General features: G+C 39.4%; 1 protein-coding gene and 1 pseudogene across 2 annotated transcripts; both read left to right on the forward strand.

Annotated features, from left to right (window-relative positions):
- The first annotated feature begins 43,330 nt into the window (after positions 1-43,330).
- Positions 43,331-55,243, forward strand: LOC129555163 (rab GTPase-activating protein 1-like; annotated as a pseudogene).
- A 1,534-nt stretch (positions 55,244-56,777) lies between these two features.
- On the forward strand, positions 56,778-98,271 carry MINPP1 (multiple inositol-polyphosphate phosphatase 1). Of its 2 annotated transcripts, XM_055425161.2 has the most exons (5): positions 56,805-57,591; positions 60,719-60,916; positions 64,902-64,999; positions 69,700-69,833; positions 95,102-98,271. In XM_055425161.2, the coding sequence occupies exons 1-5, from the start codon at positions 56,955-56,957 to the stop codon at positions 95,493-95,495; spliced, it is 1,461 nt and encodes a 486-aa protein (XP_055281136.1). In that variant the 5' UTR covers positions 56,805-56,954; the 3' UTR covers positions 95,496-98,271. The 2 variants fall into 2 exon arrangements, with proteins under 2 accessions (XP_088698248.1, XP_055281136.1); XM_088842122.1 differs by lacking the exons at positions 64,902-64,999; positions 69,700-69,833 and having other exon boundaries at positions 56,778-57,591; positions 95,102-95,345.
- The last annotated feature ends 45,908 nt before the right edge of the window (positions 98,272-144,179 follow it).

Raw genomic sequence — 144,179 nt, forward strand, 5'->3', positions numbered from 1 at the left:
TGTGGGGAATTCCCTGATAGTCCAGCAGTTAGGACTTGATGCTTTCATTGACAGGGCCCAAGTACGATCCCTGGCTGGGGAACTAAGATTCTGTAAGCCCCTCAGTGCAGCCAGGGGAAAAAAAAGTATCTCTTGTTTTCCAACAGGGTACTTTAGCTTGGAAGCAGTAGATACCTACTTAAATTATATTATGTAACCAAAAAAATTCATTATAAAGAAACAGATGCTAAAAAGAAATGAAAAAGATATGGAGGACGTTTAAATGCATACTACTAAGTGAAAGCAGGCAATCTGAAAAGGCTACATACTGCGTGACTCCAACTGTATGACACTGTGGAAAAGTGTGCAGAAGGTAAAACTATGCAGACAGTAAAAAGATCAGGGGTTTCTGGGGAAGGATGAATAGGTGGAAAATAAGGGCTTTTAGGGCAGTGAAAATATTTTGTATGATACCATAATGATGGCTACGTGTCGTTATACATACATCCAAATCCATAGAATGTACAACACGAAGAGTGAACCATACTGTAGGTAATTATGATTTGTCAGTATAGATTCATCAATTGTAACAAAACGGACCACTCTGGTAAGTGATGATGAAAATGGAGGAGGCTATGCATGGGTGGGGACAGGGGGTATATGGAAAATCTCTGTACTTTGCTTTCAATTTTTCTGTGAACCTAAAACTAATCTAAAAAAATTAAACACAAAAAAATGCAGGGGTGTTTCTTGGACATCAAGAATAGAGGTACATTTCCATCTCATGGAGGATTAAAATCTGGAACTCTAAAGCAAATTCAAATAACTGCATCTCAGTTTCTACATCTCTCCCTCAAGGACTTCAGTCTCATGTGTGTGACTTTCTTTGTGGATGGGCATCACTCTAGCTCAGGTAAGCAGGCTCATTTTTTCCTACAGTATAAGATAGCCTTGCTTTGGTACAGCAAGCCACAGAGCCTGAGCATCACCTCTGAATATGGAGCCGCTTTCTCACTCAAAATTTTTCTTAGCCTGGGTCCATGTAGGGGATCCTCGAATTTGATGGCATTAAGAAATTACATATTTATTTTTACCAACCTGTAAGTCAAATTCATTTTCTTCAAATATGAGTGTAAGCAACAAAGCACAGTAGAAATTGCAGCAGCTGTAGCTTTGTCACTGCAATGGATGTTAGGATGTGCCACTCAAATTCCCTTTCAGGAACGAGGACTTATCCCCCAGCTGCTGGGAAAGCTTTTGGCAGAGTGTCCTCAGCTGTCAGACCCTTCATGGATGGCTTCAGCTGCAGAGTCACCTCACCCTGGGTCATCACCTTGCTGGGCTTGTTTATAGCCAGCAATTGACCAGTGCTGGGAAGAGGGACTGTGGTTGAGAGGAATCTCTATAAACCTTATAAACTAACCCTCATCTTCCTAGTCACTTCTCTACTATTACCAACCTTCGCTCAAGCCCCCTCAGCATTATCACATTTTCATAATTCACTACTCAATCCAGCTCAGTATACACGTGTTCAGCTCTACTTCTTTGGATCTTCATTTCCTTATGAGGGCTTCAGTGACACATAAATATATATATATGACTCATAATGAATATTTTTGCATTTATTTGCATGTTTGTCTGTCTCTGCCACTAAGCTGTTAAGAGACTTGTCAGTCTTGTTCAATAATCTATACTTTGTCTCAACAGAGTGCCTGGTACATAGTAAGCACTCACTAAAGTGTACATATAATATATATTTTTCAGAGTTAAAAGTTTAAATGTAGAAAAAGATGCTGCTGCTGCTAAGTCGCTTCAGTTGTGTCCGACTCTGTGCGACCCCATAGGCAGCAGCCCACCAGGCTCCTCTGTCCCTGGGATTCTCCAGGCAAGAATACTGGAGTGGGTTGCCATTTCCTTCTCCAATGCATGCATGCTAAGTCGCTTCAGTCGTGTCCGACTGTGCGACCCCATGGATAGCAGCCCACCAGGCTCCTCTGTCCACGAGATTCTCCAGGCAAGAATACTGGAGTGGGTTGCCTTTTCCTTCTCTAGTAGAAAGAACAGTTATATTAAATTTTGAAAAGGATGACCTGTCTTATTTAAACATTTAATGTTCCTGACTATAATAACAGATGTGACTGTTCATCAGCACTAACTGATGAAAGGCTGATAAGTTATTTCAGATTATCCATTTAAAAAAAGACATCTTCTTTCCAGCACATAAAATTTCTCCCCAATATCCACAAGAGCTAGAACTTTATAACATACCTTTTTTGGTTATACATGTATTTTTTTTTCAAAAATTCTCTGGAAATAATTGAAATCATCAATAAGAATTCAGAAAAATAGATATGCAGCAAGCAACAAAGCTTTACTATATAGCACAATGAACTATAGACAATATCTTATAATAACCTATAGTGGAAAATAATCTGAAAAATAATACATATGCATATGTATAACTGAATGACCTTGCTGTGCACCTGAAACATTGTAAGTCAACTATACTTCAACAACAACAAAATATATATATATATTAAAAAAATAAGAAATTTAGATGGCTTTTTTGGAAATGTTATGAGTGGGGTCCTAGAAACATATCTCTAAGACAGTCAATATAAAACAATTGTTTCCCATTACCATGTCGTGTGGACAGTCTAGCATCTATTTTATCTGAACCAGTTGCCTGCCTCAGACTGCTATTCTGAAATATCACTCTAGGCTGAATCTCTACTGCAATGTGTATAAAATGGAATTACAGTTCATTGCTACATTTGCTACAGTTACTGACATGATGGATTATAGGTACTCAACCAGAGTGCATTCAGCATTATGATTTAGTAAAGTGGCCAAAAGAGGAACATTTGTTCTCTTTTTGTTATATAATACTGTTTTTATTAGAAACATAATATATGTATAATGTGGAAAATAGGAAAATACTGAAAAGTATAAGGAAGAGAATGAAAATTTCTGATCATCTTAACACCAAAGAATAATAACCAGTAATATTTTAGATTATTTTATTTCAAATATTTTTTCCATCAAGAAATTACTGCTGCACGATCCTTTGACCTACAGAAATGCTAATTTCATGTGGTTTGCTCTAAATAATATATACATATTATTTTACATAAAAGCATACTAAAAAGATTACTTTGTAGTTTGCTTTTCTCACTTAACCTGATAATTTAAGTGTTTGTTCATAATACAAAAACTTTCTGAAAACATTATTCTGAGTGACTATTATATTCTAATGTATGAAAGTGCCATAACTTTGCCTAATGATTCCCCCTCTATTGGACATATCAGTTATTTCCACTTGTAACTATTACAAATAGTGTTCTGATAAACATCTTTATGTAAACTTATTTGTATCTATTTGAGATTATTTTCATTTTTGGAAATGGAATTCTTGGTTACAGGTTATATATACATCTTTTAAAGTCTATTGATCCTGACTGCAGGAATTTGATTTTAAGAAGAAATATGTTTTGTGAGTGCAAGGGCCATTTTTGTTTGCTCACTATTTATTCAGTGGTTAGAGTATTACCTGTTATATTGATGATATACAATAAAACATTTGTTCAGTGGATTAAATTTCAGAAGATAGCACCTACAAGCCTTCTGCATGTATTAGAGATATTTTACAGTGGTTGAAAATCTGAATTCTCAAATTAGATAAATTGTAGTTTAAATTTAGAACCCTCAACTTACTAGCTGTGTAAGTAAGTATACTGCGGAGTAAAGTTTCTGGGCCCCAGTTTTCTCCTCTGTAAAACAGGAAGATTGACAGCATCAAACTCACTGAGATGTTGTGAGGGTTAAATGAGATAATTTTGTACCGAGATGTATTATGGTGCCAAGCACACAGTAATTGCTCAATAATTTTTTTCTGTTACTATTCTACATACCTGAAAGATTCTGACAGTATTTTTTACCCAACAGTAAGTACATAAGAAGAAGAGATGATTCTCTGCAAACATCTCAAAAAGGTCAAGAAATATAGATGAGAAACACAGGTTTGAAAATTTTATCTTTCAAAACCTTTTAAAGTACTTGTTGGCTTTTTATTTTCCCAAGTCTGTTTCCCTCTAATGCCTGGCAGAAAAATCTTCACAGGATAAAGAGCTCCTCTTGCAGAGGAGCATAGAAGGGGCAGCAGGGGAGACTGGATCCTGTCCTGTAGCCGGTCTTCCCTGGGGAGAGTTGCCAACTGAAAGACAGGAGGACATCTGCAGTGATGTGGACAGGAGCAAGGAGAGGGAGCAGACATAGACTGTGAAAAGACTTTGAGACTTGAAGAGTTTCAGACCCAGACAAGTTGCTGACATTGTATGTCTGGGTTAGGTCATGGGCAGCGGTGGTGGCATTGAAATTGAGCAGTCCCCAGACGGGTTTTCTTCATAACAGATCCCTTTGTGTTCCCCACCTCTTGCTTAAAGAAAAAAAAAATCAGTCTTCTGACCCTTCCCTGAATTTCAAAAAGTCTGACTCAAGGGTTAATATTCAGAAGAGTGAGAATATGCAGAGACAAATAGCAGTTGGGCAGAGAATTGACAACAATTTAAACAATAAAACAGCCATACAGCAGAGTCTGGGGCCTTTAGTTTCTCCCTGAAGGACATGGATAATAATGTCTGATGCACATTCCTAAGTTATTTTTATGGAGACCAGACTTTCACCAGATGAAAACTGCTCATCACAAGCAGGTAGACCTTAGACTAGTTAGTATCAGAAGGTTGATGATTGAGATTCCTGAAATATTACCCTCTTACCTCACTATCAACTAATCAGAGAATTGTACAGAGGAACTTGTGGGCCACCCTGGGGAAATAAGTAGGAGGTGAAGCTGATGCCTGGATAGACCCTCCCTGAGCATTTGCTTTAGAGATTTCAAATATGTTATAAGACTTTGGCTGCTAGGTCCAACTCTCACGCTCCAAAACCTTCTACCCCTTCAAGAGTATAACTGGGGACCCCTCAACTTTGAAGAGAATATGACTTTCCCTCCAATATGAAAAAAACTGGAAAGAACCTGCTGAAGTAGGAAGGTCTAATTCTCCAAAAGGAAACTGAATCTACAGGAGCATTTCCACTAAAAGGATCTTTGTAGTGATTAACAAAGACACTCACCATGATGAAGAGGAGGTAGTACAATTAAGGGCTATGATTATTCAAGATCTTTATAAGCAAATGTATCACTTCAAAATTCTTCAAACATAGAAAATTCTCTAGCTTGGGAGTTAAGAGCTAAAGCATTATTTACATTTTAAGATTTGGGGGGCTGAAAAAATGCTTTTAAGAGCTGTTTACAATTTTGTCATTTTTATTCATTTCAGACTTCTTATTTTCAAACATGTCTGCCTTCTCTATGGAAATGTAAACCTTCACTTATTTAACTTTCGGGGATATTGAAATATTAAAATAAGTATTTGGAATTCACGTTATATATGTGATTTCAATTCATGTGAATATATATAAGATACAACTCTAAATAGCTTTAAAAAAATCAGAAAGCTCTGCCAAGAGGTGGGAGTCAAATGAGTAATAGCCACCTAGTTGGAATTAAGCCACTTTGAGGAGCTACTCTTTCTGGAAGTTTATTTATTGATCACCTTAGGAAACACTTCTCTGTTGGTGCGACAGGTTGCTGACCTGATATATCCCCTTTTGGATAAAACTTCAGTCAGATCAGATTACTCAGAAGAATGCTTGCCAGTCTGAGCATACCCTTCCAACCAGCAGCTGTAGAGGGACAGGCCTGAAGTCACCCAAAGGCTTAGCTAGTAGGCTCGCCCACATGTTCAACACCAAATTTTCCCTCTGGAACATGCCCTCATCAATCTTCTCATCTCAGGAAATGGAACTAACACCCTGTTACTTGTTTAAACTAAAAATCTAGGAGTAGTCCTTTGACTCACCACCTCTCCCCATACCCCACCATATATCTAATAAATCAATTAATCCTAGCAACTCCATCCCTGAAAGATTTAGTGACTCTTTACTCTTCCTTTACTGATACACTCTTGCTCTAAACCTTAATCACCTCTAGCCTTAGTTATGTGAGAGCTGCTTAAGTAATCCCCATGCTCCTATTCTCAACATAATAAAAGCTATCTATAACAAACCCACAGCCAACATAATACTCAACAGTGAAAAGCTGAAGGCCTTCTCACTAAAATCTGGAACAAGACAAGGAGGGCCACTCTCACCACTTCTACTAAACATAATATTAGAAGTCCTGGTTACAGCAAGAAAAAGAAATAAAAGGGATCCAAATTGAAACGGAAGAGATTAAACTATCATTATATGCAGATGGAATGATACTATATATAGAAAACCCTAAAGACTCCACACAAAAACTACTAGAACTAGTCAACAACTTCTGCAAGGTAGCAGAATACAAGATGAACATACAGAAATCTGTTGCATTTCTTCACATTAATAATGAAATATCAAAAAGGGAAAGTAAAAAAATAAGGCCCTTTTAAAATTGCATAAAAAAAATTAAGTATTTAGGAATAAACCTGACCAGGAAGGTGAAAACATATGCTGAGAACTATAAAACATCATAAAGGAAATTGAAGATGATTCAAAGAAATTGAAAGATATCTCATGCTCTTGGATTGGAAGAATTAATATTGAATTAATATTATTAAAATAGTTATACTACCCAAAGCAACCTATAGATTTAATGCAATCCTAATCAAATTACTCATGACATTTTTTACAGAACTAGAACAAATAATCCTGAAATTTATGTAGACCTATAGAAGACCCAGAATTGCCAAAGCAATCCTGAGGAAAAAGAACAAAGCTGGAGGTATCACCATCCCAAACTTCAGAGACTACCACAAAGTTATGGTAATCAAAACAGCATGGTATTGGCACAAAAATAGACATATGGATCAAGGGAACAGAATACAGAGCTCATAAATAAACTTACATACTGAAGGTCAATTAATCTTTGACAAAGGAGGCAAGAATATACAATAGAGAAAAGATAATCTCTTCAGCAAGTTGTGTTGGGAAAACTGGACAGCCACATGTAAATCAATGAAGTTAGAACACTCCCTCACACCATACACAAAAATAAACTCAAAATGACTTAGAGACTTAATTAGAAGACATGACACCATGAAACTTGTAGAAGAAAACACAAGCAAAACATTCTCTGACATAAATCATAGCAGTGTTTTCTTAGGTCAGTCTCCCAAGGAAATAGATATAAAAGCACAAACAAATAGGACCTAATCTGACTTATAAGCTTTTTCACAGCAAAGGAAAGTATAAACAAAATGAAAAGAAAATTGACGGACTGGGAGATCGTGGATCACAGCCTTGTCATGGTGAAGGGGATTGCATCACTCAATGAAGCTATGAGCCATGCTATCCAGGGTCACCCAAGATAGACAGGTCATAGTGGAGAGTTCTGACAAAACGTAGTCCACTGGAGGAGGGAATGACAAACCACTCCAGTACACTTGCCTTGAGAACCTCATGAACAGTATGAAAAGGCAAAAAGATATGACACCAGAAGATAAGCCTCCTAGGTCAGAAGGTGTCCAATACACTACTTGGGAAGAGCAGAGAAATAGCTCCAGAAAGAATGAAAAAGCTGTATATTGTCATCTGCTTATTTAACACATATAATGTACATCATGTGAAATGTTGGGCTAGATGAATCTCAAGCTGGAAACAAGATTTCTAGGTGAAATATCAACAGCCTTAGATACACAGATGATACCACCATAATGGCAGAAAGCAAAGAGTAACTAAAAGAGCCTCTTGATGAAGGTAACAGAGGACAGTGAAAAAGCTGGCTTAAACTCAACGTTCAAAAAACTAACATCATGACAGCTGTTCCATCACTTTATGGCAAACAGTTGAAGAAACAATGGAAACAGTGACAGACTTTATTTTCTTGGGCTCCAAAATCACTGTGGATGGTGACTGTAGCCATGAAATTAAAAGACACTTGCTCCTTGGAACCAGGAAAGCTATGAAAAATCTAGACAGTGTATTAAAAGGCAAAGACATCACTTTGCCACCAAAGGGCCATATAGTCAAAGCTACGGTTTTTCCAGCAGTTACATACAGATGTGAGAGTTGGACCATAAAGAAGGTTGAGCACTGAAGAACTGATGTTTTTGAACTGTGGTGCTGGGAAAGGCTCTTCAGTCCCTTGGACGGGAAAGAGATCAAACCAGTCAATCCTAAAGGAAATCGGTCCTGAATATTCACTGGAAGGACTGATGCTGAAGCTGAAACTCCAATACTTTGGCCACCTGATGCGAAGAGTCAATTCATTGAAAAAGACCCTGATGGTGGGAAAGATTGAGGGCAGAAGGAGAAAGGGGCAACAGAGGATAAGATGGTTAGATAGCATCATCAACTTAATGGACAGGAGTTTGAGCAAACTCCAGGAAATAGTGAAGGACAGGGAAGCCTGGCGTCTACAGTCAATGGGGAAGCAAAGTGTCAGACACTCCTTGGCAATGAATAGCAGCAGCAAAATGAACCAGGAGAAAATATTTGCAAATGACGCAACTGACAAGGGCTTAATTTCCAAAATATACAAAGAGTTCATACAGCTCAGTAACAAAGCATCCCAAATAACCCAGTCAAAAAATGGGTGCATGTTGATGTTTGACAGAAAACAACAAAATTCTGTAAAGCAATTATCCTTCAATTAAAAAATAAATTTTTAAGAAATGGGTGGAGGACCTAAATAGACATTTCTCCAAGCATGACATACAGATGACCAACAGAGCCATTAAAAGATGCTCAACCCTGCTAATTATTAGGGAAATGCAAATCAAAATTACAATGAGGTTCCTACTCACACTGGTCAGGATGGCCATCATTAGAGTCTACAGATAACAAATGCTAGAGAGGAAAGAGAGAGAAATGAATCTTCCTACACTATTGGAAATGTAAATTTGTATAGTCACTATGGCAAATAGCAGGAAGCTTCCTTAAAAAACTAAAAATAGAGTTACCATATGATCTAGCAATCCCAGCCCTGGGCATATACCTGGAGGAAACTCTAATTTAAAAAACTACATGCACCCCAATATTCACTGCAGCACTATTTACAATAGCCAAGACATGGAAGCAACTGCAGTGTCCATCAAGATGAATGTACAAAGGAGGTGTGAGATATATATATAATGGAATACTACTCAGCCATAAAATAGAATGAAATAATGTCACTTGCAGCAACATAACATAGGATAAACCTAGAGACTAACATACTAAGTGAAGTAAGCCAGACAAAGAAAGAAAAATAGCACACATTGCTTATATGTGGAATATTAAAAAATGATACAAATGAACTTATATACAAGATGGAAACAGACTTGAAGACATAGAAAACTTAGGGTTACCAAAGGTAAAAGAGGACGAGGGAAAAATTAGGAGTTTGGATTAACATGGATATACTATTATATATGAAATAGATAACCAACAAGGACTGATTACAAAGCACAGGGAACTATACTTAATATTTTGTAATAACCTTCAAAGGAAAATAATCTGAAAAAGAATATAAATATATATATATATATATAAAACACCAAATCACTTTGTTTTACACCTGAAACTAATACAACATTGTAAATCAACTATACTTCAATAAAAAAAAAATTTAAAAAAAGAGAGAAATACCATATGATACCACTTTTATGTGATACCTAAAATAAGATACAAATGAACATATATACTGGAAGTTCATGGTTCACGTATTGTTGAAGCCCAGATTTGGAGAATCCAAAATCACTGCAGATGGTGACTGCAGCCATGAAACCATGAAATTAAAAGACGCTTACTCATTGGCAGGAAAGTTATGACCAACCTAGATATCATATTAAGAAGCAGAGACATTACTTTGCCAACAAAGGTCTATCTAGTCAAGGCTATGGTTTTCCCAGTAGTCATGTATGGATGTGAGAGTTGGACTATAAAGAAAGCTGAGCGCTGAAGAATTGATGTTTTGGTTTGTTTGTTTTTTGACAGACTGTTTTCCCCTAATATTTTATTGTAAAAATTTTAGAGCACATTGTAAAGTTTAAAAATTATACAGTGAACACCCACATACCTATCATCTAGACTTTACCATTATATTTGGTCTTTATATAAATGGGGTCCTTCAATAGTTAGTCCTCTTTGACTTGTTTATTTCACTATTATGTTTCTATGATTCTCATATTAGTGTCTGCAGCTATTGCTCATTTATTTTTTTTAAGGTTGTATAGCACTGCAGGCTATTAATACACCAAAGTTTATCATTTCTTTCCTGTTTCAAGGTATTTTGCTTCTTCAAGGTATTTTGCTTCTGTGGACACTGTTGTATATACTTCTTAGTGCATACATGCAAGAACTTCTTTATGATTGTTAATTAGAAATAGAGTTTGTGCATCTTCAGATTTAAAGGATAAATTCAAATTGTTTCCCAAAGGACTTATGCCACTTTCGGGTCTTAGCAGTTGTGTATAAGATTTTTAAAAATTCTATATTCTCATTAACACTTGCTGTTATCTCATTTCTTTATTTAGACCAATACAGTGTGAAATGGTGTCTCAACTATGATTTTAATTTGCATTTGGTAGATCACAAATAAGGCTGAACTTCCTTTCACTGGCCATTTGTGTTTCCTCTTTTTTTTTTCTATTTTTTTTCAATTGGAGGCTAATTACTTTACAATATTATATTGGTTGGTTTTGCCATACATTGACATGAATCTGCCCCGGATGTGCACGTGTTCCCCTTCTTGAAGCCCCCTCCTACCTCCCTCCTCTCCTTATCCTCTCTCCAGGTCATCCTGTATCATGCGTCGAACCTGGACTGGTGATTCGTTTCACACATGATAATACACATGTTTCAATGCCATTTTCCCAAAACATCCCACCCTCGCCCTCTCCCACAGAGTCCCAAAGACTGTTCTATACACATGTGTCTCTTTTGCTGTCTCGTATACAGGGTTATCATTACCATCTTTCTAAATTCCATATATATGCGTTAGTATACTGAACTGGTGTTTTTCTTTCTGGCTTACTTCACTCTGTATAATAGGCTCCAGTTTCATCCACCTCATTAGAACTGATTCAAATGTATTCTTTTTAATGGCCGAGTAATACTCCATTGTGTATATGTACCAAAGCTTTCTTATCCATTCATCTGCAGATGGACATCTAGATTGCTTCCATGTCCTCGCTATTATAAACAGTGCTGCAATGAACATTGGAGTACATGTGTTTCTTTCAATTCTGGTTTCCTCAGTGTATATGCCCAGGAGTGCGATTGCTGGATCATACGGCAGTTCTATTTCCAGTTTTTTAAGGAATCTCCACACTGTTCTCCATAGTGGCTGTACTAGTTTGCATTCCCACCAACAGTGTAAGAGGGTTCTCTTCTCTCCACACCCTCTCCAGCATTTATTGCATGTAGACTTTTGGATAGCAGCCATTCTGACTGGTGTGAAATGGTCCCTCATTGTGGTTTTGATTTGCATGTCTCTGATTATGAGGGATGCTGAGCATTTTTTCATGTGTTTGTTAGCCATCTGTATGTCTTCTTTGGAGAAACGTCTGTTCAGTTCTTTGGCCCATTTTTTGATTGGGTCATTTATTTTTCTGGAATTGAGCTGCAGGAGCTGCTTGGATATTTTGGAGATTAATTCTTTGTCAGTTATTAAAATTAAAAGCTTTAGCACAGCAAAGGAAACTATAAGCAAGGTGAAAAGACAGCCTTCAGAATGGGAGAAAATAATAGCAAATGAAGCAACTGACAAAGAGTTGATGCTTTTGAACTGTGGTGTTAGAGAAACCTCTTGTGAGTCCCTTAGACTGCAAGGAGATCCAACCAGTCCATCCTAAAGGAGATCAGTCCTGAATATTTTTTGGAAGGACTGATGTGGAAGCTGAACCTCCAATACATTGGCTACCTGATGCAAAGAACTGACTCATTTGAAAAGACCCTTATGCTGGGAAAGATTGAAGGCAGGAGGAAAAGGGGACAACAGAGAATGAGATGGTTGGATGGCATTACCGACTCAATGGACATGAGTTTGGGTAAACTCTGGGAGTTGGTAATGGACAGGGAGGCCTGGCATACTGTAGTCCATGGGGTCGCAAAGAGTTGGACATGACTGAGCGACTGAACTGAACTGAACTGAACATATATACAAAACAGAAACATACTCACAAACATAGAAAACAGACTCATGATTGCCAAAGTGGAGAGGGTGGAGGAGAGAAGGACTGGGAGTCTGGTGTTAGTAGATGCAAACTATTATATATAGAATGGATAAACAACAAGGTCCTACTGTGTAGCACAGAGAATTATGTTCAATATCCTGTAATAAACCACAACAGAAAAAATATGAAAAAAGAATAGAATATATATATACATATATACGTATGTATATAGAATAGAGAATATATATATATAGAATAGAATATATATATATACGTACGTATAACCGAATCATTTTTTGAAAACCAGAAAGTAACACAACATTGTAAATCACTATATTTTAATTAAAATGATAATAATAATCTCCATGTTCCCCAGCTTGCCCTCCTAATGGTAGTAAGAGTGAATTTAAAAACCTACGTGAGACCATTTCATTCCTCTGTGTGAAATTCCCCACATCTCTTGATGGACTAAAATAAAATTCAAATTCCTTTCCTTGGCCCACAAGACTTAGTTGAGTAGACTCTCGCCTACCTTTCTGATTTCATCCTCTTCCGTGGGTGCTCTACTCTAGCCACTCTTGCCTACTTCTGTTTCTTAGATCCATTCAATATGCTCCAGCCTTTGTATCAGGTGTTTCCTTTCCCTGGAACACTCCCTCAAACCTGTTATGTGCAACACTAGCTCCTTATCACTCAGATTTCAACTAAAATACTACTCCTCAAAGAGGCCTTCCCTGAACCCCCAATACAAAGTAGTTCCCACAAGTCAGTTTCTTTCCTATTTTAATTCTCAAAGAAATACTCTTATTTATTTTTCTTTTGTTGCTATCTCCTACCCATGCCCAGAGCGTGAACTATGTGTGAGCAGGAATTTTTTCTATGTAATTTTCCACTATATCCCAGCACCCGGAAGAGTACTCGGCAAGTAGAGGGCTTTCTGTAAATATCTGGTGAATGAATAAAAGTGTTATTCTGATGGCTTGGTTTTTGAATCTGACTTTATGTCAGATCTACATATTTTTATATATTTATATCATGTTATCTTTATGCTGCTAAGTCGCTTCAGTCATGTCCAACTCTGTGCGACCCCATACACGGAAGCCCACCAGGCTCCTCCGTCCCTGGGATTCTCCAGGCAAGAACACTGGAGTGGGTTGCCATTTCCTTCTCCAATGTTATCTTTATAGTAAACCCATAGCTCTGTACAGCCTATTTCTCCCGGGCCATACAACTGATAAATTGGCATGTTCCCTTCACCACTAGCAACAGGGAAAGAAGGAGTGTGGTCACAGGAAGGAGGTGGGTGAACTCACTTAAATTGAACAGCTCAATGCAAAAGACTCAAAACTAATGCTCTTACGTGGACAAATTGTTAGCATTATCTTTTCACTTATCAGAATATTTTACATTTCATTTAGATGAAAGAGAAAGACAAATACTGTATGATGTCACTTATATGTGAAATCTAAAAAGTAAAACTAGTGAATATAAGAAAAAATAAGCAGACTCACAGATATAGAGAACAAATTAGGATGAGGGGAGGGACAATGTAAGGGTGGGGGATTGAAAGGCACAAACTATTAGCTACAAAATAAGTTACGAAGGTATATTGTACAACACAATATTTCATAATTTTACAATAACTATAAATGGAGCATAACCATTAAAAAATGCAAATCACTATATTGTACACCTATAACATACCATATAACAGCTATACTTCAATAATATTTTTAAAAGTTTATTTTGCATTTTTACACAGATGTTCTTGTAAGAACTAATATCTATCTCTTTAGTTCTCTGCTATTTCTGTACAACAGAAAGGGGAAAAGAATTACTCTCCATTTCCCCAAAAAGCTTAGAGGATACTACTGAAATTATTTTAGAAGTTTTAAAAATAGGTGGTCAGGAACTTCCCCAGTGGTCCAGTGGTTAAGAACCTGCCTTGCAATGCAAAGGACAGTTTCAATCCCTGCCCCAGGAGCTTAAGACCCTACATGCTGCAGGGCAAGTAAACTCGCACACCACAACCAAAGAGCCCAGGAGCAGCAGTGAAAGAGCCCGCATGATGCAACGAAGACCCAGCACATATAAGTTGTGCATGCCACAACTAAGACCCAACACAGGCAAATAAATAAATATACATTTAAAAAACTAGGTGGTCAATGCTATTTTAATATAGAAAATTTAAAACAAGAGTCCTATAATCTAGCAACTTAACTTTGGGCTTTGAATCATGAGAAAAGTTAAAGTGATAGTCTAGACAGTAGGCTAAAAATGGAAGTTAATTTTACACTTCAGGTAATGCCTTCTATGAGTATTTTTGCTTTCATGTTTAAATAACTGTGATTTATTCAGATTATTATTAATTTTTTCTGATTTATAAAAGTAGTGTTTCCTCATTAAGTAATTTGGAAAATTCTGGTGCAGTGATCATTTGGCTGGGTGAGAGCGAGAGCCAGTTGCACTGCAGAGATAAGTATGTGATGTGAGACAATATTGCCCCCTAGAGGTCTGTGGTGTGCTGCCAGAGACTGCCCAGCAGCTTCTTCCTGGGCTTAGGGATGCTCCATGGGAGGGAGTCCTGTGTGAGGGAACTCCACCTGTGATCCACTGTGGATTTCACTCATGCACCAACCTACCTGATAGTCTGATGTTCCTCCCGGAGCCTGGAATGGAGGGAGAGTCATTATGCCCTGAGAGAAAACGCTGAGTGAGGCTCAAGTCGAGTGTCAGCAAGATATGGTGGAGGGAGCAGTGTTAGGTTGTTCCCCTGCCACCTCTGCCTCACTTCACCATGCCTGACACACGCCTCACATTCACCATGAATGACAGAAGGAAAGGCGTTACCAGGAGCCACCTGAGAAGCAGCAGGCGCTCTCCTGGCGAATAAGGTGAAAGAACAACTAAAGTCAGTGGTTCTGAGGAAGCTTTCAGAAGCGCAGCCTTCAAGTTGGGGGTAGCACAGCACAATCAATGGACAACACGGAGGCAGGAAGGAGAACCCTCAGACATCACAGAGTCAAGCTTCAGAGATACAGGAAGCTGTTCTGACTTTATTGCTCTGCATCTATTAATATAAGAAAAAACTAGGGAGGAAGTTCTCTGGACAAGACTAGATATTTATAGTTAATAGAGGAACTGGGACCTCTGAGCTCTATTTTATAAAGTATATACAATTTCATTTTCTACTTTCTCATTTATAACATCAGCACTTCTCCTTATGATCAAAAATGCCTTTAACTCTAGAAAACAGATTGACAACTTCTTATGAAGTTAGTCCTTAACACATGACCCAGTAATCCCACTCCTAAGTATTTACCCTAGAGAAATAATAACTTATAGTCACACAAAATCTTGTACACGAATGTGTATAGTTGCTCTATTCACTACTGAACACAAAATGACCCAAATGTCCTTCAATGGGTAAATAAATAAACTATGCTACATTGCATTTGACTACTGCTCACCAGTAAAAAGGAAAAGAACTGTTGACATGTGCAGCAACTCTGATGAACCTCAAAGTCATACTGAGTGAAAGAAGCCAGCCCCAAAGGACTAAAGTGCAGACCACTGAATCCATTTATATGACTTTTCTGAAAAGACAAAACTATAAATACAGAAACAGTTAATGGCTGTCAGGAACTGGGGTGGGGAGGCAAACATAGGGTGTGATAACAAAGGAATAGCACAAGGAGTCTTTTGGGGTGATCAAGCTGTTTCTTATCTTGATTTTGGTGGTAGTTATATAAATCTATATAGATGCTAATATTCATAGAACTGGTCACACAAAAAATCAACTTCATTGTATCTTAATTTTAAAAATAGAATAGGTTGAAATGATTTTAAGATATAATTTAAAATAACTTATTAATAATCATTCCAGCAAGAGGTGTGTATCATAATTTCTTCACCTTTTCCTCTGGTGCAAAACTATTGGACTGTTCCCATCTCTGTGAAAATAAAGCTGTACTGAAAACTTTAAGGCACACATCTTTGTTCACAGCTAGGATATAGTCACAGAAGTGGAATTACAGAGACAACAGGTATGAATATTTTTAGAACTCTTGGTGTATACTCCCCAGTTGCTTTCCATTCAGGGTTATATCAATTTGCCCATACCAGCAGTGTCTGAGAATAAGTGTTTTGGATATCCTAAGAATGTAAAATTAGAAGACTAATTCATGGTTGTCTGGAAAACCACTGAAGGGAAGAAAGAGAATGAGGAGAAGCAGAGGTGGGTGAGGGTCTAGACCAGGAGAGGAACTAGACCTTCAGACCTGAAGGTTATCTGATTCATATTTTCGTGTTTTTCTTATAATATTCCTTACCCTTCTTTGTCCTACTAGCTTTCAGGATGGGTTTTTGTTTTCTTATTTATTCTTCCTCCTCTCTTCCAACTTTAATGCAAGAGCAAAGTTAGCAACGCCATTTTACATAGTTAACTAAACAATCTCTTTTAAATACTAATCATGTGAAAGGCACTGTGCTAACCATTGTGAGGAGTGGCAAAGAGTGATAAGAATGGTCTCTGTAACCACAGAGCTAACAATGCAACAGGAAAAGGTGAAGATAATATTTTCCTAGCCAATATCATGCTTTTCCCTTTAACACTGCTAAAAATGATTGAAAACAGTAACACCAACAGATACTGTTTAGTTGTTTGAAGAAAGAGCTATCACTCCAAGTCAGGTTCATCAGTTTCACAAAAGATGTGAAATTAAGCCATGCCTTGCAAGATAGGTGCATCCAACTAAATGCATCCTGGGTAGGGAAATGACATGTGCAGAGGTAAGGGTATGAAACTGCGCTTGTTTCCCCTTGATGTCCTTGTGAGAAAATAATCAGCACTAGAAAAATCTCCTCTCCTAAGGAGAACAGAAGCTGACTCAACAGCCCATTTCCATGCACCAGCTTGCTGGGGAGAAAAATGGAAAGGACTATTCCCCAAAGCTGTGTTCCTCTCACACAGATAGAGATATCATGTATAATAGATTGGGAAAACTTGCGAAATGAAACATCTGTTCTGCATGTTTAAGCACCGAGGCACTCTCAAGATACAAATTTCTATTCAATATTCTAGGTGCTGTGGTGATGAACTGAGAATGAATTTGGAAGGTTTGCCTCTTTCCAATAAAAAAAGTTTCATCATCTCTCTAAAATTTTTGTGATAATTATTTTGGAACAGTATACATAGGAAATTGAAAGAGACAAGAGGAAAAGAATGAGGACAGAACTGAGGAAGAATTGATAGAAGAGTCAATAAAGCTAAGAAACATTGAGAAATGAATTTTAATGATGAAGTCAACAATGCCTTCAGCTAATTTAGCCAAATCAACAAAGCCATTATGCTGTATGTATATGGTGTTTATTTTGCTTCAGATCTATGTAGACAGAAAGGTACATTGTGAAATACAAAAACCTCCTATATTTAGGATCTGAATAATTGCATAGATGTTTAAGAATATAAGATGCAGATAATCTTTTATTGTATGCTTTTAGAACAAAATGCCTTTCCCCCCCCGTAGTAAACATTTTATTCTTTTTGGACGGCCTCGATTTCCCCTACAAGGTAGAAGCTGTATATCACTTTCTAATAATGCAATGTTAATTTTTAATCTAGACCAGTTTCCAAGTTTACTCTTGACCTTATAATATGCAAAAGCAATTCATGGGTAAGCAGGTGTGATTTTTTTTTTTTGAGGCCAGTTTTGGCACAGATTATCTTTTTTCTTACCATGATGCTAAATATTATTGGTATTAATACTACATTTTATAGATTTCAAAGCCTCTTTCCAAATATTATCTCATTGAACTTGACTAGAAATTGGAGACAGGTTGTGCAAATATTTTTATCCATCATTCTAAAAAGAGGGAAACTGAGGGTCCTGGTTGACTTTCCCAAGGTCACACAGGGAACTAGGACAAGACATTAGGTCTTCTAAATCCCCACTGTTCTGCTTTTCTGTTATGCTTTTATACTTCATGTTTGAATACAACCAAGATGAGTTTTCTCTTAGGAAACTCTCAGAAGAAGTGTTTCCTAGCCCCAAACCTCTTTGCCCTTGTCTAATTTCTGCTTAAGCCCATATCCTCTCTCATTTCCCCTTCTTGGCAGACATGTGGTATCTGTAATGTGAAGAAAGCTAGTGATGCCAGTCCAAAGGACAAAAAGTTCATAGGCACTTTTAATGGTGGCCCAGAGCACTGCACTGAATTACTGGAGACACCAGTCACTAAGTGGGCAGAGGTACCTGGATAAGAATCATGATATATGGGTATAGAACCCCACATGGTGAACTAAACCAGTGAATATCATGGCCTAGCTGCAGGGTGAACTGGTCTACCTCTGAGGGCAGTATTCAGAAGGGAGCTTTGACCAGCAGTGGACTAAGGTGGGCCATATCATCATTAAGATTGGCACCATAACAAAGTGACCATTGGGACAAGGGTCAAGAGGGACAGTGATGCCTGCATTCCAGCATGAAGGGGTGGGATAGCATGCATTCTGCTTTCTGCAGTGTTGGCCATCAGTGCACATGAGGACAAAATCATTTCTTCTAACTCCTGGATTCTGGTCTCCTCCCTGACCCTTCTTAGGAAAGAGAGGAGTCATGTGAAGGATAGGTGGGAGCAGAAGGAAACACTTTAATATTAACAAATAGTGTTGGAAAAACTGGGCATCCACAAACAGAAGGATGAAATTGGATCCTTATCTCACACTACATACAAAAGTCAACTCAAAATGGATTAAATACAATGTAAAACTTGGATCCACAAAATTCTGAGAAGAAAACACAGGGAAAACATATTGACATTGGTCTGGGAAATAATTATTTTGGCTATGATACCAAAAGCAAAGGAAACAAAAGCAAAAATAGACAAATGGGACTGCATGGCAAAGGAAACAATTAACTGAGTAAAAAGGCAACCTGTAGAATGGGAGATAATATTTACAAACCATTTGTCTGATAAAGAGTTAATATCTAAAACATTTAAGAAATTCATACAGATCAATAGCAAAAAGTCAAGCAACCCAGTTAAAAAGCAGACAAAGGACCTGAAAAGACATTGTTTTTAAAGGAAACACACAAATGGCCAACAGATATATGAAAAGGTGCTCAATATCACTAATCATCAGGGAAACATAAATCAAAACCACAAAGAATTATCACCTCATACCTGTTAGAATTTCTACTAGCAAAGAGACTGAAGATAAATGTTGGTTAAGATTTGCAGAAAAGGGAACACTTGTACACTGTTGGTGGAAAAGTTAATTGATACATCCATTATGGAAAACAGTAAGAATTTTCTTCAAAAAATTAAAACTAGAGCTATCATATTGTCTAGGAATTCTCCTTCATTTTTAAGGTTGAATGATATTCCATGAATATACATACCACATTTTCTTCATCCATTCATCTGTTGATGAACATTTGGGCTGTTTTCAATTCTTAACTACTTGCAAATAATGTGGCAATGAACATGGAGATGTAAATATCTCTTTGAGATAAAAATCTTATTTCCTTTGGATATATACCCCAAAGTAGATCTTGCCACTTGTGACAACATGGAAGAATGTAGAAGAAATCATCCAAAGAAAATAAGCTAGACACAGAAAGACAGATATTGCACGATCTCACTTTTATGTGCAACCTAGAATTGTCAAACTCAGAGAAGCAGAGAGTAAAATAATGGTTTCCATAACTGGCATACTTGGTGGGAAGGGGGCCGTGGGAAGATATTGGTCAAAGAGCACAAAATTTCAGTTATACAACATAAGTGAGTTCTGGAGTTCTAATGTACCACAATGTGGCTATAGTTAACAATACTGTATTATATACTTAAAATGTGCTAAGAGGGTCTTAAGTGTTCTCACCACACAAAAAAGAAAGAAAATGGTAACTGTGACTCAGATATGCTTATTAGCTATATGATGGTGATGATTTCACATCAAAGAACTTGCCTGCCAATGCAGGAGACATTCAGTTCAGTTCAGTTGAGTCACTCAGTCGTGTCTGACTCTTTGCGACCCCATGAATCACAGCACGCCAGGCCTCCCTGTCCATCACCAATTCCTGGAGTTTACTCAAACTCATGTCCATTGAGTCGGTGATGCCATCCAACAATCTCTTTCTCTGTCGTCCCCTTCTCCTCCTGCCTTCAATCTTTCCCAGCATCAGGGTCTTTTCAAATCAGTTGGTTCTTCGCATGAGGTGGCCAAAGTATTGGAGCTTCAGCTTCAGCATCAGTCCTTCCAATGAATATTCAGGATTGATTTCCTTTAGAATGGCCTGGTTGGATCTCCCTGCAGTCCAAGGGATTCTCAAGAGTCTTCTCCAACACCACAGTTCAAAAGTATCAATTCTTCGGCGATCAGCTTTCTTCACAGTCCAACTCTCACATCCATACATGACCACTGGAAAAACCATAGCTTTGACTAGATGGACCTTTGTTGGTAAAGTAATGTCTCTGCTTTTTAATATGCTGTCTAGGTTGGTCACAACTTTTCTTCCAAGGAGCAAGCGTCTTTTAATTTCCTGGTTGCAGTCACCATTTGCAGTGATTTTGGAGTCCCCCAAAATAAAGTCTGTCACTGTTTCCACTGTTTCCCCATCTATTTGCCATGAAGTGATGGGACCAGATGCCACGATCTTAGTTTTCTGAATGTTGAGTTTTAAGCCAAATTTTCACTCTCTTTTAGTATAGATTTTTTAAAAAGTACAGATAAAAGCTACATTCATTTCCTAATAGTTGATAATAAACTAGTTGTTTTCCCAGATGGTGCTAGTGGCAAAGAAACTGCTTGTCATGAAGGAGATGTAAACAATGTGGGTTCAGTCCCTGGGTTGGGAAGATCCCCTAGAGGGAGAAATGGCAACTCACTCAAGTATTTCTTGCCTGGAGAATCCCATGGACAGAAGAGCCTGGCTCACTACAGTTCGTAGGTCGCAAAGGATTGGACACAACTGAAGTGACTTAGAATGCATGCACACAACAATTACTAGTAAGAGAAACCTAGTATTTTCTAATATTTTTGTCTTATTCTGGTCTTTCAATTTCTTAAAATAGATACATTACCAGAAGGAAGAGTTCATGGGCAAATGTCACATTTTTCTTTATTCACCTAATTATACTGGTTAAGATTAATTTTCCTATTCTGCTAATGTATAGCAAATGCCTTTAGTCTTTTACGGTAAAAAAGATGCCTTTGAAATTTTTAAGAATTGGGAAACTATTTCAGATAAGCCATCATGTGCATAAAGATTAATTTATTCATGTGAAATGTTCGATAATCAGAAAAGACTGATTTAAATAAAACAATTTCACAATTAAGTAATTATTTTTGTTATGAACATTGATTTCTTCTAAGAAATAAAGTACCTGTCTACATGAAGAAAAACTAAAATAATGATAAACAAATGTTGATTGGGTCCAGCTAAGTAAACAGCATCTTTGGTTTTACAGATATTGTTAACTGTCTTTAACTCTATTTAAGTGTCTATAATGAAACCTTGCAATTGGAATAATAGCCTTATTCCTGAGGCTAATAAATATTTTTCAGCTCCTCTGTCCTAAATTCTCTGCCTGATAATGATCCTTTTCAAGGGGAAAAAAGAACATAATGTGATAAATCTATACCAAAACATTGCTTTTATCTGAAAAGTCCACACACCATCTACTTCTAGTAAACCTGGAAACTAGAGAAAATCAAAGACATTAAAAACTTTTAATATGATAATCAATGGCAATGTATTGTTATATTTTATAAAGGATCTTATTATATTTTATAAAGATTTCTTTCATATCACAATGTCCAATTCTGTTTTCCTGATTTCTCACAACTGAGCTAAACACTTTTGGGATTTTTTAAACATCTATCTTCTCATTTAGACCATGAGCCTTCTGAGAGCAAGGACTGACTTTATTCTCAGGGCTTATCACATAATCTGCACTAAATAAATATACATTTCCAACCTGTACTACTACCTAAATAAGGAATTTTTTAACTTTACCGTCTTCATCTTAGTTACTCAAAAATGTTTTCAAACTTCTAGGGATGCCCCTTCAGCTTATCCTAGGATTTGGTGAGTAGAATATGTCTCTTTGTCTACACCTTTCACGGCTGTCTGGATTTCGATCATGCCCTTGGATCTCTACCTTTCACATCAGTGAGTCCCAATGTGCAGGATGTCCTCCAAAGCAATTTCCTACTGCCCTCATCAGTTTGCTTGCTTGAAGGATAGCGGCCACTATCATCCTTCTCAGAATGCTGAGAATATAATGGAATAAAGATGGTAGGCTTCCCAGGTGGCATAGTGGTAAAGAATCTGCCTGCCAATGCAGGAGATTCAACAGATGTGAATTCAATCCCTGGGTCAGGAAGATCCCTTGGAGTAGGAAATGGCAACTCACTCCAGTATTCTTGCCTGGGAAATTCCATGGACAGAGGAGTCTGGCCAGCTACAGTCCCTGGGGGTAGCAGAGTCGTACATAACTGAGCACCACTACCATATACAATACCAAGGATGGTGATAATAATCTCCTAATTGTATTTGCTCATGATGCTCCCATCCTTCAAGTAATTTTCTACCCACAGGGATTCTATTTTATTTTTTAATTTATTTTATTGGAGGCAAATTACCTTACATTACGGGCTTCCCTGGGGGCTCAGAGGTTAAAGCGTCTGCCTCCAATGAGGGAGACCCGGGTTCGATCCCTGGGTCGGGAAGATCCCCTGGAGTAGGAAACGGTAACCCACTCCAGTATTCCTGCCTGGAGAATCCCATGGACGGAGAAGCCTGGTAGTCTACAGTCCACGGGGTCGCATAGAGTCGGACACGACTGAGCGACGGAACGGAATATATTGGTTGGTTTTGCCATACATTGACACGAATCCGCTCCGGGTGTACATGTGTACCCTTTCTTGAACCCCCCTCCCCCCACTGGGATTTTAAAAAGTGGTGGTAATGAGATAGCACAGGACTTGGTGAAATGCTGGCTTCGAGTTCCTCCTCCAAACCTCTAGACTATAATCTTTTCTCTTTTACCTCTTCTCCAGCTTCTTCTTCTATAATAGAGCCCCTAAAGTGCAGAAGGAAAGTTACTTTGAATGTGAAAATGATTGCCCTACTGTTTTCTCAGGGTGAACATTCTCAGTGAACTCTTACTGTGGGCATGTGTTTTGCTCTCAGTGTGAATAACTCCGTGAAGCTCTGTGCTCTTAATGCCAGTACCCACTGTTTAATGTATATCCCAGCAAGCAACAAAGACCTTAAGATTTCTCATATCCCTTTTCTCCAGTCTTCTCTTCCCAGTGTTGTAAGCCTCTTAGCCTTATGGGTCCAGTCCAGGACCAACAAAGTATCATATTCCATACATACAAATATAGCGCAGATAATCATAGACATTATCCCATTTTTCACATTAGCTTAGCAAATAATAATATGTATACAGGAATTCTATAGGTATGACTCTCAGTTTTAGATTGTCTGTCTGATTCATCCTTTATTTATACATTTATTCTAACTCTAAAGTTATTCCTCCCAGGTATTTTGAAATAAAAATCAGTAGATCCCGAGTACTTCCTTTCTGTTCCATGATTAAATGATTCTCTTTAGAGCTAGATTTCTTATTCCAGATTGAGTAGCTTCCTTGTCCTGGATGGAGATACTGTCTGTCTTGGACATTTGTCATCCTGAAAGCAAGGTCATTCATTCATGTCTGTCCTCAACTTCAGTCTGTCATATTTCTCATGTTTTTAACCCCCACTGTGTCTCTAAAACAATTCATATTTCTTTTCATTATTAAACTTCTTTTTTCAGAGTTATTCTCCATAGCCTATAATCTTTCTTAAATGCAGAATATGATCTCCCTTCATAACATTTCATTACAAATTTATAATGGCAAAATATTTTACTTTTCATGTTATAGTTCTTTTATCCTTTCGAGAGGAGGCATTGTCAAGTGATCGTAGGTACCTAGAATTGCTCATAGTGTTCCTTGTAAGGGCACATGATAAATAGATTAAGATATTGCTTGGCAGTTGAATTTTACATGCTTCATGACAATGGTGGTCCAATCTTAAACATATTGGTCTAATTTAAAAAACAAAACCCAAGCCAAATCTAATTAATAATATATTCTAGATTGTTTGGAAAACATAGTTAATTTCACCAGCCAGAAAGAATTTACTTTTTTCCTTTCAATTTTTATACACATAAATTTAAACCAATCTATTAAACTGTGATCTGTAATACACATAGAGAATTTAAATAATCAAATATTTCTATAAAACATATATATAAAAATGATAATCAGGAACTATTTTCAATATTTGATTGTTTATTCTGGTGTATCTTTTCCTCATCTTTAAATAGTTGTTTGGTTTTCTAGACTGGCCAGCAAATATTTATTTAATCTATAAAGGTACTGAAATGCTCTCCATCTTTAACAATGGTGAAATATTGTATCACAATTTTAGTGATTAAACAAAAGTGAAATGTAATAAAAATTAAAATATTTATCTTAAATATTGAGAATTGACACAAAGTATATTTGATTTTCAGTTGAATGAATAGCAAGAGATAGTTGAAAAATTTTATAGATATATGGTGCTTTTACAAAACTTTTTTTGAATGGTGGCACTAGTTATTAGGTTTATTTCATCCCCAAATTCCTTTTCATCAATGGAGGCATATTATTAACACTAGTTAACACTAGTTAAGTATTGGTTGATATACTGGATATGGAAATGTTAGGTGAGGTCTTCAATACTGAAATATATATAATACTCAAGTTTTGAATACTCAGCTGGAAAAGTCTCATGCTGGTGAATGGTTCTTTAGCTTCCTTCTTCACTGAATTGCCGCCCTGGGGAGCAACCTTGCTTTGCAAGCTGATAGCACCACCTGCTGTCTAGTACCAAGGGCCCATGCAGAAGGATTTTCTTATCTTCTCTCAGGGTCATTACAGCCCTTTAGTGCTAGAGTCCTTCTTATCTTTCGCTACTGAGAATTAGTTTATTTGACTGAAAATAATTATCTACACAATCCTCTTAAACACTTAGGCCTGGCGTGCTGTGATTCATGGGGTCGCAAAGAGTCGGACACGACTGAGCAACTGAACTGAACTGAACTGAACTGATGGAGGTTGCCTAATTACTTCAGTGAGATGTCATTCTTTCACTTACTTTCTTTCTTTAATTATCATGTTTCTGCTTTGCTTATTCTATTCTCCTTTCCCGGAGATCTCCTCTTCTCAGATCGTGAACTCCTTATTGCCAAATTCACACTTAAATTGAAGAAAGTAGGGAAAACCACTAAACCATTCAGGTATGACCTAAATAAAATCCCTTATGATTATACAGTGGAAGTAACAAACAGATTCAAGGGATTAGATCTGATAGAGTGCCTGAAGAACTAGAGACGGAAGTTCGTGACATTGTCCAGGAGGCATTGATCAAGACCATCCCCAAGAAAAAGAAATGCAAAAAGTTTGTCTTAGGAGGCCTTATAAACAGCTGTGAAAAGAAGAGAAGTGAAAAGCGAAGGAGAAAAGGAAAGATATACCCATTTGAATGCAGAGTTCCAAAGAATAGCAAGGAAAGATAAGAAAGCCTTCCTCAGTGATCAATGAAAAGAAATAGAGGGAAACAATCTAATGGGAAAGGCTAGAGATCTCTTCATGAAAATTAGAGATACCAAGGGAACATTTCATGCAAAGATGGGTACAATAAAGGGTAGAAATGGTGTGGACCTAACAGAAGCAGAAGATACTAAGAACAAGTGGCAAGAAGACATGGAAGAATACCACGGTGAATACCACATGGCAAGAATACCATGATGGTGTGATCACTCGCCTAGAGCCAGACATCCTGGAATGTGGAGTCAAGTGGGCCTTAGCAAGCATCATTATGAACAAAGCTAGTGGAGGTGATGAAATTCCAGTTGAGTTATTTCAAATCCTCAAAGATGATGCTGTGAAAGTGCTGCGCTCAATATGCCAGCAAATTTGGAAAACTCAGCAGTGGCCACAGGACAGGAAAAGGTCAGTTTTCATTCCAATCCCAAAGAAAGGCAATGCCAAAGAATGCTCAAACTACCGCACAATTGCATTCATCTCACACGCTAGCAAAGGAATACTCAAAATTCTTCAAGCCAGGTTTCAACAGTACATGAACCATGAACTTACAGATGTTCAAGATGGATTTAGAAAAGGCAGTGGAACCAGAGATCAAACTGCCAACATCCATCAGATCATCAAAAAAAACAAGAGAGTTCCAAAAAACATCTACTTCTGCTTTATTATCTATGCCAAATCCTTTGACTGTGTGGATCACACCAAACTGTGGAAAATTCTTCAAGAGATGGGAATACCAGACCACCTGACCTGCCTCCTGAGAAATCTGTATGCAGGTCAAGACACAACAGTTAGAACTGGACTTGGGTTCCAAATCGGGAAAGGAGTACATCAAGGCTGTATATTTTCACACTGCTTATTTAACTTATATGCAGAGTACATCATGAGAAATGCTGGACTGGATGAGGTACAAGCTGGAATCAAGATTGCCAGGAGAAATATCAATAACCTCAGATATGTAAATGACACCACACTTAAGGCAGAAAGTGAAGAAGAACTAAAGAACCTCTTGATGAAGGTGAAAGAGGAGAGTGAAAAAGTTGGCTTAAAACTCAACATTCAGAAAACCAAGATCATGGCCCCTGGTCCCATCACTTCATGGAAAATAAATGGAGCAACAATGGAAACAGACTATTTGGTGGGGGGGGTTCCAAAATCACTGCTGATGGTGACTGCAGCCATGAAATTAAAAGACGCTTGCTCCTTGGAAGAAAAGTTATGACCAATCTAGAAAGAAAGAAAGAAAGTCAAGTCCCTCAGTCGTGTCCGACTCTTTGCGACCCCATGGACTGTAGCCTACCACGCTCCTCCATCCATGGGATTTTCCAGGAAAGAGTACTGGAGTGGGTTGCCATTTCCTACTCCAATGACCAACCTAGAAAGCATATTAGAAAGCAGAGACATTACTTTGCCAACAAAGTCCTAGTCAAGGCTATGGGTTTTCCAGTAGTCATGTATGGATGTGAGAGTTGGACTACAAAGAAAGCTGAGCACTGAAGAACTGATGCTTTTGAACTGTGGTATTGGAGAAGACTCTTGAGAGTCCCTTGGACTACAAGGAGATCCAACCAGTCCATCCTAAGGGAAATCAGTCCTGGATATTCATTGAAAGGACTAATGCTGAAGCTGAAACTCCAATACTTTGGCCACCTGATGTGAAGAACTGACTCATTGGAAAAGACCCTGATGCTATGAAAGATTGAAGGCGGGAGGAGAAGGGGATGGCAGAGGATGAGATAGATGGCAACACCAACTCGATGGACATGAGTTTGAGTATAAGCTCCGGGAGTTGTTGATGGACAGTGAAGCCTGGTCTGCTGCAGTCCATGGGGTTGCAAAGAGTCGGACACAACTCAGAGACTGAACTGAACTGAACTGAGTCTTCCTCCCTGTTTTCTAAGAGGTGGACGTGTATCTAGTATTTGCATTAGTGTTTGTCAATACAGGAGAAAGACTGACTTGAAAGACTGTGAAATTGGGAAGCTGTTGCTACGCACCACTGATGTACTGAGCAGTGTAGATGACAGGAACAGAGCTATTAAGCACCAACTGAAATCAATGTGAGTCGAAGGGTCTTGTTAGCAGCTTTTAAAGAGATCCTCAGCACTGGCAACCAGAGGGCAGATTAAGGTGAAGACCAGGCATGCACCTTAATTCACAGTGGCAGAACTTCAGAGAAGGTGGATTCTCAGCCTGGGCAAGGGCCCACAGTCAGAATCAGGGCCCTGATTAGAAAGGAGTGAGACTGTGAAACTTGGGACGCAGATACCTGTTTGTATGGTCAGTCCACTCACGATGGTTGTTTTGTTCTCTGTACATCCACTGCTTCACTTACACCCTGCTCACATGACTGACCTTCCTACGTACTTGTCCCAGGTCCCAGCTAGTGAGTGTTCTTATCAAAGGCATGGTGAGGGTCATGCCCCTCTGCTAGGACCTTGATTACTCAGTTGCCCCTGAACACACTCTGGCCCTACAGAGGTGGCCCTCCATCTTGTTGGAAGACAAGAAAAATTTCTCTTTGCTTGAAAACCTATATAGAAGCTTCAAATTAGTCAAGTATCTTACACCAGCCCTGCTCAGAATTTGTCTTATTTCTGTCTTACCAGCTAACTCTAGACTCAAATTTTAGTATGACCCAGCTGGGGAAGTGCAGGGTCTAGCAAGTGAGAAATATATTGCAAAGGATCTTCTGGATCTGGTTGACATTTACCAGCAGGAATCCAGGGAATAAACCCAAGGGTGCTGGATCAAGAGGATAGAATATGAAGCTTGAAAAAGAGAGCTTATCAATATGGTGGTAGTATGGTCCAGGGACACAGGATTTAACACACTGGCAAGAGCCCTGGAATGACTCTCGGAAGCTTGGCTATCCTACTTCCGTTACGTTAGTCACATTTTAATCTCACCTGCCTCATCTATAAAGTAGAGGACTTGACATTGTAATTCAACTGTACTTCAATAAAAAATAAATTTTAAAAAGGCAGAAACCTCCCACAACACTGAAATTCAACTATACTTCAACTAAAAAGAACATTTCTTAAAATAGGAAAATAGAGGACTTGAACAGTGCTTACTAATCAGTTGTTTCAGCAAATATTTACTAGCTTTTCAATATACACTAAACAGTGGGTCTTCAATGTTCCTCAAGATAGACATAGCCCTTCATCACCTGGAGCTTAGCGGGAGAGACAGATAGAAATCAAGTAAACAAAACAATTAAGTAATTCAGATTGCACCAACCTCTCTGAAGGAAATAAGATACTGTAATAGTGACTAGTGGAAGGGAGGGCCCAATTTAGCTAAGGGGATCAGGAAGGGCTTCTCTTAGGAGATGTTATTAAGCTTATAACTAAAAGATAAGAAATCAGCCATGTAAACAGTTTGAGTAAAAGGTTTCCAGGTCAAAGGGGAATGGAAACATAAAGGCCTTAAGGTGAGAAAGGGATTGGTACTGTGCTGTGCTCAGCTGCTTCAGTTGTGTTTGACTCTTTGCAACCCTGTGGAGTGTATGTAGCCCACCAGGCTCTTCTGTTCATGCTCTGGATTGTCTTCCAGAAACTGATAAAAGGTTAGAGATACACTATGTTCTCTTACTGTTGTTTTGCTGCTTAGGTTTTGGAACTCTACTTAACATCAGAAAAAAAGTGAAAAAAATCTAGGCAAAACTACCTTTGATGTATAGTACTAATAAAATAGAGTTTCCCAGGTGGTGCTAGGGGTAAAGAATCCACCTGCCAATGCAGGAGACATAAGAGACATGGGTTTGATCCCTAGGTTAGGAAGATCCCCTGGAGGAGGACATGGTAACCCACTCCAATATTTCTGCCTAGAGAATCCTGTGGACAGAGGATCCTACGGGGCAACAGTCCATAGAGTCCCAAAGAGTTGGACATGACTGAACCAACTTAGCACGCAAGCACGCATAGATAAAATAATTTAAATAATTAAAAGTTACTAATATGAACTTACATTTTTATTTTGGGATATAAACAATAACATTAGATTTCATTTATTTATCCTGCTAAATACCACGTACTTTATAAATACTCCTTAACTTTAATTTTCCCAACAATCCTTCAAGACGGCTAATATTATCCCATTTATAAATGAGGAAACCAAAGCCTAAAGAAGTTAAATAACTTGACTGAGGTCACTTAGTACCAGCAAGAGGATTTTTTCCTACTGTGCTGTGCTCGGTTGCTTCAGTTGTGTTTGACTCTTTGCAACCTTATGGACTGTAGCCCACCAGGCTCTTCTGTTCATGGAATTCTCCAGGCAAAAATACTGGAGTCAGTTGCCATGCCCTCCTCCAGGGAATCTTCCTGACCCAAGGATTGAACCCCTGTCTCCTGTGCCTCCTGCACTGTAGGCAAATTCTTTACCACTAAGCCACCAGGAAGCCCTTTTTTCTACTAATTGCACCAAAAGCCTACTCCAGCAGACGTGATTGTGTATTTCCAAATACAAAATCCAAAGACCTTTACTTTAAAGCTTTGACCCTGAAATATAGCATATTACTTTACGACAGAAGAAAAAAGAGCCTTTCTTTGATGGATACAATGAACACCTAGTTAACTTTTCTAGTTTGCATCTAACAATTCTCTTCTTGAGATAACAGGATACTATTTCAACAAATTAGCCCAGGTTCAATATGGATGGCAGGGTTAAAATAATTCAACGAGGTTTAAAAGCTAAATTCAGTAAATAAGGAGCAAGAACTATACAACAACAATAACAACAATAAGTAACCAACAGCCTATTAAATATTTAAATTTTTAATGATTATGTCTGAAGAAACTCCTCAGTGTTTTATAATCTAAAGGGCTGTTGCTAGCGGCTGAGGGAGCTCTGGAGCATACTAGAGAAGAATTTACAAATTAAACATATTTTAAGGGCCAATACAAAAGCTATAAATCCAGTAGCTAAAATTCAGATGTGTATAGACATATAAACAAGCGAACTTCGTACTGTTGCTGAGCTTCAGATTTTTAATTATGGAACAAAAAGTCAATATTATCTTTTCAAAATTCTTAGGAAAATTACAAAGGACTAAATGAAGGAACATTTTCTTGGCCCAGAAATATACCTGTTGAGTTAGCACAGGATCAGATTCAAAGGCTATGACCAGCATGTACTGAGGCAAGGATAATAAGCAGGTACATTTGGTCAAGTAATGCAAGGTGGTAAAAGAGATAGTGGCAGTTTCAGCTTAATAGGTCTTCCTTGGCGGCTCAGATGGTAAAGAATCTGCCTGCAGAGCAGGAGACCTAGGTTTGATCCCTGGGTTGGGAAGAACCCCTAGAGAAAGAAGTGGCTACCCACTCCAGTATTCTTGCCTGGAGAATTCCATGGTCAGAGGAACCTAGCAGGCTACAGTCCCTGGGGTCACAAAGAATCAGACACAACTGAGTGACTAACACTTTTCACTCAGCGTAATGATGCAGAGAAGACATGCTGAGAGGGGACCTGTCTAGTCTTTCTAGTCAAAATGAGAAACATAATGACATTGAAACTACTCCAGTATAAATTTCCAGTGACTCTCATTTCACCTGTAATGGAACCTGATGGAACAGAGTGACTGCAAAGTTAACGGGATAAAGAAGTGGGACCCAGGGTGAAAGAAGCAGAGGTTGGCAGTGGTCCTCAACCTAGACTGTGCATTGCCTTGATGGAAGTTTAAGGGGGAAAAAAAGATGCCCATGACCTTACCCCAGAACAAAGGAATAAGACCCTCTAGGTGTGGGGCCTCAGTTCAGTTCAGTTCAGTCGCTCAGTCGTATCCAGCTCTTTGTGACCCCATGAATCACAGCACGCCAGGCCTCCCTGTCCATCACCAACTCCCGGAGTTCACTCAAACTCATGTTCATCGAGTCGGTGATGCCATCCAGCCATCTCATTCTCTGTCGTCCCCTTCTCCTCCTGCCCCCATTCCCTCCCAGCATCAGAGTCTTTTCCAGTGAGTCAACTCGTCGCATGAGGTGGCCAAAGTATTGGAGTTTCAGCTTTAGCATCAGTCTTTACAATGAACACCCAGGACTGATCTCCTTTCAGATGGACTAGTTGGATCTCCTTGCAGTCCAAGGGACTCTCAAGAGTCTTCCCCAACACCACAGTTCAAAAGGATCAATTCTTTTGCAATCAGCTTTCTTCACAGTCCAACTCTCACATCCATACATGACCATGTGAAAAACCATAGCCTTGACTAGACGGACCTTTGTTGGCAAAGTGATGTCTCTGCTTTTTAATATTCTATTAAAATTGGTCATAACTTTCCTTCCAAGGAATAAGTGTCTTTTAATTTCATGGCTGCAATCAGCATCTGCAGTGATTTTGGAGCCCAAAAAAACAAAGTCTGACACTGTTTCCACTGTTTCTCCATCTATTTCCCATGAAGTGATGGGACCAGATGCCATGATCTTCGTTTTCTGAATGTTGAGCTTCAAGCCAACCTTTTCACTCTCCTCTTTCACTTTCATCAAGAGGGCTTTGAGTTCCTCTTCACTTTCTGCCATGAGGGTGGTGCCATCTGCATATCTGAGGTTATTGATATTTCTCCCGGTAATCTTGATTCCAGCTTGTGCCTAGGTATTAATAAATTTGAAAAACACCTTAAGGGATTCTAATGTCTAGTATGGATTGAGAATCACTGGGTTAAAGAAACTCAGGAGCTGTAAAGCAGGGTAGAGGGAGAAGGGGAAGGGTACAAAGAGAATGGATCTTGACAGACTGAAGGAATCATGCCCCTTAAAGTGCTGAGGGCAGGTTGAAGAGGATGAAGGAGCCACACCCCAACCCCTTAACCCCCTCTGAACCTTGTATGGTTTGGAAGATACAATTCAAATATACATCAGTTAAAGGACCAAGGCTTCTTCCTGACTTTTCATGTACGTCACTGGCTGAAATAAAGACTGAACTGCTCTTCCTCTTCACTTTTAAGTGCTTAGTACTGAGGTTTCATTCTTTTCCAAGGTTGTTCTTAAAATGGAAATAGGAAAGCTTCAAATGGATTCACTTTCTCTGCCATCCATCATGCATTGCTTGTCACCTGTAAATTATTTCAGTTTGAGCTGGTACCTGAAAACTGACTGAGTTTCAGTTGCTAAGTGTCTGTGGTAACAAGCCCTTCTTAGGCTTACACTGGACTGTTTACACTGCAAAGTTTACATATGAGCTACTTGACCTGTGCATGGTCGGTAAGAAAAAATTACAGAAAAGCCATCACTTCAAGTAATACCTGTAAAAAGAAATTCTGAGGAAACAGAAAGGTTCCTCTTTAGACTCTGAGCTGATACAAGTTCAGAATAAAGAGTAAGCTAGGAAGCTGAGATTTTAAGGATCTCAAGACAGCTTTTTTCCCCCCTGTATAAAATGTCTCTACTGGTCCTTATATTTCCCACATAAATCATGTATTGCACCTCAGTACAAGTGCAAATATTACTTCAGATAAATATCATCATTAGTTCAATTTATCACATTAGCCAGTTAGCTGGCAGAATCCTGGGAGAGCAGGAAGAATCACCAAGTTCTAATAAATGAAGAGAAAGATGTTAGGTTTGGGACGCTACCTTAGACTAGTAAGACTCTAAATTGGGAGACTCCAGACTTAAGCAATTTCTCTGAACTCAGTGGGTATATGTGGGTCCCAGACATATATTAGCTTCTTTAAGTCTGGGTTTGGTGACCTGGGGGCTTAGTATGAGCATATCCATTTTGAGCCTGTCGTCTTGTCTTTAATATACTTCTTAATCTGAAGAGTGCTTAAACATAATGAAGCCTGCTTAACTAAGAGGAAAACAGGGTTAGGATGAAGTCTCTTGAGTTCTGTTCCCTGAAGTTCATAGTAAATCTGAGCTTATTCCAGGAATGCTACACATTCACTTTGGATCAGTCCTGTGATCTTATATTACATTGGAGACTCTACTAATAGATAGAAAGATTTTATACTTTCTTTCCTCTTTGACAGACAAGGGAATATATTGGTTATGCCACTCAAAACATTCTAATACTTAAATAACCTCCTTATGTTAGGGATGGAAAGTATCAGTTTAAATAATATTAAGGACTAATCTTTAAGGTGTTCTAATCACGACGAAGATAATCACGATGGCGTGATCACTCACCTGGAACCAGACATCTTGGAATGTGAAGTCAAGTGGGCCTTAGAGAGCATCACGACGAACAAAGCTAGTGGAGGTGATGGAATTCCAATTGAGCTATTTCAAATCCTGAAAGATGATGCTGTGAAAGTGCTGCACTCAATATGCCAGCAAATTTGGAAAACTCAGCAATGGCCACAGGACTGGAAAAGGTCAGTTTTCATTCCAATCCCAAAGAAAGGGAATGCCAAAGAATGCTCAAACTACCGCACAATTGCACTTGTCTCACATGCTAGTAAAGTCATGCTCAAAATTCTCCAAGCTAGGCTTCAGCAATATGTGAATTGTGAACTTCCAGATGTTCAAGCAGGTTTTAGAAAAGGCAGAGGAAGCAGAGATCAAATTGTCAACATCCGCTGGATTATGAAGAAAGCAAGAGAGGTCCAGAAAAACATCTATTTCTGCTTCATTGACTATGCCAAAGATTTTGACTGTGTGGATCACAATAAACTGTGGAAAATTCTGAAAGAGATGGGAATCCCAGACCACCTGACCCGCCTCTTGAGAAACCTGTATGCAGGTCAGGAAGCAACAGTTAGAACTGGACATGGAACAACAGACTGGTTCCAAATAGGAAAAAGAGTACGTCAAGGCTGTATATTGTCACCCTGCTTATTTAACTTCTATGCAGAGTACATCATGAGGAACGCTGGGCTGGAAGAAGCACAAGCTGGAATCAAGATTGCCGGGAGAAATATCAATAACCTCAGATATGCAGATGAAACCACCCTTATGGCAGAAAGTGAAGAGGAACTCAAAGGCCTCTTGATGAAAGTGAAAGAGGAGAGTGAAAAGGTTGGCTTGAAGCTCAACATTCAGAAAACTAAGATCATGGCATCTGGTCCCATCACTTCATGGGAAATAGATGGGGAAACAGTGGAAACAGTGTCAGACTTTATTTTTTTGGGCTCCAAAATCACTGTGGATGCTGATTGAAGCCATGAAATTAAAAGACGCTTACTCCTTGGAAGGAAAGTTGTGACTAACCTAGACAGCATATTAAAAAGCAGAGACATTACTTTGCCAACCAAGGTCCGTCTAGTCAAGGCTATGGTTTTTCCAGTGGTCATGTATGGATGTGAGAGTTGGACTGTGAAGAAAGCTGATCGCCGAAGAATTGATGCTTTTGAACTGTGGTGCTGGAGAAGACTCTTGAGAGTCCCTTGGACTGCAAGAAGATCCAACCAATCCATTCTAGAGGAGATCAATCCTGGGTGTTCATTGGAAGGACTGATGCTAAAGCTGAAACTCCAATACTTTGGCCACCTGATGTGATGAGTTGACTCACTGGAAAAGACTCTGATGCTGGGAGCGATTGGGGGTGGGAGGAGACGGGGACGACAGAGAATGAGATGGCTGGATGGCATCACCGACTCGATGGACATGAGTTTGGGTGAACTCCAGGAGTTGGTGATGGACAGGGAGGCCTGGCGTGCTGTAGTTCATGGGGTCGCTAAGAGTCGGACACGACTGAGCGACTGAACTGAACTGAACTGAATGCCATGCAGAATAAACTCTGATATGGAAGCAAAATATTATATGCCCATTATCCCATTTGTTAAACATCTATCCTGATCTCTTCTTTGCCATAGTGTAAGTTTTAAGATTCTCAAGTCTCCTTTTAGTCTCTTACTAATCTAATGACTTTGAGAATGCTTCTCACAATAAGACTCTCAGGAAGAAAAGAAGAAAATATTCCCTTGAGCTTCAAAAGAGCACACATTATCCCATATTGTAAAGCCAGTTCTGATGAAGTAAAGAATTTAGGATATTCACAAAAACATCATTCCTACTTCTTATCCAATGTAAAGACCTGTGAAAATGAAAGTGTTAGTTGCTCAGTTCACTTCAGTTCAGTTGCTCAGTTGTGTCCGACTCTTTGCAACCCCATGAATCACAGTACGCCAGGCCTCCTGTCCATCACCAACTCCGGGAGTTCATTCAAACTCATGTCCATAGAGTCGGTGATGCCATCCAGCCATCTCATTCTCTGTCGTCCCCGTCTCCTCCCACGCCCAATCCCTCCTAGCATCAGAATCTTTTCCAGTGAGTCAACTCGACGCATGAGGTGGCCAAAGTATTGGAGTTTCAGCTTTAGCATCAGTCCTTCCAATAAACATCTAGGATTGATCTCCTTTAGAATGGACTGGTTGGATCTCCTTGCAGTCCAAGGGACTCTCAAGAGTCTTCTCCAGCACCACAGTTCAAAAGCATCAATTCTTCGGCGATCAGCTTTCTTCACAGTCCAACTCTCACATCCATACATGACCACTGGAAAAACCATAGCCTTGACTAGACGGACCTTGGTTGGCAAAGTAATGTCTCTGCTTTTTAATATGCTGTCTAGGTTAGTCACAACTTTCCTTCCAAGGAGTAAGCGTCTTTTAATTTCATGGCTTCAATCAGCATCCACAGTGATTTTGGAGCCCAAAAAAATAAAGTCTGACACTGTTTCCCCATCTATTTCCCATGAAGTGATGGGACCAGATGCCATGATCTTAGTTTTCTGAATGTTGAGCTTCAAGCCAAACTTTTCACTCTCCTCTTTCACTTTCATCAAGAGGCCTTTGAGTTCCCCTTCACTTTCTGCCATAAGGGTGGTTTCATCTGCATATCTGAGGTTATTGATATTTCTCCCAGCAATCTTGATTCCAGCTTGTGCTTCTTCCAGCCCAGCGTTCCTCACGATGTACTCTGCATATAAGTTAAATAAACAGGGTGACAATATACAACCTTGACGTACTCTTTTTCCTATTTGGAACCAGTCTGTTGTTCCATGTCCAGTTCTAACTGTTGCTTCCTGACCTGCATACAGGTTTCTCAAGAGGCAGGTCAGGTGGTCTGGGATTCCCATCTCTTTCAGAATTTTCCACAGTTTATTGTGATCCACACAGTCAAAATCTTTGGCATAGTCAATGAAGCAGAAATAGATGTTTTTCTGGAACTCTCTTGCTTTCTCCATGATCCAGCAGATGTTGGCAATTTGATCTCTAGTTCCTCTGCCTTTTCTGAAACCTGCTTGAACATCTGGATGTTCACGGTTCACATATTGCTGAAGCCTGGCTTGGAGAATTGTGAATATGACTTTACTAGTTCCTCAGTCATGTTCAATCTTTGCAACCCTGCAAAGCTTCTCTGTCCATGGAATTCTCTGGGCAAGAATACTACCGTGGGTAGCCATTCCCTTCTCCAGGGGATCTTCCCAAACCCATGATCAAACCTGGGTCTTCTACACTGTAGGCAGATTCTTTACCATCTGAGCCACCAGGGAAGCCCCTGTAAAAACTACATAATCGACTTTAACCTTCCTCTGTTTAAAAGAAGAGTCTTTTAAGATACCTGAATTTCTCAGTATATTGATATATCCTGTGAAAGGGACCTTATGGTTGTCAGAAATCTGTAATTATGATTGGTAGACTTATGTAATAACTTCTTGCTCAAATAATAACATTTAAATTGGCTGCTTTTTTCTGAAAAGTATAAATGCTTGCAGGATTTCTTCACTAAGCATGAAAAGCTTCATAATGTCCTTCTTGTTCCTTTATATTTAAAATAGCAATAAACCTATGATTCTGTTCCATTCCTTATTTAAGAGTTTGAGAGACTTTGTCTCATTTAAATTCACACTGCTAAGTGCTATGATGGAAGTTAAACGAAGAATCATAGCTGTCAAGAGGAAGTAACAGTTCTGTCTGAGAATGAGGACCTGAGAAAGCTTCACATAGGAGATGACATTTAAGATGCTGCGATGGAACAGTAAAATCTCTGCAAGCAAAAAAGAGGAGAAAGGACTGGGGAGAGAGCATTTCAGGCAGAAAAAGTTGAAATGCCTTGAAAACATAAAGTACCATAAGTTTAAACAATATTGCCCATTTCAATGTGCTAAGGGATGGGAACTGGTTACTAAATGAATCTGGAAGAATTGATTTGAGTCAGATCAAATGCGATATTAAATATTTTGGAGCTTTTTAAAATTTCAGTTGTGATACGCCAACAGATGTATGTGAATCGAGAAGTAATGTGATTATCTATTTACTTAGAAATGTAAATAGCAGAAGGATGGAAGATATACTGAAAAGGAAAAAACCTAGATACAGAGAAACCATTTAGAAAGCTACCTGATTAGTCTCTGTGAAAGATGACAAGAACAGTAGTAATGAAAAGATAAAGAGATTGGGAATTCTAAAGACATTTCAGAAGTGTAATCCTCTAGAAATAGAAAATGAAGAAAAAGGTTGGATACACCTAAGGGGTTGGTTACGGAAAGGGGTCACAGAATCTCTTTTTAATTTTACACTTGTAATATTTGCACTGTATACCGATGAACTGCTTCAGAGGTGAAAGAGGAGTAAATTAATTACTTGAAGTTTTCCCTAATTCTATTATCTGTGATTAAAAGCCTATAAAAGCTATAAATGTAGCCTATCTTAGTGGAAATCATCAACAATTAAAATATCCTATCCTCTCTTTCTATGAGACGATCCCAACATTTCTAGAGAACTTTAATAATATTCTTGCCCTGGAATGCTCATCTTCCACCATAGTGACTTCCAACTTTACTCATATCCCAGAATGGACCTATGTGAATAATGTAACCACTTTTGTACATAAGCAAAATGAGTTTTGGCTTTCAGTTCAGTTTGGCTTTCACTCAGTCATGTCCAACTCTTTTTGACCCCATGAACCGCAGCACACCAGGCCTCCCTGTCTATCACTAACTCCCGGAGTCTACCCAAACCCATGCCCACTGAGTCGGTGATGCCATCCAACCATCTCATCCTCTGTCGTCCTCTTCTCCTCCTGCCCTCAATCTTTCCCAGCATAAGGGTCTTTTCCAATGAGTCAGCTCTTCGCATCAGGTGGCCAAAGTATTGGAGTTTCAGCTTCAACATCAGTCCTTCCAATGAACACCCAGGACTGATCTCCTTTAGGATGGACTGGTTGGATCTCCTTGCAGTCCAAGGGACTCTCAAGAGTCTTTTCCAACCCCACACTTCAAAATCATCAATTCTTTGGCGCTCAGCTTTCTTTATAGTCCAACTCTCACATCCATACATGACCACTGGAAACCCATAGCCTTGACTAGACGGACCTTTGTTGACCTTTGTTTTGGCTTTACAGAGGGTCAATAATTGAACATTATAAGATGTTTCTATAATCCCCTCATTCACTCTTTATCTATCAATGGTTCCCATCCTCTGAATCATTTCTCTTTAATTCAAATTTTATTATTTTTGTCTTTAAGTTTCACTCACTTTTATGGTAAATACTTTTGGTAATATTTTTCATGAAGGATAAATGATGAAAATAAATGATACAAAGTAAGCCATTGATGTGTTACATCATTGGGATAAATGATGCTAGGTAATTTTAGAGCTCTAGTTGGATAAAAGTCGCTAACTCAAGCAAAAAGGCTTAGGATTAAGGTGTTTTAAATTGTTATACATTCAGATTTAATTTTAGAAAAGTTATGATCATGGAATATGCATCAACAAAATAAACTGATAAATTATCTTTATCTCCAGCCAACCACATTATATAATTTTCCAAGAGATTAATTTTAATGTAATGCAGGGATGCTTTATTCTCTGAGCTATCTTTAATACTTGTTATCAGAGACAGACCGTGTCAGCATTTTGATTTTTATTATAAATTCCAAACTATTAATAAAAACAAAAAAGTCAACACCAATTTATAAAAGAAGTAGGAGAAGAAGAAAACATGTATATTTCTACATATTTTGGAGTCATTCAAGACAGAAAATAATTTTCTCTGCAAGGGCAAGACAGAAGTGGGTGTTTTGAATGCATATTGTTGAGATAAGCAAACCATTTGGTTCTAGAAGATGGGGGCTATATTGAATGGTTGTGTGCATATGTGTGTGCTCAGTCTCTCAGTCATATCTGACTCACTGTGGCCCCAAGAGCCCCCTGGCCCACCAGGCTGCTCTGTCCATGGAATTTTTCAGGCAAGAAGACTGGAGTGGGTTGCCATTTCCTACTCCAAGGGATCTTCCCAGCCCAGGGATTTATTGACAGATATTTATTGAAGTTCTATCTCTGTGTCAGGCACTGGGACTACAGCAATGTACAAAACTGATAAAAATTCCTGCCCTCATAGAGCTTAAGTTCAAAGTGTGGTAAATGTTATAGAGGTAAATGCAGACTATTATAAGAACCCATTCAAGATAAACCCAATAGTTGTCTAACCATTTGCTCAAATATCTCTTGGAAAGCCTAGGAAACTGACTTCTGCTATGTTTCGTCAGGAATGAGTTCAGGCGGTAGTAGACTAGAGAGCCTGAGAATGATGGAGTAGGGTTTTGTTTATGCCTGCAGATCCTGTACCTTGCAATTATATTTTTTGCAATGTGTAACCACCACATTGATGAGGTGCACTTAAGTTAAGGATGTCTCTTGCACAAAACTAGACTGGAATACATACAGGAATGTGCCAGCATTGCCTATATGGATGTATGTATGCTTCAAAATGGAAAAAAAGACAGAAACTTCTTTAGCATAATGATGTATAGAAAATATATAAGACAACAAGGGAGTTGATCATTGAGAAAACTGGGACAGTTTACTGATATGTTTTATTGTAGTGAGGGATAATTATTAGTAAATATTTAATGAGCACTTATTCTATGTAGGCACTATTTTAAGCCCTCTACATGTTCTAGTATAGGTGTGGGATATCTATGTGTGAATGTGAATACTAGGTATAAATAATCTAACCTCATGTATTCATTTAATAAATGTTTAAAAAACCACAGAGATACAGATATTGAATAACAAAATGGAAAAAGATGACTTGTAAATGAAAGAGATGAGAAGAATCTTATAGAGGATATGACTGAAGCTGAAACAACTGAAAGCAACATAGCTTAAAAAAGCTAGGAACTGTTTTCATTAACACGACTGTATTCTAGGAAATTCTTGCCCCAGAAAATAAAATTACAAATAATTTTTTTGTTTAAGAATGTCCTGAAAATCTATAGATCTGAACAAAAGACTACTCACACAGCCTTCATCAGTGTAAATAGCTCTCTTTCCAGAACAAGAGATCACTCAAATGACTGTTCAAATGGCTTGACCATTCAAGTATGGCTTCCTAATCCCTGCCTCACCTTATCAACAATCCTACCATTTACCTATTCTGAAGTTTGCCCTATCCAATCAGACCCACCACCTCACATTGAAAGACATAATCTAAAATTAGTTAAGAGGATCAAAAATATCCACTCTGGCAGATACTTTGAACTGAAGTCACTTACATAGCAAAGGACACTTGCAGATGTAATTAAGGTTACAGACCTGGGGAAATTACCCTGGATTATCTTGGTGGACCCAATCTAATTACAGGTGTCCTCTGTCTATGGTCAGAGGGAGATGTAAAAATTGAAGGGTCAAGAGAAATGAAACTTTGCTGGCTTTAAAGACAGAGGAGGGATTTCCCTGGTGGCTCAGTGGTTAAGATTTTATCTTCCAATGCAAGGGGTGTGGGTTCAATCTCTGGTCAGGGAGCTAAGATTCCACATGCCTCGGGGCCAAAAAACCAAAACATAAAGTAGAAGCTATATTGCAACAAATTCAATAAAGACTTTAAAAATACTCCAAAATTATTTTAAAATCTTAAAAAAAAAAGAGACAGAGGAAAGAGACCACAAGCCAAGAAATGTGGGCAATGTCTAGAAGCTAGAAACACTGGGGAAACAGATTCTTCCTTAAATCCCCCAGAAAGAAACACAACTCTGCCAACACCTTGCTTTTAGTTCAGTGAGGACCATGTTTGACCTCTGACCTATAAAACTATAAAATAATAAATTTGTGGATTTTTTTAGCTACTAAATTTGTGGTGATTTGTTATGGAAGCATAGAAAACTAATACATGGTACGATGTAAAAGTTTGTCATTTTTGTGTATGGATATCCAATAGAACCAGTAGCACCATTTGTTAAGAAGACTATGCCTTCCCTATTGATTTACATATTTGTTGAACATCAATCGATTTCATATATATGCCTATTTCTGGACTCTTCTTTACATTTCATTAATCTACATATGTATAGTGTTATTATAATATTAGCATTGTAATATATAATAAGGATTTTCCTACTTATTAGAATTAACAGAAGCTAGGCATAATCTATTCTATTCATCTTTTTATATTACAACTATCACTTTTATACTTTGTATAAATTTTCCTTTGGGGTATCATTAGAAACTCATGGTCTTTAAAAATTCAGTGAGTTCTAATTTAACATGATTATTATAATTTTTTATTATCAAATTGACTCACCTTGGTTAAGGGACCATCTTTAAACTGGCCTGTTTTGCTTGTTTAGAGTTCCCTTTAATGATCCCAAGAACATCCTTTCTTTTTTAAAAAAAAGAATTTCTGGATGCTTCCCATTTTTTTCCTGCTGCAGGACATGATATTAACTATCCTCAAAAACCTCAGTTTCCTCTAGAGGAGAATGACATTAGAGATCAAAGTATGGGCCCAGAGGTGGATTTTATAAGCATGGCGGTAAGCAAAAGTGCTGCTTCTGCGGCTGCACTGGACTGCCACAGTAAAGACTGCTTTTTATGGCTCGCATTGGTAGTTTCAGTTTAACACATTCTGTCACTGTACTTTACTTATTGTTGTATGGTTCCATAAATCACTAAGACTTTCCTCACATCGGCATTTCTAACAAAACAAAACAAAATAAAAGCCAGAAGTAGGATATCATTTTTCATCTTATACACTGGAGATTAAGAAGATTGATGATGCTCAGTGTAGGCCAAAGGGAAGGGAAACAAGACATTCCCATCAACTGTTGGTGGTAGTATAAACTGGTATTACATTTTTAAAGAACGAGTTGGTAACATCTACTGATAGCGAAACACTATCAGTGACTTAGAAATTCCATTTTCAGAAATTTTTCTTACATATAAACTCATATACAAGTATGTATGATTACTGCAACATAGCTTAACAGCAATATAACAGGAAACCATCTAATGTCATCATGAGAGGACTCATTAAATAATTATGGTACAGCCATAAGATAAAATGCTATGGAACCACTAAAAATAAAAAAATGCCTAAGATACATTTTTGGGTGAAAAAGTAAGCTAAAGGAAAGTTAGCTTAGTTTGATCCTCTGTGTGTGAATGTGTACATATACACATACGGATCATATAGATATACATGTTTGCATTCTAATAGCAAATGTCGGGATATATAAGAAACAATCGTTTTACCTTTGGAAATTTGAGTAGGGAAGATCAGAGAGAGGAAAACTTTTGCTCCCTATTTTATAATCTTTTATACTAATATTACACTTTAAAAAATACTGTCAAATTAAAACAGGGAATAGAAAAGAAGGTTGTGATTACAGTGTAGCAACTTTCTAACAAAGAATTAGCTATTGAAAGATGCTTTGGAATCTTATTAAGCCTAAGGTGAAACATGAAGAACTACGACATTTATTTACTGGAGATGTAATCCATGGGAAAGAGCTATGATGGGAGAGCTTATATTATCACTGGCATGTGGAATAGCAATGCACCAATATTTTGGCACTTAATGAAGAAACGCCAAAAGATAAACGAGTATATATGACTGTGACAAAGGATATGGTAGTCATGGAGGCAGTGGAGGCTATCTATTTTCAGCTGGAGACAGCTGTACATGTATACCCTGCAAAAGAGTGTTTGTGGCATTTTAGGAGAAACCCTGGAGAAGGCAATGGCAAGCCACTCCAGTACTCTTGCCTAGAAAATGCCATGGATGGAGGAGCCTGGTAGGTTGTAGTCCGTGGGGTCGCTAAGGGTCGGACACGACTGAGTGACTTCACTTTCACTTTTCACTTTCACACATTGGAGAAGGAAATGGCAACCCACTCCAGTGTTCTTGCCTGGAGAATCCCAGGGATGGGGGACCCTAGTGGGCTTCTGTCTATGGGGTCACACAGAGTCGGACATGACTGAAGTGATGCAGCAGCAGCAGCAGCAGGAGAAATCCTTTAACTTCTTCACAAGGTTGAAACAACCTGAGGGCAAAAGCCGTACCAATGCAGGAAATACATAAGGTGGTAAGTTGACAGTGCAAGTCTGAGAAGGTGGGACAATCACTCCTGTTGGTGGATGGGGTCCAGTGTCACCGTAGGAGGATGAAGCAGAAGAGGAGAGTGATAATGAACTCTCAAGTGTAACAGGTGGTGTGTCTAAGGACTGTCCTGAGACGATCCTATATTCTTGGGGAGAATTGTTAGGAAGATGGTACAGTAACCTTGGTGCACAACAGAAAGGGCTATCTGCTGTGGGAAAGAGTGGTGTTCCTGAAGCACTGAAGGAAGAGGTAATGATTAGCAGGATGCCATGACAACCGGGCAATGCTGGATAGATATCAATTTCTTATCACAATGAACTAAGCCCAGGAGAGTGATATTCATCATACATTTCCTGTATATAATTAAAGATACCAGAGGACATGGCCAGGAATTGCTCTACAAGATCTGCAAGGCCTACTCTATGATGAAGACATTCATCAAGAACCGTTTTTTCTTGCTGCTGTATTGCTGCTGCATATGCCAGAGGAACAGTATTCTGTGTTGGTGAAAATCAGGAATGACTATTTATAAGACTTCTACAAAAACAGCTTTGAAGACCATCACTGCAAATTCTACCAGTTAGAGAGACTGTCGAGGGAAGTCACTGGACCTGCACAGTCACTTTTCTGATCTGAACCTGGAAGCTCGTATGTATGAACCCCAGTGGTTTCTCACTCCTTTCACTGTCAAGTTCCCACTCTGCACGGTCTTCCATATCATTGGCTTACTGCTTTGTGAAGGATTGAACATAATCTTTCATTTAGCCTTGGCTCTCCTGAAGACCTCAAAGGGAGATTTTCTATAAGCTGAATTTGAAGGTACTTAAAAGTTCTTCAGAGCTCAACTTTCTAGAGTTAATCAGAGATGGCAGAGTAGGAGGGAGGCTCAAGAAGGAGGGAATATATGTACACATGTAGTTGAGTCACATTGTTGTACAGCAGAAACTAATACAACATTGTAAAGCAATAATTCAACTATTAAAAATTAAATTATTCAGAGATACAAGGCAGAGGAAAATGTAAGAAGGTTAATGGAGCGGGCTTGCAATATTAAGGTATCAACTAAGAAACTGAGGAAAAAAGAGAAAGAATATCAGACAATGTGAGTGTAATCTGCAACAGGAAGACTCAGCGGATCTATAGTTTGTATATTTGCAGTAACTCTCCTCTTGGGTTTATACTAGGAATCTTCATAAGCTGAGAAAAAAAGCAGGAAAAGGAAAGAGAGAAAGTGGCTATCAATCACCTTCAAAAATGAGAAAAAAGGAAAATCACAAAGTACTGTTTTAGCTGTGCATGGTCACATGCTAATCCACTTTATTCTTTTCCTTCATAGTATATTATATCCTTCAAGATCCCAAAGAAAAGCAATGATGTAGTCAAACATTTGGTTAAACATAGTAACTAGTTATATTTGTTCAACTCTATCACTAATAGTGTCAAGTTGCTGCTGCTACTGCTGCTAAGTCACTTCAGTCGTGTCCGACTCTGTGTGACCCCATAGACGGAAGCCCACCAGGCTCCCCCGTCCCTGGGATTCTCCAGGCAAGAACACTGGAGTGGGTTGCCATTTCCTTCTCCAATGTGTGGAAGTGGAAAGTGAAAAGTGAAAGTGAAGTCGCTCAGTCGTGTCCGACCCTTAGCGACCCCACGGACTGCAGCCTACCAGGCTCCTCCATCCATGGGATTTTCTAGGCAATAGAGAGCACTCTAAATGTCCAATACTTAAATTTTAAAGCAACTTAAAATGTTCATTGCCTCATACCAAGCTTCACATTTACATGATGTGCAAAAGTTATACATGTCTGTAGTACTTGGAAACATTTAGTGTTGATCAATTTGCAAACATTTTTATTTTTAAACAATTTAAAGAACATTGCCAAAAAAGCAAAGTGTGCCTGATGGACTAAAAATGAATTAGAAAGAAAAAAACTGAAATGGTAGAAAAAAATTTTAACACATTTTTTGTCGTTACTTTCCTTATATGTACTTTTTCCCATATATTATGAAAGCAAGGCATAACATTACAATAGAAAGCAAAAAGAATATAATGTGCCCCCTAATTCTGTCTATCCACAGATATTAATAGTAGAGTTTAACAACATGGTAGAGCTTTGTTCCTAAACACACACTTTTCTTTCCTCTGAACACAACCATCTTTCATCCTAAGGAGCCCTGTCATTCCTGTCACCAGCGTCTTAATGTTATTAGTTTTTAAACCTGAAGGAGGAAAAGGAAGGCTGAAGAATCCAAAAGGAGAATAATATAAAGAGGCAAATTGACTGAAATTAAACTTCATACTTCACAATTTTGTTCTGGATTAATTCTGAGGACTAAAAACTACCACATGCTACTCAATAACTGTTTGTCAAACAAACAAATGTGTCAACAAGCAAAATTGATTTAATACGTATCTATTAATATTTAATGTTCAATTTCTCATAAGAATGTTATTTCTATCTTCAGGATAAAAATTCAAAACAGTTTTCAGCCCCTGACATATTTATCTTGGGCCTGACACTGTCCCTTTCTGTTTTGACTCTGTTATATCATTGTATCTGAACCAACCACTCTGAGGTAACTAGCACGTTATCACATTACACTTTCCTCACTTTCTTAATCCTGTAACAGACATGAATATTTTGTTTAATCCTATGTACTTCAGTTGTTGCTCATGTGAAGAATAGATATCTTATCATTGGGATTTGTTTTGAGGGCAGAAATTCTATCACAGTAATTGGCCCAAATATTAAGAATCTAGAAATGCCTTAAAAAAACAAAGCAGCCATTCCTTATCTATATCCCAAATCATCAAATGTTTTCATATATTCTCCTTAAAATTTTTAAACTTCTTTAAAAATGTTTTATTGTATTCACATGTAAAAAGGAAGATAATAAGTAACCCCAAATTAAGCACCACTGCTTCTTACTTCAAAGAATGTCCTCTAGAATTCCTATTGTTTGCAAACTGTATATATATAAAATACTCATAGGAACAATAACAATTATTTAAGAACTTCAATAAATAATACTTTTGCCTAATGTACAATGTAGCAAAGTTCATTATAAAGAAGTTTCTCCCTTTTAAAAAAATTTTTCATTTATTTATTTTTGGTTGTACTGGGTCTTTGCTGCTGCGCACCGGCTTTCTCTAGTTATGGAGAGTAGGGACTCCTCTCTAGTTTCAGTGAGCAGTCTTCTCATTGTGCTGGCTTCTCGTGTTGTAGAGCACAGGCTCTAAAGAGTAGTTGTGGCACACAGGCTCAGCTGCCCCACAGTATGTGAAGTCTTCCCAGAGCAGGGATTGAATCCTGTGTCACCTGCATTAGCAGATGGATTCTTAACCACTGGATCACCAGGGAAATCCATGAAGAAGTTTTAATACAGAGGAGAACATTTTCCGTCCCCAGAAACTTTAAGAAAATATATTCTTCTTCAAGAACATTTAAGGTTTCCCAGAAACTTCCCAGTAGACTGACCTTCATATATTAGTGGCTGGAACTGAATCATACGTTCATCTTAAACTAAAACCGTTAAGAAAAACAGAGTTACCAGGATTAGTTTAAACCAGTCAGGATGTTTTTCCTGAGGTGGGACTAGTTTAACCTTCCTGAGAGGCAACTACCTGCACACTGACTCCAAGAAAATAAGGGGACTAAATGTTGCATGGTTAGCCAATAATAACTGCTCTAGTGGTGGTGGTGGTTTAGTTGCTAAGTCGTGTTTGACTCTTGTGACCCCATGGACTGTTGCCCACCAGGCTCCTCTGTCCATGGGATTTTCCAGACAAGAATATGGGAATGGGTTGCCATTTTCTTCTGCAGGGGCTCTTCCCGACCCAGGGATCGAATCTGTGTCTCCTGCATTCTAGGTGGATTCTTTACTGCTGAGCCACCAGGGAAGCCCAACAACTATAGTATTATACTATGTGTAAAATTTACTTTTTAGCCTCAGCTACAAGTGACACTCTTTGCAGTCACTGTTCATTTGTCAGGAATATGATAGGCATTAAGTATAGCTCTGTTTCCATCAATTGCATTCTAGACCTGGTTCTACCAAATGCTTGTTGACTTTAGGCAAGACACCTAACCTCTTGATTTCCACACCCAAACATGATATAAATATTGTTCTTCACATGCCAGGGGATAGCTGGGGAAATAATTATACTGAACAAATGCAAAGCTATCTTATTTTAGCTTCCCATACTGCCTGTTCTATTTTCATTTATTTATTCATTCATACACCCTTAAAACAAATATTTGTTGACAGTATGCTTTATATATGAAATAAATATTGGGGGATCAAAAAAGGTTTCACCATACCCCCTGCATTTAAGGTATTAACCAGTGAATGATTTAGGAACAATTAATCCAAGTCTATGCCCCAACCAGTAATGCTGAAGAAGCCGAAGTTGAATGGTTCTATGAAGACCTACAAGACCTTTTAGAACTAACACCCAAAAGAGATGTCCTTTTCATTATAGGGGACTGGAATGCAAAAGTAGGAAGTCAAGAAACACCTGGAGTAACAGGCAAATTTGGTCTTGGAGCATGGAATGAAGCAGGGCAAAGGCTAATAGAGTTTTGCCAAGAGAACATACTGGTCATAGCAAACACCCTCTTCAAACAACACAAGAGAAGACTCTACACATGGACATCACCAGATGGTCAACACTGAAATCAGATTGATTATATTCTTTGCAGCCAAAGATGGAGAAGCTCTATACAGTTAGCAAAAACAAGACCAGGAGCTGACTGTGGCTCAGATCATGAACTCCTTATTGCCAAATTCAGATGTAAATTGAAGAAAGTAGGGAAAACCACTCGACCATTCAGATATGACCTAAATCAAATCCCTTATGATTATACAGTGGAAGTAAGAAATAGATTTAAGGGACTAGATCTGATACATAGAGTGCCTGATGAGCTCTGGACGGAGGTTCATGACATTGTACAGGAGACAGGGACCAAGACCATCCCCATGGAAAAGAAATGCAAAAAAGCAAAATGGCTGTCTGAGGAGGCCTTACAAATAGCTGTGAAAAGAAGAGAAGCGAAAAGCAAAGGAGAAAAGGAAAGATATAAGCATCTGAATGCAGAGTTCCAAAGAATAGCTAGGAGAGATAAGAAAGCCTTCCTCAGTGATCAATGCAAAGAAATAGAGGAAAACAACAGAATAGGAAAAACAAGAGATCTTTTCAAGAAAATTAGAGATATCAAGGGACCATTTCATGCAAAGATGGGCTCGATAAAGGACAGAAATGGTATGGACCTAACAGAAGGAGAAGATATTAAGAAGAGGTGGCAAGAATACACAGAAGAACTGTACAAAAAATCTTCACTACCAAGATAATCACAATGGCATGATCACTCACCTGGAACCAGACATCTTGGAATGTGAAGTCAAGTGGGCCTTAGAGAGCATCACTATGAACAAAGCTAGTGGAGGTGATGGAATTCCAATGGAGCTATTTCAAATCCTGAAAGATGATGCTGTGAAAGTGCTGCACTCAATATGCCAGCAAATTTGGAAAACTCAGCAGTGGTCACAGGACTGGAAAAGGTCAGTCTTCATTCCAACCCCAAAGAAAGGCAACACCAAAGAATGCTCAAACTACCGCACAGTTGCACTCATCTGACACGCTAGTAAAGTCATGCTCAAAATTCTCCAAGCCAGGCTTCAGCAATATGTGAACCATGAACTTCTAGATGTTCAAGCAGGTTTTAGAAAAGGCAGAGGAACCAGAGATCAAATTGCCAACATCCGCTGGATCATGGAGAAAGCAAGAGAGTTCCAGAAAAACATCTATTTCTGCTTCATTGACTATGCCAAAGCCTTTGACTGTGTGGATCACAATAAACTGTGGAACATTCTGAAAGAGATGGGAATCCCAGACCACCTGACCTGCCTCTTGAGAAACCTGTATGCAGGTCAGGAAGCAACAGTTAGAACTGGACATGGAACAACAGACTGGTTCCAAATAGGAAAAGGAGTACATCAAGGCTGTATATTGTCACCCTGCTTATTTAACTTCTATGCAAAGTACATCATGAGGAACGCTGGGCTGGAAGAAGCACAAGCGGGAATCAAGATTGCCGGGAGAAATATCAATAACCTCAGATATGCAGATGACACCACCCTTATGGCAGAAAGTGAAGAGGAACTCAAAGGCCTCTTGATGAAAGTGAAAGAGGAGAGTGAAAAGGTTGGCTTGAAGCTCAACATTCAGAAAACGAAGATCATGGCATCTGGTCCCGTTACTTCATGGGAAATAGATGGGGAAACAGTGTCAGATTTTATTTTTTGGGGCTCCAAAATCACTGCAGATGCTGATTGCAGCCAGGAAATTAAAAGCCGCTTACTCCTTGGAAGGAAAGTTATGACTAACCTAGACAGCATATTAAAAAGCAGAGACATTACTTTGCCAACCAAGGTCCATCTAGTCAAGGCTATGGTTTTTCCAGTGGTCATGTATGGATGTGAGAGTTGGACTGTGAAGAAAGCTGATCGCCGAAGAATTGATGCTTTTAAACTGTGGTGCTGGAGAAGACTCTTGAGAGTCCCTTGCACTGCAAGGAGATCAAACCAGTCCATCCTAAAGGAGATCAATCCTGGGTGTTCATTGGAAGGACTGATGCTATAGCTGAAACGCCAATACTTTGGCCACCTGATGTGAAGAGTTGACTCACTGGAAAAGAGTCTGATGCTGGGAGGGATTGGGCGTGGGAGGAGACGGGGACGACAGAGAATGAGATGGCTGGATGGCATCACCGACTCGATGGACATGAGTTTGAGTGAGCTCCGGGAGTTGGTGATGGACAGGGAGGCCTGGCGTGCTGTGATTCATGGGGTCGCAAAGAGTCGGACACGACTGAGCAACTGTACTGAACTGACTTATTCTTGGAGTACAAAATCAGGGAAGTATAAGATGCCTTACAATGCAGTGTAAGGTATAAGACAAAAGTAAAGTGGGATAATGAGAGGTGTTGTTTGTGGAACCATAATAGTTGCTTCAATTGGCATGTGATCCACCCTATTTACTAAAGTGGCTGCAACCAAGTGTGTGGGTCCAGAGATGCCTACATTGCTTTTCTAGCTTAAGTATTAACTGGGTTTTAATATTTACTGATACATAATATAAGCAAAACAAGATGTGTTTATGCTACAACAAAACAGTGAATAAGAACTAACAGAAGACTCGTTACTGCCTGAGCTAGTGAGAAAAAAATGAAATTGCCATTTATGGACTAACTAAAAAAACTGCCTTCTGATGAACTAATAAACTTTTGTTCTGGAAGTTCCCCACTGCTTGGAATGATAAAAAAAAAAAACAACACTCATGGTTTCAAAGTCAGCTGACCAATTGTCTAAAAGATCCCACAGGTCAAAAATATTTTTCAATTTTGGAAAACTAACATTTCAGAAAAAATGTTAAAATACAACTGCTATTGTCTGTACTTGTTCTTAAAACATATAAGGGAGAAGAATGTCAGACTCTTTTTGATCCCATGGACTGCAGCCCACCAGGCTCCTTTGTCCATGGGATTCTCCAGGCAAGAATACTGGAGCGGGTGGCCACACCCTCCTCCAGGGGATCTTCCTGACCTAGTGTCTTTTATGTCTCCTGTACTAGCAAGCGGTTTCTTTACCACTGGTGCCACCTGGGAAACAATATATCAATATTTTGGATGGAGGAGACTTCTGGAGGGAATTATGCTTCTGGCATGTTGAAAATTGTTACAGAACAGGACTAGAAAGTGAAAAGCTACAGGTTCCTGCTATTAATGGAGTAGGAAAGCATAGAAAGAATATCAGTAATTTAAACTTACGATAGTTTTGTATCTGATTTCTCAAATAGTTCTGTGGATTCAGAACCAGTATTTGATGGGAGGGAAAAAATCCAACATCAAAATCCTAGGATTTTGACAGTAGAACACCAGAAAAGAAGCTTTGTCACTGCCAAATAACTCCCTTAGCAGGGTATAATAGAGAAAGTAAAACAGCAAGTCATCTCCATTATTGCTGTGTGGTTCAGTGAAGTTCTATTCATCAGTTGAAACAACTTAAACAGTTCACATTAGCTTTGCTATGCTGGAGAACAATATGGCGATGAGCTCCTTTGGAGCACAGCTATCCTGCATTCTGTGGAGCTTGTGATCCTTGGAGCCTCTACATTCAAGCAAGGTTGAAGGGACTGTGGTTGAAGCATGGGTACCTCTTCTGCTGGCCTCTTCTTTCACAGTAAAAAGCAAGTAAGCACCAAATCAATAACTGGCAAAGGAAAGATGAAACAGCAGGGCACTGAGATACTAGAGACAAAAGACAAGCCTAGAGACAAGACTTTCTTGGCAAAGGCACAAGGTAAGTTGCTTGATGTAGCTGTGAGATAATAGTTATCTATGAAAAACTGGCTACTTGTCAATTTACTTGATTAAAGAAGCAATGATAAACATTTTAATTTTGTTTGCTAAAAGTAACTGATATTTATTTGGGGCCAGGAACTAATGTAAACTGTTTCATTTAATCTTCTGGACAATCCCATGAGAATATTACTTTCCTCATTTTACAGAAAATAATTGAGGCAAAAGTTTATTTAAGATATCATAGATATTAAGTGATGGAGCTGGAATTTTAAAAGCCAGGAATTCTAACTTTAGAAATCATGTTCTTCATGCTCACTGTTCTTCCAGAGACTATCCTTTTCCTCACAGAATTTAGGTTTTTCTTTATCTTTTCTTTACCAGAAAGTCATCTTTCATAACTTTTTTTTGAGGGGGGCTACACCTAGAGCATGTGGGATCTTAGTTCCTCAACTAGGGATCGAGCCCTCACCCCCTGCCTTGGAAGCACAGGATCTTAAACACTGGACCACCAGGAAAATACTTTAATAATTTCTTTAAAAGTATAGTAGGTAGCTGTAATGTAAAATACTAAATATATGTCATCATGTAATCTTAAGAGTGGAATTACTTTACTGTTTTAAAAGTCCTATGAATAATCTGACAAAAATAACCTATTCTTTAATGTAGTCGATTGATTAGAAAAGAAGTTCTACTTAAGACAAATTAGAATAATGCAGAACAATAGACTTCAGTTGTTGTTGTTTTTTTCTTTTCCACTCTGACACAACAGATAATGTTCACTTCTGGATAAAATTGTATAGTCAGGTGCAATTTAAGTCTTTCATGTGGGTTGTCTCGGAGCTAACAACCCAAACTTCTGCTTGTTTCCCCTTTTCTCTTCACTCCAAACCTAAGCCATTTCCACATTCCATGTGACTTAATTCCCATTCCCCCATCTCTTCAGACTATCTTGCCTCTTATGTCACTGAAGAAGGTGAGACCACCAGGCTTGAAATGCATGAATTCTCTGCTGCTAGCCTAACAGATGTATCCAACTGTGTATCCATCCTTCCAGTCTTCCCTCAGAAGATAAAGTCTCCTCTCCTTTTGGTCCAAATTGCATTCTCTGTCTGTGCTCTTGGTTCTACCCTCTTCCATCTCATCGAGGAAGCAGAACCATGAATTTTCCATTTCATCTCTTGTGTTGTGGTAGATTTGTCAAATACATTGCTGCCATGCCCACAGCCTCAAGTGCGAAGGGAAACTATCCAGTCTTTATGTGAGATGAGTGGATTTTTTTTTTTAGAAAAGCTGTGAAATGATCTTTGATGTGTGTCTTGTCTGTGGAGGTCATTCACTTTAAGATGAAAGTTTATACTGCACAGTTGTTAGAGAACTAAGCATCTCAGCACAGGAATGATAACAACATTGAATATTATTTATGGTAAAAATATAATTCATAGCAGTCTGTAGGCTTTAATCATCTCCTATTCTCAAAGAATTCATGCAGTGTAGGTTCTAACATTCCTATTTTCAGATAAGGAAACCAAGCCTCAGAGAACGTAGGTAATTTTCCAAGGTTAATGAGTCACTGAGCTGGAGTCTGGATACAAAGCTTATGAAATTTCTGTTCTCTTCATGCTAGATTTTCCAAGGCAAAAACATTAACATGAACTTAATCCAGTTTTATCATTTGCCATTCTGGCTTGACATCAAAAATAATTGGAGTTGGTTTATGTAAATATATAATCAGCATAAAAGAACAGATGAACAATTAGAGGAAGAAAAATAAAATCAAGCTGGGGCAAATCTAGTGTTTTGGAAGTTAAACATATTCTCTAAAGATTGTTGCAATAGGAAGGAGTGATGCTGTTAGGATTTCGTAGCTCCTGAGGACTCAAAAGATTGATCATGAGACATGATCATTATTTATTTATTTATCGCACTGGGTCTTCATTGTTGCACTTGGGCTTTCTCTAGTTGCGGAGGGTGTGGGCTTCTCATTTTGGTGGCTTCTCCTTGCAGATCAAGGACTCCAGGTGCATAGGCTTAGTTGCTCTGCAGCATGTGAAGTCTTCCCTGAAGAGGGATCGAACCCCTGTTCTCTGCATTGGCAGGCAAATTCTTAACCACTGGACCACCAGGGAAGCCTGAGGTGATTATTAAATACATATATGTATTAAGTAAATACATAATAAAATGTGTGTATTTTATTAAGTAAAATACACTATTATGTAAAACATAGTGAGATGCATCTGGCACAAATGTTTGCTTAATGAACCGTAACTAATAAGGACCTACTGTACACCATGGTGAACTCTATTCAATACTCTGTAATGGCCTTATGGAAAAAGAATCTAAAAGAGTAGATAGATGTATAACTGATTCATTTTGCTATACACCTGAAACTAACACAACATTGTAAATCAACTATACACCAATAAAATTTTTTTTAAAAAAGGAAGTCCATAAAGAAAGAGTAGATGTTCATTAACATTAATTTGAGCATAGCTCTGTGAAATATCACTGACATAAATATTCGGGCACTAACATTCCAAAATACGGTATAACAAAAAAGAACATATTCTAAAAATGGTTACCTGTCACAGTTCTTAAAATTTTGAAGCATTCAAGTTGGAATCTATTCTTGATTTTACACCCATTTTCCTCACTGCTTAACGTTCACAGGTACACGTTTCTGGACCAGAGGGGCACTTTTATGGATAAAAAGAATAAAGATAGAGATGCTCTTACCAAGAGCAATTACCAAAAGACACTTACCAAAAGTGTCTTTGAAGGAAAAGCTACACTTAGAAAAACATAACCCAAACTTCCTATTTGGATCATTCTATGACTTCTTTGGGCTTCCCTAGTGGCTCAGTCAGTAAAGAATCCACCTGCAATGCCGAAGACACGGGTTCAATCCATGGGTCAGGAATACCCCCGGAGAAACGCATGGCAATTCACTCCAGTATTCTTGCCTAGCTGCAGTCCACAGAGGCGCGAACAGGCAGATACGACTGAAGCAACTGAGCATGCATACATAATTTCTTTAATACTCTTTCCTAGCTGGCATATGAGAAGGCAATGGCAAGCCACTCCAGTACTCTTGCCTAGAAAATCCCATGGATGGAGGAGCCTGGTAGGCTGCAGTCCGTGGGGTCGCTAAGGGTCGGACACGACTGAGTGACTTCACTTTCACACATTGGAGAAGGAAATAGCAACCCACTCCAGTGTTCTTGCCTGGAGAATCCCAGGGATGGGGGAGCCTGGTGGGCTTCCGTCTATGGGGTCACAGAGTCGGACACGACTGAAGTGACTTAGCAGCAGCAGCTGGCATATAAACTAGGATTCAAGTGGAAAAGGACAGAGTCTGGTGGCTCAGATGGTAAAGAATCTGCCTACAATGCAAGTGACCCGGGTTTGATCCCTGGGAAGATCCTCTGGAGAAGGAAATGGCAACCCACTCCAATATTCTTGCCTGGAGAATTCCATGAACAGAGGAGCCTGGCAGGCTACAGAGCATGGGATTGCAGAGGGTCAGACACGACTGAGAGACTAAGTGGAGAAACCAAGGTACTGTTCAGACTTATTTCTGGAGTGAGATTCCGAGCAATAACCTACAAAAAACCCAGGGGTTGATTTGAGTATGTAATTATGTGGCAGGACGAGTCTGGACTCAAAGTGGTGGTAAATACAGACCTCGTTTGCTTCACAAAGATTAGCTCATACTTAATAATGGGGCAAATCTGTTGGACCATGACTCAACGCGCCCGAGTTATCAGGATTGCTGTCTCTACTGGCTAAACTTTCGGTATCAAGATAGTACTTCTGGGATGCTGTCTCGCTGATGTCAGCTTTGCCGCTCCATGTCAAGAAAATACCAAAGGTTCAGGAATTACATTTCCTGGAGAACTGAGCCTCTTTCCAGGTTCTTCTCTGCCTGCTGTAAAAGGGCAACTCAAACCTTGGGCTTTGGAGGTCTGCTGGGGCAGGATCCACGAATCTACATTTTCATCAAAGGCTTCAGGCAGATTTGATGCAGCTGGTTCAAACTACATTTTGAGAAACAGAGTACAATGTTAAGAATGATGACACAAGAGTCAGCCGTTAAAACGTGTCCTGTTTTGGCAGCTGTGGAGACTAAGCCTGAATCCGGGTTCATTCACAACCAAGAGAATGAAAACAGCGGGGGAGTCTTCGAGTCAGTCCCTGAGGCGCCAGCTATGAGGAAACTCGCCCACGTTCCAGGGCAGGACATGCAGGCTCCACCTTAGCCACAGGTCTCCGAAACTCCTCGGAGGTTTCTGCCGGCTTTGCCTGAGCCACGGGTCCACTGGGCTGCTCGCTGCATCCCGCCCGTCCTCTCGGCGCTCTGCCAGCCACCGCTCCCTCTGGAGAGCCGGAGTGCTGAGGACGCTCAGTACATCCCGGGGGCCCCGGCCGGAAGCGCCCTTCAGGCCCGCCCCCTGCCCACCGGAGCCGGAAGTCGGCGACCCAGCCAGCACGTCACCCTCCGCGGGTCGCAGCGCACCATGGTCCGCGGCCCGTGCAGCCTCGTCAGGGTCTCCGCAACGCCCGTCGCGGCCCTGGCTGTGGCGCTGGTCTCGTCGCTCTCTCGCTGCTCCCTCCTGGAGCCGGAGGACGGTGTGGTCTCTGCGCTCAGCCCCTACTTCGGCACCAAGACTCGCTACGAGGATGCCAACCCCGGGCTGCTGCCGGACCCCGAAGCGCCGCGGCGGGACCCGGAGTTGTTAGAGGAGACCTGCACGCCGGTGCAACTGGTCGCCCTCATCCGCCATGGCACCCGCTACCCGACGACCAAACAGATCCGCAAGCTGCGGCAGCTGCACGGGCTGCTGCAGGCCCGCGGCGCCGAGGATGGCCGGAGCCGCGCTGCCGGCCGCGGCGACCTGGGCGCCGCGCTGGCCGACTGGCCGCTGTGGTACGCCGACTGGATGGACGGGCAGCTGGTGGAGAAGGGGCGGCAGGACATGCGGCAGCTGGCCCTGCGCCTGGCCTCCCTTTTCCCAGCCCTCTTCAGCCGAGAGAACTACGGCCGCCTGCAGCTAGTCACCAGCTCCAAGCACCGCTGCGTGGACAGCGGCGCCGCCTTCCTGCAGGGGCTCTGGCAGCACTACCACCCCGGGTTACCGCCACCCGACGTCGCAGGTGACCACCCTGGGCCGCCCCCAGATCCTGGACTTCCCCGACTCCAGCCTCTCCTCGCTTCCCTCTGACCCCGGTCCCCCGTCCTTCCCGCCCACCCCGCGCCCATCCTTTGGGATGTTCAGCACTTGACTCTCTCTCTTCTCAAACATAATGTTCGTTTATTCTTTCATCAGGGATGAATTTGGTTGCCTTCTACGTACAGGAATCTGTAGTAGACGTTGGGGGATCCAATAGTAAAGGAGACAGGCCAGGGAAGTTTTTGATTAACCATTCCCCAAATGAATTTCTCTCTCTGAGCACCAACCCTTGTCCCTTTCCTCTCTGAAAGCGAGTTCTACAGTTGGGCACACCTTTGTTTTTTTTTTTTTAATTCAGTACAATCTATGAGTTTTTTCCTCAGGCTTTACCTCTGATACTATTTGGATTTTATTTTTTTCATTAACAACTTTTTCAGATATCAGTTCTAGACCTACAGCCTATTTTAGGAAGCTGCTCTCGGATTTTCTTTACTGCTCTGCTTTTTTCTTTTTTGTTCTTGCATGTACTGTAGAGTTACTCTCTTTGTAGCTGTGGTCCATGGTCATGGCATAGTACTTTACTAATTTATTCCATTATTTAGGCTTTTGCAAAGTTTGGGAGATCATCTAGCATTGCTCTTATTTTACAGGTCATGATGCTGAGCCCAAGAATATCCTTTGCTGATTGTCCTTTCTTAGTTTAAGGACTAAGAGTCAGGCCCAGAATCCAGGCCTTCTGTTTTCTCTGGAATGATGCTTTTTTCCTTTTAGAAAGTGTTTTAATAGTCATAGACAACAATAATAATAATAGCAAACACTTAATGCTTGCTGTGTGCCAGGCATGCCTCACACTTACTTCTCATAATCTTTACAACAGCTCTCTGAACTTGATGGCATTTTCACCCGTCTTAACAGGTGAGGAGGTTGAGACATAGAAAATAATTTGCCTAATTTCAGCTGACTGGGTATGGACCCAGGGAAAATGATTTAGAATTTGATCTTTTAACCGTTGCACTATATGTACATCTTCCATTTGTCCTATAACTTAAGGATAAGAATGAAAACATGACATTTTTGTGCCAGAGAGATGAACAAGTGTTAGTCCTTCTTGATCAACTTTAAGGTCAAAGTTGAGGTGAGGCATCATTTAGCTTTAAAAAGCCCAAGTGAAAAATAAATTAGAAGTAGACTGGTTTGTCATTTCTCAAATAGCATCCTCTCTTCAGCCATCTCCAAGGGGTTCTTCCATTGACAATGTCATGTTACCGCTCTGTGGGTAACTTATTTTGCTGACTTGTGTTTAGTCACTTGTTGAATTGTGCTTTTTAATTAAATAGCTAGACCTTTTTCCATTAATACGAGTGAAAATTTCCCACAATTTTTAATATTAGCTGAATGTTGGTATACACTAGTGTATACCAGAAAGGAACTACTGGACCTTCTGGGATGAATGAATTTTTGCCCTTAAATGGCATTGTGAGAATTAGCTTTTGCCAGCCCTGGGTCAGAATAGTTCAGGATAAGCCACCCCTCACCATTTTCAGTCTCAGAGATTAAACCTTTTGCTTAGCTGCATTGTTATTATCTACAGACAATTGTTTTGCCTGTTTTGTACATCTGGGCTTTGGAGGGAAGCCACTGAATTGGATTTTGTATTCTTACAGAAACAGAACAATGCCTTTGTTTCTGTTTAAAGAACAGCAGTAATTCGATAATAGCAGGGGTGAAGGCAATAGCAACCCACTCCAGTACTCTTGCCTGGCAAATCCCATGGACGGAGGAGCCTGGTAGGCTGCAGTCCGTGGGGTCGCTAAGGGTCGGACACGACTGAGCGACTTCACTTTCACTTTTCACTTTCACACATTGGAGAAGGAAATGGCAGTCCACTCCAGTGTTCTTGCCTGGAGGATCCCAAGGACGGGGGAGCCTGGTGGGCTGCCATCTATGGGGTTGCACAGAGTCGGACACAACTGAAGCGACTTAGCAGCAGCAGGGGTGAATTATTCAGATCCACTTAGGAAATTTTGAGGCCACAGAAAAAGATGATAAAGATGACTTATTTTCCTAGTCAAGTTGTTTCTTAAAAACTATAATCCAGTTGCCAATTCAGTGGGCTTAATTAATTTCAGGATTTGAAATGAATACATACACATACACAGAGATATTTTCACAGACACATCCAAAACAAAATGGTATAACAAGACATAATTTTCTCATTTTAATTACAGAAACAATATTATGTACTATTATTACTTAGTGTTCTTGTCATAGTAAATTTTTGGAGAAATGATTACCGAAATCTGTGTATTTTAAATATGACTGAGAAAACTTAAAAGGCACTCCAGTAGTTGGAACATGATTATGAAAGTTTTTCTAGTATGCATTTGTTCCTTAATTGAAGAAATAATGTAATATATAAAATTCTAAATGGAAAGTTATGTAGGCACTCCAGTTAGAAAATAAACCAAATCAGAAACATATGCACAATGAAATACATAATACCTGAAACTTTAACATATCTTGTGTTGTTGTCAATAGTTTTTGTCCAAAGCAGTCTTTTGTAAAGTAACATAGATTTGAGAAAGTTAATTGAGAAAATAAAATGCTCTTTATTTAGACTTTGGATTAAAGTAGTAAAACAGAATCTATCTTGAATTCTCTCTCACCTTGTTATTAGAAGCTTTGCTAATTTTTAGTTTGATTTCTCAAATTTCCCATGCCTGATAGAAACAGTACCTATGTAATACATTTTTGCAGTTCTTATGACATTCATGTCAAATCATTTGTTATTTTCTTTAAGAAAACATTCATTTCAGTTTATTTCATAGTGTAGTATTGCTCTAACATTTTATTTTATCTTTGATGTTCTCTGTTTCTTTAGTCTTTTTTTAGCATCTTTTTTTCATCCTCTTATGAACTAACAGTCTTTAGAAGTGGGAAATAGTTTTGCCGCATGTCTTTCATAAGCAGTGTGTTTACTTATTTTAGATATGTTGAGGTGTGAATAGGTTTTTAGTGTTCCTCTTTATACTTGAAACAAAATTTTCAGTAATTTGAAATTGTCATTCCTGTCAATATTGTATACACACAATATTTTTTTCTCCTTTCAGATATGGAGTGTGGACCTCCAAGAATTAATGATAAATTAATGAGGTTCTTTGATCATTGTGAAAAGTTTTTAAGTCAAGTGGAAAGGAATGCTACTGCTCTTTATCATGTAGAAGCCTTCAAAACTGGACCAGAAATGCAGAACATTTTAAAAAAAGTTGCAGATATTTTGCAAGTGCCAGTCGACAACTTAAATGCAGGTAATGTGACTGTGATGTTGCATTTGAACTCTGAAATAATTTAAGTGATTTTTAAACTCTAAATATGGAAAAATATGGAAGCATAAAGTTATTCCTTTTAAAGGACCACAATTGATTTTACATTGAGAAAATAATGTATTCTTGGTCAAGAAGATTCTATATCTCATGTTTACTATTTTTAGGTTCAGATTTTTCTTTGAGTTTTATGTAAGTTAATAAACAAAATTCTTGATGTATACTGGATTTTATTTTTTTTTTTGAGGGCAAAGTTATATGAAGCTTCAACCCCAAGCATTATTTGCAAAACAAAAAATTTTCTTTTCTGAATTATCTCTTCCTAAAGTAATATAAATGGAAAATCATAAAAATTCTTTAGCTTTTAAAGCAGTTCAGAAGTACATGTTAATGTTTGAAAGGGATAAAATTTTAGAAAAGTGTGATTTTTTTTTTTTTTTCCTTTGAGGCTTTTATCCTGGAGATTTTGAGAAAGTGAACAGACATATCTGTCATAAGCTGTTGCAGTGGATGGGTTGGCTGCAATTTATCATGCAACCTGGGTTAAAGGAAACACTGTTAATAATTGTGCTGGGAGAGCAGGTGGAAAACCAGGATGCATGTTCACCTAGCAATGAGAAATTAAGAAAAATAATAAAAAAATTTCCCCTGTTTTCTATGAATGTGTAATCCATACAGCAGATACTGACCAATCTATATATAGAGTGTGATTTCTTTATAGTGTGAATAAATTTCCAAGGACTAGAAGTAGGAGATGTTGGGAACAAATTAAGTAGACTAGCATCTGTTGATCTGGTGTCTAAATGCTTTAATGAGTGCATGCTCAGTCATGTCAGGCTCTTTGTGACACCATGGATGGTAGCCCTCCAAGCTCCTCTGTCCATGAAATTCTCTGGGCAGAAATACTGGAGTGGGTTGCCATGCCCTCCTCCAGAGGATTTTCCCAACCCGGAAATCAAACCCCAGTCTCCTGCAGTTCCTGCATTGGCAGGCAGATTCTTTACCACTGCACCACCTGGAATGCCAAAGGATCAGAAAAGTGAAGATGCCTAGACTAGCATTTAAAATTGAGTTTTTTCGCGTTCTTCAACTGGCTGTGCATTGGAGTCATTTGCATAGCTTAAAAAATTACTTATTTGGGAAATAATTCAAGTACATAAATAATAATAAAGGGTAATATAATGAGTATCTGTGTACCCACAACTTAGTTTGATCAGATTTTAAAATTATGCTTCAGTTAGTTGCTTTAAATAAATTGAGGGCCCTTAGGCCCTCTCCAGGGAGAAGGCAGTGGCAACCCACTCCGGCATTCTTGCCTGGAAAATCCCATGGACAGAGGAGCCTGGTGTGCTGCAGTCCATGGGGTCGCTAAGAGTTGGACACAACTGAGCAACTTCACTTTCACTTTTCACTTTCATGGATTGGAGAAGGAAATGGCAGCCCACTCCAGTGTTCTTGCCTGGAGAATCCCAGAGACGGGGGAGCCCGGTGGGCTGCTGTATATGGGGTTGCACAGAGTCGGACACGACTGAAGTGACTTAGCAGTTTAGCAGCAGCAGGCCCTCTCCAGGATCTCATTCCTTTCCTTTTCTCCCCACAGGTAACTATTGTTATTAATTGAGCATTTAAGTCATCCCATGCCAGTTTTTAATGTTTATATTTATGTACCTAAATGGGATATAATTTGCAGATTTTTAAACTTTTAGGAATGATATCAAACTATGATATCAGTCTGAAATTTGATTTTAATTCAAGTTTGTATTTTTTTATTTAATTCATGTAATTCTAGTTCTACGTTTATACTTATGTATAGAATTACATTATATAAATACCAGTATATAGCCATTATTCTCTTCAGTTCAGTCGCTCAGTCGTGTCCGACTCTTTGCGACCCCATGAATCTCATCACTCCAGGCCTCCCTGTCCATCACCAACTCCTGGAGTTCACCCAGACCCATTTGCACTGAATCGGTGATGCCATCCAGCCATCTCATCCTCTGTTGTCCCCTTCTCCTCCTGCCCCCAATCCCTCTCAGCATCAGAGTCTTTTCCAGTGAGTCACCTCTTCGCATGAGGTGGCCAAAGTATTGGAGTTTCAGCTTTAGCATCAGTCCTTCCAATGAACACCCAGGACTGATCTCCTTTAGGATGGACTGGTTGGATCTCCTCGCAGTCCCAGGGACTCTCAAGAGTCTTCTCAGTGAACATTTAAGATTGTTTAAGATTTTTTTTAAAAAAACTGTTTCTAGTCTCTGAATTGACAAGGATTTTTGTGTTTTGGACTTCTCCGGTGGGTCAGTGGTAAAGAATCTGCCTGTCAATGTAGGAAACATGGGCTTGATCCCTGGGTCAGAAAGATCCCCTGGAGAAGGAAATGGCAACCTGCTCCAGTGTTCTTGCCTGGGGAATCCCATGGACAGAAGAGCCTGGTGGGCTATGGTCTGTGGGGTTGCAGAAGAGTAAGACATGGCTTAGCAACTGAAAACAACAACAAATTTGTGTTTTACCGATTGGGTGAGAGCAGCTTTTTGGAGACAATGTTAGCATCATGGTTGAAATCATGGATTCTGGAATTGGACTGTTTGCATTTGATTCTTGACTTTGTTATATTTTTTAATAACTCTGATCTTTGTACATCACAAGTTCCTTAATAACTATGTCATGGTTTCTTTCTGTGTAAAAGAGATATAGGAATTGTACCTGCCTCATAGGATTATTGGAAGGATTATATTAGATTTATTCATGCAAAGCATTAACACAGTACCTGGCACAGAGTAGCTGCTCGAAAATACTTTAGTTATTTAAATACCTTTTTTTACACAGAAAGGTGAAGTTGAATGTATTTTTTATAATTTATTCTTATTTAGAAATGTAGCTGCATAATTTTTTTAAATTGTGTTATTTCAAAAATATATATGATACATTTTTAGGTCAATACTAGTTTAAAGTTATTTACCCCATCATTAAGTTTTACTGGTCAGATAGGCTGAAACTAATACAGTCCAAATTCTTTGTATAGGAAATTACTTTTCTACTGAAGTTTTTCTTAGTTTTTAACTCTTTCAAATAATGCAACAGTGAGCATCCTTATATCTGCTTTTTGCACTTGAGAGTTTATAAGATAAATATAGGTAGACTTATTGGATTAAGGAGCATGAATATTTTACATCTTGACATATATTACCAAATTGTTCTCTGAAAGTACAGAAAAACTTATATCAGCAATATATGAGAATGCTCATTTCCCCTAATTCATCCATTAGTGGATATTATTAGTCATTTTGACTTTTACCAATTTGATTAATGAAAAATGATATCTAGCTTTATTTTGTGTTTCTTTGGTTATTGTAAAGTTGAACATCCTTTCAGATGTTTATTAGTTATTTCATTCCTTCTGTGAATTGCCTCTTTATAAACCTTGGCCATGTTCTGTTGGATTATTCTGTTTTTTCTCATTGAACATAGGTACCCTTTATGTATTATATAGATGTGTTAATTATATATTCTTTACTATTGCTTGACAAAAGGATAAATGCTTTGCCTATTTTGTGTCGAGATCCAGGGAGCCTAGAATGAGTTACCCAAGATAATTAGTGGCAGAGTCAGGTCTCATAGTATGATTTTCCCTCTTTCTCTCCTTCTTGACCCTTTGTTCCACCTTCCTCCTGACTCCTCACTTACTCTGCCCTTTTTCTCTCTCTTTTTTATATCCTTCTCTGTACTTCCGTCTTAATAGTTACAAATTGTTGTGTAGTTAAAAAACTGTTCAATAAATGTCCCTTGTTATTGCTAATTTTCAAGTTGGGGATTAAAATCTTTTATAACTTTATCCCTCCTCTACCAACCCTCTAAAATTAACAGAATCAAACTATGTTTTCTGTAGTAAGTCCTTGGCATTCTATTGACATTCAGCCTTTGGAAAACTGCATAAAATAGTAACGCACAAATTTTACTTTTTTTTTTTTCTCAGATTTAATTCAGGTAGCTTTTTTCACCTGTTCCTTTGACCTGGCAATTAAAGGTGTTAAATCTCCTTGGTGTGATGTTTTTGACATAGATGATGCAAAGGTATGTATTACTTTTGGAGTTTCTTTGCTTTCTTTGCATGGTTTTTATTGTTACTTGAAGCAGCTTTTCATAAAAGAGTAGGGAACATTAAGTGTCTTGGACTAGTTCATATTTTTCTTAACAAAGATTAATTGTTCAGATGGGACCTATCTGTTTGTAAATAGTTTGTGTTCATAAAACTCTGGGAAACATTCTTCATTGTGATTTGATTTCTAGGTTCACCCGTTTAAAAACCTACTTAACCCATCATCAAATTTTACTGCTATAAAGGATTGTAGAGCTAATATAATCCAAATTCTTCTTTTTATAGGGTGAATGGATTTCCAAAGTTCAGAGAGGATGAATGGATTTCCAATACCTATTCTTTTATACAGTTTTCGTAATATATTAAGTTCTGCGCTCTACCTGGTGATGGCAGTAATTCATCTACAGTTTCTGCCTGCCTAGTTGGTATTCCCTTTTTTCCTCTTCATTCATATGGCTTCTTTGTAGAAGCCAAACTATTTTTGGAGCTGTTCCAATGTATATTTCTATCTTTAGGCTTCTTCCCATATCTTTTTTTTTCTCACTTTGTACTCTTTTTTTTTAATGATTATTTTATTTTCTTAAGTCTTTAGAATTCATGATATTGTATTATAGTTTTCATCTGCTCTGTAGAATTTCTAGGGTGAGGAGGCTTTTTTTCTGGCTGTTTTATCTGTGTAGCTGTCTTGTTTTTAATTTGTATGTTTGTATAGACACCAGCACCTTTTTAATTACTCATCTTTGCAGTGAGTTCAGCTTCTCTTTCTCAAGTGGCCAATAGGGATGAGCCTATTGGTTCAGAGATAAGTAGTGTTCCTTATAATTTAGAGTTTTTCTCTGAGATTCTTTGTAGAACACTTCATGTAAAGGTGGATGGTCAGTATGTTTCCTGTAATGGTGTTGCAGACTGTTCAGGGAGGCGCCTCTTAAACTTCATTGTTTCAAGCAAGGATTGCTGGATTTACTTCTGCAAGTGTACCATATGCTTTGAGGATCTATCTTCTGCTGGTTTCATCTGAGATGTTTTGTTTGATTTTTACTGCATTTGGCAGTCTGTCCTCATTTATGGTGGTGGCTCAGGGTACAGAGGATTTTCGATTCTTGTTTTTTAGAGTGATTTCTGAGAGAAGAGAGCAGATGTATCTTTATATTTTCTAGTTAAGAGCACTTTCAGTTTTTCATTATAAAATATGTTTGGCATAGTCACCAGTAGTTATCCTTACCAAGTTAAGGAAATTTCTGTTTCTTGTCTACTAAAACTTTCTATTTGTTTATTGTTTTTAAAATTAAGAATGTGCTGAATTTCTGACATCTAGGAAGATGACTATTTTTTCTTCTTTAATCTTCTAGCATAGTTAATTACATTAGTACGTTTTCTAGTATTGTGCTTGTATTCCTTCTTTCTTATGATAGATTCTTTTATTGACTGATTTTTCTCCTAGTTAATGTTATGTTTCTTGTTTCTTCATGTATTTCTAGTAATTATTTATTAGATAATGGACACTGTGAATGTTACGGTGTTGAATACCTAGATTTTATCTTTTAAGTGTTGAATTTTGTTTTATTCTTCAGTTCAGTTACTTGTGGAACAGTTTGATCCTTTTGAAGCTTCATTCTTCCTGAGTTTCATACTCTAGACCTGACCTTACAAAACTCAGACACAAGACTTCACTTATACACGTCTTTACTATTAAAGTATGACCCTTTGGCATCCAGATTGAAATACTGGATCTCTTGGTGTCTGTGGAAGCTCTCTACTTAAGCTGCTTGGAACGTGAATATCTCTTAGCCTTAGTGCTACTGCTAAGTCACTTCAGTCATGTCTGACTCTGTGCGACCCCATAGATGGCAGCCCACCAGGCTCCCCCGTCCCTGGGATTCTCCAGGCAAGAACACTGGAGTCAGTTGCCATTTCCTTCTCCAGTGCATGAAAGTGAAAAGTGAAAGTGAAGTCGCTCAGTCTTGTTCGATTCTTCGTGACCCCATGGACTGCAGCCTACCAGGCTCCTCTGCCCATGGGATTTTCCAGGCAAGAGTACTGGAGTTGGGTGCCATCGCCTTGTGCTAGCTCTGCAGTTGATCAGCTTACAAATCCCATAACATTAGCAACATAATCAAGGGGATACCCACCACCCACCCACACCTCCATGATTTTTGGAGTTCTTTTTCTGTGTAGCTTCTTCCTTTCTTCTCTAACCTAATTCCAGTCACTTCAGACTTAGTGAACTGAGTACTGACTCCTTGACTCAGCAAGACTGCTGCATTTTGCTTGACATTCTTTTCCCTGTGTCAGTTTCAGAGTGCTGCTTCTTTTTCATTTCTGATACTATTTTTGTTTCATTTCTTAAAAAGATTTGGCAAAACTTTGTCTAATTCTTTTTATTTTCATTAAAAAATTTTTACTTTGTCCTTTTGTTAACTTCTTGATTTAATTACCTCTTTAGCAATCCACTCTAGTATTCTTGCCTGGAGAATCCCATGGATGGAGGAGCCTTGTAGGCTAGAGTCCACGGGGTCGCAAAGAGTTGGACATGACTGAGCAACTTCACTTTCACTTTTAATACTTGTTGAGTTTTGTTTTTAGTACATGGCACTGGCCTGTCCTTGCTCTTGCTTTTAAACTTACAGCTAGCACTTAATTTCTGTAGGGACTTTTCTGGGGAGAATGGCTCATAACGGCTACATAGTCTTCTCTTCTACCTCTTTTGGATTGCAATTTTTTATCCTCTACCTTTGGTGTTGGATCAAATGATACATGAATACAAGTTTTAACATTCAGATAAAGGCTACCTTAATCACTGACTCCAAGTTAAGAGCTCTCCACAGAAAATCTACCATTCTTGTCAGTTTGATGTGTACTTTTCAACCTTTTAATGTATGAGTGTATTTTGGTAGTAAATGGTATTGTGCTGTATTTATTCTACTTTTTTTCTTTAACAAATGTCTTTTACAAAAATACAGAAATTCACAAAACAATTGGCATTTATTGAACAGTGTCTGTGTGCTAAGGGCATTTTTGAGGACTTTGCACAATTCTGAGGAGGTGCTGGAACTCTCAGCAGATAATGAAGAAAATCTCAACTAAATTATGGAATGTGTCCAAGATTTCAAAACTAAAGAGATCCAGCATTTTTAATAGATCTGTGAAAGGGATAAGGCTCCAAACATTGGAAATAACTGCATAAATTATAGCTTTCAATTACTTCTCAGGAAAATGAAAAAAGAAGATTAACATATTCTGCTTCTAGTCCACACTTGAGATGTCAGCAGGACTGGTCTTCTCTGAGGGCTGTAAGAGAAGAATCTGTTCCAGGCCTCTCTCACTGGCTCACATGTGACCATCTCTCTTCTATACGTATCTGTGTCCCATCCTTCCCCCCATCTTGCTCTTCTCTCATTACCAGCAATAGTTAAACAACATACACTGGGCTACATAGAAAAAAATCCAGTAGGGTAAGAATACTCTGACCATGACAGGTTCAGAAATGCCGAATATTGCCCCATCACACTGAAATGGGCTTCCCAGGTGGCTCAGTGGTAAAGAATCCACCTGCCAGTGCAGGAGCTGCAGGAGACACAGGTTTGATCCCTAGGTCAGGAAGACCCCCTGAAAGACGAAATGGCATCTCCAGTGTTCTTGCTGAGATAATCCCACAGACAGAGGAGCTTGGCGAGCTACAGTCCATAGGGTCACAAAGAGTCGGACATGACTGAGCAACGGAGCATGCTTGCACACTTTAACAGTAGTTGGTGGTCTGATCTATTGCCTGCGGTGAGGCCAACAAGTACTTATTATTCTTAACCTGTTATTCTCATTCAGCATTATGTCTTAGAGATCTTTCCACATCAGTTCATGTAGATCTATAAATAATCTCATAGTATCCGTAGTATGTGTATATTATAGTTTATTTAATTATCTACTTCTTAATGAAGTTTAGGTATATCCAGGATTTTTTTTTTTTTGGTTCCTATAAGCATTCTATTCTAAGATATTCTTGTACATTGTCTCTCATGTTCCTCTGTGATTATTATAATAAATAGAATTAATAGGTCTTAGAGATGTGTGTCTTTTGTCAGTTTGTCCTTTAGAATGTTTTAATACATTCCTTCTAGTACCAGTTTTCCATAATCTTGGTCTACTGTTATTGCTATTTCTGTTACTGTTTTTGGTTACTTGAACCAAAGTAACTAATTTTCTATCTGGTTTCTACCTTCCTAAAATTCTTTAAAATCCCTGACTCACTGTGAGCAACTTTCTGTGCTATAATGAATATTTTTCTATGTATGTTTTCTTTTTTCTGTATCTATCTTTGTTATCATCTTAATATAATTTTAGAAGAGAAGGGAGGCACGCACCTGTCTTGATCCCACTCTTCTGAACTGTCAAGGGTTGTTTATCAAGGATTCTGAACTGCTGGGATTGTTGAATACTGCTGACTTGCTCTTGCATGTCAGTCTCTACATTCCCATTCAGGTTTGTGTCTCAGCATAAATCTCTGGGTCTCACCCTTAAATGCTTGAAATGGTAAATAAAAACTTTGTAGAAACTAAGATTCTCCTGTACTTTGTGTAGAACAGTGATTAAACAATGTAACCTTTTCTGAGAAATCATTATTAAATTAGAAAATCTATTATATTAATAAAAATGTAATGATTTTTGAAATTTTTATTTTTAGGTTTTAGAGTATTTAAATGATCTGAAACAATATTGGAAAAGAGGATATGGGTATACTATTAACAGTCGATCCAGCTGCACCCTGTTTCAGGATATCTTTCAGCACTTGGACAAAGCAGTTAAACAGAAACAATGGTAAAAACTTTTAAAACTTTTTTAACAGGGTTAAAGCCCAATTAAGCTTCTGGAAAATGTTTTATAATGGGTGATTTTTAAAAATAGATTTTGCTTTTATGTTTTTAAAAAATAATTATACTTACAAAAGAATTAGATGACCTATGTAAGTTATAAACCATGTACACCCTCCATTCAACCCAAGAACTGGAACATTAGTAATAATTTGCATTTGTCTATTTATGTACTTCTCCATGATTTCATTTTCCACTCTCCCCTGGCCCTATTTACTTCCTATCCCCTTTGCAAACTATTCCCCATTTGGTTCATATTATTCCTTAGTCTCTATAAAATTTTTTTTATTATGAATGTATCTGTTCCCAAATGACATGCTTAGTTTTGCTTAGAGACATATGCTTACTGTATTTTGGGATTGTTTCTTTCCCCCTCCAACATTATATTTATAATATTTATCATGTTGTTACATATACTATAGTTTATTCATTTTTACTAGAGTACAGTATTCAGTAATGTTCAATATTCAGTAAGTAAATACCATAGCTTATATCATCTTGTCAGTGAGCGTTTGGGTAGTTTCTAATTTTTACTATATTTTAAATAGTGAAATTGTACATGATTTCTGGTAGGAATTTTTCTAAGTTTTTATTTTAAATGAGAGTTTCTCATCAAGAAGTCTCTTTAACATTCATACTTCTCAAAGTTTAAAAATACTTTTCATAATTTGAACCTTTGATAGAATCTAAACTGTTTGACAAATATGCCTCCTTCAAAGCTTGTATATTCACAGTTGGAAATGAAAATCTTGTAGTAAAAGATTGTTATAGAAAGACTGAAGATGGTGCATTTGATTGAGTTTGTGGTATTAAGTTTTATATACATATAGATATATAGAGAAATTGTGTGTGTATGTGTGTGTGTGGATGACTTCAGTTTTTGAAATTTCCTTGGGTTAGATGGGAGTTAGGGAAGAAAACCAGATTTAGTACACGTGGTTCCTAATTCATGATTTATAATGATGGTTCGACTTAAAAGTTGTTGACTTTATGGTGGTGCAGAAATGATACACATTCAATAGAAGCTGTACTTTTCCCAGGCTAGCTATCTGCAGTGTGATACGCTCTCTTACTGCTGGGCATCGGCAGTCAGCTGCAGCTCAGTCACAAGCAAAACACTGCCAATATTCTTAAAACCATTTTAGACACATACAGCCATGCCATTTTTCACTTTCAGTACAGTGTTTAATGTGAAATATTCAGCACTTTATTATAAAGTAGGCTTTGTCTTAGGTGGTTCTGCTCAATTGTAGGCTGCTGCTGCTGCTGCGTCACTTCAGTCGTGTCCAACTCTGTGTGACCCCATAGACAGAAGCCCACCAGGCTCCCCCGTCCCTGGGATTCTCCAGGCAAGAACACTGGAGTGGGTTACCATTTCCTTCTCCAATGTGTGAAAGTGAAAGTGAAGTCTCTCAGTCGTGTCCGACCCTTAGCGACCCCACGGACTGCAGCCTACCAGGCTCCTCCATCCATGGGATTTTCTAGGCAAGAGTACTGGAGTGGCTTGCCATTGGCTTCTCCGTAATGTAAGCATTTTGAATACATTTAAAGTAGGAAATGGCAACCCACTCCAGTGTTCTTGCCTGGAGAATCCCAGGGATGGGGGACCCTGGTGGGCTTCCGTCTATGGGGTCACACAGAGTCGGACATGACTGAAGTGACGCAGCAGCAGCAGCAGCAAAGTAGGGTGGATTTGAGCAAACTCCGGGAAATAGCAGGACAGGGAAGCCTGGCGTGCTGCAGTTCATGGGGTCACAAAGAGTCAGACACAACTGAGCAATTGAACAACAACAAAAGTTAAGCTATGGTGTTTGGTAGGTTTCTGACTGGATGTTTTCAGTTTAATGAAGTGTTTATTGAAATGTAACCCCATCATAAGTGGAGAAAGAGCTATACTTAGTTTCTTCTACCAAACACTTTTTCGGTAGCAACTTTTTTGGTCGCAGAAACAAAATAGTCAAGGTGTTCCCTCTTTGAGATAGGTATTAATTTCTTTTCTATTTTGTTTTATGAGTGTTTTAAAACCCTTAAACTTTATGAGATAACAGATCTTTGCTGTTTTTTTCGTTGTTTAGTGTTTATATCATTGATGAATGTGAGGTATGGCAAACTTAAAATTGTGTCTGAAAGATTCTTAAATAACTTCTGCAAAATTTATTGTTACAACTTGTTACCAGATTCAAAGCTTAAATAAGAAGTTTATCATTGGTATTTTAAAAATGAGCATTTCTGTACACTGAAAACGACAAAGCATTACAGAGAGAAATTAAAGATAACCCAAATAAATCCAGAGATATACTATCTTTATAGATTGGAAGATTCAGATTGATCATCTGTAGACTGCTGCAATCCCTGTCATAATTACAGTGGATCTCTTTGTAGAAATTGAGAAGCTTATTCTGAAACCTATACAGAAATGCAGAGGATCTAGATGAGCTAAAACAATTTTGAAAAAGCAAAAGGACTTAATATATACGTGACTTTAAAACTTATTATAAAATTGTAGCCATATACAAATGGATCAATATAATCAAGTCAAGAAATAAATTCTGATATACATGGTCAGTTTTTTGCTCGGATGCCAAGATAATATATTGGAGTCCTTTCAACAAATGGTGTTGGAACAGTTGGATACCCATATGTTAAAAAAAATGACACTCAGATCCTTCCCTGCACGATACAGAAAAATGGATTATAGATTTGTATAAAATCTAGAATTAGAAAACTAGAAGAAAATGTAGGATCAAGCAGCAAGGATACATTGTGCAGCACAGGAAAACATAGCCATTATTTTGTAATAATTTAGAGTATAATCTTTAAAAATATTGAATCACTGTTTTACACTTGAAACTAGTATAGTTGTACTACAATTTTTGAAAAGAAACAAACGAAATGTAGAATCAATAACCTGGATTTAAGAGCTAAAACTATGAAACTCTTAGAAGAAAACATAGTAGTAAGTCTTCGCCATCTTGGATTAGGCAAAGATTTCTTAGATAAAGAAGTAAACGCATAATCCATAAAAAAAAGATTGAAATGAACTTCATAAAAATTAAAAATCTTTGTGCTTCAAAAAGCACTATTTGGAAACTGAGAAGACAAGCAGCAGACTTGGAGAAAATAGTTGCAAACTATATACATGTGATTTGAATCCAAAATATATTAAAAAGTGTTACATCTCACTGATAAGGTGACACATAATTAATTTTGAAAAAGGGCAAAAATTTGAACAGATACTTTACTGAAGAAAGATATATGGATGGCAAATAAGCACATGAAAAGATACTAATAAACTATCTGATAATATTAGATATTAAAATCACAGTGCTGCTGCTGCTAAGTCACTTCAGTCGTGTCTGACTCTTTGTGACCCCAAAGATGGCAACCCACCAGGCTCCCCCTTCCCTGGGATTCTCCAGGCAAGAACACTGGAATGGGTTGCCATTTCCTTCTCCAATGCGTGAAAGTGAAAACTGAAAGTGAAGTCGCTCAGTCGTGTCCGACTCTTAGCGACCCCGTGGACTGCAGTCTACCAGGCTCCTCCGTCCATGGGATTTTCCAGGCAAGAGTACTGGAGTGGGTTGCCATTGCCTTCTCCAAAATCACAATGAAATACTGCTAATACCCCTAAGTTGGCTGTAAAATAAGAGAAAAATATATGTTGGTCTCTGCCCCGGGTTCTTGACATTGGGCTCCTGAAACCATTGTACTGCCTCGGGTGGTAAGAGTGTCTTTTGTTCTAATGAGATGACTGGATGGCTCCAGGATGATGGCTGTTCACTGGAAATGATAAGCCGTGATTAGAAGCTTGGAATTTTCAGCCTCATCCTCCCCCTGCCCCCAGTCACCACCACCATTCCCCACAGTTCTCTTGAGAAGGGAGAAGGGCTGGAAATGGAGTAAATTATCAGTCATGCCTACGAGGTTCACGGGACTTCTGGGGTGGCGAACAAGTAGAGTTGAGAAAGAGGCATGTCTGGAGAGGACATGGAAGCTCTGTGACCCCTCCCACTTACCTTTCCCTGAACACCTTTTCCATCTGGATGTTCATCTGTGTCTTTTATCGTACCCTTTTATAGTAAACTGGTAAGTGCAAATAAGTATTTTCCTGACTTCTGTGAGCCACTCTAGCAAGTTAAACCTTAAGGGGATCATGAGAGCCTTCTCTCTATAGCCATATTGGATAGACGCTGTGGGTGACCTAGGTGAAGACCTGCTAGTTACAGTTGGCACCTGAAGTAGGGGGCAGTCTCTTGGGACGGAGCCCTTAGCCTGTGGGAGATAATGCACAGAACAGCCATCTGGTGTCACAGAGTATTGCCTAGGGTGGGAAAAACCCTACACATATGGTAACGAGAAGGGTCAGAAACATTAGGAATATGAGAGGAAACGAGAAACATCGGAGGAAAGGACTAAGTATTTTTCCTATTCACTGGCTAAGATAAGAAAAATATTTTTAAAATTTTTCTTAAGTGTTGATAAGATGTGGAGCAATTGGAAACCTTATCCATTTTTGGTGGGAAAATAAAATTGTTTAAAAAGAATCTTCTTAAACATACACCTTTTATATGATTTATATTAAAATGAAATTCCAGGTTTATTTTGTTATGCTTTGCTCATCTTACCCACAAGTGAAGTACAGCGGGGAAAAAATTGCAATGGACTGACTACTCCATTATCTTAGGTAATAGCTGGTTGTGTTGTTTTATCTACTCAGAAGCTAATGAGACTAATTTTCGTGTCATGGATGTCCTGTTGAATGAGATGCAGTAGTAGAAGCCGTGGGATGTAGTAGGCAGATGCTTAGATTTGCTTTTGAGTCCTGGTTCTACTGTATTGATGCTGCAGACTCCTCACTTCTGAAAAGGGGAATTACTGTCCTGACTCACAGGGTTATTAATCAAGTGAGATAATTTCTATTAAAACACTTAGTATAATGTAGGATACAGACATGGTTTTGTTACCATATGTGAGAGCTCTCTGGTCAAAACCTGTCCTTAATGTCTTTGTCAGACATTCACACACCTTTCCTCCCCCTGCTGTCATGATTATTCAGATATTATGAACATACTTTCTAGTACTTACCGTCTTCAAATTTTCACCTTCTTGAGCTCATTCCTTAAATTAATTCCCTTTCCATCAGCAAGATAGAGAACATTTTTACTCCTTTTGGAGGATTACTCTTGTATTTGTGAATTGAAAAGAAGATTCATTCAACAGTATTTTTAAAACATCTACTGTGATACATGTCAGGCAGTATCATATGAGCTAGACAAAGTCATTGCACTTGTGACTGTTAACAGTCTAGAGAAAATAGACATGTATAAAAAAGCCATAGGTTGTGATATAACTATTTATGTAAGATTGTAAAACAGTATGATTATTCCCTTGTGGTTCAGTTGGGAAAGAATCTGCCTGCAATGCAAGAGACTGGGTAAAACAGTATAAAAGTTAAAGGAAGGAGAATTTGACCTTGTAAGACAAAATTTTTTTGGCCACTGCCTCCTTTTCTAGCTAAGGAAGTAACAAAATTTTTTTGGCCACTGCCTCCTTTTCTAGCTAAGGAAGTAAAGTCAGCTCTTATTGTGAAGAAACTGGCAGATACTTTTCAGGTACTGGTTTTCTCTATACTAAAAGACTGATTAGGGATTTTTAAATTTATTTAGCTGAGTCACGATGAAATCTTCTTAAACAGGTAAAGGGAAAAATAGAATTTAGAGACTTCTGTCAGATTGCTTTCCAGAAAACAGAGTGATACTAACCAATTTTATTAGCAGTGCCAAAATTTAGGATACTTCTCAAGAAAACCAATATATGCTCAATACAGAGAGAATAATAGGTTTAAAACCCCCAAAACTAATAAACTTTATTTTTTAGAGCACTTTTAGGTTTACAACAAAAATGGGTGGAAATACAAAGTTCACATGTTCTATCCCTTCCCTCACAGACATAGCCTCCTCCACTACTATTATCACACACCGTTCGTTCCATTCCGTTCCGTCGCTCAGTCGTGTCCGACTCTTTGCGACCCCGTGGACTGTAGCCTACCAGGCTTCTCCGTCCATGGGATTCTCCAGGCAAGAATACTGGAGTGGGTTACCGTTTCCCTCTCCAGGGGATCTTCCCGACCCAGGGATCGAACCCGGGTCTCCCGCATTGGAGGCAGACGCTTTAACCTCTGAGCCACCAGGGAAGCCCATCACACACCAGTGTGGTATAATAATCATGTTTTAACAGAATATTTTATATTTGTATTTTTTGTGAACTGTTCTATCAAAATATTATTTTTACTTCATGACTTTTTTGTATTTGCATTTAGAGTTTATACTGAGTGTATTTGTATTTGTATACATATTTACAGAAGCAATATTTATCCTTAATATTATCTGACGAAATGTCTTCACTCATTTCTAGAGTTCAGAGGCTATTTTTGCTTTCTCCATCCCTCCACCCCTTATTGAGATGGTGCTGTATACACAGGTTGTGATCTTTTTTTGTTGTTATCTTTTTATAGAAATGTTAAAGATATTCTCCAATTTTCTGAATACTTTTCAACATAATTCTAATAGTGTGATTTTACTTCAAGAAAAATTGGAGATTGTAAATAATTGATAAGTATCAACATTTTAGTTAACTATAACCAGTCCTCCAGATCCATGGTCCTCGACACTTATAAGGATCTTGACCCTATTTTCCTTCTTAAACCATCACTACAGTCATGGGATTAAAGTTAAAACCAGTAAATTTAGTATTTAAGCAAATTTAAACAGCTATTGCTGTTTAAACAGTTGTGGTTAGAAAAGCAGGTTAAACTTACTAAATAAGTAAGATTTATCTGCATTTTATTCTACTTTCCCATTCCCCATTATCTGTTAGTATATTTTTATTTTTAATTGAGATTCAGTAAGTCACTTCCTGCTTTTTCAAAGAAAGGTTTATATTCTGAACTATATAATTGCTTACCTCATGAGAGCTTCCATTTTGTCAGGGATACTCTCAGATATGCAAATTAATTATTGTAGATATATGTTACAGTCATTAAATAGCTCTCATTAATCTTTTCTCAACCTTTTCATTCACTATTGAATAAGAGTATGGCTTTTTAAGATTGTGTAGTTCCACGTGTTAACCTAAGATGGCAGTATTGAAATAGAAGTATTGTGGCACCAAGTGATTACTTAGCCCGTTGTAACCAGTGAGCTTTGTCTTTTGAGGTTCTTAGAAGTGTATGCAGATTCTAAATTCTCAGAACTTGTTACTCTTCTGAAGTTATTGTTCCATGAGTTTAACTCGGAACCACAGACTCTTCTAGTGCTAGTTGTTGAAACATACTGGCTAAAATAAAGTAAAAGTTAATGTAACTAGCCTGGCTATGCTTTGAATTCAAATTCACCTGTCTATTTGTCTTTTGGAAAGACATGTTTTGACTTTCAGTGGATTGTAGGTCTGTGATGGCTAGCACTTTATTTCCCTGGTCAGTCCTCGGTGTCTAGAACATGCCTGCAATGCAGTTGGTGCTCAGTATATGATGAAGGAATATCCACGCTTCTGTAATCATTTATCCTCCTAGGCATCTAAGCAACAAACCTATGTATTATTCTTGACTCTGTCTCCCTCACCTTCCACATCTACTCACCATAATGTATTTTTTTGTTGGTTTTTTTTTCAGCTTTACATCAAGTTCTTTTATTTTTCTTCACCCCCACTGCTTCCACCTCAACTCAAACTAACATCGTCATTTTTGATTTTAGCAGTTACCTCCTGAGTGCGTGCCTGATTTTAGTTTTACTTCTACTCAAATTCAATACAGCTAATTATATAGGCAATGGAAGGTATATACAAAGATGAAAACATTTAAATTATTGTCTCAAGGCACTCATGTCCTATTTTGGAGCATATCTATATAACAGCACTAAAACGGGTAAAAAACAATACTGAAGAAGAATTGATTTGAACTGTTGCAGGTTGGTAAAGCCTTTATGGAAGCAGGAGTCTTTGAGGTTGGTCATATCAACCCTTAAACACTTAACTTGACTGAAGTATAAGTGATGTGAAATAAGCAGCACATATTTTAAAATACACAACTTGATAAGTTTTTGCCTATTTATACAGCCATGAAACTATCACCATAATCAAGATAATGAACTAACCATTGCATGCAAAAATTTCTTTGTGACTCTTTCTAATATAGTTCCCACCCCTCATTCCCAGGCTGATCCACTGATCTGCTTTCTGTCACTATAGATTATCTTGTATTTTCTAGAATTTTATATGACGGAACCTTATAGGATGTATGTGTACTTTTTTAGGGGTTTGGCTTCTTTCACGTAGCATAATGGTTATAAGATTCATTTGTGTTTTGAGTATCAGTCATTTATTCCTTTTCATTTAGTATTTGACTTGTTCAGTGACTCAGTCATGTCTGACTCTTTGCAACTCTATAAACTGCAGCACGCCAGGCTTCCCTGTCCTTCACTGTCTCCTGGAGTTTGCTCAAACTCATGTCCATTGAGTCGATGACACCATCCAGCCATCTCATCCTCTGTAGCCCCCTTCTCTTCCTGCCCTCAATCTTTCCCAGCATCAAGGTCTTTACCACTGAGCCACTGAGTCAATTCTTCACATCAGGTGGCCAAAGTATTGGAGTTTCAGCTTTAGCATCAATCCTTCCAATGAATATTCAGGACTGATTTCCTTTAGGATTGACTGGTTTGATCTCCGTGCTGTCCAAAGGACTCTCAAGAGCCTTCTCCAGCACCACAGTTTGAAAGCATCAATTCTTGGGTGCTCAGCCTTCTTTGTCATCCAGCTCTGACATCCACACATGACTACTGGGAAAACCATAGTTTTGACTATAGAGTTTTGTCGGCAAAGTGATGTCTCTGCTATGTTTATCATAGTTTTTCTTCCAAGGAGCATGCATCTTTTAATTTTAAGTATTTTACTTAGTGTTCCATTATATGGATATAATGGATTTGTTTACCCATTCTCCTTATGCTAGACATTTGGGTCATTTACAGTTTGAGGCTACTACAAATAAGTCTGCTGTGAACATTTGTGGTCTTTATATGAACATATGCTTTCAGTTCTTTTGGATAATTAATGCACTGGAAGGACTGATGTTGAAGCTGGAGCTCCAGTACTTTGGCCACTTGATGCAAAGAGCTGACTCTTTGGAAAAGACTCTGATGCTGGGAAAGATTGAAGACAGGAGGAGAAGGGGACGGCAGAAGATGAGATGGCTGGATGACATCGTCAACTCAATGGACATGAGTCTGAGCAAACTTCAGGAGATAGTGAAGGACAGGGAAGCCTGGCGAGTCGGACAGGTCTGAACGACTGAAAAACAACAGTACCTGGAGATGGAATAGCTGAGTCATATGTGGGTGTATGTTTAACTTTTTTGGAAATTGCCAAACTCCCCACCAGTGTGTGAGTTACCGTTGTTCTATTTCCTGGCCAACACTTGGTATGGTAAGTATTGAATATTTTTAATTTTAGCCATTCTCATGGGTGTGTTGGAGCACTTCATTGTAGTTTTAGTTTCATTTCCCTGAAAATTAGTGTTGGAGGACAGATGGAATGAAAAATGCCAACCAAACTGAGAAGTCATCTTGAAAGTGAAACAAAAGGTGGGCAGCTTCATATAATCAGTGGATCAATTTATTATAGAGTAACTTACAAGGTGGGATCAGGATCAGGCAGACAATGATCTGGAAGCATTCACAGCTGTGCTTGGCAGTGCTAATTGGGCATTGGGACAGTTTTACAGTTAACCTAGGATATGAGGGTACAGACTTGAATGTAGGGTGCATATTTCTAAGTCAGGACTAACAGATGGGGTAACTAGTCTCCTGGGCACTGGAAATACATCAGTGAAAGTTTTCATTGTTTGGAGACTAACAGAGCATTGAGGCCACCTGGTCCTCATGATTATTAAACAACATCTTTAACGACAAAACCCTCGATGGCAGAGAACTGATTCAGTCAATCAGTTCAGTCGCTCAGTCGTGTCCGACTCTTTGCGACCCCATGAACCACAGCATGCCAGGCCTCCCTGTCCATCACCAACTCCTGGAGTCCACCCAAACCCATGTCCATCGAGTCAGTGACGCCATCCAGCCATCTCATCCTCTGTCGTCCCCTTCTCCTCCTGCCCTCAATCTTTCCCAGCGTCAGGGTCTTTTCCATGAGTCAGTTCTTTTCATGAGGTGGCCAAAGTATTGGAGTTTCAGCTTCAACATCAGTCCTTCCAATGAACACCCAGGACTGATCTCCTTTAAAGTGGACTGGTTGGATCCCCTTGCAGTCCAAGGGACTCTCAAGAGTCTTCTCCAACACCACAGTTCAAAAGCATCAATTCTTCTGCGCTCAGCTTTCTTCACAGTCCAACTCTCACATCCATACATGACCACTGGAAAACCCATAGCCTTGACTAGATGGACCTTTGTTGGCAAAGTAATGTCTGCTTTTTAATATGCTGTCTAGGTTGGTCATAACTTTCCTTCCAAGGAGTAAGCGTCTTTTAATTTCCTGGCTGCAATCAGCATCTGCAGTGATTTTGGAGCCCCCAAAGATAAAGTCAGCCACTGTTTCCACTGTTTCCCCATCTATTTCCCATGAAGTGATGGGACCAGATGCCGTGATCTTAGTTTTCTGACTGTTGAGCTTTAAGCCAGTTTTTTCACTCTTTTTCACTTTCATCAAGAGGCTCTTTAGTTCTTCACTTTCTGTCATAAGGGTGGTGTCATCTGCATATCTGAGGTTATTGATGTTTCTCCCGGCAATCTTGATTCCAGCTTGTGCTTCTTCCAGCCCAGCGTTCCTCATGATGTACTCTGCATATAAGTTAAATAAGCAGGGTGACGGTATACAGCCTTGACGTACTCCTTTACCTATTTGGAACCAGTCTGTTGTTCCATGTCCAGTTCTAACTGTTGCTTCCTGACCTGCATACAGGTTTCTCAAGAGGCAGGTCAGGTGGTCTGGTATTCCCATCTCTTTCAGAATTTTCCACACTTTATTTTGATCCACACAGTCAAAGGCTTTGGCATAGTCAATAAAGCAGAAATAGATGTTTTTCTGGAACTCTCTTGCTTTCTCCATGATCCAGTGGATGTTGGCAATTTGATCTCTGGTTCCTCTGTCTTTTCTAAAATGAACTTGAACATCTGGAAGTTCACGGTTCACGTATTGCTGAAGGCTGGCTTGGAGAATTTTGAGCATGACTTTACTAGCGTGAGATGAGTGCAGTTGTGTGGTAGTTTGAGCATTCGTTGGCATTGGCTTTCTTTGGGATTGGAATGAAAACTGACCTTTTCCAGTCCTGTGGCCACTGCTGAGTTTTCCAAATTTGCTGGCATATTGAGTGTAGCACTTTTATAGCATCATCTTTCAGGATTGGAAATAGCTCAACTGGAATTCCATCACCTCCACTAGCTGTGTTTGTAGTGATGCTTCCTAAGGCCCACTTGACTTCACATTCCAGGATGTATGGCTCTAGGTGAGTGATCATACCATCGTGATTATCTGAGAAGTGATTCAGTACTACACACTACAGCCCTGGCAGGGACAGGAAAAACTGTTAAGAGCTCAAGATAATATCAGTTATGCTAACAGCCATACAACTAGTGATACTGAGCTTATTTGCCATCTATGTGTTTACTTTGGTTAAGTGTCTGTTCAAATCTTTTGCCATTTTTTAGTTGGGCTATTTATCATTTTTATTATTGTTGCTTTAAGAGTTCTTTAATGTATATTCTAGATACAGAGTCTTTCTCAGATTTATACTTTACAAGTATATTTTCCTAAACTGTGGTTTGCCTTTTTTGTTTTTATAATAATGTCTTTTATGGGCTAATTTTGTGACACTTTTGATGCAATTCCTCCTGAGCATCTGTTTGGTACCCTGTGTATTTTGAGATTTTCCTATAATGGCTTGTGTGAAGATAAACTATTCCTGGCCGTCTGTTAGCTTTGGGGATTCTTTCCAATTCTTTGTGTTCAGTGCTTTTTGCCTGGATTTGGATAGTTTTTCACAGACATTGAGTTGATCAGTACTAGCTGAAATCTTGAGAGGAGTCACTGCACATCTCTCTTCTCTGGTAGCCTAGCCGGTAAATTCCAGTCAGTTGGGCCTCCATGAATTTCCAGTTCTATCTCATCTTCTCAGGAAGATTGCCATACTCTGTTTGGGTTTCCGTGCCCTGTGCTGCAGCCTGGAAACTAGGCAGTTAAGATGGGAGAGCTGTGGGAATTTGCCTCCTCTCACTCTTATTCTCACCATTGTTGAATATCTGGAAACTGCCTTTTCATATCTTTTGTCTGGCTTTATAGTAGTTTAAGGCACGAAGGTAAATCCAGTCCCTGTTACTACATCTTGGATGAAAGCAAAAGTTATTTCTATGTATTTTTCTTGAGAAAAAACTTTACGCTTGAATCATTTTGTTCTATATTTGTGTTAAAATGTCAAATTTGATACTTCTCCAAGTGCCTCATTGGAGCTAATGCTTCAATCAGATGTAAAATAGGATTAAATTCTTTTTCCTTGTAATTTTCTTCCCAAAGCATCTCATATCTCTGGCAGTTCATGTTGCTTATTTGTGCACTTACATAATTGTGGGAATTACACAAGTCTAAAGCTCTATTTGATATTCTCAGATCATGTTTAAAAATACACTTTGTGTAACATTAGTTGAGTGTGAAACATGAACTAAGAGCTTAGAAAAACCTAAGCTGAGTACATTTTGGAGAAAACATGCAATTTTTAGTTGTTTTCCTGGTTGAGCTTTTTCTTGGGTCTTTTACCTACTTTGAACACATGCATACATGCACAGTCATCAAACCTCACTTAACAACATAATTTTAGACTTCAACTTAACTTTCTTTTTTAATGGAAGATTTGATAAAATCTCCTTACCAACTTACATAAGTAAAAAGAGGGCTGAAATTTGGAGAACTGCATTCTTACTTGCTAGATAACATTAAGTAATTCACTTGTCTTTTCCCTATTTCTAAAATGAGAAGTCATGACCAGATTTCAACCCTAAAATATTAGAATTCCAACTGTGTATTTCTGTATATAATTCATGTAAGTTATTCATTTGTTTTCTTGTATTTGTATTGATAGTTTACATTTTCTAGGGTTTTTAATTTTTTAAAGCTAAAATGAACCTCTGTTAAAAGTGGTTTTGTCACTTTTTGGAAAATGTGATATCTCAGATTTAATGCATTTTTATCAGAGGGATAGGGCAGAATTAAAGGTACATTACATGCCTTTTTGTTCTTTTTTTTTTGGAGACATTGTGCTGCAAGTTCTAAAGAATATCATTACAAGTCAGGGATATAGTTAATATGAGAAATGTGACTAATAGAAGTCTATGTTGGAAGATTGGAGTATGCAGTCAGAATGTAAAGAACAGAAACTACACGATTCAAGAAAAATAGAAATGTTCAAAGCAAATTATAAACTATCTGCATTTTCCTTAATTTGGTATTGTGTGTAAATTTAAAATGTAAATTAATGTATTTAGACATTTTGAATGTAGAGCTCATTGGGACCAAATTATTAGACTTCTCTGAAATACACATGATGCAGGAGATAAAAGCTAATGTGGAACAGAATTGTATATGCTTTGTTCCTCAGGATGTCAGATTGTAATATACAGCAGAGGGATTCTTAGGATGTGTAGAGTCTGAATTCCCAAAACTGTTTTCAAGTTTTTATGGATTTGAGCATTTCTCTGGAATGAAACCTCATTCCTTTAGATTTTCAATTGGTTTCATGTCCCCAGTAATTATAAACCTATAGATGCAGTGAGTATTGAATACTTGTCATTACTGATTGCTTTGGCAGTTCCTCCATTAAAAAAATTTGTACATCTTCCTACCAAAAGACTGCAGTTTTTAGTTAAAGGTAAAAAGCTAGTTCTTTCTATCGTGGCATCCTGAACTTAACAACTCTGTTTATTGAATGGCCATATGATACAAAGAAAACTATATGGGACCACAGGTAGAATAGGATGTAGCAGTCTTTACGCTCTCTGCAATTTTCTGACAAAGTTATGTGGCCTTATATGAAAACAAAGATCATGGCATCTGGTCCCATCACTTCATGGGAAATAGATGGAAAAACAGTGGAAACAGTGTCAGACTTTATTTTTGGGGGCTCCAAAATCACTGCAGATGCTGATTGCAGCCATGAAATTAAAAGACGCTTGCTCCTTGGAAGGAAAGTTATGACCAACCTTGATAGTATATTAAAAAGCAGAGACATTACTTTGCCAACCAAGGTCCGTCTAGTCAAGGCAATGGTTTTTCCCGTGGTCATGTATGGATGTGAGAGTTGGACTGTGAAGAAAGCTGATCGCCGAAGAATCGATGCTTTTGAACTGTGGTGTTGGAGAAGACTCTTGAGAGTCCCTTATACTGCAAGGAGATCCAACCAGTCCATTCTAAAGGAAATCAGTCCTGGGTGTTCATTGGAAGGACTGATGCTAAAACTGAAACTGCAGTACTTTGGCCACCTCATGCGACGAGTTGACTCACTGGAAAAGACTCTGATGCTGGGAAAGGTTGGGGGCGGGAGGAGAAGGGGACGACAGAGAATGAGATGGCTGGATGGCATCACCAACTCTGTGGACATGAGTTTGAGTGAACTCCGGGAGTTGGTGATGGATAGGGAGGCCTGGCGTGCTGTGATTCATGGGGTCGCAAAGAGTCGGACACGACTGAGTGACTGAACTGAACTGAACTGAACTGATATTAGGAATTGAGTAAATTGAGAAGTGATATTTTTTTTTTCACATTCTTTCCCCTATTGTCTTCCCATTCATTATGTTTTCTTGTTCTTTCTGGTCTTTCTAACGAAACACACACACAAACACAAACACACACACACACACGTTCTTTCTGGTCTTTCTAACGAAACACACACACACACACACACACTTGTTCTTTCCGGTCTTTCTAACGAAACACACACACACACGTTCTTTCTGGTCTTTCTAACGAAACACACACACACACACACACACACACCCCACACCCCACCGCACACCCCACCCCCATACTCCCTCTTCAGACATAAACACTGTAACCCATTGGCTGGTGCCACTGTTTTGGACTTAATCATAAACCAACTTTTCTTTAAATAAGCTTGGGAATAAAACCCAGAAAATTTCCCATGGCATCCTTGAAACTTGGATATATTTAAGAAGAAGCTGGGGTTTTGGTTCTTTCAAACAGCAGCTGGGCTTGTACTTAAAGAAGTAAATCAGTTCCTAGCAGATAGCTTAGAGGGGGTTCACTGTGAGGATGTGGCAGAGTTCACATCCCCTATAACTGGTCCCCTGAAATTTTTAACTCTTAGACTTGTCTACACCAAGCCTCTACCAACTTGTCCATTTACAGTTTAAAGTTTTCTGACCCTGGCATGGATTCCTGTGGAGGTTTCTGCTCCTGTAAATTACGATTCTCTGTGTCTGCCCATCTCTCCAATTTAGGGGGCAGCAGTTTGACCTGTGACCTCACCTCTCTAATGAATCTAAGATGAACCGTTGAGTTTTTGTTTTGTTTGGCTCTGTTGTTAGGGTGGAATGGCAGTTTCTAAGCTCCTTACAGACTGAAAATTGAAAGTTCTAGTTTTTTTTATATCCAGAGTTTGATATTTTCACAATTGAGTTTCAAGCAATAAAGTAGAGATCAGCTTACATATTGCTTGCATGCATGTGTGTGAGGCAGAAATACTGGAGTGGATTGCCATTTCCTCCACAAGGGGATCTTTCCAACCCAGGGATCAAACTCACTTCTCCTGTGGCTCCTGCATTGGCAGGCAGATTCTTTACCACAGAGACACTGGGAAGCCCAAAATATGAGATCCACATATTGTTTAGTCATTGTTTATAAGTGAAGAAAAGCATTCTCACATTCTTAGCCGTGAAGTAGGCCCTTGATTTGCAGTATGTAGTCTAAGAGACTGAAAAATTACTAGGTAAGTTCTTTTGAATTATGTACCTCATAATTATGAGTTAGATGTTTTACTTCTGCTGTTTTAGGGAGCCTTGAAGATTACACGAAGAAGAATTATATTTATTCTAGTTTTAGCACTTGAACCATTAAGGATTACCAAGTTGAACTCCAGCTAAGAAAAACAAATAGTGAAGAAAAAGTTTTGTTTGAATCTCGTGATTTATATTCTGAGCTTTTATCTATTGAGAATTCTTTTTGAGTTAATGCAAAAATCACTTACCTTTTTTTTTTAATCTTGTAACTTATTTAGAAATGTGTTAAATTCTGCTTCTTACCCTTAAAATGCAACCTATAAATTTTGTGAGCTCTGAATTTATTTTGAAATAAAATCAAAAAGAGTTTTAGAATTATTTAAAATATGGAGGTTCAGTTCAGTTGCTCAGTCGTGTCCGACTCTTTGCGACCCCCGTGGACTGCAGCACGCCAGGCTTCCCTGTTCATCACCAACTCCCGGAGTTTACTCAAACTCATGTCCATCGAGTCGGTGATGCCATCCAACCATCTCCTTCTCTGTTGTCCCCTTCTCCTCCCGCCCGCAATCCCTCCCAGCATCAGAGTCTTTTCTAGAGAGTCAGCTCTTCTCATGAGATGGCCAAAGTATTGTAGGTTCAGCTTTAGCATCAGTCCTTCCAAAGAACACCCAGGATTGATCTCCTTTAGAATGGACTAGTTGGATCTCCTTGCAGTCCAAGGGACTCTCAAGAGTCTTCTCCAGCACCACAGTTGAAAAGCATCAAATGTTGGATCCCACCAAGGAAAGATACCCCACGTCCAAGAGCAAAGGAGAAGCCCCAGCAAGATGGTTCAGTTCAGTTGCTCAGTCGTGTCCGACTCTTTGCGACCCCATGAATCACAGCACGCCAGGCCTCCCTGTCCATCACCAACTCCCGGAGTACACTCAAACTCATGTCCATCGAGTCGGTGATGCCATCCAGCCATCTCATTCTCTGTCGTCCCTGTCTCCTCCCACCCCCAATCCTTCCTAGGATCAGACTCTTTTCCAGTGAGTCAATTCAACGCATGAGGTGGCCAAAGTATTGGAGGCAAAATCGTGTCTAGAATCAAACCCCTTAGCCACCAGAGACACTCAGAGGCTTAAACAGACCTTGTGTGTACCAGGACCCAGAGAGCCCACAGAGCCTGAGCCAGAGTGTCTGAGTTCATGCCTCCTGTGGAGGTGTGGGTTAGCAGTGGACTGCCGCAGGGGCACGGGCTCTGGGTGCAGCAGACCTGGGTATGGCATAAGCCTTCTTGGAGGAGGTCGCCATTAACCCCACCATAGAGCTGCCAGAACTTATACAGGATTGGGGAAACAATTGTGCTCTTGGAGGGCACAAACAAAAGCTTGTGTGCACCAGGACCCCAAAGAAAGAAGCAGTGACCCCACAAGAGGCTGACCCAGACTTGCCCGTGGGTGTCCAGGAGTCTCTGGCAGAGGCGTGGGTTGGCGGCGGCCTGCTGCAGTCTGGGGGCACTGAGTGCAGCAGTGTGTGCATGGGACCTTTTGAAGGAGGTCGCCTTTATCTTCATTACCTCCACCAGAGTTTGGCCTCAAGTCAAACAACAGGAAGGGAACACAGCCATGCCCATCAACAGAAAATTGGATTAAAGATTTACTGAGCATGACCCTGTATCGGGGACCAGCCTCGATATGGCCCAGGGTATCCTCGGGATGAACGGCGTCGGCGTCAGCGAGAGAGAGAGAAGGAGAGAGAGAGAGAGAGAGACAGGGGCTGATGATTCCTTGGTTTACGCAGGAAACCAATAAAAGCCCAGCACGGGGTTTTCTCTGTTTACGTAGGCCGCAGGCGCCCTCTCGAATCACTGGAGGCACCCCACCAGGGCACCCCCTTGAGTGGGTCTTAGAAGCCCAGGCAGATAAGTAAACGCAGAGGGCCCAGCGCTCCAAGGATCTCAACCAGAAAAATGAGAATAGAGAAAAGGATGGAAAAAGAGAAAGAACGACACGGCAAGACCAAGCTTCAGTGAGCAAGGCCCAAAACTTTATTTTCCAGTGCTGCTTTTATACCCTAAGTTGTGCACATAAAAAATAGAGAAAGGGAGGTATAGAGTCACGCCAAAATCATGCGAGGTCAGCAGTCTTGACCCTTATCAGGATCAGGGCTCATTTTTGTATGTCTCATGATATACAAAAGTTTTGGGTGGTTTACATCATCTTCTGGCCAGGAGGCCTGCTAACAGTTTATGGCCGTCTCTCCTAACAAAGGTTAGTTAGCTAGAAAAAGTCTTATATTCTTTTAAGGTGGTTTTCCTAAAGTCAGGTGCTAGACACATGACAAAGTTACATTCCTATAAGGCAAAAGTGTAGTGAGCTACAAGAAAGGAATTTATTAACTTAGATCTGATGTAGTTAAATCAAAGGCTACTACTTATTTTCTCTATATGTGATTAATATATTTCCAAGGATACAATAGATAGAGGAAACTTTGCAGCAAGCATTGATTCAACAATGAAATCTTTTTTAGTACTATTCTAATGATTTTAACTTCTTCAACAGATTCCTGTATTTTAGAATATTAGGCTTTCTGTCCTTGCTTGGCTGGGAGGCTGCAAACAGTCACACTCGTAGTTGTAAGAGCCCGGACAAACTTGTCATGCAAGTTAGAAAGCTATCAGAGGGGCTTGGATTGGAACACTCCTATTAAGCTGAGGAGAACTTTTTAACTACAGCTCTGAATTAATGTTTTCAGAGAAAGGTGGTTGGGGGGAAGCCCCCGTAAGTATTAGAGGACTTGGTAAGAGGCGTAAGATAGTAAGGCAGTCAGACTCCCGTTTTCTTTGGGGTAGATGCTCAGGTAAGTCCAGGGGGTTCCTCGAGTCCTGATTAGCCTTTGCCTGTCAGGCCTCTTCCCCAGTTGACCTTTGCCACGGGTAGGATTTCCCTCACTGGCTCCCGGCAACCCTGCCCATCAGAACAAGACCCAGTTTCCCCCTCAGTCAGTCTCCCATCAGGAAGCTTCCCTAAGCCTCTTATCCTTCTCCATCAGAGGGCAGACAGAATGAAAACCACGATCACAGAAAACTAACCTATCTGATCACATGGACCACAGCCTTGTCTTAACTCAATGAAACTATGTAGGGCCACCCAAGATGGTGGAGAGTGGTCATGGTGGAGAGTTCTGACAAATTGTGGTCCACTGGAGAAGGGAATGGCAACCACTTCAGTATTCTTGCCTTGAGAACCCCATGAACAGTATGAAAATATGGAGATGGTTAAAGATAATTTTAGACCACTTTAGAGTTTTAGTTTTATGTTCATGTTGATAGTAGCATATTTTACAAAGTTTCATAAGGCATTCTTTTCTATTTTTTATAAAATAAAAAAGCTCTTTCTCTATTAGATAAAATTTCTGTAAGCCAGATTTTTAATACTGTTCCTTGGCACTTTTAAAAAAGATATAAACCAAACCAGGCTTCCTGGTGCCCTGGTAAAGAATCCACGTGCAATCCAGGAGACCCGGGTTCGATCCCTGGGTTGGGAAGATCCTCTGAAGGAGGGCAGGGCAACTCCATTATTCTTCCCTGGAGAATTCCATGGACAGAGGAGCATGGCAGGCTATAGTCAGTGGGGTCGCAAAGAGTCAGACACGACTGAAGCAACTTAGCACACAGAACACACAAACCAAACCAGTAAAGTACCTTCTTGTATGTTCAATAAAGATTTGTATACATACACTTAGGAATGATTTACACATAACTCTTAAAGTGGTAATTTATTTCAAGTGATTATATGATGCACACATACACATACACACGCACACATATGTTTGTGTTGTTTGTAATACACCCGACAAGGGGTGATATTGCTATCAGAAAACAAGAAGTCAGGCTTCATCCTGATACAAACTAGTGCTGTATTTCATAATTAGGTGTCTTTGAAATGGGCAAAGTGACTTTCATTATGTCTGGGAAATGAGAGATGAAGAGGGGGAGGTTGGTTGGCAAGGCAAAGATGTTCATCTATAAAGAAAAAAGTGTTTAGGAAATTGTATCCATTGGATCTGGATACAACTTCAGTACAGTGTTCCAGATAGCTATTACTTATTCATTGGAGTTGAAACATTTGACCCAGATACAGCTTCTCTGAAGTTAAAAATTGTCTTTTTTTTTGACATATTCCCTTTCTTCTGTGCTACAATAAAAATGTAGTTGCATACATTATTTAATACTCAACAAAGTGAATTCAAGGCGTAGAGTATTATTACTGCGTAGAGTATTATTACTTTGTTGCAGAAAATTAGTCACATCCATTTTTGTCCAGTACTTTTTGTGTGTAAATGCAAGGGACATCAGCCAACTTCTTTTTCTGAAGTAGCAACAGCGTCTGCTATGTGTGCACAACCCTAAGGCACAAAGGGTAAAGGTAGGCAAAAAATAATTATGAGTGAAATTGTGCTCATTTCTCCTTTGTGTTATTGTAAAAATATGTAACCTACAAAGAATTATAAGTTGCTTACTATTTTCTGCAAGCACATTTAATCTCTAAGTAAGCTGATGATTTTAGTTTTTTACATTGTTTTGAGGAAGGCTACTTTAGTTTTGACCCTCTAATATATAGTTACACTTGTTTTTCATTATCACTATTGTATTTATGGATTTAAACAGACCTTTAAAAATACTGTTTTTTATATATTTCATCCTTTTGTAATGGAGATTGATCTGTAATAAGATAATATTTCAGTTCAGTTCAGTTCAGTTCAGTTCAGTCGCTCAGTCGTGTCCGACTCTCCGCGACCCCATGAATCACAGCACGCCAGGCCTCCCTGTCCATCACCAACTCCCGGAGTACACTCAAACTCATGTCCACAGAGTCGGTGATGCCATCCAGCCATCTCATTCTCCGTCGTCCCCTTCTCCTCCCGCCCCCAACCTTTCCCAGCATCAGAGTCTTTTCCAGTGAGTCAACTCTCCGCATGAGGTGGCCAAAGTATTGCAGTTTCAGCTTTAGCATCAGTCCCTCCAATGAACATCCAGGATTGATCTCCTTTAGAATGGACTGGTTGGATCTCCTTGCAGTATAAGGGACTCTCAAGAGTCTTCTCCAACACCACAGTTCAAAAGCATCGATTCTTCGGCGATCAGCCTTCTTCACAGTCCAACTCTCACAACCATACATGACCACGGGAAAAACCATTGCCTTGACTAGACGGACCTTGGTTGGCAAAGTAATGTCTCTGCTTTTTAATATACTATCAAGGTTGGTCATAACTTTCCTTCCAAGGAGCAAGCGTCTTTTAATTTCATGGCTGCAATCAGCATCTGCAGTGATTTTGGAGCCCAAAAAAACAAAGTCTGACACTGTTTCCACTGTTTTTCCATCTATTTCCCATGAAGTGATGGGACCAGATGCCATGATCTTTGTTTTCTGAATGTTGAGCTTCAAACCAACCTTTTCACTCTCCTCTTTCACTTTCATCAAGAGGCTTTTGAGTTCCTCTTCACTTTCTGCCATAAGGGTAGTGTCATCTGCATATCTGAGGTTATTGATATTTCTCCCAGCAATCTTGACTCCAGCTTGTGCTTCTTCCAGCCCAGCGTTCCTCATGATGTACTCTGCATATAAGTTAAATAAGCAAGGTGACAATATACAACCTTGACGTACACCTTTTCCTATTTGGAACCAGTCTGTTGTTCCATGTCCAGTTCTAACTGTTGCTTCCTGACCTGCATACAGGTTTCTCAAGAGGCAGGTCAGGTGGTCTGGGATTCCCATCTCTTTCAGAATGTTCCACAGTTTATTGTGATCCACACAGTCAAAGGCTTTGGCATAGTCAATGAAGCAGAAATAGATGTTTTTCTGAAACTCTCTTGCTTTCTCCATGATCCAGCGGATGTTGGCAATTTGATCTCTGGTGCCTCTGCCTTTTCTAAAACCTGCTTGAACATCTGGGAGTTCACGGTTTACATATTGCTGAAGCCTGGCTTGGAGAATTTTGAGCATGACTTTGCTAGCGTGTGAGATGAGGGCAATTGTCCGGTAGTTTGAGCATTCTTTGGCATTGCCTTTCTTTGGGATTGGAATGAAGACTGACCTCTTCCAGTCCTGTGGCCACTGCTGAGTTTTCCAAATCTGCTGACATATTGAGTGCAGCACTTTCACAGCATCATCTTTCAAGACTTGTAATAGCTCAACTGGAATTCCATCACCTCCACTAGCTTTGTTAGTAGTGATGCTTTCTAAGGCCCACTTGACTTCACATTCCAAGATGTCTGGCTCTAGGTCAGTGATCACGTTATCGTGACTATCTTGGTCGGGAAGATCTTTTTTGTACAGTTCTTCTGTGTATTCTTGCCACCTCTTCTTAATATCTTCTGCTTCTGTTAGGTCCATACCATTTCTGTCCTTTATCGAGCCCATCTTTGCATGAAATGTTCCCTTGGAATCTCTAATTTTCTTGAAGAGGTCTCTTGTTTTTCCTATTTTGTTGTTTTCCTCTATTTCTTTGCATTGATCACTGAGGAAGTCTTTCTTATCTCTCCTTGCTATTCTTTGGAACTCTGCATTCAGATGCTTATATCTTTCCTTTTCTCCTTTGCTTTTCGCTTCTCTTCTTTTCACAGCTATTTGTAAGGCCTCCTCAGACAGCCATTTCGCTCTTTTGCATTTCTTTTCCATGGGGATGGTCTCGTTCCCTGTCTCCTGTACAATGTCACGAACCTCAGTCCAGAGTTCATCAGGCACTCTATCTATCAGATCTAGTCCCTTAAATCTATTTCTCACTTCCACTGTATAATCATAAGGGATTTGATTGAGGTCATATCTGAATGGTCTAGTGGTTTTCCCTACTTTCTTCAATTTAAGTATGAACTTCGCAATAAGGAGTTCATGATCTGAGCCACAGTCAGCTCCTGGTCTTGTTTTTGCTAACTGTATACAGCTTCTCCATCTTTGGCTACAAAGAATATAATCAATCTGATTTCGGTGTTGACCATCTGGTGATGTCCATGTGTAGAGTCTTCTCTTGTGTTGTTGGAAGAGGGTGTTTGCTATGACCAGTGCATTCTCTTGACAAAACTCTATTAGCCTTTGCCCTGCTTCATTCCGTGCTCCAAGGCCAAATTTGCCAGTTACTCCAGGTGTTTCTTGACTTATTTAGGGCACTTATTTTTTAAATTGTGTTTTTCCTTTCTGTTGAAAATTTCTTGAAATTGTAAAATATTTTCTTTAATTTAGATGCATCATATGACACAATTCATTCATTTGTTTTTGTTGATTTGGCTTTCTATGTGAATCTAATTATATATAAAATTGATTTCCCGTAAAACTCCCAGTAAGCATTTTTAAAGCACAGCTTTTCTCAACTTTCTTCTCAAAAATAGCTGATTTTAATATGTGACTGAAAGTAGGCAGGCAAAAGAGAAAATGGGATTTATTGCACTTTATATAAATCTAAGGAATCTTAGGTTTAAAACTTAAATTTGGGTAACAATCTAGATTTAATTTCTTCTGTGGCTTGTATGTGTGAAGTTAATAGGACTTTGAACTCATCATTTGTACATAGCCCTGTTGGTCTGTCCCCTTCCCCCAGCACACATTTTTTTTGTTTCATATTTGTGTTTGTTGTTTGTCTTTTATCTTTTTTTTTCCTATTTTCTCTTTGATTGACTTTTGAACCCAAGTATGTAGGTAAGTCTGTTTACTTCACTGCCTATTGAACGCTTTTCCACACAGTAGCCACCAGCCACATGTGGTTATTCAGCACCTGAAAATGGGGCTGGTCTGAATTGAGATTGCTGTAAATGTAAAGTGCACGTGGCATTTCAAGGACTTGGTAGAAAAAAGTAAAATAGTTGTGAGTGTTTCCCTTGAGTTTTTTATCTGCTATCCATTTGCTCCATCTATTTTTATGTGCGGAATCAGGAGGATTCAGAAACTGCTGCAAATATTGCTGTCCTCCCAGAAAATTTGTAACCTAATGTTTGGTTAACTGTTTGAATAGTTTGTTTTTTTTTAATTGAGTATAGTTGTTTTACAGTGTTGTGTTAGTCTCTGCTGTACGACAAAGTGAATCAGCTTCATCTATACATATATCCTGTCGTCTTGGATTTTGTGTTTGAATAGGCTTACAAATTATATTTAAGAACAGAAGCCATAGTCTTTTTATAAAAGTTGGAGAAAAGGCTAAATAGTCATTTGCTGCTGTTTTATAAAAATTATTTATTTATTTATTTTTGGCTGAGCTAGGTCTTTGCTGCTCAGGCTTTCCTCAAGTTGCATCAAGTATTCTTTAGTTGCAGTGTGAAGGCTTCTCATTGATGTGGCGTCTCTTGTGGCAGAGCACAGGCCCTAGGGCTGCAGTAGCTGTGGCTTCTGGGCTCTGGAGCACAGGCTCAGTGGTTGTGGCGCACTGGCTTTGTTGCTCTGCAGCACATGGAATCTTGCCCAGATCAGGGATCTAACCCGTTTCACCTGCACTGGCAGGTGGATTCTTTACCACTGAGCCACCAGGGAAGCCCTGCTGCTACTTTTAAAAGAAGCCTTTGTCAGAGAAAAATCATAGAAAACTTGAAAGAAAATAAAAAGGTGACCTAGCTCATGTGTTGAAAGCTGTTGTTTCTGGCAGTGTATAAACTCCATTCCCAACCACAGACCTAGTTGATCAGCTAGAATAGGTTGTGTCTTTACCTTTTTGTGACTCTCCTACATTTGGTGACCAAGTCAGGTCTCCTAAAACATTGAAGAATTATATGCATTACCATTCACTGCTCAGACTTGGTTTTAACCAAGAAATTTACTGAATAGTGTCCTAATTCCTTAAAGATGAAATAACATTTGAAATTCGTTCAGATGAGCTCCAGAGAGTAATCAATATTTACTAAGGGCCAGGTGCTCAGATTCATTACAGAAAGGCAATACAGTTTCGAAATCCATATATCAACGTGAAGTTCCCTTATCTACCAGTAAAGACTCAGCTCTCTTTAAGTTTAAAGAATGTGTGTGTTTTAGATAGATTTACAATATGCAGTGATCCAAAACTTTAAAATGTAATTTTAGTGCAAAAAGTTCAGTTCTCTTCCACGCAGAATTTAGCCATATTGTTGTTTATATAAAGATTTTTAAAAGATGAGAAAATTGTGTGTTAATTCTAAGTGTGGTTATTATGTTAAATTGCTATGTATGTAGAAAATGCTTATATGTGTCTTTTTCTTTATTTCTCTTTTAAGTTCTCAACCAATTTCCTCTCCAGTCATCCTTCAGTTTGGCCACGCAGAGACCCTTCTTCCATTGCTTTCTCTCATGGGCTACTTCAAAGACAAGGAACCCCTAACAGCTTACAATTACAAGGAGCAGATGCATCGGAAGTTCCGAAGTGGTCACATTGTACCCTATGCTTCAAACCTGATATTTGTGCTCTACCATTGTAAAAATGCTAAGACTCCTAAAGAAGAATTCCGAGTGCAGATGTTACTGAATGAAAAAGTGTTACCATTGGCTCACTCACAAGAAACTGTTTCTTTGTATGAAGATCTGAAGAACCACTATAAGGACATCCTTCAGAGCTGTCGTACCAATGAAGAATGTGAACTGCCAAAGGCGAACACATCTGATGAGCTATGAGTAACTGCCAAACATTTTTAATTCATCAGCAATCTCCAGGGAGTGATTCCATGCTTGGAATAGGTGGGCAGTCCCTGGGTACAGAAAGCTTTAACATTTCTTGGGTATTTCTGTTTTTTCAAAGAAAAATATTTCTTTTTGAGTCTGGACATGGATATGTAAGAAATGATTCTTCACTGAAGCAGCTCTCATGGGATATCTATTCAGAGATAACTGGTACTACATACGTTTACAGAAATTAAATTCTTCCTATTTATGTAAGAAATCTCACACTGAGACAGAACATGATTTCAAAATGATACACAGAAGTTTTGGAGTAACCAAATATTTTGTCAGTTGAACAATCTATAACTTCAGTGGACAAGGTCTAGGAACTTTACCAGCTGTGCTGCCATTCTTTCTTTTTTCCTCAGGTAGCACGGTTCTAGTATTATCTTCTTAATCAGAGCTATTATGATTAACTGGGAGTGTCACTTTGGAAGAAATTAACATCTCTAGTTGAGAATTTGAAACAATATTAAGAACCAGTATAATTTAAAAGAACACCTTCACTGAAGGAAGACAAAAGTATAATAAAATATCTTTGTTAAGAGTATTTATAAAGTATTTGAACGCGATTTCAGTAATTCCTTTTAACCTCTTAGTAAGTCTTGAAAGGCCGTTGTTTAATTATTATCATACCTGTTTCACATATATAACTGGAAGAACAAAGAGGACCATTAGCAACAAGACCGAAGAATAGAATCAAACTTAAATCCATTGCTTTATGTGTTTTAAAAAATTGTCACTTTGCTTGTATTTGTGTATTTTACTGTTATGTGAGATACAGCTTTTGAGGGTTTAATTTCTTTTTTGTTCTTTATTTTTGTAAAGACTGACTTCATACTGGTGGGCTTTCAGTTTCACATATGCTGCTGCTTAGTCATTCAGTCGTGTCTGACTCTTTGTGACCTCATGGACTGTAGCTCACCAGGCTCCTCTGTCCATGGGATTCTCCAGGCAAGAATGCTGGAGTGGGTTGCCATGCCCTTCTCCAGGGGATATTCCCAACCCAAGGATTGAACCCGGCTCCTACCCACATTACAGGCAGATTCTTTACCATCTGAGCCACAAGGGAAGACCTTTCACAGATATGAACTCATTTCAAAGCAATAGTTCTGAGCTCTATCAAATGTCATAAAAGTAGTTTCTATAATAATAAACATAATTCTTATAACTTTACTACCAGGTTTGTTTCTGCCTTCCATATTGATACACAGTCAGTTCAATTCAGTTCAGTCGCTCAGTCGTGTCCGACCCTTTGTGACCCCATGACAGCATGCCAGGCCTCCCTGTCCATCACCAACTCCCAGAGTCCACCCAAACCCATGTCCATTGAGTCGGTGATGCCATCCAACCATCTCATCCTCTCTCGTCCCCTTCTCCTCCTGCCCTCAATCTATCCCAGCATCAGGGTCTTTTCAAATGAGTCAGCTCTTTGCATCAGGTGGTCAAAGGATTGGAGTTTCAGCCTCAACATCAGTCCTTCCAGTGAACACCCAGGACTGATCTCCTTTAGGATGGACTGGTTGGAGCTCCTTGCAGTCCAAGGGACTCTCAAGAGTCTTCTCCAACACCACAGTTCAAAAGCATCAATTCTTCTGCTCTCAGCTTTCTTCATAGTCCAACTCTCACATCCATACATGACCACTGGAAAACCATAGCCTTGACTAGATGGACCTTTGTTGACAAAGTAATGTTTCTGCTTTTTAATATGCTGTCTAGGTTGGTTATAACTTTCCTTCCAAGGAGTAAGTGTCTTTTAATTACACAATCAGTAATTGATGGTAAAAGGATAGCATTTCAGGCAGCATTGACTAATCAGGCAATATAAGGACATTTTCTTCCAATAAAAATTTCTAGGGAGGAAGGCTCAAGAGGAAAGTAAATAAATTTATATATATGTATGTATAATTATGGCTGAATTGCATTGTTGTATGGCAGAAACCAACACAACATTGTAAAGCAGTTTTCCTCCGATTAAAGAATAAAAAATGTCTTAGGTTTTCACTTATTAAGAATGGAAATCCGTTTTGTTCAAAATCTAAATAAAGTATTACAACTGTATATTGAAATTATAAAAGAAGATGCATAGATCATTGATCTGTAGATCATTGATCTTCAACCGAGTGATGTTCACAGACTAGATGATTAGCTGATAAATACTACTGATGCATCAGTACACTGCTGATTATTCCTACAAAGGTCTGATGTTAATCATTTTCTTTTTTAAGAATTTGTGTAAAGCAGACAAGAAGAGAACAGTATAATGAGCATTCATGCCCATCATGCTGTTTTATCAAAATTTATATCATTTGATTTAGATCGAATAAGAAGAATTGAAGACTTTTGTATGTCTTCCTGATGCTTTTCCCTCACTACCTGCCTGTAGGTAACCACCAACATGAAGTGCAGTATTCACCATTCTACTGTATGCTTGACTCTGAAATTTTATAGTATTGTGGGAATTTAAACTTTTCTATAAAAAGTACTTCACTGTGCGTATCATTCTTAAATAACATTTAATTGCTGTATTTGTATTTCAAGACTTTTTGATCATTTATCACAAATCAACAAATCAGTTCATGAGTCATGTACTTTTTAGGTACAAACATGACTCAGACTGTGAGCATGTTAAAGTTGAATAAGCCTAGTTTTTCTTTCAAGGGGGTTATCGTAAAAGACCTTACAACAAATTTACTTGATGTCTGGAACATTAAATAATTTGATTCATGAAGTTTTCATAGACTATTGAAGTTTTATAGAAATTGTTTAATTTATTATTTATTGTTAAGTAGAACCATAAAGTTATCATTGTAGTCTTTGGTATGTAAACTATTTCGGGATCGAGGGTAAGTATGGTCCATTTTCATTAATGTTACAGAGGCTGTGACATTATTTTGGTGCTATTATTCTCACTTAGGAAATACCTGAAACTGAAGAATCTTATGATAAAAGCAAAAGGTCTTATCTAGAATAGGATATATAAAAAGTTGAATGTTGAAAAATGACCTTTGGCCAGCAAGAATTCATTCATTATAGGTGACCACTTTACTCAGTTAAGCCAAAATGTAATCACTATTGGTTCTGAGATTTTGGTCAATTAATAAATAGCCTATGAACATTAGTCATTTTTCTGTCTATAGTTTACAACTTGATGTGTGCAGTGCATTTGTCTTTACTCTTTTTTTATAGTCATTTTATCATTTTGAAGTTTCTGCTCTCCAGCACATAATCCTGCACTTGAAACTGTCTTTATATATAATCTCGATCTTAATTTTAACACTGAAAGCAGAGTTCAACTTGTAAAGGAAAAGGAGCTTCATTTTTTTCAGGCAAAAGTCAAATTTTATATCTTTGAGTGCTTTCCTTTTGTAAACTGCAGAATTGATGCATGACCTTAAATATCTGGGAGTTACATACAGCCAAACCAGAATTTGTAAGTATAAATTTTTGGAATGTATTTCTTTAAGGTGTTGTTTCATACAGTTCATTAATGATCCTTGGAATTTGGACTATTCTGCCAAATGTAAACTGAAAATAAATATTTGCATTACAATGTAATTTGCCTTTTATCTAGCTCTTCTCCTGAACTTACCCAGTCACTTAACTCTCATAGAATCACAGATCACTGAGTTCTCTATTCTTTTTCTCTCACTTACTTAAGCATTTCCTTCCACTCACCTATTAGCTTAACCTACCCTTAAATACATTCACATCAGTCTATTAAACTATTTTTTAATTGGCGTTTATGTGTGTGAGGAGAGAGAGAAGAAAAGCAGTGAGTATTTTTGAGAAAATTCCACAGATGGAAAAAAGATGTCATATTATTCTAGTTAAAAGAATTGTAGTTTGGGCTTCATACCTGGCAGATTTGGAGGCGGTTAACTTTCAAACTTCATTTTATCATTACTGGAGTAATATATTTTAAGATAGAAGGATTCTTAAATTTATTATTTCTAAAACTGGTCTTAATTTGACATCATCCATGTACTTATTCCCAGAGGCTAAACCATTCTTTAGACCCAAGCAGTTTATGTTCACTGGCAGAACAAATAATTATTAGAATGATAGCCTTCAAAGTTTAATAGTACTCCTAGTATATAATGAGAACATTTTGCTAGCATATTTTACATTATTTATGAAGTAGCTAATGTGAAAATTGGGGTTCCCAGTGGTAAAGAATCTGCCTGCCAATGCAGGAGACATGGGTTCAGTCCCTGGTTCAGGAAGATCCCCTGGAGAAGGAAATGACAACCCACTCTAGCGTTCTTCCCTGGGAAATCCTTAGAAGAGCCTGGCAGGCTAGTCTGTGGGGTTGCAAAAGAGTCGAACATGACTTAGCAACTAAACAACAACAGACAATATGGAGAATTAAGTTGGGATTTATTGATTGTGTTTTTCATTAGAGTTCATCCTACCAATTTTGGTTCTGAATGTTAATAATTTGGGTGCTTTTAGAAACTTTTTCAGTGAACAATCTTTTCCTGGGGGAAAAAAACCCAGCTTTGATTGTAAATTATAAAAATGTATACGTGTGAACCATATCTTTGGATACACACAGATGAGAGAGTTCTGTTGATAAGAAACATGCCTAATTGGAGATAGGAAGAACATCAATCATGCTCTAGCTATGGTTTCTCTTCCTTTGAGCAGTGCTTAGTTTCTTTTTCTTACAAGATTTTTTCTTTTCCTTGCTTTCCTGAGAAGGTAAGACTAGTCTCTGGAAGACAAAAAAGTGCTTTTTTTCCTTCTGTCTGCAGCCTTACTCCTTGAAATTATCTGTCACTCTGCATTATGGAGACTAGGTGAGGGCCTGGTTTCCTAATTTGACTGTTCTAGGTAGAATTGTGTAGCCTCCTAAGTTCTATCCATAGTGGGAAACTACAATTGCATTTCACAGCTTTCATTGCTACTTCAGTACTAGATGACTGAGAAGAGTCTGAAGAGAAATACTGAAATCCTTGGGCAGAAGTCTGAAGAAATGAGAAACAGTCTCCTGCATTTTCCTTGCTGAGAAAAACAATGCGTGAAGCTCCCAGATATAGATAGGAAATCAGAAGTAGCTGGGATTCTAAATCCACTTGAATCTGGTTGCAATGCTTCAGATCTTCCTAGGAAGGGAAGTAGAATAGAGCATTATGGGACTTTTTCAAACCATGTTACTAGTTTTTTCCTCAGTCACTGCTGGAGGTAGGCAGTTAAATAGAACTTCCTTTTCAAGTCTAGCTGCTGTCAGCCTAACTCTTAAAAAAAAAAAAAAATGACTAGAAGACTTCTCTACCCCGTGGGCCTGCATGAGCTTCAAAAGACTTCGTGTTTTTTTTAAGACAGGTCTAAAAGCTCTTTGGTTACTAAGTATTTAATAAGGACTACTATAGGTAAGTAGGCTCCCCTGGTGGCTCAGATGGTAAAGAATCTGCTTGCAGTACGGGAGACCCAGGTTCAGTCCCTGGGTTGGGAAGATCCCGTGGAGAAGGGAATGGCAATCCACTCCAGTATTCTTGCCTGGAGAATTCCATGGACAGAGGAACCTGGTGGGCTACAGCCCATGGGGTCACTAAGTGTCAGACACAACTGAGCAACTAACAGTTTTATAATATAGGTATATGCATTTGTATTTGCCCAAACAGAATGTGTAAAGCTAGTCTTAAGAGAAAAATCATTGTAATTCTCAATACTCAGCCATGTACTTGATGTTAACTGGGTTATCTATAGAATAAATCATTTGTGTGAAATAATAGTTGCTCTTGAGTACAGGAAATATCTATACCTGCCAAGTACTGTATAGAAGTACTTTACCTGTTATTCCATTTAATCTTCATTATAGACTATGAAGTTCATAGTACGAAGCCTGTTTTGCAGATGAGGGAATTGAAATGGAGGATGAAAGTAGTGTTTTGTTTTATTTTACAATTTATGCTCTATTCAAATGCTGTATCAGTGCTAACAGTGGAATTTTGACTTCATTCATTTGGGGCACTTTGGCATTCAGATTGTTTTAAGTAATGCAACTGATTGTAAACCACTTCAGTCTCTTGACACTGCCCACCACTGGGGGAAAAAGTGCTTTTTAAGATGCTGCCACTCTCTGTCCTTCTCTGTAGCCATTAGCTATAATCAGTTCAGTTCAGTTCAGTCGTTCAGTCGTGTCCGACTCTTTGCGACCCCATGAATCACAGCACGCCAGGCCTCCCTGTCCATCACCAACTCCCGGAGTTCACTCAAACTCACATCCATCGAGTCAGTGATGCCATCCAGCCATCTCATTCTCTGTTGTCCCCTTCTCCTCCCGCCCCCAATCCTTCCCCGTATCAGAGTCTTTTCCAGTGAGTCAACTCTTCATGTGGTGGCCAAAGTATTAGAATTTCAGCTTTAGCATCAGTCCTTCCAATGAACACCCAGGACTGATCTCCTCTAGAATGGACTGGTTGGATCTCCTTGCAGTCCGAGGGACTCTCAAGAGTCTTCTCCAGCACCACAGTTCAAAAGCATCAATTCTTCGGCGATCAGCTTTCTTCACAGTCCAACTCTCATATCCATACTTAGGTCAAAAAGTTGTATGCTTAGCAGGAAATGGAAAGAAGACAAAAGTCTAAGAGTTTTGTATGTGACCATTTCCAGGACATAGCAGTTTATATCTCCAGGCTCAGCTCACTGTACCATGCACCTGGTATACCAGGCTTTCTGAGTTAATCAGGAGGGTGGGGCAGGTTAGTAGCTGTATTACAGTCCATCCCTTAGAATTACATTTGTAGCATTTCCAAGTATAACACATTCAGACCTTATTGGAGATTCTAAATTCTATGAAATACAAGATAATGGTAACTACAATTATATTGTGTACTTATTTTCCCTTCCACTGCTTTAAAGCAGTTCCTTAGCCTCATGCCCTTGACCCATCCCTGGAGTCCATAAAGCCAGGCTCATTGAGCACACGTTGTGTGAACAGTGGCAGCTGGCAGTTGCTTTGGCTGATATCCATGATGAGAAATTCTAGGGAATGAAAAAGGCAAGGCTTTGCTTCAAGTTGCACGTGTGTCATGCCATGTCTATGGTCTCTGCCCCACTCCATCATGTAATAACCATCATTGCAATAACAATGTGTTTTACAGCAAACACCACATGACCAATTGTATGTCAGTAGAATCTTGTTACATACAAATATCGCCCGAAAATATTTCCCAATCTGAGGATCTGAAGATAAAACTTAATCCCTGTACTGTTGTTAGCATAACTGATGCCATCTTGGGCCCTTACAGTTTCTCCCTCCACTGACCCTACCCAGGACTATACTGTACAGTGAACCACTTCTCTGTCATCAAGGGCTTTGATTTTTTTTTTATTAACTATCAAATAGTTAATAGGTATTGTTTAATAATGATCAGGACCAGGTGGCCTGTATGCTGTTAGTCCCCAAATAATGATGAAAACCTTCACTGATGAATTCCTGGTGCCCAGGAGACTAGTTACCCATTCATGAATCTTGACTTAGGAATGCTTGTCCTGTTTCCAAGTAGCTACCTCATATCCTAGGTTAACTATAATCCCAATGGTCTCCTGATGATGCAGAGTACAGCTGTGAATGTTTCTGGATTATCCACCTGATCCGTTCCCACCCTGTAAGTTACCCTACAGTAAAATGACCCATTGATTACACAGAGCTGCCTGCCTGGCGTTTTGTTCTCAAGATGCCTTCTGTTTGGTGGACACTTTGCGTTCTTTCTGTCCTCCAGTAATTGGCAAGTCAGGCAGTAAACTGGAAACAATGCAGGAATGAGTAAAGGGGCCATGCTAGGGGAAAGCCCATTGTTCACAGGAAAAATCCCAGGCTGGCGAGCTACTTCCACAGAGGGTGACCTGGCTAGGTTTATGGAACGCCAGGCATTGTGTGAGTACAGGGACGCGTGGAAAAGTCTCCAAAAGGCAAATAGCTAGATATATTAATGGAAATAGTGGGAAATCAAAAGTGGAAAAAAAGCAAACTCTTGGTTGTTACATGGCTTTGTTATGGGCTCTTGAGTACTAGCACAGAAAAGGAATTACAGCTCAGCAGGAAACTAAATAAGACCAAAGGCACTGCCTTTAGGGAGGGATGTCTGTACAGCATGTTCTGCCACCTGGGCCATTACATCAAAATAATGATGGGAAGAACGTATTGAAATGGTTTCATGTAAAATGGTTAAAGTGCAGAGCCGTAGGCTGCCCAATTCAAAGGTGAGGACTATTATTTTACAGGAGTATTCAGACCTCAGAGGTGGGGTCATAACTAAATGGCCTGTGTTTTAGGACATAACTAAAACATAGGCCACAGGAATCTGGGAAATAATTGAGGTGAGATCCTTAAGAGCTGAAAACAACTAAGCAGGAATATTCCTCCGCTGAATTAGTACCATTAGCCGTTAGGTTTAAAACCAAATTGTAGGGAAAATTTTCCAGCTTTAGTGTTGCATTTATAGGATGCTTGAGCAGGTGGTATTAAATGGATCAGAAATGTCTCCAGTGGGCTGGAGTGCATCCTGCCCTCTGGCAACATTTGCATGCATTTGGGGTGGACAAAAACTGACAGCACGTAGCCAACTTGATTGAATGGATATGTGCAGGTAGTATATACCTGGCTTGGCCAAATGAGGGAGAGATGCTATTCCTCCCTTTCTGGGCATTTATGGAAGAGTTACAAGAAATAATGAGTTCCTCTTCTGAAACTCCTGTTAGATGTATGTTGGATCCTTTCAATCTGTTCACCTGTAAATTGATCCTCCAGGTCTCTTCACAGCCTTTTTATATATTGTTCAACCCTTCGCCTCTTGACGCTCCTTTCTAATTTCCGTACTAGTGTTGTCTAGCCTAGAGTTTATCCAATATGGTGAGGTCCTTTTGTTTTGTTTTTTAACTTGATTACTACTTTTTAAAAACTTCAAGACTACTTAAAAATAATTTCCAGTACTTAAGTGGTTATTTTTCGTATTCACCTGTTTTCTTTTTGTTTCATCTTTTGTTGTTCTTTTAAAATGAAAGTTAACCTTCAGTTTGTCTCTTTGCGCCTTCTAAATATCTATTTTAAAGTTTTTGTCATCCTGTAACATAAAATTATTTTTAATTTTATCCAGGATGAATTCATGTTCTTGTTGTTGATAATTGTTTATTTTTCTTTTCTAAATTAGATTCTTTTCATTTGAAATGTCTTTGGCACTCTTGTTTAGCATAGAAGTTGTATTTATGTATGTCTTTTTCTTCTTTTCCTCTTTTTCCTTTTTTCAATCTTTCTATCCCTACCTCTGTTTAGTGGTTTTGCAGTTGCTGTAGTCTAGATACCCAGCCCAAATCCATGTCTCATAATGATACTTGGGGATCTCCTATATCATCAGGCTATTTGTCGGCATAGGCATTGTCCTGCTTCCTGAATCCACTGTCCCCTGTTCCCTGACCCGCTACAGCCTACTGCTTCCTCTTAGGCCATATCTTCTCGAAGTGGCTCTACCAAAGTTTGTTTTTTCCATCTTTTGAAATCCTTTGTTTCAACCAGTAAATAATTAATTTCCCGTCTCATTTAGAACACTTTCAGTCTATGTACAATAGGAAGGTTGTCATGTGTTTGAGAACAAAACAAAAGCCCTAGACAGAAGTCCAGTCCTGCGGTCTAGCGTGACTTCTGCAACTGACAAGCTACGTGACTTGAAGAGGGTCACTTAGCTTCTTCACATTACACCTTTTTATTCTCACCTGGGAAATGAAGAGAGTTCCAGAGAGAGTATGTTCGTGATAGAACAAGCAAGAAAACGCTTATATCATGAAGTCTGGAGGATTTTTACCCTCTTTGAATTCTGTTCTTTGTTTTTAAATACTAAGTGTCCTAGTTGGTTGAATTTCAGTTTCCCCAAATTAAAATATAAGCATGTTAATATAAGTCAATTTATTTTTTATAGATCACGGGGATAAATGAATAGGAATCTTAAGGAGCAGCTCAAAAAGAATCAGGCTCTGTGATGATTTAGTGGAGTCTGTCCTGAGCTCTCCATGGATTCTGCAGCTCCGTTTGGGGACCAACATTGGTATAGCTGATGACCGGGACTGGTCTGGAAAGGAAGTGTCTGGTGGAGCATCTTTTTGTTGTCTCTAGAACCTGGCCTCACCTCAGCTCATGACACTTGAGTGGATCATTATTTCTCTCAGCTACTCTTCTATGAAAATCTTCCTGCTTGGGATGTCAAGCAGGCAAATCATTTCCTAAAGTAAACAAGTCCAGACTATCTAACTGAATCTCTTCTGTCTGGTGCAAGCCCAATCAAGATCAAAACTTAATTTTCTATTTGGGGCCAAAGGACAGTCCAGTGACAGAAATGTGAGGGTTGTAATAACTTGGAACTGAGAGGGAAGGCCTGAGGCTTTGTGTCTTGAGTTAAAATCTAAAGAGGCTTTGGGAAAATAGAACCCCCTGGGGTCAGCTGGACCACTGCTTTTGATCTAGATGCTGACACAAGTGAAACTAGGAAAAGCAATCAAAAACATTATCTCCCGTCTTGATACCCTCTGTTATTTGCCAGCTCTGGAACCTTAAACCTGTCTTCTGGTCCCTCTTTTCCCCTCTTTCACACCGTGTCCTCAGGAAGCTGCAAGGCAGAGGGCAAAATCATTAACATGAAGGGAAGGAGTTAAGTTCTGAGGAAAAGGGCAAGTTTGAGGTGCACAGGGTCTAGGGCTTGAATGCTCTTTTTAGTTATCATTGACTTCTAAACTGGGATGCATGGGTTTTAGCATCTGGAATAAGTGCCCAGCACATAGTAGAAGCTCAACAAATGAAGAGAATAGAACAAGTTAAAGTTCTGAGCCAGGTGTGGTGATTGCTCTTGACTCTGTCTTCTGAGGGTTTCCCTGGTGGCTCAGATACTAAGGAATCTGCCTGCAACTCAGGAGACCCAGATTCAATCCCTTGGTCTGGAAAATCCCCTGGAGAAGGAAATGGCAATCCACTCCAGTATTCTTGCCTGGGAAATCCCAAAGATAGATGAGCCTGGCGGGCTATAGTCCATAGGATCACAAACAGTCAGACACGACTGAGCGAATAACATTGTCTTCTGACTTTTTCTCTCCTCAATGTGTGTTTATCTAGGCCAGGAATCCTGGGGCTCACACTCACCTGCTGAGAAAGCCTGGACCAGGTGAGCACCAGGTGAGGGATGCATGGTCTCTTGAATGTGTTGCTTCTCTGCTGATTTACTCATTCTTCCCACATCCACCTTTCCATGCTATTAGAGTAGTCAGATCCAGAGAATCCTGGGTATGGGCTTAGGGAGGAAAGGATTGCAAGGAGCTCCTTTGCTTTTAGTCCCTAGACCTGCCTCTAGCCACATGAAGCAGATCTTCCCCAGAGGCCAGCTCAGCTTACTCTCGTATGCATAGGGATTTAGGCCAAAGTCTTTTAACATGCATTTTCCTGACCTGTTTTTTGTGCGTCTGTTTTTGTTTCCTTCAAGAAACTAAGGTGGGAAGGAGGCCAGGGGAAAGAACAGGAAGAATAGAGGCATTTAAAATCCCGAGTCCCTACCATCTCTTCCTCTTTGTAATCTCTGCTCCTTTCAAATATGTTTTACATTATTCATGGAAATCAATCCAGAGGAAGTTGTGGTCAGAAGCTGAAATGTTGTCTACCTGCGTGCCAGTGGACTGTTCCACTGATTTCCATCATACTGACAGGCAGGAAAGGACGAACAGATTGTGTGCTTACCTTGCTGGGCCTTGAGCTGAAGCATCCACCTGTCTCACTGATCCTCACAGTAATCTATGAAGTAGATAACTGTTATCATTTTCTCTTTTATAGTTGAAAGAAATGAGGCTCAGAGCAAACTTGTCCAAGGTCAGGAAACCTTAGATCTGGGAGACAAATTCCAGCAGTCTGACTCTGCAGTCATGTTTCTTACCTGTTATCTGCATCTCTCTCCTTCCCCCACCTGTACAGAGGAAGAGCCAGCAGTGTGCTTACCTCCGTCGACCTAGGAGGAGTTTGCTTCGGCTCCCAAGATGCTGCTTAGACTGCATGATTTATGTTTGGGATTCCACCATTAGACAGCATTCCTTGTGACATAAAGCTGTGTCCAGTACATGAAGTCACAGCCTAGGCTGCATCAGTCACTTCCTCAGCATGAAAGAATGAATTCAAGGTCTTCCTGAATGGGCTCTGTCAAAGAAGAGTTGCCATTTGGGTCTAGTCATTATTTGTCTTAACAGAAATTATCTAAATTTTTGTCTATCATTCCTAAAACACTTATTGACTAGTATAAATAGATGCCTTTCATAGTATTTACGTATCATTTTGGAAAGGGCATCAGCCCATCATTATTCTTGTCTGGAATATTTCAGAGAAAGAGCTACAGAACCTGGACGTATTAGGCCAACTCAAAACCAGAGGGAATGGATGTATTTCTGTTCTCAGTGAAGTAGCACTTTGTTGGCACTAAATATGTGTTTCAGTTTGAGATGACAAGCAGGTCAGCCAAGGGACAAGAGTACTGTATTTCTTTTCAACAATGTAATTGGGAGCCTTTGGAAATCACTGAGTCTGTCCACAAAGGAGGAATGACATCAAGAAGCCCCATATTCACCACAATTATAATTAATTTTTAAAAGACCTTTTTAAAAAGTATCTGGAATATATTCAAGGGAATATATTAAGAAATAACATCCTTATATGCCAAGCACATGTATCTTTAGCACATAAAATGACTTCATTTTTCACACAAAATTGGCTTTTTTAAATGATTGATTTGAACCTTGTCAAGCTAGGAAATGAGACTGATCTTTGCTTTACTCCTCCCTCCTGCTTTTTCAGATATTTATGAATGTTAACTAAAGCTGATTCAATCTTAGATGTTCCATTCAAGATAATTGTGCAACAAAACAGCTTAAAACTGTGTCAAAGGTGACAGCAAAATAGGATCATTTAAAAAAAGTGTCATTGATAAGGTTCTTCTCAAGTTAAATAGTAAAGTAACAGATAAGGTTTTCTTGTCCATATCTAGATAGGTTGGAGAAGGAAATGGCAACCCACTCCAGTATTCTTGCCTGGAATCCTGTCGACAGGGGCGCCTGGTGGGCTGCTGTCCGTGGGGTCGCACAGAGTTGGACACAACTGAAGCAACTAGCATGCATGCATGCATTGGAGAAAATGGCAACCCACTCCAGTATTCTTGCCTGGAGAATCCAAGGGACGGAGGAGCCTGGTGGGCTGCTGTCTATGGGGTCGCACAGAGTCAGACATGATTGAAGCAACTTAGCAGTGGCAGATAGGTTAGTTTCTTTTATTATTATTATTATACTAATGCAATATTTATTTTTGTTGCTGAAAAAAACACCCTTAGAAGACTAAGATATTAAAATCTTGAAAAATGGTTTATGGACATGTCTAATTACTATCAATATATTTCATAAGATACTTAAAATGTAGAAATTTAGTAGACTGTATTATGAACATATATTTAGCTGTTGGACTGTAACAATTCAAATAAAATCATTTACAAGTAATGAAGTGAATAAATGTACCTCTGTAAAGATTCGCATGATTCAGTTAAGGTGGTTTCTAATCTCCATTTTCTGATGTCATTTTTCAAAAACAGCCAGGAGATCCATTGTCTTAACAAGTCAGTAATCTCATATGTGTTTTAGGCAGAATTTATATAAATTGGATGCCTAGGATTTTGGCTTCAATCTTTGGGCATTTACTGAAGCTCTACTTCCATGTGGGCCCTGGAAAAATGACATGGTGCCCACCTTAGGAAACTCATGGCCTTCTGAGGGAGAGACCCTTAAGAAGATCATTGCAATGTACTGTACAAGTGCCGAGAAGATACATAGAATGATCAGCTCTGATGATCAAAGGAGCTTCCTCAATGAGGTAACCTCTGAGCTGAGTCATGAAGCCTGAGTAGCACTCACATGGTGAGAAGGGGCAGATGGTGCCAAGTCTCAGCGCGGTGAAGAGCTGTGTTTTGGGAACTGCGAAAGTATGTCCCTTAATCTCATGTTATAAAACTCGAGCGTGATTCAGCTCTGGACAAAATGGTTGTAATAATTACTGGTTTTCTTGTGAAGTATGAAAACATGGCCTTCATGTTTGAACACACCTAGCTTCACATCCTGATTCTACCACATGCCAGTATAATTTTGAGGGTGTTAATATCACTGTCTCTCTCTGAATATCAGTTACCTTATTTGTAAAATTAGCATTCTTACTTTGCATAATTTTTAAGGGGTTATGAGAAACAGCATAGGTAAAGACCTATAACAAGTAGGATTGCCTGATCTGGTGAATAAAAATACAGGGCACCAAGTTAAATTAGAATTTCATACAAAAACAGATAATTTTTTAAATATAACTTTGTTCCAAATGGGCTTCCCTGGTGGCTCAGATGATAAAGAATCTGCCTAGAATGCGTGAGACTGGGGTTTGATCCCTGGGTCAGGAAGATCCCCTGGGGAAGGAAATGGCAAGCCACTCCAGTATTCTTGCCTGGAGAATTCCATGGACAGAGGAGCCTGGCAGGCTACAGTCCATGGGGTCACAAAGAACCAGACACAACTAAGCGTGATTAATACACATATTCAAAATATTGCATGGAGTATGCTTACATTAAATAATTATATGTGGTTAATCTGAAATTCACACCCAAAGGGCCATCCATAAACTGTGGAAAATTCTGAAAGAGATGGGAATACCAGACCACTTGACCTGCCTCTTGAGAAACCTGTATGCAGGTCAGGAAGCAACAGTTAGAACTGGACATGGAACAACAGACTGGTTCCAAATAGGAGAAGGAGTACGTCAAGGTTGTATATTGTCACCCTGCTTATTTAACTTCTATGCAGAGTACATCATGAGGAACGCTGGTCTGGAAGAAGCACAAGCTGGAATCAAGATTGCCGGGAGAAATATCAATAACCTCAGATATGCAGATGACACCACCCTTATGGCAGAAAGTGAAGAGGAACTCAAAAGCCTCTTGATGAAAGTGAAAGAGGAGAGTGAAAAGGTTGGCTTGAAGCTCAACATTCAGAAAACAAAGATCATGGCATCTGGTCCCATCACTTCATGGGAAACAGACGGGGAAACAGTGGAAACAGTGTCAGACTTTATTTTTGGGGGCTCCAAAATCACTGCAGATGCTGATTGCAGCCATGAAGTTAAAAGACACTTACTCCTTGGAAGGAAAGTTATGACCAACCTAGACAGTATATTAAAAAGCAGAGACGTTACTTTGCCAACAAAGGTCCATCTAGTCAAGGGTATGGTTTTTCCAGTGGTCATGTATGGATGTTAGAGTTGGACTGTGAAGAAAGCCGATCTCCAAAGAATTGATGCTTTTGAACTGTGGTGTTGGAGAAGACTCTTGAGAGTCCCTTGGACTGCAAGGAGATCCAACCAGTCCATTCTAGAGGAGATCAATCCTGGGTGTTCATTGGAAGGACTGATGCTAAAGCTGAAACTCCAATACTTTGGCCACCTTATGCAACGAGTTAATTCACTGGAAAGGACTCTGATATTTGGAGGGATTGGGGGCGGGAGGAGAAGGAGACGACAGAGAATGAGTTGGCTGGATGGCATCACCGACTCGATGAGTTTGAGTGAACTCCAGGAGTTGGTGATGGACAGGGAGGCCTGGCGTGCTGTGACTCATGGGGTTGCAAAGAGTCGGACACGACTGAGAGACTGAACTGAACTGAAACTCATAATTGAAGAATAGATGCTTTTGAATTGTGGTGCTGAAGAAGACTCTTGAGAGTTCCTTGGACTACAAGATCAAACCAGGCAACCCTAAAGGAAATCAACCCTGAATATTCATCTGAAGGACTGTTGCTGAGACTGAAGCTCCAATACTTTGGCCACCTGATGTGAAGAGCCCTGATGCTGGGAAAGATTGAAGGCAGGAGGAGAAGGCGGCGATAGAGAATAGGATGGTTAGAGAGCATTACCAACTCAAGGGACATGAATTTGAGCAAACTGTGGAAGATAGTGAAGGACGGAGGAGCCTGGTGTGCTGTAGTCTGTGGGATGGCAAAGAGTCGGACATGACTTAGTGTTCAACAATAGCAACAACAAAGTCATAATCAATGAACTGTAACTCAATAAGTTATTGGCACAATAGATGTTTTTTATGCTGGAAAGCACTGACTGGGAGGAAATAGGAGATTTGAAACAAAATTATGGACTCTTCATAGTGTGTAAATGCACTCTACGTGGATGTAGATACACACACATGTGGTGGGGTGGTGGGGTCATAGTGGCAAAGTGAAGGGTTTTAGTTCATATTAGGAATCCAGAAACTTCTCCAGGATTGATGAACATATTCTCTTAAGAAAAAAAAAAATTTTTTTAAGTTGGTTAACAACAGTAACAAAATCAACACATTTATAACAATCACTTGTTTAAAGGCCATGCCAGCAGGATCTGAGTTTTGGTACCATACAACTTCAAACTTTTCAGCAGTCTGTATTGGTAGAGATGTTGGCCTTTTTTCAAGGCATAAAGATAGTTTTTAGGCCCTTAATGTGTCAGACTTTACATTTATTCTCTTCTTTTTCCTAATAGCACTGACAGGTCTCAGAGTCCTTGGCTACTGAGAGGATGAAGGATATTGGACCAGCTAAAAGGTCACTGAGTCTAGCACTTTACAGAACACTTAGTTTATGTCAGGAACTGTGGGGAGGGATTAAAAAAAGGATAAGTCCAGTGCCCTCCAAGAGTGTGCAATCCTATTGAGTCTGGAAAAGAAAAGAAAATTGAGAAATTTAGTTTCCTACTGTAACATATGTTCTGTGAAGGCCGAGTGGACTTTACCAGTGTATCCCCAGGGTTGAGGATGGTACCTGACAAACAGTAGAGGTCCCGTAAACATTTGGTGAGTAAAAGACTGTGTGGGCTGGATTCACTGAGGAAGGTTTAATGCAGCAGTTTAGTCAGTGACGCAGACAGTAAAGAATCTACCTGCAGTGCAGGAGACCTGGGTTTGATCCCTGGGTCAGGAAGATCCCCTAGAAAGAGAATGGCTACCCACTCCAGTATATTGGCCTGGAGAATTCCACAGACAGATGAGCCTGGCAGCCTACAGGCCATGGGGTCGCAAAGAATTGCAACACAACTGAACAACTAACAGTCAGAAATGGACCTTAGAGGAAGAAGATCTGGCTGAGCAGAAAATCATTTGCATCATCATCATAGCAGCTGGCATTTACTATGAACAAGGCACTGAACAAAGGACTTTATGTGAATTCTGTTCAAATATTTCCGGTAGCCCTTAAAAGCTTAGGTACACGGCCCCAAAGCCCATTTTGCTTCTGCAAATCAGCTTGAGTGTTCCCTCGTCAGGGAGATCATTCCTGACCATGCTGTCCAGAAGTATTCCTTCCTGTTACTCTATCTCAACCCCTTGTCCTTTCAGAGCACTAGTGACACTTCATGTGAATCTATTCAATATCTTTGGTTTATATTTTTCCAGTCTCCGAGGACAGAGGCTGTGCCTGGTTTTATCACAGTTGTGTTCTTGTATCTGCCAGCCAGTTCATTCCCTGGCAGTTGGAAGACACCCAGTAAATAATTATTGTGCAAGTACATTCTTCTGCACAGAATCATCTTCTCAGTTCAAAGAAACAAAAAATACCTCCAGAAAACTAAAAACAAAATAAAACATAACCTACCAGGACTCCTGATTCTCCTGGTCCAAATGTCCATTAGTGGGTCAAAGCATCTCTTTTCTTTTTCAAAAAAAATTCCGTTTGTGCATCTGATACATAGCTAAAGAAGAGCACTCTGGTGAAGGCAGGATACTGTAAGGAAATTCACTATATGGATTCATGTTAAAATCTGATGGATATAGTTTCCTCCATGCAATATTTCAAGTAAAGCTTCATAGAATTTTCTTAAAGAAACATATTGGCCATTACCTTTGGCTCAATGTAAACTGGTTTCATACATAATCATACCCATCCTGTTCTCTCCAGCTTTAAAAAGTGAGAAAATACTACATAAGCAACAAATACATTGAAATTAAAATGTATTTTCCATGACCCTTAAACGTGATAAGATGGTCAAGCTTATTCAAAATAAGAGATGTGAAAATTATAACTATGTTGGTATCACTTCTCATCTATCAGATGGCAAAAGTGCAAAAGTTTGACAACATTTTATTGGCAGGACCACAGAGAGACAACCACTTTGATACATTGCTGTGTATGCTAGTCTCTCAGTCATGTCTGACTGTGAAACCCAGTGAACTGTAGCCCACCAGGCTCCTTTGTCCATGTAATTTTCCAGGCAAGCATACTGGAGTGGATTGCCATTCTCTTCTCCAGGGGATCTTCCCAACCCAAGGATTGAACCTGGGGCTCCCGTATTGCAGACAGATTCTTTACCATCTGAGCCACCAGAGAAGCACAAAAGAAAGTCCAGAAAAGTGATGATCGAGATTACAGACTCTTGGTCCACAACGATAAAACAAACACAATGTCCATGGCAGCCTTTCCATGCTGAATATATCCAAAGGAGAAATAAACAAATATTTTCGGGATGATGGGGAGGAGAAGAGAAAGATGATAGCGAGAATTTTGTGAAATAGTGACTCCTGTGTAAAAGTGGATGAAGGACCAAACTCTAGGAGCCATGCTTTGAAAGGACCTAGGGTATCAACTTCACATTCCACTTAATCAAAAGGCTCTGGGTCAAGTCTGGGGTAGAGGATTTCACATATTTTTTCTTATTTAATCTTAGTTCTATATTTTAGCCATGGGTTGCCTCCTCCTTCATCAAACTCTTATAAATGAGTGTTAACATTTACCTTTTTTATATCACCAATCTTCTCTGGAAGTGCTAATGCATAGTTAAGGTGTGTGTGCTCAGTCACTGAGTCGTGTCCAACTCTGCCACCCCATGGGCTGTGGCCTGTCCTCTGTCAATGGGATTTTTCAGGCAAGAATACTGAAGTGGGTTGCCATTTCCTCCTCCAGGGGATCTTCCTGACCCAGGGATCACACTCGAGTCTCCCACATCTCCTGCATTGGCAGGCAGTTTCTTTACCACTGAGCCATCTGGGAAGCCCCATAGTTAAGGTTCAGTTCAGTCGCTCAGTCGTGTCCAACTCTCTGCGACCCCGTGAATCACAGCACGCCAGGTCTCCCTGTCCATCACCAACTCCCGGAGTTCACTCAAACTCATGTCCACAGAGTCAGTGATGCCATCCAGCCATCTCATTCTCTGTCGTCCCCTTCTCCTCCCACCCCCAAACTTTCCCAGCATCAGAGTCTTTTCCAGTGAGTCAACTCGTCACATGAGGTGGCCAAAGTATTGGAGTTTCAGCTTTAGCATCAGTCCTTCCAATGAACACCCAGGATTGATCTCCTTTAGAATGGACTGGTTGGATCTGCTTGCAGTGCAAAGGACTCGCAAGAGTCTTCTCCAGCACCACAGTTCAAAAGCATCAATTCTTTGGCGATCAGCTTTCTTCACAGTCCAACTCTCACATCCATACATGACCACTGGAAAAACCATAGCCTTGACTGGACAGACTTTGGTTGGCAAAGCAATGTCTCTGCTTTTTAATATACTATCTAGGTTGGTCATAACTTTCCTTCCAAGGAGTAAGCGTCTTTTAATTTCCTGGCTGCAATCAGCATCTGCAGTGATTTTGGAGCCCAAAAAAATAAAGTCTGATACTGTTTCCACTGTTTCCCCATCTATTTGCCATGAAGTGATGGGACCAGATGCCATGATCTTTGTTTTCTGAATGTTGAGCTTCAAGCCAACCTATTCATTCTCTTCTTTCACTTTCATCAAGAGGCTTTTGAGTTCCTCTTCACTTTCTGCCATAAGGGTGGTGTCATCTGCATATCTGAGGTTATTAATATTTCTCCCGGCAATCTTGATTCCAGCTTGTGCTTCTTCCAGCCCAGCGTTCCTCATGATGTACTCTGCATATAAGTTAAATAAGCAAGGTGACAATATACAGCCTTGATGTACTCCTTTTCCTATTTGGAACCAGTCTGTTGTTCCATGTACAGTTCTGACTGTTGCTTCCTGACCTGCATACAGGTTTCTCAAGAGGCAGGTCAGGTGGTCTGGGATTCCCTTCTCTTTCAGTATTTTCCACAGTTTATTGTGATCCACACAGTCAAAGGCTTTGGCATAGTCAAAGCAGCAGAAATAGATGTTTTTCTGGAACTCTCTTGCTTTCTCCATGATCCAGCGGATGTTGTCAATTTGATCTATGGTTCCTCTGCCTTTTCTAAAACCTGCTTGAACATCTGGGAGTTCACGGTTCACATATTGCTGAAGCCTGGCTTGGAGAATTTTGAGCATGACTTTACTAGCGTGTCAGATGAGTGCAATTGTGCGGTAGTTTGAGCATTCTTTGGCATTGCCTTTCTTTGGGATTGGAACGAAGACTGACCTTTTCCATTCCTGTGGCCACTGCTGAGTTTTCAAAATTTGCTGGCATATTGAGTGCAGCACTTTCACAGCATCATCTTTCAAGATTTGAAATAGCTCAGCTGGAATTCCATCACCTCCACTAGCTTTGTTCGTAGTGATGCTTTCTAAGGCCCACTTGACTTCCCATTCCAAGATGTCTGGCTCTAGGTCAGTGATCACGTTATCGTGACTATCTTGGTCATGAAGATCTTTTTTGTACAGTTCTTCTGTGTATTCTTGCCACCTCTTCTTAATATCTTCTGCTTCTGTTAGGTCCATACCATTTCTGTCCTTTATCGAGCCCATCTTTGCATGAAATGTTCCCTTGGAATCTCTAATTTTCTTGAAGAGATCTCTTGTTTTTCCTATTCTGTTGTTTTCCTCTATTTCTTTGCATTGATCACTGCGGAAGGCCCAGAAGCAAAACCAGAGAAGCCTGTTGTAGTAGAAAGAATAGAGGAACTCCAAAGTTGGCTATGTTCTAATTCCTAAAGCCTGTTAGGTCATATGGCAAAGGGGAATTAAGGTAGAAGATAGAGCTAAATTTATTAACAAATTGACCTTAATAAACTGAGTATACCCTGGATTATTCAGGTGGGCCCAATATAATCACAAGAGTTCTTAAAAGTAGAAGAGGAAGGCAGAAGGGAAGGTCAAAGTGATGCAATGTGATGAGAACTCAGCCAACTGCTGTTAGTTAGTTTTGAAGATGAAAGGGGGCTATGTTCCAAGGGATGCGGGCAGCTTTGAGAAGCTGGAAAGAGCAGGAAAACAGATTTTCCCTTAAAGCCCCCAAAAGAGACTGCAGCCCTCATGACACCTTGATTTATCCCAGTGAAACCCATCTCAGACTTCCAGGATCCAGAAAACTGTAAAATAATAAAGTTGAGTTGCTTTAAGCCACCAAGTGTGTACTATTATGTTACAGCAGCAATAGCAAACTAGTGTGCTTGTTTATGGCCACTAACTGAAAACAAACTCACCACAGATGATCCAACAGATCAGGTGCCTCAAAGGGGTAATGATGGATGAGTTCAGGATGGTCAACATGATGGTGGCCTGGTCCTTACTGAACCTGATTGTGAAGACACAATTGTACTAGCTGACAACAGCATTGGTGAAAGGTCGTTCATTCTTGGCAGAACACAGAGGGAAAGGATGAGCAGCTCAAAGAAGCCTGAGAAGCTACCAGAGATAGCGGGTATAACTCTAGTCCTAGATCCAGGACTTGCTGTGACAAGCAATTACTGTAATAGTTCAAACTTTGACACCCTTGTTCTTTCTACAACCCTCCTTCCTGTCTATGATTTCATCTCTACATGAGAGGTGAAGAATACATCTCATTTTATGCTTACAGCTTTTCTTGTACGTCATGTCTCTCCTGTATGTAGCACACTTCAAAATTTTTTGAAAGTAAAAGAAAATTTTAATAGGACATGTCTAGGTGTTCACTTTTTTCTTACCTTTCATGTTTGGGTATATGATGGGCTCTTGGATTCCATGCACTGTGATATATCTTCATGTCAGCAGAGTTTTCTATTAATTAATTAATTTTTAACAATCTATTTCTGTTAATTTATTGCTTATGGTTTTTTCTGCCTTGGATCTTAGGAATAATTTTTATCTGGAATTATTAGTCTCTGCCCTACCTATTTATCACATTTTCACTGTCAGCATTTCCATTTCCTTTTTTTTTAATCTTGAATAACCTTCTCTACTCCACTCCCTCCTGAGTTCTGAGAACCACAGAGTTAAGATAATAGATATCCAAGGGGATGGCACTGCTGATGGGCCATTCTGAAGGTAACAGTTCAACATTCTCTTTTGTGCATGGTAAGGAAAACATTGCTGGGAGAAATATCAATAACCTCAGATATGCAGATGACACCACCCTTATGGCAGAAAGTGAAGAGGAACTCAAAGGCCTCTTGATGAAAGTGAAAGAGGAGAGTGAAAAGGTTGGCTTGAAGCTCAACATTCAGAAAACGAAGATCATGGTGTCTGGTCCCATCACTTCATGGGAAATAGATGGGGAAACAGTGGAAACAGTGTCAGACTTTATTGTTTTGGGCTCCAAAATCACTGCGGATGCTAATTGCAGCCATGAAATTAAAAGACGCTTGCTCCTTGGAAGGAAAGTTATGACCAGCCTAGATAGCATATTAAAAAGCAGAGACATTACTTTGCCAACCAAGGTCTGTCTAGTCAGGGCTATGGTTTTTCCAGTGATCACGTATAGATGTGAGAGTTGGACTGTGAAGAAAGCTGAGCGCCGAAGAATTGATGCTTTTGAACTGTGGTGCTGGAGAAGACTCTTGAGAGTCCCTTGGACTGCAAGGAAATCCAACCAGTCCATTCTAAAGGAGATCAATCCTGGGTGTTCATTGGAAGGACTTATGCTAAAGCTGAAACTCCAATACTTTGGCCACCTCATGCGATGAGTTGACTCACTGGAAAAGAGTGTGATGCTAGGAGGGATTGGGGGTAGGAGGAAACGGGGACGGCAGAGAATGAGATGGCTGGATAGCATCACCAATTCGATGGACATGGGTTTGAGTGAACTCCGGGAGTTGGTGATGGACAGGGAGGCCTGGCGTGCTGTGGTTCATGGGGTCGCAAAGAGTCGGACACGACCAAGTGACTGAACTGAACTGAACTGAACTGAAGGAAAACAGATGCCACAAAGTAATGTTTGATTGATAGTTACAAAATCAAGGGGGTGAGAGCACAGTGAAAATAAATTCTGACTGAATTTCCAGTCAGCGGATCTTTTAGGTAGAAAGCAGATGAAAACAATGAACAAATAAACAGATGAAAATCACAATACTCAGAAAAAAATAGGTTACTTCACTATTTTTTCTAATGCTTCCTTCTTCTCAAGCTATTTCTCCAAATCACTGCTTCAGTTTTCTTCTCTGTCAGTGTGTGACTAACTATGTGATTGTATTTTAACTTTTTTTTTAAACAATAGTCCCATCTGATACAGTTTTTAAAAAATCAGTTTGTTATCATATCTATTTCATAGTTCATCTTTTATTTCAAACATCCATGTTTTCCTTAATCTTATTCAGAGTGCAAAGCTGTTGGTTTCTTAAATCAATTAGGTCTCCTGTAGAAATATTGTCCAAACACATGTTATTCTGAAAACCTCAAGGGCCAAATTCTCTATCATTTATGTTACATAATATTTCATAGGCTTCCCCTACCACATTTTAAATATTGATTATCCTTGAAAAGCGAGAACTGTATTCAGCTCTGGTGAATGCCTGTAATCATGGGGCAACGGTGAGTGTTAGAATCCTCTGTTTGCATCTCAAACTGGAGGACTGGATGGGCAAACCACCTAGCCCATCTTTGTTAGCCTGCGGATTTCTTTTTATTCTGAATCTGTTCACTCTAAAGGATAGATCCCCTGGTCCTTACAAGAGAGGACTTCTGATCTTCAGGATTGATTCCTCTGCCCTCACGGGGGCAGTCATCTCTAGCAGTCTGTAGTTCTGCCCATATTCACCGTCTCACTTTTCCCTACTTAGAAGTCCTCTAAGTTACATCCCCCTAGCTTCTCATTCCAGGCTTTGCTACGAAAACATCCTTCCTGACATCTGGCAGATAGCTGGGGAGCATTCCTAGTTGGTAATGCCAGTGTGACTTTTTCATCTTCTCTCTCTGTGTTCGTGAGTACTTTAATAGGAAACAGGAGAAGGATAACCAGTACTGCTTGGTTTCTACTCTCTGGGAGCTTGGTTGAGAATCAGTGGAGCTTTCAGAAACTTGCCCCACTTGCTAGTTTGCTTCATCTCCCAAATAGAAATCCTGTGCTTCAGCTCTTCTAGTTTCTGCTGGGCTTTCAGAAACTTACCCCACTTGCTATTTTGCTTCATCTCCCAAACAGGAATCCTGTGCTTCAGCTGTCCTAGTTTCTTTGCTTCCTCTCTGAAACACTACCCTCATACATAGCCAGCCTCTTCCTAACAGTTTCACAAGATGGCCTCCGCAAAGCCAGCTCCAAGATGGAGATCAGGGTGCAAAGGGTTCCTCAAGGGAGCTTGAGGTCAACGCCTATGGAAAGACTCAGGGAAGCAAGATTAAACAGAAACTGAACTCTCATTGAAGGCCTTGGGAGCCTTGGGGATGGAATGGTCCTTTAGATATCCCACACTGGGAAAAGAGGGGCAGGATTTTATATCTCAAACAAGAATTCTTCAGATGTGGACTGCCCTCGGAGAAGACATGACTGTGAGGAAGGCAGTTTCAATAGGGTTGACAGCTGAACACATCTTCCAACAGCACTCCCAACATCTGAGGGAATAAACTACTCTTTCCTCAGAGGGATCTGGGTAGCATAGCCCATGGTCTACCTCAGGCAGTCAGTGGATAAGACAGCCCAATACCTTAGCCTCTTAAGTCTTAAGAAATTGAATTGAAATACTAATAACACAGAGTGCCATCTTTCATTGGGTTGATTAAGGTAAAGGGCAAGATTATAAACTTCCTGCCATCAATTAGAGTAAAACGACAACCAGATGGCCTTAGATTAGAACCAGGATTGTTTACTTCAAGCTAAAAAGAGTTTTTTTTTTTAATTTATGAGATATAATTGACATATAACATTATATTGATTTCAGTTGTACAACATATGATTCCACATTTGTATATATTGCAAAATGATCACCACAGTTTAGTTTAACATCCATCACCTTACATAGTTATAAAACCTTTTTTTCTTTTGATGAGAACTTTGAAGATATACCCTCATAGCAACATTCAAATATGAAATACAGTATTGTTAACTATATTTATATTATTATAACTATATATTTACTTTATTTACTAAAGATGGTTTATGACAATTGATAATGAAACTACAGAATAGTATTAGATAAATATAATCCTCTGCTTCTTCTAAGTCGCTTCAGTCGTGTCCGACTCTGTGTGACACCATAGATGGCAGCTGACCAGGCTCTGCCGTCCCTGGGATTCTCCAGGCAAGAACACTGGAGTGGGTTGCCATTTCCTTCTCCAATGTGTGAAAGTGAAAAGTGAAAGTGAAGTCGCTCAGTTGTGTCCGACTCTTAGCGACCCCACGGACTGCAGCCTACCAGGCTCCTCTGTCCATGTGATTTCCTAGGCAAGAGTACTGGAGTGGCTTGCCATTGCCTTCTCCTATAATCCTCTAGTAGTAAGTAATTAAAACTAGGAGTTGTCTGTTTTGAGAGAAGACCAAGAATTAATACAAAGACTCCTGATTTTGTGAAGAGAATTTATGTCATCTCCATAATTTTCCTTCCTATAATACAAGAGCCTGAAAATAAAATGATCACAAGCTTTAAATACCTATGGAAGAGATTTTTGTTTCATTCAACTGTGAAGCAAAACCCTCATTTATGTCCTGTCACCTTATAGGTCAGCGAGGCCATGAGTAACTATGACTTAGAAACTTGATATATGCTTCCTCAGAGACAATTGATGACTAGAGCTGGAAAAAAAATTGAATCAGTGGTTACAAAACACATGCGTGCAGAGGAACGGGAGTGGAAGGGCAGTGCCTTTCATTTTCCAAGAGAAGCTAAAAATTCAGACTTTTGTGTGAAGTTTCCAGATTTTTTAGTGTAGGAGACTAATTCAACTTAAAAAAATTATCATGTGAGTCAAACAATAAATATTATAAAGTGAAATCAGGCCTGTGGGCTGCCTGACTGTAACCGATGAGTTCAGTGTTTCATCAGAATCCTTTTTGGTGAAGTCAATGAAAGTTGCGATACAAACAGAACAGTGCTGTCATTTATTGCAATAGCATTTCCTTCAAAAACTTTGTTATAACGTTACATTGGCCCCAGAATATTGCTGTTTAAGTAGACAACCAACATCAAGAATATCACTAATATACAGTAAGAGTACAACTACACGTTCCTTTATATTTGGCAATACTTTAGGTGAGTAAAAAAATTTCGGCTTTTGGTCAAAGGCCATTACAAAACTTTTAGAGACTAAAAATCTTGTACCTTTTGCTCTTCAAAGTCAGTAGTGACATGGACACATAGTATTTCACATTATCAGTTTCTCCTCTTTCTATTGGAAATAACATTTTCCTATTTGTTTCTCAGTGGTAAAGAATCTACCTGCCAATGCAGGAGACATGGGTTTGATCCATAGGTCAAGAAGATACTCTGGAGAAGGAAATGGCAACCCACTCCAGTATTCTTGCTTGGGAAATCCCATGGACAGAGGAGCCTGGTGGGCTACAGTCCATGGAGTTGCAAAGAGTTGGACACAACTGAAACAACTGAGCACGCGCACAGGCATTCTTGAGAATCACGCTTCCTTTTTCAGTCATGTGATTCCTTTGGGAGCTGCCATGTTTTTGTCCTGTGTTGATTTCCTGTTCACTATTAACTGATCTAGTCCTGAGTGTCTGACCCAAAGCAGATGAATCAAAACTTCCTGAGAAAAGGAGTCAGGCCCTGTCTGATGGCTGGAACTTATAGGAGCCATGTGGAAGAAGTTTGTCTTTGATGAAAGAGAGGAACCCTCAGCTCACCTGCCAGGAAAAGCAGAGCAAGTGATAAGAGAGAGGGAGTCTTGGCTGCATTTGTGACCCTGGCTCCAGTTGTTTCTGAGACCTGGCTGTATCCCTACACTTCTTTCAGTCTGATTGTTCACGGAAACATGCTCAACAGCACATGTCATTAGGTAGTACAAATCAAAACCACGATGAAATACCTCTTAACAAACACTAAGTGGCTATAATCAAAAAGACAATAGCAAATATAGGTGAGGATGTGCAGAAATTGAAACTCACATTATGGTAGGATTGTAAGACAGTACGGTAACCTTGGAGAATAGTTTGGAAGTTTCTCAAAAAGCTTCTTGAAAATTGGAATGGTATGTCTGCACAAAACTTATACGTGAATGTTCATAGAAGCATTATTCATAATAGCCCAAAAGTGGAAACAACCTAAATATATCTAACAGCTGATAAACAGACAAATAAAATGTGATAAATTCATACACAAAGGGCTTCCCTGGTAGCTCAGACGGTAAAGAATCTGCCTGCATTGCAGGAGATCTGGGTTCAATCCCTGGGTCAGGAAGATCCCCTAGAGATGGGAATGGTCACCCACTCCAGTATTCCTCCCTGGAGAATTCCATGGACAGAGGAGCCTGGTGGGCTACAGTCCATGGGGTCGTAAAGAGTCGGACACCTCTGAGCAACTCACACTTTCCCTTTCAGGTTCTCTAGAAAGAGTGAACCAGGTAGGGGGTATTTTTTATTTTGCACATGTTCAGGAGAAAATCCTGGCCTGTGAGTGCAGCAGGAAAAAAAAATATGACTGGAAGTACTTTCCTATGTCAATAAAACTGATTAGTAACTCTACTTGGAACTCTGAGGAACATTCAGTTCAGTTCAGTCGCTCAGTTGTGTCCGGCTCTTTGCAACCCCATGAATCACAGCATGCCAGGCCTCCCTGTCCATCACCAACTCCCGGAGCTCACTCAAACTCATGTCCATCGAGTCAGTGATGCCATCCAGCCATCTCATTCTCTGTCGTCCCCGTCTCCTCCCACACCCAATTCTTCCTAGCATCAGACTTTTTCCAGTGAGGAACGTTAGACCTGGGAAATTGGCTCTCTGAGGTTGATTTATTTTATGGCTATTTAGTTGTCCCCAAGTTATCATCTCAGGTCAAACTGAGTATGAAAATACTGTATAAACGGCATAACTTGTGTTTCATTTTTGCTTAATTTTGGTGGAAGAAGTTGATTTTTTTTTTAATCCTTTTCCAACAAAAGATTGTGTGTCCCAGACTCTGAGATGGAAAAATAGATGGCATCTCTCTGCAGGGCTAGGGAATGGCAAAGTCAAAATATTGAAAAGCCAGAGAAATGAGGAATCTAGCAATGGGTGAATTTTTTTCATTATTTATATCCTGTAAGTTTTCAAAAATAAATTTTAACACAGTGTGGTAAAGTGTGAGCATTTAATTCAGCATGAAAAAGAAGGCAAGTGAAGCAAAAATATGGGTGATGAATATGAAGGCTGAATTAATTAAGATGCTTTGGGATGAATTCATGTGGTAAAAACCCATCTAATCTAATTTTAGCCAAAAGGGTGACTGAATGACTCAAGTAAGTAAGAAGTCAGGAGTGCATCTAGAGTCAGGCAAGGCTGATTCCAGGAGTTCAGATAATGTCACTAAGGCAAAGTCTTTCTCTTGACTCTCCTTTGTTTTTCTTTCCCATTTCTTCTTCTCTAGTCCTATCTTTTATTGTGTTGACTGCATTTTCTTTTTTTCCACATTTCCCACTTCTACTGTTTTATATATGTGTATGTATGTGTGCATGTAAGTGGTTACTTTATTTAAACACATAATTTAATCAAAATCTCTGTTCTCCAAGTAAAAAAAGACACTTGACTTACTTTTATTTCTCTCTACACTATTCTTCCCAACTTCCACGTTACTATCTCTGAAATTTTGGTTCCAGCTTGTTTTTAGACACATAATTTTTTAAACATTATTCATTTTTATTGATTTACTATATTTTTGTTGATTTATTTGCTCACCGTGACTTTTTGCACCCTTCCTTTAGATTCACTTATTTTTTTTCTTGCAAGAGTACACCTAGTGTAGTTTTTTCAGTAAGTCTTTGGATAGTAGATTTTTCAAATATTTGTATGTATTAAAATATCTTTATTTTGTCTTTCCACTTGGATGATAATTTGGCTAGATATAGAGTTCTGAGTCCAAAATTATTTTCCTTTTGCATATTGACTGATGCTCTCCAGTGTTGTTGATAATTTCACTGTCATTCCTTTCTTGTATTATGTCTTTTACCTCTGAAAACTTTTAGAATGTTCACTTTATCTCTGATGCTCTGGAATTTTACATGATATGCCTCCAGGTGTGTTATTATTCTTCTCCTATACACTTGATAGGAATTTTCTATTCGAGAGATCATTTCTTCCCCTTTAGCTTTGGGTTGTTCTTCCTAGTATCTCTTCAATATTATCTTTTCACCTTTTCTTCTATTCTCTGCTTCTGACACTGTAATAAATATATAGTTGTGTTCTCTTTGAAATTTTCTTTAACATTATCATTCTCTTTATCTTTTTGAACTTCATTCTGGGAGATAAACCTTGCTTGACCTTCCAGTTTACCCATTCATTCTTCAGCAATAAGGAAGCTGATATGAAGCTCATCTATTCAATTTTTATTTCAATACTATATTTTCATTTGAACATTCCTAGTTGATCCTAGTTCTAGCATGTCCTAGTTTCAAACTTTCTCTTATTTCGTGGATTTTATTCCCATCTAAATTTGTTTCCTTGAGGATTTTGAGAATATCCTCACTGGGGAATTCCCCCTTCCAGTATTCATTGATACTAAACAATAAAAGTACATTTATGAATAGATTACATTGAAATAAATGTCTCAAGAACTAGAAGCTTCTAAGGGATGGAGAACCAAGAATATTCTTTTCTATTTTACGTCTTCTCAAAAGATAGCATTTGGGAATGAAATGAATTTATAAAATGCATTTGACCCATTTAGCAATACTTGTAAGAAATTCTATTCCTCCAGGGAAGAACTGGGAAGTTTTTTTTTTTCTCTTCCCTTTCCAATCTTGATAAAAAGTGCTAAGGACACATAACTCAAGATCAAAACTTTGCTTCATCAAAAGCTTGCAAATGAAATATAGCAAGGCAGTCTAAGACAACAAACATACAGAATCAAAATGTCCAGGACTCTAGGCGTCCTTAAGTTTGCAATCTGAAGCTTAAAGGGTGACACAAAACCAGTTGCAAGAAGTGAAAGTGAACTATGTCTTTAACATTTGCAATCTGAGATCAATAATCAGGTAAAATTGTAATTGGATTTGGAAGAGAGTTAGCTTCTCCTCCCTTAGTGATCCTATTTTGAAACCTGAACTTTGTTGGGAGGGCTAAGTAATTTGAGTTTCTTAAGGCTACACTGAGAAGCCTTGAGTTTTGCTCAATTGTTTCTAAATATGGAAGAAAACAAAACATGAAAAGACTGGTTTGGATTAGGTGGAGTGAACATTTAGACCTGCTAACCTGGAAACTCGTGGGAAAGGTTGGGGGCGGGAGGAGAAGGGGACGACAGAGAATGAGATGGCTGGATGGTATCACCGACTCTGTGGACATGAGTTTGAGTGTACTCCGGGAGTTGGTGATGGACAGGGAGGCCTGGCGTGCTGTGATTCATGGGGTCGCGGAGAGTCGGACACGACTGAGCGACTGAACTGAACTGAACTGAACTGAACCTGGAAACATCCTATCACAGGCCAATAAAACACAGTGTCACTTAGATAATTTTATCATTGCTAATTTTATTTTACATTTTGCCCCAAATAGTATTTTACTCTCTAAAGTTTATTTTTCTTACAGTTTGATTTATTCCTTCTTTCAGAGATAAAACATGTAGAAAAAAATATTGATTATAAATATAAATTTGTCTGATGACTTGGAAATATCATGGGGCAAGATGGACACCTCTGAACTATTTAGTTTGCTGAGTGTTTCTTAGCTTATATGTTGTCTGAGTAACTTACTTCCTGTATCACTTTAAAAAAGTAATGCATTTTGCCAACAGTAAATTGGCAGTGTTAAATGACAGCCTTAAGTAATTTTTCTTTGCTTTTCATTTTGTTTTCCACGTGTCTTTTGCAAGAATTGTCTTTCACGATGTCATGGAAGAGAAAACAGATTTATCAAGAAGTTTGGAAACTTGCTTTGAGTTATAACTAGAACTACTATCATATGTTTCTTCACTGGAAAATCTATTTTACAAGTTGATTTTCATTGTGTTTTGGGGAAACCTTTTGTTCCAAATGAATCAGCAAAAACATTTTCTAAATCCTGTTGAAACCAAAAATTGAAGTTACTAGTGATATTTCACAGAGAAGGCAATGGCACCCCACTCCAGTACTCTTGCCTGGAAAATCCCATGGACGGAGGAGCCTGGTGGGCTGCAGTCCATGGGGTCCCGAGTCGGCCACGACTGAGCGACTTCACTTTCACTTTTCACTTTCACACATTGGAGAAGGAAATGGCAACCCACTCCAGTGTTCTTGCCTGGAGAATCTCAGGGATGGCAGAGTCTGGTGGGCTGCCGTCTATGGTGTCGCACAGAGTCGGACACTATTGAAGCAACTTAGCAGCAGGAGCAGTGATATTTCAAAATTCCATTTTGTTAGAAAATACCTTGTATAGTAAAAATGATGGACCTACGTTAAATATATTTCTACTTTTCATCTATTTAAATGAACTGCTGTCCTATACAACTACTGGCTTTAGTCACCAGATTAAAACACAGCTTTTCAAAACTTTATTTCAAAGTCTGAGAAAATCAAACACACCCATTACTGAAAGCTATGCTTTCAGTCCATGAAATGAATTGCTTCATTGAAACCTAGTTGTTTCTACCAAGTCCCCTTGTTATACGTTGGCTTTACATGGATAGACAGTTTTAGAATTTTCCAAAAGTGATCACAGAGCTGACTCAAGCTTTCTGAATCTGTAGGACTCAGGGTGTTTTGTGGTTTGGCTCAAACCTGAAGTTACTCCAGTCTTCACTAGAACCATAAGTCTTGCCCTTGGCAGATTAGATATTCAATTCAATTTTTCAGACATGTGCTAAATGGAGAAGAAAGATGATAGGAATAATCATGGCTCAAGATCCACAGTTATCACTCACAACACCTTGTTAAAACAGAATCTCCTGATTTTTGCAATGTGATGGACTGTGCTAATGCCCGATTTAAAAAAAAAAATCTGTTACCAGATAAATTTCCTAATTAACACTTGATAGTACTCTTGCCTAGAAAATCCCATGGACGGAGGAGCCTGATAGGTTGCAGTCCATGCGGTCACACAGAGTCGGACACGACTGAAGTGACTTAGCAGCAGCAGCAGCAGTATAGGCCTTATGACTATCTAAATATTTGCCTCTCTAGAATGTGCAGGTAGAGAGGGGCCACATTATTTTTAAAATAAATAAGCAAACAAATAAATAAACCTATGGGATTACCACGAGAATCTCAGTAAGCACTAATGTATGAGCATAGTGTTAGGTACTGATTAAGCACATAATAATTGGTTAAATACCAGTCCAGTGCCTTATGCTTTATTTATAGGTGGTATCAATTAGCTATTACTGTAAAAAAACTCTCTGAAAACTCAGTGGGTTAAAACAATGACCATTTATTGTTGCTCAGTTCAGTTCAGTTCAGTTCAATTCAGTCGCTCAGTCGTGTCCGACTCTCCGCGACCCCATGAATCACAGCACGCCAGGCCTCCCTGTCCATCACCAACTCCCGGAGTTCACTCAAACTCATGTCCACAGAGTCGGTGATGCCATCCAGCCATCTCATTCTCCGTCGTCCCCTTCTCCTCCCGCCCCCAACCTTTCCCAGCATCAGAGTCATTTCCAGTGAGTCAACTCGTCGCATGAGGTGGCCAAAGTATTGCAGTTTCAGCTTTAGCATCAGTCCCTCCAATGAACATCCAGGATTGATCTCCTTTAGAATGGACTGGTTGGATCTCCTTGCAGTATAAGGGACTCTCAAGAGTCTTCTCCAACACCACAGTTCAAAAGCATCGATTCTTCGGCGATCAGCTTTCTTCACAGTCCAACTCTCACATCCATACATGACCACGGGAAAAACCATTGCCTTGACGAGACGGACCTTGGTTGGCAAAGTAATGTCTCTGCTTTTTAATATACTATCAAGGTTGGTCATAACTTTCCTTCCAAGGAGCAAGCGTCTTTTAATTTCATGGCTGCAATCAGCACAGTAGGTTAGCCTGGGCTTATCCACATGGCAGTCACAGGGCCCCAGGAAATCGATCAGAAGCAAGCACAGACTTTTGAGGCCTAACCTTTGAAAAGATACTTCTTTGCTTTGACCACATTATGTTGTCCAGAGCAAATCACAAAGCAAATCCATTCCATATTTAATAATGGGGAAACAGACTCCATCTTTTAGTGGGAGGAGTGACCAAGTCACATTGCAGAGTTAACATGAATACATGGAAAGATAGATAATTGAAGCCAGTTTTGCAATTAGGCTGCTAAATAGATTTTCAATTAATGTGAGAGAATATGTAAAAGTAAGGGATTTCACTTATACATATTTCACTGCTGGATAATGTTATCTACATTTAGGGTTCCATTTCCTTTAAATTCTGGGTTTGAAGTTTGGGTTCTTTGATTCTTTGCTGATGTGCGGTAGAAATTGCAGGTAACAGGCAAAAAAAGAAAGAGAAAAGAAAGTAAAGAGAGAAAAAAATATATAGGCTAGCTCACAGACTCTAAGGATAAGCTTCAGCAGGGACAGGGACCTTGGATCACTCAAAATTTAGACAGCAAGAATTAATCTGTTCAGGGCACTGCCTTGGGATTCAGCTTTCCTGGAGAGAAAGTCCAATTGGCCTCTGGATTAGTTGCCTAGACCTTGGTCATAGGAGGGTCAGGTACCTTGATTCTAAAGTGGTAGCAAGAGTGCAGGCTAAGAGTCTGGAGAGTTCTCTAAGATAAAACGGAATTCACTACCAGATGAAGGGAATTCAGGGCAGGCAGATACAGCAGTGTTCTCTTCACAGCTTGATCCTAGAAAAGAAGATGGAGTAATGGTTAAATTCCCACCAGTGAGGGCATGGAGAAGTCAACTGTCATGTCCTTTCTTACCACTCTTCCCAGCAGGTAAAATTTAGAAAGTAGCCAGAGGCAAAAGATGCAGATTATCCAGATAGAGAAAGTAAATTAGAGCTGTCTTTCGTCTACCCCTATAATATTTTTTTGGGTGTTAGTTCTAAAAGGTCTTGTAGATCTTCATAGAACCGTTCAACTTCGGCTTCTTTGGCATTACTAGTTGGGGCATAGACTTGGATTACTTAATATTGAATGGTTTGCCTTGGAAACGAACAGAGATCATTCTGTCGTTTTAGAGACTGCATCCAAGTACTGAATTTTGGACTCTTTTGTTGACCATGATGGCTACTCCATTTCTTCTAAGGGATTCCTGCCCACAGTAGTAGATATAATGGTCATCTGAGTTAAATTCACCCATTCCAGTCCATTTTAGTTCACTGATTCCTAGAATGTCGACGTTCACTCTTGTCATCTCCTGTTTGACCACTTCCAATTTGCCTTGATTCATGGACATAACATTCCAGGTTCCTATGCAATATTGCTCTTTACAGCGTCGGACCTTACTTCTATCACCAGTCACATCCACAACTGGGTATTGGTTTTGCTTTGGCTCCATCCCTTCATTCTTTCTGGAGTTATTTCTCCACTGATCTCCAGTAGCATACTGGGCACCCACTGACCGAGAGAATTCCTCATTCACTATCCTATCATTTTGCCTTTTGTTACTGTTCATGGGGTTCTCAAGGCAAGTATACTGAAGTGGTTTGCCATTCCCTTCTCCAGTGGACCACATTCTTGTCACAAAAAACTGTGGAACATTCTGAAAGAGATGGGAATACCAGACCACCTGACCTGCCTCTTGAGAAACCTGTATGCAGGTCAGGAAGCAACAGTTAGAACTGGACATGGAACAACAGACTGGTTCCAAATAGGAAAAGGAGTACGTCAAGGTTGTATATTGTCACCCTGCTTATTTAACTTATATGCAGAGTACATCAGGAGGAACGCTGGGCTGGAAGAAGCACCAGCTAGAATCAAGATTGCCGGGAGAAATATTAATAACCTCAGATATGCAGATGACACCACCCTTATGGCAGAAAGTGAAGAGGAACTCAAAAGCCTCTTGATGAAAGTGAAAGAGGAGAGTGAAAAGTTTGACTTGAAGCTCAACATTCAGAAAACGAAGATCATGGCATCTGGTCCCATCACTTCATGGGAAATAGATGGGGAAACAGTGTCAGACTTTATTTTTGGGGGCTCCAAAATCACTGTAGATGCTGATTGCAGCCATGAAATTAAAAGATGCTTACTCCTTGGAAGGAAAGTTATGACCAACCTAGATAGCATATTAAAAAGCAGAGACATTACTTTGCCAACCAAGGTCCGTCTAGTCAAGGCTGTGGTTTTTCCCGTGGTCATATATGGATGTGAGAGTTGGACTGTGAAGAAAGCTGATCGCCAAAGAATTGATGCTTTTGAACTGTGGTGCTGGAGAAGACTCTTGAGAGTCCCTCGGACTGCAAGGAGATCCAACCAGTCCATTCTAGAGGAGATCAACCCTGAGTGTTCATTGGAAGGACTGATGCTAAAGCTGAAACTTCAATACTTTGGCCACCTCATGCGACGAGTTTACTCACTGGAAAAGAGTCTGATGCTAGGAGGGATTGGGGGTGGGAGGAGACGGGGACAACAGAGAATGAGATGGCTGGATGTCATCACCGACTCGATGGACATGAGTTTGAGTGAACTCCGGGAGTTGGTGATGGACAGGGAGGCCTGCGTGCTGTGATTCATGGGGTTGCAAAGAATCAGACACGACTGAGCAACTGAACTGAACTGAACTTCCTCTACCCATTCAGTTGCAAGCAACAACTTACTTCTTTAATTAATTCTTCATCTGCCTGGTTTGATCAAAGCATAGTCCACAGATTATTATTAAGCCTTTACTCTGCTTCAGAGAATGTGGGACATGTATGGACAAAAAGAAAAGATACATCTTTCAGAGTTACAGAAGTTAGGAATACTTCTGGCCACTGTGACTTTACTCATAGGATGTTTATTGTTACTGAGCAGTAAGTCCTAAAGTAGTGGTTCCAGAAACTCAACAGAGTCCTCCAAGGACCCGGTGCTCAGTGGAGCTGCAATGTCTCCTCATAGCTACAAGATGGCTGCTGCATCTCCCAGCATTATATTCTCACAGGACAATAGCTCCAGCAGAACGGAGAGAGGAAAGAGCAAAAGAAACACTTTTGTTGTGCTCACTTCCCTTTACTCAATACCGTTCAGTGTTATCCTTTAATGCTCTTACATTTTATTGGCCAGGACATGACCATCCTTAACCCAATCACTCTAGAAGGGAAATGAGATGCCACAATGGGCTTAGACCAATTTTAGTTCAAACTCTCAAGTTTGGCACATTGCCTCTGGCAACAATGGTGCCTCCACTCACATTTACTTGGCTTTGTCCCTAATTCCAGTCCCAAATGGGGTCAGGGCTGAATTCATGGGGCATGGGACCTATGTAGTTGCACAGGACATCTCATTTAGAAAGGCTTGGTTTAGACCTCTTCTTTTGGTGTCTTGAAATTCTCAATAATTTTTAAACAAAGAAGCCAGTCTTTTCATTTTGCCCTGGAATCCCACAAATTATCTAGCCAGTCCTGGCTGGGGTGGGCATTCCACACAGGCCTTGACTCAGTTTTCCCCAATAATCCTTGGTACAGGAAGGCACCCATTCAGTTCAGTTCAGTCGCTCAGTCATGTCCAACTCTTTGCGACCCCATGAACAGCAGCACACCAGGCCTCCCTGTCCGTCACCAACTCCTGGAGTCCACCCAAACCCATGTCCATTGATTCGGTGATGCCATCCAACCATCTCATCCTCTGTCGTCCCCTTCTCCTCCTGCCCTCAATCTTTCCCAGCATCAAATGAGTCAGCTCTTCGCATCAGGTATCCAAAGTATTGAAGTTTCAGCTTCAACATCAGTCCTTCCAATGAACACCCAGGAAGGCAACCATGGGTGTACTCAATGGAGGGACTCTCCTGGTGGTCCAGTGGCCAAGACTCCAAGTTCCCAATGCAGGGGTCTGAGTTGAATCCCTGGTCAGGGAAGTAGACCCCACATGCTGCAACGAAGAGTTCATATGCCTCAACTAAAGATCCTGTGTGCCACAACAAAGATTGAGGATGCCCTGTGCTATAACTGAGACTCCCTGCAGCTGATAAATAATCAGTATTGAGAAAAAAATAGGCTGGCAGACATGGATAACTTGGAAGGGTGGGGGACTAACATAAACTCTAACCACTGCAACACAGGACCATCAGAGAAGTGACTGTGCATCTCATCCTTCAGGGGCATTCTGCATGCTTCGTAGAAGGTCCAGGTGGAATCCACCTCCACTGTCCACAGCAGTGACCTTGATAACATACTCTTCAATTGGCCTGTCTTCCTTTTCTGCCCAACTCTCCTCAGACCCTCATTCCTAGTCCCTGGAATCACCTTCCAAATAAATATGTGCAACGTGCACACTAGTCTTGTCTCAGGCTCTGCCTTGAGGAGAATCCAAGCTCAAACACTATTCAAAAAAAAAACCATGGTTTCCTGTCAAGAAGTGTACATGACTGTCTATTGGTTAAGCAACATTAACAATGTCACCATAGCGCTTGTGGGATAATAAGGAGGAACCACTAGATCCTGTCCCCCTGACTTGCACAAAAGAAATCTAACACTTGTTGAGTACCTACTGTGTGTCAGATACTGTGCTGTTTTTGGATGTATTCTTTTATCACAGCTGCACAACAGCACAGTAGTTGCCCTCACCTCCATTTTACAGATAAGAATACCAAGGATCAGAGAAGTCGAGTGGTTCTCCAAGGTCAATAGGTGGAAGAACAGAAATTCAAATTACCCAAGCAATCTTCCCACAGTGTGGCCCTACTGAAAGAAAAGACACTTGCTTTATAGGCCAACTAGCTGGCAATGTGGGAAGATGGGTTCAGCCATGCTCGGAGGTTTGTGATCACTCATAAAATACAAAGCACTTCCTGAAGAACAGCTAGTGGGCAGGAATGCTAGCAAAGGGGCAGACTTTCCTCTCAGTTTCTAGTGCTTCTATAAAAGTGTTCACAGCAGTGTTTCAGGAACAGAGGGTGGTGGCCAGCACATTGCTCAGGCGTTTTCTTCAAACCAATAACAACCTGGCAACTGTATTTTCCAAGCCTGGCTAGACAGATCATTCTATTTTGCTTTGTCACTTCCAAGGCAGTTTTCTGCTCCTTCACAGACTCGGGGCTGTGTAGCAGACTACCTTTATAGAGTGTTCTGGATAATGAGGTCAGGCAAACATTTGAAGAGACAGATCACAGACTACAGGGACACCACTGTCTTTTTCCAGGGCAAGCAGAGAAAAGAAGTCGGACGCTGGACCAGACAGCGTCTGCGGTACCCACTGAATGGGTAAAGTTTGCCAACGCCTGGCTAGCGGTCAAGGACATGAGTGAAGAAAGAACTGTAATGTTATTATTCTCCAAGAATGTATTTTTGGTACACAGTATATAAGGTGTGACCCTCTTCTGTGGAGCAACAGAATGGAAATTTGCTTAATACCAAATTACCACCATATGATGAAGAATTGAAATGAGTTGAAATGATAATTTCAGAGACCTTTCCAATAGAGACTTTCAGATTAATTTTCATTTTAATCATATATATAAATTCCTTCGGTATTCTTAATATAAACTAAAATTTGATATGTCAGTACCTCTCACTGATTCTCTTATATCCATTTCCCTGGGGTTTTTATTTCCTGTCATCTGACAAGATGCCAAAGCAGTGATCTATAATTTTGTTGATTGTTCCCCACATCAATAAAAACGTTGTGCATTAATATCCAGTGTATGGGAGGGGGGATTAGGGGAGGGTGGCATGGATTGGGAGAGTAGCACTGGCATCTATACACTACCGTGTGTAAAACGGATAGCTAGTGGGAAGCTGCTGTGTAGCACAGGGAGCTCAGCCTGGTGCTCTCTGGTGACCTAGAGGCTGGGATTGGGGCTCAAGAGGGACGGGGGAATATGTATACGCATAGCTGATTCACTGTGTTGTACAGCAGAAGAGAATATAACATCATAAAGCAATTGTCCTCCAATAAAAAAAATCCAATCTGTATTTACAATTTAGAAATTTTATCTCTATACTCCTGCACTACTATTTTATGTACTCTATGAAATAGGCCAGAATTAAAATGTAAAGGGTAAGCTAAAGATTAAACTATTTTAAAGGTATTTTTTAATTGCATTTTAATTAGTGACAGTACAGGACTTCCCTTGTGGTACAGTGGATAGGAATCCACCTGCCAATACGGGGAACACAGTTTCAATCCCTGGTCTGGAAAGATCCCGCGTGCCATGGAGAAACTCAGCTCCTGCACCACAACTCCTGAGCTCGTATGCTGCAACCACTGAAGCGTATGGGCCAAGAGCCTGTGCTCCACAAGAGGAGCCACAGTGAGAAGTTCATGCACTGTCCGAAAGAGTAAACCCACCCACCACAACTAGAGAAAGCCCTTGCAAAGCAACAACAACCTAGTGCAGTCAATAAATAAAATAAAAATCAATAAATAATTTAAAAAATTTAGCAACGGTCAAAAAACAAAACAAAACTGTTTTTGCTACTGAAAGCAGTATGATTAAATGTACTTCTTTTTAAAAAAAGTTTGTCACTGTGACACTGCAGTTCAAATTTTTGAATTAGTCCAGTGTATTATTAATACAGTATTTATATTTTTTAAATCTTTTAAAAATTGAGATATAATTCACATATCATAGAATTCACCCTTTAATGTATACCCTTCAGTGATTTATAGCACACTCAGCAAGTCATGGAACTATCACCACTGTCTAATTTTAGAATATTTTCATCAACTCAAAAAGAAACCCCATACTCATTAGCAGTCACTGCCCATTCCCTTCTGGCCTGACCCCTGGCAACCACTAATCTGTTCTCTGTCTTTATGGACATTTCACATAAGTGGATTCTTACAATATGTGGCTTTTAGTGTCTGATTTCTCTCACTGAGCACAGTGTTTTCAAGCTTCATCCATGTCGTAGCATGTATCAGTACTCATTCTGCTTGATGACTGTATGTAATATTTCAGTGTATAAATAAACCACATTATTTTTATTTGCTGATGCGCATTTGTGTTGTTTCTACTCCTGGCAATTATGAATAATGCTGCTATGAACATTCATGTACAAGCTTCTGTGTGGACTTCAAAAAAAATTTTTTTTTTCTGGATGTTCACTTAGGTGTAGAATTGCTGGGTCATGTACTAACTTAATGTTTAATCATTTGAAGGAATGCCAAATGGTTTTCCAAAGTGGATGCACCATTTTACAATCCCACCAGCAGTGTAATGAGGGTTCCAATTTCTCTATACCTTCACCAATACTTGTTCATCTTTTTGTTATAGCTGTCTTAATGAATGTGAGTGGCTTTGATTTACATTTCCCTAATCACTAATGATGCTGAGCATCTTTTCATGTGCATATTGGTAGTTTGTACATCTTTGGGAAAATGTCAGTTCAAATTCTTCGTTCATTTTTAATTTTAGTTACTTATCTTTTTATTGTTGAGTAATAAGTTCTTTATATATTCTAGACACCAGACCCTTCTTGAATATATGATTTACAGTTGTTTTTAAGCTTATGGGTTGCCTTTCTCTTTTCTTAATAGTGGCCTTTGAAGAACAAAAGATTTTGTTTTGATGAAGTCAATTACCTTTTATATTTCATTGGTTGCATGTGCTTTTGGTGTCATATCTAAAAAGCCGGTGTTTCATCCAAGGACCCAAAGCTTTATACTTATGTTTTTCTCTAAGGTTTTATAGTTTTAGCCATTACATCTAGGTCTTAAAACCAGTGAGTTCATTTTTGTAGATGGTGTGTGGTAGTCGTTCAACTTTATTTTCTGAATGTGGATAGCTAGTTGTCCCAGTAAATTTATTGAAAACACTATTCTTTCCTTCACTGAATTGTTGTGTTAAGCTTGTCAAAAATCAGCTGGCTGTAAATGTATTTTTTTTTAACTCTCAATTCTATTCCATTTGTTTCTGTGTCTCAATACCTGGTTCTTACCATATATGTCTGATGAAATAATAACTCACAAAGATTCTTAGATCAGTTGGGGGGAAAATGCACCAGTGGCTCCTTTTACTCATAATTTTTTAATTACATAATTAAAAATTATCCAAATGTTTAACTGACTACCTAGGGTGAATTTCCATCTTTCTGATGTCTATGAGTTGTTCTTGCAAACAAATAGGTACAAGCTGCATTTCCCCCCTTTTTAACACATATATACAAAACTCACTAAAACTCTTCATTTAGAAGATTTTAAAAATAGGTTAGCAAATTCTTCTTTCATATTTTCAAAAGTAGCAACTATGAGAGCTTTTAATACCTTGCCCGGAGAACTCACTGAAAGTTCTTATGATTATGGTTGATTAGAAGTAAAGGATATAGATTAAAATCAGTCAAAGAGACACACTGGGCAGAGTTTGAGGGGTCCCCAAGGCAGAGCACCCATTGGCCTCTGCTTTGGAGCCAGGATATTTTACCCTCTTGGCATCGATGTGGGACAATGTACATGGAGTAATGTCAACCAGACAAGTTCATCTGAGTTTCAATGTGCAGAGATTTTTAAAAATTCTAAATTTTGAAAAAGTTTCAGGTATACAATGTATTGATTTAAGAAGTATTCAGGGACTTCCCTGATGGTCCAGCAGTTAAGACTGCAGGAGGCATGGGTTTGATCTCTGATGGGGGAACTAAGATCCTGCATGATGCACAGTGTGGCCAAAAGAAAGTATTCAAGAGTTTTTTTGGCTCCATTATGTAGATGTGATTGATTGATAGATTGCCCCCATAGTTGAACCCAATCTCCTGGTCGACTTATACCATGTCTCAAAACCCCGACTCAAAACCCCATCTCTCCAGTTTCTGTAAAACAATAGGAGTAAAGCTTAAGAGTTAATTCTTGGAATTTGCTCATTTCTGAAAACCTCTGTTCAACCAACTGAATCTGACCCAAGTTTTCCTGGCCCAGGTCCCACTCTCCCCAGTGGGTGAAAAAGTCTCTTGAATTCTTAACTACTCTCGGTTTGAGGGCAGACTTTCTTTTGTAGGCCTGATCAATTAGGAAACCAGGGCTTTGTAAAAACTGCCTTCTCCATTCAATTCTTTTAGCTTTCCAGCAAACCTAAAGTAACACTTTCTCCTGTGGCCCTTTTTTCTGACTCTCGATTTGAATAATTCCCTCTTCTCTGTAAGCTTCATAAAAACTTTGGTGTTAGGTTAGAGTACTTATCGAATTCTGTTTTCCTTTGTTTTTGCTTATTTAGTCTTCACTAGGCTGTGAGCTCCTTGTTTGTTTGTTTTTGTGTCTGCAGCACGGTCTAATCCAGAGCAACCCCTCCTGTACTGAATGAACTGGAGCTTTGCAATACAAAGGACGGGCAGGGGTTTTAAAGAGGCACATAGTTAGTACAGAGCTGATCTGATCAAGTCACTAGTATTTCTGTAAGAAGGTGGACTCCAAGATAACACAGAGGAATCATCTTTAAATATGTGTCACAATTTAAAGAAATATTTTTGCTGTCGTATACCTGCAACTAACATGATATTATAAACCTACTGTACTTCAAATTTTAAAAAGGAGGGAAAGGAAAGGGCACCTCAAAAAAATCAAGAAATAAAAAATAAAAAGAGCAGAGATTCCATAGTGACCTCTTCCTGGGGTTAATGATTGCCTTATCTTCTGTTCTCCTTGGAAGTATTTTTCCAGTTAATGTTTCATCATCTGTGTTGCTATAACACTTGATTCCTCAAAAGCATATAAACAATAAACATCTATATGAAAAAATAAGTTTTTAAAAACAAATATTTTGGAAGAGACAGCAAGCAGATTGTCCAAATTCTTGAGGACATAATTTCTTCTATCTATGTCTTTAAAAAAATATATTTGCAGCAAGAAAAGACTGTGTAGACTCACTTGAACTTGCTTTCCATAAAGGAGAGAATAAGTTCTGTTGTTTGTTAAAATATTTTCTTTGCAATGATTTCTTGTATTTTAAGGGCAATTTTTAAAGCTTTTGTTTAGGAATTTAGGAGATACAGATCAAATAGTCAATGTCTGACTACATGCTCAGTTTGCACAAATGTATCATTATGACTAATAAATTGGATGTGTAAATTTGCACAAAGACAATGGCATAGTTTTTCACCTGTATGCAGCACTCTCCAAAGGGAGATAAGTACACAGGCCACAGTATGGATGAAAAACACCCCCCAATGAGAACATTTGTATTGTAAATGCCTGATATTAAAGTTTTTGATAATAATGTAAGTGCCTGACATTAAGCTTTTGGTTGCAGGGGCATCAATTTCAAAGACATTCATCTCAGATAAACATATTGCCAGCTGTATGATGAAGTTATTATAGAAAAAACTAGATAAGGAACCAAGCTGAGTACCACCTCAACATCCATGAATTCTGGACTTTAGAAAACCCTGCGTGACCTAGGTAATTGACCACGTTGGTTTCAGAGGGAGAGCAGTGAGCTGCGGTTCTGAAGAGAGATCTTAGTTCTTTGCCCAGGAATTAATGCTGTGTAACCTCGATGCAGGTGGGTTTGAGTGAACTGCGGAGTTGGTGATGGACAGGGAGGCCTGGGGTGCTGTGATTCATGGGGTCGCAGAGAGTCGGACACGACTGAGTGACTGAACTGAACTGAAATGAACTGAACTGAACCTGGATGAAAACTAGGAATCTTAGCCACCAAACCACCAGGAGCTAGAGGCTAGAGGCAAGTGGCTCTGGTTCTTGTCCCTGTTTGAAAGCAAGAAAGTTTCAAGGAGGTAAAAACTGTAAAAAGAAGTACAAAGTTCATTGTTAGAGACACAGTACAATGAATGGGAAAGCACGCAGGAAAACAGGTTGTTCACTTAAGATAGAAGCAAGACAGAAATACACACCCAGAGAGAAAGGGTATGGGAATCCTCTCTAAAGAGGAAGAGTGCAGGAAGTCAGAAGGTAGCAGAGACACACACCCGGAGAGGAGTGTGGCGTCCTGAATGAGGAGGAGTACAGTAAAGAAGTGACGTGAATTATTTTTTAGGATCATCCTCCTGGATCTTTGTTTACCTTTGGCCAATTACCTTGTTTCTTTCTTCACATCCGACTGGCCCATGGACCCTCCCAAAGATGTGTGAGCAACTTTTTGCTAAGATAGATCTTACCACAGAGGCCTATGGGTGCATGTCCACACTTATTATTGTGTGGCGCCCCCTCCCTTTTGGACTGCCAAGAAGCCTTCCTGAGCATGTGCAGACAGGGAAAACTTCCTTGACCTCAGGAGTGGGCACCTTATCTCTTTGTTTTAGCAGAGCTCAGCTTTTGCCATTAGCTTTGTCCTTGGAGCGTCTGGGTTAGAACAAAGCATGGACTTCACTTCACTTGGCAAACACCAGGTCCGGCCCAGAGGCCCACTATCTCCTACCTCACCTTGAGTGGCCTGCTTCTTTCTCCTTTCCCACACCTTGTGTGTGTGTGTTAGTTGCTCAATCGTGTCTGACTCTTTGTGGCCCCATGGACTATAGCCCTCCAGCTTCCTCTGTTCAGTATTCCAGGCAAGAATACTGGAGTGGGTTGCCATTCCCACACCTTATTCCTACTCTTCTGCCTTAACTTTGCTAAAAAAGAGTGAACCCATGAAACCTTATGTTCCCCACCTTTGCATGCTAATAAACAGAACCCCAGGCCCGTGCTCCCTCCCTCTCTCACTAGCCTCTGGCGTGTCATGTACCCTCCAGGACCTGTGAGTAATAAATCTCATTCATCAAAATTCCCTGACGGCTCTGCTGAGATGTAGGCTGCAGTCATAATAAAAACCAAAAAATATTAGTCACAACATTGGCCCTGGGGGTGGGGGTGGGGGAAATGTCTGGCCAATTTAGAAACTGAGTTTAACTATGTGGGAGATCAATCAATCAGTTGTGTCTACATAATGGAGCCCCAGAGAAAACCCTGAACACTGAGGCTCGGATGAGCTTCTCTGGTTGGCATTACTCCATGCTCACTGTCACACATCAACACAGGACTGTAAATCCAACAAGCAGCAAAAGATACAAAGTTAGGTCCTAGTCAGGGCTGATTCAGGCCCCCATTCCAGATCTGGAGCCAGGCCGCAAATCCCTGGGAGGACCCCATAAGTGCAAGTTTCAGAGCTCCTAGGGGATCAGGGTGACACCACAGACATAGGGCAGAGGCCAGAGAATACTCTGCAGAGAAGAAAGCAGATACATGGCCAAGTGAGTGTCCAGGTCTCAGCCTGGAAAGGGACTTGGAAAATTTCAAGGAAGGCGCTTCAAAGGGTAGAAGCCTGAAGAGGCAGGGCTGGGGTGGAGGCCCCTCTTACGGCAGTTACCACGACTGAGAAGATATTTCTTAAATGCTTGCCTTTTGCAGTAGTTAAGTTCTAATAGCACCATTCCCCACTTCCCTTTGGATTTTCTGTGACCATATGCTAATTAAACTGGAAAGCTGAGTACAGCAAAAATAGAGATTTTAAAGACTATGCTAAAAAATCCTCCTCTTCTCTAATTCTTTGAGTTGTTAACCTCTAGACAGCTCTCAAACTTTCAGTTGTACTAGGGCCTTTCACAGCTGCAAATCCTCTTTCTAGAATCTTTAATGCCCTAAAGACATCAAATTTCCCTAGAAGATATTCCTCTTTGCCTGTATTATTAATATTTCCACTTCCGGGAAGTGTTTTACCTCTGTGTTGCAAAACAGCAGTCACGCCTCCTTCTCACCTACCATAGCAGGATAAATGTTCCTTTCCCGACAAGCAGTTTGGATGCCTTCCAACCCCCGAGGCTCTGTGCATCAGCCCCTATGGAAATCCTTTCCCTTTCCAGACAAATTGTCGTCTCCAGTACAAAATGGGTCTTGTGCTTGCCCTAACTCATACCGCCTTCCCCCATACTCTCTAGCAGTCCAATTCTTCTAGCAAGGAGGTGGAATAAACCATTTCTGTCCTGCCACACCCATCTTCCCCTACACCCCTGCTGGATGAATGTCTCCTCTGTTTCCCTACTTTCCCTTTGATCACGTTCTTTCCTGCACCTGAATTCCATCTCATCACTCTCCTTCCCTTCATGTCACCTCAGAGAAGGAGGAACACCAGTTTCATCACAAAGCCAAGTTAAAGTACCATCTTTCCCAAAGCACTATTGTGGCCGTTTGCCTTTCAGAAGAGTCTAAGAAAAACAGCACAAAGTTTCTCCTCCTGTCAAGATTTCCAGCTTTATCTAGTACACAGGCTCCAGGCCGGCAGATGGAAGTGGAAAGGTACACAGCATTTTACCCAGCTACCAGCTGAACTCAGTGGCAGGCTATTGAAAAAAATTAAATAAAAAGGAACAAATTGCCTGGAAGGATGTGGGGAAAGGCAGAAAAAAATAAATAAAACACTGCCTGCAAATAGAAACATGTTTTTAAAATTTCTATAGGTAGAACCATCAGGACAGCATATCGACTTTGATGGGCCCTACACATTTTGCGCCTACAGGCCTCCACCTAAACAATGGCTTTTCATGGGTGTGAAAACTGTAAGAAAAATAATTAAACATTTTCTTCAATCCCAAGTTCATTTTTTTTCTTTTGATTATAAAAGATATTTAAACAATTTGGTGAGCCTCTAAAGTATTGTGGGTGTCTAGAAATTATGCATAATGAATAGTCAGCCCTTAGACTGTATCTTATAATGTAGCATAAAAGACATGGTTCGTTATAGTGTTTAAGAGTGGTAATCCTAGTCCCAGGCTCTCTAGGTTTGTATCCTGTTTCTGCCCTTCTCTAGCTGTGTGACCTCAGCGGAGTTATTTATTATCTGTCTTTGTGACTCAGTTTCCTCATCTGTAGAACAGGGATAATACTATTGTATAGTTTATTGGGTTGTGTTTAAGGTTAAATGGACTAACGTGAGCTTAGACCAAAGACTATATGAGTACTATATGTGTTAGCCGTTGTCATGGTTAATTATTGTCAATGTTAGGTGCTTAATCAACATATGGATTCCCTGGCGGCTCAGTGGTAAAGAATCTACCAGCAATCCAGGAGACTGCCTGCAATGCAGGAGATGCGGGTTAGCTCTCTGGGTCAGGAAGATCCCCTGGAGAAGGAAATGGCAACCCACTCCAGTATTCTTGCCTGGAGAATCCCATGGACAGAGGAGGCTGGTGGGCTACAGTCCACAGGATCGCAAGAGTAGGACACGGAATATAATCAACATATATTAAATGAAACAATGAATACTCTTCTTATGCCAAGATATTATTTTGAGCAGCATCAAGCCACCTTAAAAGAAGGCTTTTAAATCTGGACATAGTTATTTCTATTTTTGAGGAATAGGAAGAGAAAACAAAACCTTCTGGGAAATGAAACAAATCCTTGATAATATATGACTACATCTTGTTCTACACATTATTGAAATCCCAAACTGTTTTCAGCTGGAAGCGTTTAAGAGGCCATCTAGCCTAGTGCTTGAAACAGTGAAAAGAATCTTCTTCTATAACAGGCTCCTTGATCAATTTCTGAAACATGGAGTTGAATCTTTCATCAAGCATCTCATTTCACTATGAATTAGATCAAGTCTGAGAATGTTCTTCCTCACATGCTAACTAAAATATTGCCTCCTTGCAACTTTCATCCATTGACCTTCCTCTTTGATAAGCTACTTAGAACAGGACATTCTTTTTCAGAGAGCAAGCTCCCAAGTATCTTTAGATGGAATTCAAGTCTTCTTCTGTCTTTTTTTGCAGTTCAGGGTAGTATCCAGTCTTTTCATCAATTCTCTAGGGCCCATGTTACCAAACTGATTTTTCTCTCCAAAGCATAATCTAATGCCATTTTTAATTCTTGGCTCCCCATCATGAACATGGTACTACTATAGCTCTGCTCTTCAGGAACCCTGAAGCTGTGATCTTCTTTGTTGTGATCTTCTTTGTTGTGAATGCTAGAAATATAGGCTAAGATCACTTGAGATGTTTTTTGGTAGTTTCATAGTACTGTTGGTTTATTTTAAATCAGTGAGCAACTAAACTCTCTAGGTTCCTTTTACATAAAAAAATAATCACACGAGGTTTTCTCCATTTTTTACTTTCACAGTTCATTTTATAAACCCAATTGGAGAGCTTTGCCTTATAACTACTTCACATCTTACTACTTTTAACTCAGTTTCTTAGCCTGTTGAATCTTGATTTTCTTGTAGCAATCACACTAATTTTCCAAGCCCACCCTTTCACCATATAAAAACTTGGTAAGCATATTTTCTGCGACCTCATCTAAATCATTCATAGATATCTTATTTTTTTTTTTTTGGCTGTACCATTAGGCAGGCATGTGGGAGCTTGATTCGAACCCATGCACCGTGCATTACAAGCACAGAGTCTTAACCACTGG

Source organism: Moschus berezovskii, chromosome 12, assembly GCF_049115385.1.
Source record: "Moschus berezovskii isolate FMDL1 chromosome 12, NW_MosBer_1.0, whole genome shotgun sequence".
Lineage (NCBI taxonomy): Eukaryota > Metazoa > Chordata > Mammalia > Artiodactyla > Moschidae > Moschus > Moschus berezovskii.

Bases quoted from the DNA above. Each gene is read 5' to 3' on its own strand.
- MINPP1 (XM_055425161.2), top strand. From the start codon at position 56,955: ATGGTCCGCGGCCCGTGCAGCCTCGTCAGGGTCTCCGCAACGCCCGTC. The intron at 57,592-60,718 runs GTGACCACCCTG...TTCTCCTTTCAG, and splicing joins ACCGCCACCCGACGTCGCAG to ATATGGAGTGTGGACCTCCA. The intron at 69,834-95,101 runs GTAAAAACTTTT...TTCTCTTTTAAG, and splicing joins GCAGTTAAACAGAAACAATG to TTCTCAACCAATTTCCTCTC.